This window comes from Patiria miniata, unplaced genomic scaffold (assembly GCF_015706575.1).
Source record: "Patiria miniata isolate m_02_andy unplaced genomic scaffold, ASM1570657v1 HiC_scaffold_29, whole genome shotgun sequence".
NCBI classification, from domain to species: Eukaryota; Metazoa; Echinodermata; class Asteroidea; order Valvatida; family Asterinidae; genus Patiria; species Patiria miniata.
The window spans coordinates 27,554,109-27,698,287 of record NW_024037068.1 but is presented as its reverse complement, the minus strand read 5'-3'; the positions used below and the strand labels follow the sequence as shown (position 1 = coordinate 27,698,287).

Here is a 144,179-nt window from a genome sequence, read left to right as displayed (position 1 = left end):
ACCTGTAAACTAGACTAAAAAATTAAGCGCGATAGGCTTAACTTTTGTATTGTGTTATTTTGCCGTGAAGCAAAGGGGTATAGGTTTCAATAAAACTGGAACGAAAACATACACACTGACCAGTGTTGTAGTCGAGGCCACAACCTCCGAGGCCGAGGCCAAGGCCGAGGCCACAACCTTCGAGGCCAAGGCCGAGGCCGAGGCCACAACCGCGAGGCCAAGGCCGAGGCCACCTCCGAGGCCAAGGCCGAGGCCGAGGCCAGCTATCAAAACACGTAATAAAATATAATCAATAAAACCAGTCTAAGATTATGTTGGAGTTTTAACATCTTTTTAGTTGAATTCACTGAGTTTTGGAGTGCCTGGCCGTACAGCTTGCAATGGGTTTCCTCTTGTAGGGAGTCCGGCGAATTTTATCTTTTAAAGAAAGAAATCTCAAGTTTTGTATCACTGAAAGCAAATTACACAACAAAATCAATGGCGTTTGAATCAGGCTCATAGGTGTTTGCCCTTTGGAGATACAACAATTTAAATGGCAAAATTTTGAGTTTCTATTCTGTAAGATTTACATTATTTACTGTTAGCATGTTTTATAAATCTTATTTTCAAAACCTATCAAAATGCTTAATATCATAGGAATCCCCATTAAATAAACAACAACTTGATTTTTCAATCAGGTTTTTACCACACATAACCAAAAAGTTACGACCCCCCCCCCCCCGACCTTCGCACTGTCCAGGCGCGCGCCGAGCAAACACCGCGATGCGACCAGACAATGCCAGACGGCCCGCCGTTACGCACGGGCAAAGCATAGTTCCAATCCCGCTCCACACAACGGTATAAGTGTCCACGCATTATCACTGTTAAAGGGAATATACAACATTTGCAAACATCGAAAAATAAAACTACCAAGTTTTTGCGAAATACCTTAACAGGATGTTGGTAAATGACAGTCTAAAGCATCCTGTAAAATTATGGCACCTGGTATACTGTCATTTTCAAGAAAAGTGGTATTTTTGTATCAATTTCCAACGCTGATCGGCCGATCAGCGTTGGAAACAACTGGCTTTTTTTCAAATACTGGCCCCAATTAACCATTGCACTTGTTTGCAATCGATTACAAACCTATGAGCGGGTACGAGCCAGCTAGACTGGTTCCCTGACCTTACAATTCCCCAATGTATGTAAACTGCTCTGTTTCTTCTTATAAGGAGTCAGGGAACCAGACTACAGGAAAATGATCGTTTTTCTTGGTTTTTATAGCATTTTCGAACCCAAAACCTCCAAAAAGTCAGTGTAACTATATTTGCTTTATATTTCCAACCCCCTAATTCCATCCATTTCTGAAAGTTACAGCAAAAGCAAATGATGTATATTCCCTTTAATACCGCGGTACCAGACAAAGTCTGGCAATGGCCAATCCCGCTCCAAACAACACGGCAACACGGAACATGCGTGCATGATATCACTCAGTTCATCAAAATGACCATGAATTCTCGGATCATCCGATTTGAATCCAATGGCTTCGAAGAATTTTAAGATCATGGCAAGAGGTAGGGAGTCCAGAGGTTTTGGCCGTATATCTGTAACCACGCAAAATTAGTCAATTTCAAACCGTGCTTATACATGTAATAAGTATCAACATGGCTCTAAAAATATTTTTTTTTAAGTATCCTGGTACCACGAGGAATACTGACTCCTATTATTAAAACATTCATGCAGAACTTTGCATTCATTTGGATGGAAAAACGAATTCTGAAATCGCGCTTTCCATATCGACCATTTGCGCCAAACATTACCGTGTGAGCCGGAACTTTCATTTAAATCACCGTGTAAAAGTAACATCTACTTGATAAATCGTAACTGTTTTTATCATATCTTTATGAAAAAAAATGGTACGGACTGGTACACTCGATCGTAACCAGAAAGTTCACACTTTTACTGAAACAGTGGCCTATAAAAAGAAATGATTAAGCTTGCTGCACCTTGCCGCAAATCATTTTTAAAGGTCGGGGTACAGAGGCAAAACGAGACAATTTTGTACAAAACCGCAACCAGACTAGTCTACTACCACATGTTATTGTACGCAGATGGGATTGGTGCCAGACTTATGTAGTCTGGCACGCGGTAATTATAACGCTTGCGCGCACGAAAGCTGAAGCGCAGGCTAGGCGAAGATGCTACGTACGCGAGTACGTGCAATGCAACAATTTCCAGTTCATTCGTGCGTACATTGTATATGCGTTTGTTTCACGGAACCCACTGCAGCAGAATCTCGAGGGTTTGATACGGTAAAAAATTAAAATTAATTAGAATAGAAAACACATCAAAATGGGCGGCATCGAGCCGGCCTCGACCGATTCGCCGAGGCCGGAAGGCTCCGAGGCCAAGGCCAAGGCCGAGGCCTTGCACCTCCGAGGCCAAGGCCATGAAAATCGGCCTCGAGGCCGAGGCCGGCCTCGAGACCTCCAACACTGGTGTTTACCACGTGGACAGGACAATATAAAACATAAAAATGTGTAGAGTCAATATTCCCTCCTGAATCCAGGTAAGGTTAAATGTATACATTGTAATCATTTATTGTCTAGCGTATGACCCTGGCGACCTCGGCGGGTCTGCCCAGATACGGATATTTTTTATAGGTCTTGTCTGGCGCCCTCTCTTGATTGCAATAATAACAAAATGCATGGCCTGACAAAAGATTATTTCGCTACAGTATGACACAGTGTCCCACCTGTGCGGTAGAACATCATGACTATGCTGACGTACTCCTGCTGTGGTTGTCAAGCACTGGCACTGTTGGTGATCGGAATATTTTGTAAAGGTAGGCTACATATAGCATGTATAGGCCTAGTCCCACCCACTAACTGGGCCGCTAGAACTCATTTTTTTTTTTGACATTTGGGATGTTGGTCTGTCGTACTAGCATGACGGACCAACACAATGCCAAAAAGGAGTTCTAGTGCCCCAGTTAGTGGGACTAGGCTACTCCTAGAACTATGCTCATAGGTTCAGAACCCCGCAAAATTGTTGTCAGCACAAAACACTAATTAAATACAAAAACGTCCATCCCAACCAAGCTTTTTCCCACAGAACCCGGCGCTGCACAGTTTGCCCCTAAACTCCGTACAATACCTCATGACATACTCACGTTATGTGCACCCAACAAACATCGGTGGATTCTGTCTGTTTTTCGGCCAAAATGATGAAAAATATGCCCTTTCCGCACTGAGCCAACCTGACACTTGAAACGTGCACGCGCGCCCTATGATCGCAGTCATTAATTTTCGGTTCGATCACTCGGAGCGCGCCGCGGGGGGTCACACGTATAAGCGCTTCTAGCGGCTTTCCGAGTTTGGGCCAGTAAACTTGGAAAGAAAACAGTACTTCTAGCGGTACACTGTTATGTTGCTAATCTCTTTGTCAATAAACCAGCCCCTGTTATCAGATAATGCTGCTTATCCCCTGCCCTCTTATCAGCTGAGTGACAGCACAGTCATCGCACACAGAGTACACTGTTTATTACAGCCCCACGGCCGGTTCGAACATGTATGTACTTCGTGGCATTGAATTGATTTTGTGGCGACTAAAAACGATGGAGCATTTTTTGTAAATAATACGGCTTTGATTTCACAAGTGTTTGCAGGTAAATTTGTTTGGTATATACATTTCCATGCTGGATTGCTACTGTTTGTATTTTGTTGTTGAACATAACATTCCTTTTTTTGTTCAGTATACTTTAATACTGACATTTTTAGTGTAGGCATAAGGCCAAAAAAAAAAATATTCGGTCTCTGGTCAGACCAAAGTTCCGGAATTGACGCGGCCACGCGGCTTTTTTTTTTTTTTCTTCAGCTTGGATTGTACAGACAAGGTGGGTACTATTTTGCTTTTTTGGTGTCCTCATGTACATTGGTGGCCTCCATAATTTGCCTTGGTGCTTTCGATCATTTGCCTTGGTGCAGTTTCCCATTCCTTGGTGCTCTTTGGTAAAAAAAATTGAGGAGGTGCGGAAATAGAGGGCGCTGTTGGAGCTACTGCGGAACATTTTAGAAAAAAAAAAGATCGACGCGCATGCTTAAAATCGACGCGCGCGCCGACCAGAGACCGACTTATTTTTTTTTTTGGCCTAATACTGATTTTTTTTTAGTAGGCCGCCCGGCGTTACTTCGCGCCGGACGGCTCTGATTTGTTTCCCGAGCAACTACTGCATGCGGCGAGCGGGACATTGTGAAGCCCGCCGACTGCGCTGCTCTTGCTATTTTTTTGATCATGTTGCACTCACAGTACTGTCCTTAATGTACCATCCGTTCTCTTTTCGAGTATCACCCTGATTTACCCAATTACTATTTTGCCCAATTACTATTTTAGCAGTACAAATGTTACTCACTTTCAATTGAGACATCGAACGAACAATGCCATGTGCAGTAATCGAGTAATTAAAACAGATGAAGGCGATTTTTTTCTCGACTTGCTGATAATTTCCGCGCAGTATTACTAGAGCCTAGAGGCGGCCCCAATTTTTGTTTCGAGCAAAGTCGTGCACGTGGCGGGCGAAGGCGGCACTGCCAGCTCATTCAGCTTGTGGGGTGTCGAATTACAGGAGACTAACATCGCGTTAAAACCTAACACGTATAATAACCGGACCTGTTACAACTGATAATGTAGCCTTGACCAATGCTGTCAAGCCAAGCTTTTTCCCTGAACTGTCCGGCAGCCGTTTTACCCTACTTGTCACGGCAACGTACGCCGCTAGCAGCCCCCTGGCTAGCTCCGCTTGCCTGTACTGTACTTGTCACGGCACACGTACGCCGCGCGCTTTGCCGGTACGTATACAGTACCTACGTACGTACGTACTACGTGCACCCCATGCAGTAACCAATACGCAGTCGCAGTCGAGGCGAAAGACAGCCTTGACGCAACCGTCGCCAATTTCTTATGTGTTTCTTTACGTTTTCGGCCAATATCGGCCGAAAATTTCTGATGCACATATTTTACACGATAGCCAATCACAGCCCGTGCACTTTGACCCAAACACGCGTGTTGAACGAACGATGTGTGTGTGATGCGTTGTATTATGTACTTGTACATGTACATATACATGTGTACGTGTGTACACATTGTCGTGCTGCAGTAACCGAACAAAATGGAGGTTTCAGAAGTAAGCCTAAATGGATGTCTCAATTCTGCGGCCGATAAGCTACAAATTGACGATTTTCGTCCTGAACAACGGACTGCACTTCAATACTTTCTTCAAGGACACGATGTCGTCGTCAATTTGCCGACCGGGTTCGGTAAATCAGCGATTTTTCAAGCAGCGCCGTACTGCTGTGAATTTCTTCGGCAGCTCGGCCTGCAACAAGCACGACAAGGAGGAGCGAACGTGGACGAGAGTAGTTTTTGCATAGCCCTCGTAATTTCACCCCTCACCGCCTTAATGAAAGATCAGTTGGACTAATATTGTAATCCAAATTAATTGAAACGCCATCGAACATAAATATACTGCAGATGTGACACGACCTGCAACTAAATGTACAAGTTTGACAGCTACTGAGCTAGCTTTTACTGCGCAAACAACACAAACCACACGCACGTGTACAAAGTGTATTGACCCTTCGACTTCACGCAGTAGTGATGAATATTTATTTTATCGTCAGCCATTATCCAATGAGAGAAGACTATTTACCATAGCGCATACTTATTATCATAATGAGCAGAAACGGTTGCATCAAGGCTGTCTTCCGTGTGACTCCCACGGCAGTGTTACTGTATACTGTACATGTACATGTACAGGTTCTGTACATGTACGTGTACGTACGTCCGTGTGCGGATTTGTGTTAGGAGCACATCGCGCGCGCAGTACAGGCAATTCGCAAGCGGAGCTAGCTCGCCAGGGGCCGGGGGCTGCGAGCGGCGTACGTTGCCGTGACAAGTAGGGTAAAACGGCTGCCGGACAGTTCAGGGAACTGAAAGCTTGGCTTGACAGCAACGGCTGCCGGACAGTTCAGGGAAAAAGCTTGGCTTGACAGCATTGGTCAAGGCTACTGATAATGTAGTAACCAACGGAAAACGTATCACCAACCGATAATGTATCACAAATTAACTGATATTGTATCACTAACCGATAATGTAGCAAAAATTGACTGATAGTGTAGTAAAATTTGTATCCGATAATGTATCACGTGTCGACGGATAATGTAACTACAAAATAACTGTATCCGATAATGTATCACCACGGAACGGATACTGTATCAACCGATAATGTATCAAAAATCAACCAATAATGTATCAGTATATTTGGAAAAGGTAGAAATATTGCAAATTAATTAAAGTCTAATAAGTGTCTTTGCTATGATAAGTCCCCACTCGGGAAAGTTTATCATTCAGAATATTTTTTAACTGTATTCGCACATCCGCGCCGAAATGTGGACAAGTTCTTTTCTCCGGACACTTGGCCTCCGTATGGGCTCCGTGCTCTAACCCAAGAGGGCGCGTTTTACCACTTTTTAGAGCACCATGTATGGAGATCAATGGACGGGACACAGCATGTGCGAACTGTACTGTACTGGTTCGCGCGCAAAGTTCCACTTCCTGAATGAGCCAAGGCTATTAGCCGCAGCGTCTTCGCATGATTGTCAGGCAACGTCGGCGCGCGCATACGTTCAATCTAGGCCAAGTTCGGGCAAGGACCATTAGTCGACTAGTAGTTGATTTGTGACGTACCTTACGCCTGCGCATTAATAGTAAAGTGCGAACGTCTCTAGTCGAACGCTGGTCAAAATGTCATTGCAAAACGTCTGGATCCTGGCTCCCTGCTGTACGTTATGAACGCGCGCGGCTATGGTTACCAGCGAAGCAACCAACCCCAGTAGGTTTGTTCCAAATAGTCGACTAGCGCAGTTAACCAACGTCAACTAGACAGAGTTCGGGCAAGCGTTAGTCGACCAATGGTTAACTATAGTCCTTGCGCGAACTTGCCCTTAACTTGCGATGGTCTCACAGACTTTTCCCTCCCCACTTTGCATCATTCAAAATACGCAGTGGATGGACCGGGACCAGTCTAGGTCCTCCCCCAACTCTCCGTTTCGGGCCGTTGTAGGGGCACTTGTGCACGGAGCCCATAGCTTCATGGTAAAATCAAAAAATGAGGGGGGGGGGGGCTGGAGACCACGTGACACTGGGGGCGCTGTTCATGATACAGATGTATCAGCGCATTTCAAGCTTTTTGTGCTTTTTCTCTCTTTCTCAGTACTATTTGATACATTTCGGCGGTTGAAAAGTTTGAAAAACACCTCAAAATCTGCCCTTTTTTCTCTAAATACAAAATAATGGGGGTGGGGTGATCCAATAGCCCAGACCCCTTTCCCCGGTCACAAAGTGGGGCGGGATACATAGGACATAAAACAAACAAATTTTGTGTACACCTTTTCCCTGTACTGATACATTATCGGTTGATTTTTGATACATTATCGGTTGATTTTTGGTACTTTATCGGTCGATACACTATCCGTTCAGTGGTGATACATTATCGGATACAGTTATTTTGTAGTTACATTATCCGTCGACACGTGATACATTATCGGATACAAATTCTACTACACTATCAGTCAATTTTTGCTACATTATCGGTTAGTGATACAGTATCAGTCAATTTGTGATACATTATCGGTTGGTGATACATTATCCGTTGGTTACTACATTATCAGTTGTAACACCATGCACACGGGCTCAAATATCCTTATGAACTTTGAAAATTCAAAACAAAAAAAATGTGCTCAACTGATCGTTTTCAAATTTGGAGACATTCATTCTGAGAATTTGCTGTGTACTTCCACCGAAAATTATTGTCAAATTCGTTGTAGATCTGGTTTTAACAGAAGTAATGCGTTGCGCGTTCTTCCGCCTTCTAGTGCCGATCTGGAAGATCATGGCACCGCTTTTCGCGGCACTTCGTGTGCACTCGGTTTCTGGGTGAGATTTCCCGGAGGGAAACCGGGCGTTCTGATTGGCTGAAGAGCTTTATCGTGGGCTTTTCTGAACAGATCCGATCGAAGCAAGACGTGCCAATTTTCACATGGTGTGTGTTCGAGCGGTTCACAAAGAGTGGAGATACGAAGTTATGAACATTTGCAGCATCGTTTTTCGAGATGAAAATTCAAGTTATTTGCCAGTGAATAAGGTGTGTGTAAAACATTGATATTCAAGCTTTACCTTGATATGCATGGCAACGATTTACGATTTGAGAAAATCAACGGAAAGGCAAACGAAAACGATAGCACCTGAAGTTGCGTTTACGCACGAACTTTGTGTGCACGGTGTGCGTGTACTGCCTGGCCACTCCTATCTGGATACGCTGCGCTGGCCGGTCGGCACTGGGCCATGTGCGTGGTATGCAGTGTTTCCTGCCCCTGTGCTGCGTGGGACAATGTTGCTCAGTGGATCGTTTCGTCCGTTTCTGCTTCCAATTGCGGAGCTTTATTTCTGTGAAATGTTCACTGGGGATAGTGAAAAGGGCACTTGCTTATATTTTAGTGAAATTGACAATAAAAGATGTAAAGTGAATTGTATTTATTCACCGTTTGCGACCGATAATTCCAGTCATTGACTTCGCCCCAGAAATGGAAAATCAACCACTTTGCCCCATATTCATCGCCGGTGTAACAGCCACATTGCCCCAAGTCAGTTCGCCCATCGCCCCAAATACTTTTCCACGTATTTATTTTCCAAAAATTATAAACAAAACGCTATATTCCACTATTAATTAAAATCATCATGATCATGTACATGTAATTCTTTTATCCTACTAAGGGAAATATTTTTGAAATTAGCCAACAGACAGGGGTAGTTTATTTTCAGACACTAATTATCCTAGAAATGGATAAGTTTAGGTTGGGTCCACATTTTTAACACAAGGGAAGCAAAGAGTTAGTTGACTCAACACTTCAAAGTGTAAATTTTCTTTTAAGATCGGAAATGGGTGAACATGTACATGTAACACAAATTGGGTTCAAAATACATAATACAAACTACATGTACCTCAGACATTGTCCATTTTTGCCAAGACATTGAAACAGATTTGGTCAGTTTTAGCTCAATTAAAACGTTTGTAACCTATTTTTTAAACAACCCTAAAATAGCTAACATTCAAAATGAATCTATAGGCTTACATCTGTTCAATTTCAGACCCAAAGTAAAACCGAAATGTGTTTTAAAGGTCAGATTTTCTTTCTTTTTTGGGGGCTTATGCTGACCCCCACTTTATATATAAAAAAAAAGCTGATCAGCATTAACAATTGAAAGATACTTTTGTCCTCTATTGTTCAACTTCCTCTACTGAATGCAGAAACAAACTCAACTACATCATGTAGAGCAAGTTCTTGTCTGCACATAGTACCTGTACATTATCTGTATGTAGGCCCTATACACAGCGTTTTCATACCTGAGCGCTTACAATAAGCAAGTGACAACCCCCATGGTGAGGTGTGTTTGTATAAGTGTTTAGGATTATAAAGCCTCTGTTTGGGCAAAGGATTAAAATAGATAAGAGGGCTGGCCAGTTACAGTTAGATCTACTGTTTTCCTCAGGAAGTTTCTAGTGGAGGAAATACGCAACGTATAGTGTATGTAGGAGCGGAACAATAGTATGCGCATGCGTTCAAGTACGTACTCCCCGCGGCGCGCTCCGAGCGATCGAACCCGAAAATGACTGCGATCATTCTGCGCGCGTGCACGTTTCAAGTGTCAGGTTGGCTCAGTGCGGAAAGGGCATTTTTTCATCATTTTGGCCAAACAACCGACAGAATCCACTGATGTTTGTTAGGTGCACATAACGTGAGTATGTCATGAGGTATTGTACGGAGTTTAGGGGCAAACTGCAGTGTGCAGCGGTTTTGTGGGGAAAAGCTTGGTTGGGATGGACGTTTTTGTACTTAATTAGTGTTTTGTGCTGACAACAATTTTGCGGGGTTCTGACCCACTACGTGGAGCCTCATAGTTCTAGGAGTAGGACTAGGCTAGCTAGTACTACTACTAGCTTGAGTAACTCAGAGTAATTGCAGAATAACCCGCCACGCGAAAATTACCCCCTAAAATTAAATGGCCAAAGAAAGTACATGTAGATGTCGGGAAGTGGATACGCAGATACAACATGTACAATATACGTGGATTTGAGCGCTGGAGGGTCTAAAGAGGGCACTATTTCCCTGTATTAAGAAATGCGGCCAGCAGGGACAACGTGAATTGAATGGGGAGCAGGGGTTAAATAAATAAAGTCCAAGGTAGTCCGAGTAACTTGGACCCAACTTATCGCTTTTTTAACATTTGGAAATGGTCTGGCGATAGTAAGGTCCAAGCTAATACCGCGAGCTGGACAACACCGTCTTAAAAACCAACATTTTCCAACAAAAAACATCAGACATGTCAGATTTCACCTTCAAAACGGCCTCCAAATTACTAGATATGCCACCTGAGGTACAAGTAGACATCGATGATTTAGATGGTTGTACTGAAGTACTGAAGTATAATCGATGCGTCGCGCGCGCTCGGTAACGGAATCGCACTTGAGATACGGGGACCATCGAATGTACGTTTTGAAGGTGAAATCTGATGTTTTTTTTGTTGGAAAATGTTGGTTTTTGGGACGGTGTTGTCCAGCTCGCGGTATTAGCATGGACCCTACTATCGCCAGACCATTTCCAAATGTTAAAAAAGGCGATAAGTTGGGTCCAAGTTACTCGGACTAAGTCCAAAGTAGGTGTCAGGAAGTGGATACGCGGATACGGGAATACTGGGTGGACTTCATTTTTAGCGGAGGAAAATATTTTTGAGAACGAAGCATCTGTTGTAGTATCGGGTTTAATTATTCATGGGAACACCCCTTGTTTTATCCTTTGGTGTGACCCAACCCTTGGAGCATGCGCTGAGCGGTCCTCTTATGCCCTTTGACCCCCCCCCCCAAGAACATCATGGAGAACTGACAACAACCGAGGCATAAACACCCGACAACTTGTGCCGTTTTCGGAAACTATTCTGGAACCTAGTGGTGGTTAACTGAGGCCCGTACGATCCCTTTACGACCGTCGGAGGTAGTCTAGTCGAAGATAGGGTGAGTCGACCCCGGAAAACACTACATTGGCGTCGTAGACAGGATCGCTTTCTACGAACACTGACCAAAGTTTGTGGCGTGGTGGGACCACGAGGCCGCCGGGTATCCAGCTCGTTCAAGACAGCCGGGTTGGGGAGGGTTTTTGCCCATAGGGGCTTGAGGACTGCGCTGCGTTGCTCTAGTAATTGTTTACCCAATTGTTAATGATATCTGGAAACGTGTCTAGTAAAGGATTGCACGTTTCAGTGACCTAAATTTTGTGAGTTAATTTTTTGTAAAATCAGTTCGTTTTCGCTCACGTTTAATAGCAGTCGTAACGTTAAAGGAATTTCGATTACGTGATTTCGATTTCGGTTAGTCGATTTGTGCAGTCACGCACGTGGAGATTTCGTACCGTCAGGAGAATTTCGAGTACGTAGTCGATTTCGATTTATCGATTCTTGTAATTACACGTGGTTTTTGTGACAGTCGAGTATTCTTGCGAGGTTTTTTAAAAAGCCCAGTGTCACATCGTTTTTCGAATTTTTTTTTTTTCGTTTTGCAACCCGAGGCAGAGCTCGTTTTCGTTTTTTCCAAGAAGGAAAAGGATTCTCGTTTTCGTTTTTCGCCAAGAAGATTCAGAAGAAGAAGAGGCGTTTTTTCAATTTTCGTTTTCGTTTTTGTTTAGGCCTAGAATTACGTAGCTATTACCGAGGCCTAGTGAGAAGCATTGATTGAAGCATTTAAGTTTAAAATCCCAGAAGTCTTGGGAAGTGAAAAAATATTTGTTTCTCCCCTGTTTTTGCTTTAATCAGTTTGTTTTTCGCGTTTTTCGCCAGTTTTGGAAAGACAGATTTCGACGGGGGTTCGTCGGTTTATCAACATACAGTGTGTTTTTTCTTGAAGAGTTTTGCCGTTTTTCAAATTGTGTGGTAGACCTACATGTGATTTATAGTTGCTAGGCCTACTTGAAGAAGATACAGTTGCATTGTGTTAAATAAAAAAACAGTATTGCAAGGTTTGCATTGTTTGTTCGGTGTTATTGAAAAAAAAATTTGAGTTGTTCATTGTTGTGAAAATTAAAAGACTAATCAGAGAGCAGTGAGGGTTAGAATAAAGAAATATAACAGAAGAACCCTAGCATACTGCTTTTCAGTTCAAGATGGAGAAGATACCCATCAATCATTGTTCTTACCGGGACTTAGTTACTGTTCCTGGTGTTGGAGACGCTCTAGCAACTACGATTGTAGATTTGCGGAGTGCCCATGGTGACATGACACCAGAAATGCTCATGTCAGTTTCAGGTGTGCGGAGCATGCCAGACATTATGAGGATGCTTGACTTCAAGCCCTACATTCCTTTCTCGGAGGGAAGTCACCCAGTCAACATGGCGTCCCCAAAGTCCAGGTTCAGACAGGGACCTCAGGCAACGGCTTCTGCTCCCAGTCAGATGTCAGTTCAAGATGCATGGAGCAGCCTTCAGAGTGGGACTCAGAATTTGATCCGTTGATGTCGAGGTTTCTGGAGTCGCCATATCCCTTCGACAGTTATCCTCCGCACCCACCTTTGGTCAGGATGCCGCCGCGACTTGGTCGAGCAAACCTGCGTTTGCTAAGTGGACAGATGGTGCCTCAACGCCCAAACATCCGACTCTACCGAAGACGATCACATACGACGGAAGGAGCAGCTGGCAGGCTTTCATCGCTAGGTTTTCATCCTATGCCGATGAATGCAACTGGTCGGCGAAACAGCGGAAGAATAACCTCTGTTGGTGTTTGGAGGCCATGGCAAGCGAGTTCTACGCCATGCTCAGTGAGCGAGAGCCAAACCTGGAGTACTTTGATCTCATCAAGAAGATGGAGAAGAGGTTTGGTTTGCGGGATCTACCAGAGGCGACCCAGATGCAGTTCAATTACGCCAAACAGTCATCTGAGGAGACCATCCTGGACTGGGCCGACCGAGTGCTCTACATGGTGACTCGCGCCTTTCCAAATCTTCCGGAGATGCATGTCCAGAAGCAGGTTGTACTGAAGTTTTGCCAGGGCTGTTCCGATCGGGAGGCTGGCCTGTACGCCATCAACTCTAGGCCGGCGACCATAGAAACTGCCGTAGATTGTGTTAAGTGGTTTCAGCATACGCAGAGGGCGATTTATGGAAGGTCCAGGAAGGATGTACATGTAAAGGAGATGTCGTTCAGTCAATGATGTGGATGGTATGGGAGCGGACTTGTGTAAGGTGGGCATCACTGCTCAGACACCGCCGAGACGCCCAAATCCAGGGGACTTCTCATCTCTCGATAAACGAATGACAACCTTAGAAGACCAGTTCAAGTCCATCCAGGGGTCTTTGGATAAGTTGACTGCTCTTGCAACTCACCGCCCTCGTGAGCGATCAAGGTCACCAGCCCTTGACATGTCCCGAAGTTCTTGTTTCCAGTGTGGAAAGTTGGGTCATTTCCAACGGGATTGCCCCGGTGTCAAGACGGAGAAGACAGCCTCCTTCATAGATGACCAGTCAAACTACAGCGGGTCAGAGAGCGAGGCCGATCTCCGCCCCGAGCAACTAACGGCCGACTACCAATAATAGACACACCAACCAATACAGTCACTCTTGCTGATTCGGGTCCCTCTGTGCAATCATCACCTTCATCCAGTGCTGTGGTTGAAGCAGTTACTTCCAGTCAGTCCACGTTGGAAGAGAGTACGGTTCAGCTCGCTGAGATGGTCACTCAGGTGCAGCATTTTCAGGAGTACATTAACGGCATGGCTGAGGACTGTCCTGAGCAGTGCAGCGTTGGAGCTGATGAGTCTACGGAGGAATCTTCAAATTTGATTGAAGGAGGGGAGGAAGTAGTTGTTTGTCGACTGCATTCACGCTCGATGTTCAGCGTACGTGTTGGTCTAAACAGCATGGCACTTAAGGCGATCATCGACATAGCAGCAGAGGTCACAATCATCTCCGATCACATCTACAACTCCCTAGATCCCAAACCACCCGAAATCAGGAATGTGACGTTGAACACTGCAGGAAGGAACATGAAGATGAAAGGTATAATTGCTGGTCCAGTAGAAGTAAAACTTGGAAGCAAGACCTTCACTGAGAGAGTATACGTGGCACCGATTGAAGACGATATGCTCTTGGGAATCGATTTCCTGCGACGACACAAGATAAACATACACATCCAAGATTCGATGCTGGTACTGGAGGATGAGAACATACCCATGGTATTCGGGGAGGGGAACCAACCTCCGAGAGTTGCTCCAGTAATGGTTCGTAAGCTGACAATTATCCCCCCAAATTATGTCAAGAAGGTTCCATGTAAGGTGACTAAACCACTGGAACAGTTCATGGTTGAACCTTCCCAGGGTTTGAGTTTTCTGTTGCCCCGGACTGTCCACAGTCCCGGACAGGAAGTGGAATTGTTTGTGATCAACCCCACAGCTCAGAATGTGCGACTAAAGGGAAATCGCCAGGTTGGGAAATCGCCAAAGAGGTGGCTGCGGTCATGGACATTCCAGTTGAAGACATAGACAAAAGTCTGTCTATCAACGAGGTGATTGTTGCTACTGATGCTGAGGTGCCTGGACACTTGCAAGATCTTCTGAAGAGGTCTGCAGAACACTTGAACCAAGATGAACAAAGTCAACTTCGAAATCTGTTGATCGAGTTCCAAGATGTGTTTGCCAGAGATGAATATGATCTTGGGAACTTTACCTCCATTGAACACCAGATCATCACCGAAGGGGCCAAACCGGTGAAGCATAAAATGAGACGCACTCCCATGAGTTTTGCGGACGAGGAGAAAGCACATCTAGACAAGATGGAAGCTGCTGAGGTAATCCAACCCTCAACGTTTGAATGGGCATCGGCTCCTGTCCTCGTGAGGAAGCGAGATGGCAGCGTCCGTTGGTGTGTAGACTATAGGGGCTTGAACACGGTAACTCGGAAGGACGTCTATCCCTTGCCCAACATTTCCAAGTTGGATGCTAATACTGCCTACTAGCAGGTGAAGATCGATGAAGGTGATAGGAAGAAAACGGCTTTCATCACGAAGTACGGCTTGTACGAGTTCGTCAGAATGGGATTTGGTTTATGTAATGCTCCGGCAACGTTCTGCCGAGTGATGAGCCTGGTCCTTAGAGGTCTTAATTGGGACATTGCTCTTGCCTTCTTGGACGATGTTGTCGTTCTTGGGAAATCTGTCGCTGATCACATTGTGAATCTTATGCAAGTGCTGCAACGGTTTAAGGATTTCCAACTTAAGTTGAAGCCAAAGAAGTGTGCCTTGTTTCAACGTAAAGTGGAATTCCTGGGCAGAGGCATCGACCGAAACGGTATGCAACTGAAGGAGGAACATGTAAAAGCAGTGGAAGACTGGCCGCGGCCAAGAAACACCAAGCAGGTGGAACAGTTTTTGGGACTGGTGAATTATCATAGGGTGTTCCTCAAGGGCTACGCCTCAGTGGCAGGGCCCCTCTACAACATCACCGGTAAAAACAAGTTCACTTGGGGTACCGAACAGCAACATGCATTCGAGGAGATCAAAGAGCTCTTGACATCTGCCCCTGCTCTTACACTACCGAATGCAGATGATCCTTTCATTGTGGACACAGATGAGTCCAACACTGCCATGGGCGCTTAGCTCATTCAAGTTCAAGGTGGCCAGGAGAAGGTGGTGGCATATGGCAGTATTTCATTGTCCCCTGAACAGCGCCGGTATTGCGTCACCAGACGTGAGCTACTGGCAGTCGTCAAATTCACACAGCAGTACCGTCATTACCTACTAAGCAAGCCATTTGTAGTCCGAACTGACCACAGTAGTCTCACTTGGCTGTTAAACTTCAAAGCGCCCCAAGGTCAGATAGCGCGGTGGCTAGAGGAGCTAAGTCAGTACAACATGACAGTGGAGCACCGGGCAGGAAAGAAACACCTGAATGCGGACGCCCTTTCCCGCATTCCAGAAGCTGAAAGCCCCTGCCAAGGTTTTAAACTTGGGATGCAGCCAGAGGATCTCCCATGTCAAGGCTGTAACTACTGTAGGAAGGCTCACCAGAACTGTGCTCACTTTGTGGCCAAGGTTGACGATGTTGTACTCCTTGCCGTTAGACCCAAACAGGTCAGGGTAGCCAAGTTAGACCAGATTGCATCAGATGCCTACACCATCACTAGTATGGAGGTGGTAGCTACCGACGATGGTTTCCTGATGTCAGTAGATGGAACTGACTATTCCATTACATCAGTTGCTGAAGGTTCTGACGAACCATGTTCAGGCAAACTCCTGCAAGAGGAGCAGGAGAAAGACGACCAGTTGGTTCATTTGCGTCAATGGCTACTAATTAAAGAGGAGCCTGGTGAAGGCACAGTCATGTTGTGGGGTCCAGCAGAGAAATACCTCTGGATCAACCGGAACTTGTTCCATATCGAAGAAGGGATTCTGTGGAAAAAGGTCGAGGACAAGGGTTTTCTTGTGGTGCCAAGGGCACTGCAGAATCATGTCGCCATGACATACCCTCGGCAGGTCATGCCGGAGTAGACAGAACTCTTGCCAAAATAAAAGCGAAGTACTTCTGGTATGGGATGACCCGGGACATCAAAATTACGTCATTTCCTGTTCCGTCTGCAATCGGAGCAAGAAAGCTGCTAAACAGGGCAGGTGCCTCATGACAAATTACCATGCTGGGTTACCAATGGAGAAGGTACATCTAGATTTCATTGAAAGTCGTCTTTTGGCCAGATGGATGAACATTTTTAGATAAAATAACGTTTTTTTTTCAAAAGGTATGAGTGCCTCTTCGACTAGGAACCTTAACTTTGGAAATTTCTGTCCTGGATGAGAAGAAAATCTCAATCATAATCGGTAGCAAAATCGCTACATCAGAGTTCAGCGTTTAGGGGAGTATTGGCGGTCTGGCCGTACTACAGAGCTTGCGATAGTACTGTACGGCCAGATGCAGTCGGGCTTAGCCGGGCTTACATACCTCATAGTCATACATTCAGCAGTCATTCTCGAAGCCTAATGATCGACTTGAAACAGGCCACAAAAAACCAAATGCGAAAAATCTTGATGATTTCGGTGGCTTGTCTGTAAAAAAAACCGCCAGTTCCAACGGCTGTCGTCCATTTTGTTTTGTTAATTATGTAAATGTATGCATCACGTGATGACATCGCAAAAAATCTGCGCACGCGATGTATGTGGGTACCACACCTCTATCAGGCGCCGCAAGTGAGTTCAATTTTCGTCTGGTGCGTTGTCGTGGAAAGCATTCTCATTGTCATGCTTTTCGCGACAACCACCAGACCAAAATTGAACTCACTTGCGGCGCCTGAAAGTGGTGTGGTACCCACATAAATCGCATGCGCAGATTTTTTTTTCGATGTCATCACGTGATGCATACATTTACATAATTAGGCCTAACAAAACAAAATGGACGACATGTCCATTTCGACAGCCGTAGGAACTAGCGTTTTTTTACGGACAAGTCACCGTGATCGTCAAGATTTTTCACATTTGTTTTTTTTTGTTTTTGTGGTCTGTTTCAAAGTCGATCATTAGCCTTCGTGAATGACTGCTGAATGTATGAGGTATGTAAATGAAATCTGGGGTGGGATATTAGAGGTGAAAATTAACAATTTTTGAGAGGCCATTTCTTTTTAGAGTCTCTTGCTACCACACTCTAGCGAACATGTTACATTTGTACATATGTATGTCTCTAGCCCAGGTGGACTCCCTTTTCTCCCTACGTTACAGAGGGAGTCCAGGTTATGAAGTGCTCCAAACCGGGCGAAAAAATTTATAACCATTTTCAATATTTTTACCTTGTTGGAGAAGCTAATTTTTACGTCTTAGTATTCTATGTATCCTTATCTATTGGGCCGTTGGGTGCGATGCTGACCGACGTTAATCAGGAAAATAAACTTTAAAGCAACATTAAACTTGTACCTTTTTGTAGACTCTGTTCATCAGTTTCTCAAACGTACCGAGTCCGGTCGTAAATGGCATACGTACTGCCGTGCGCGTGTGCGTTCGCGTGTAACGTGCATGCAGTGCGCACGTGCGACTTCCTTAGTAACCGCCCTCATACGCATGCGCACTAACTTGTAGCCGCGGCATCAGTATAAATGTCTTCTGGAATTCGGACATATCCTTCATCAACATTCACCTTTCTCAAGGCCTCGAACATGGCAGAATGTTCGACAGAGTCGAATGCCTTCTGGTAGTCGACAAATCCTAGGCACAGTTGGAGTTGGTATTCACAAGCCTTTTCAATCAGTTGATTGATTGCATGTAAGTGGTCTGTTGTTGAGAAGCCAGCTCTGAAACCAGCTTGTTCTCTTGGTTGGTTATCGTCGAGCGCATCTTTGATTCTGTTCTGGATTATTTTTGTGAAGAGCTTATATAGATGAGACAGAAGGCTGATTGGACGATAGTTTTTTGACATCTGCTTTATCTCCTTTCTTGAACAGAAGAATCATCTTTGCTTCTTTCAATGATGTTGGTATTTTCTGGGTTTCAAATATCTGGTTGAATAGTTGGGTTAACTGTTGTAAAATCTCATCTGGCATATGGCAAACAAATCAGAAAATATAGGCCGAACAAAATACGTGTCCGAAATCGGAGCCGCGCTGCAGTTAAACACATGTACATGCATGCACAATACACTTCATGCCCCATTTCCGGACACCGACTCCTGCTTTATTTTCGTCGATTCAAACAAGTGTTTGGTCAGTGTTTTCATTGCACAAAATGCCTGAATTACGGTTAGAGTAAAGAAGTCATCAATAAAGAAGTTCACTTCTTACTTGAGAAAGTTGAGGGAAAAGTCCGAAAGACAAGGGCACCATTCATGATGCTTTAATCATGTCCATGATTCAACCACACAACTCCACTACTCACTTGCATTCATACGTGGGTAAAAATCAGGCATTATCATCTTTCTCGTCCAACAAATGCCAGTGAAATGTTTCGCTAATGCTCTCTTCGCTATCCTCGAGATAATCATCACGATTTTTTAAGCATTGCATTTTGTACAGCTAAATCTTAAACCTCCGAAAATCACACAACATAATGATTTTATCCACTGGATCGTTCACAAGGCTGCCCGTTCCCGACCGGCCATGTGCTAGCGGACGGTACGGTGCGGTACGTACGCTGGTACATGTACCATGGCATATTCGCACACACGTGCCCCACAGTGATTTGTCCATGTCACCTGTCAATGTTCAACCTTTTGTCCAGCCGGAGAAGGTACTGATCAGTGTTACCGGTATGCCCTGTGTTTCTACCATTGAAACACTTCAATAACGACTGGTGAAAGAGATTAAAACTACGTTCGCGATGATTTTAACATGCCATTTCCATCGACTTTTCTTCAAAATTGTGATTGACATAAAATGACATTTTGTAAGAAAATGGGAGGGCTAACTTAAGCCACTTTTTCATCAAGTGCTTTGCGAAGTGCCGGCGTAACTTCTGTACATGTATGAACGTAAGCTGTATTTGGATTAAGGACTTCTTATCTACAAAACCCCAAGGGCAAAATTTTTTGTACCATCTTGCGCCTCCGTTTGAACGTACCCTATTTGGTTGACATCAAATGTGATGTCACAATTAACATGATTAAAGGGGACAACAAGATCTTTCATTTGAGTGGTGTGCCAATGAAATTGAATGTAACTTTACGGTAAGTGTGAGTTTGGGTACAAAAAGTGGGGTGTTTTTGCTAGAATCCTGGATTTTTGGTAGTCATTTGCACCTTGTTTTAACATTCAAAATGTGTCTGTTATGTTTATTGAGAGTCTGTGTGTAAAACATACATGTATGTTTAAGGCAGAGAGAAAAGTAATACTGTACATGTGGGCGATTCCAGCGTCACTCGCATTTCACTTTTTGCATCTTTTTTCAATCTTAGTGGTGTACTGGTACATGTACTTTTGACAAAAAAAGAGAATGAGGCCTACTCTTTAATTTTTGGTTGGAAATATACTCAATATATGGCTTTAACCCTATGGAATTATGAAAAATTAATGATGTACTAAATATGAGCATGGCAAATTTGGGAAAAAAACGTCATTTCGTGAAAAGGACATGCCAAAAATTGTCTTGGTTTTGATTGAAAAGTCTCCTCAAACCAAATGTACCATAACCAAATGGTTATATGTACTAGATGCCTACCATACTGAAATATAAATGAGGGTTTACAACAAAATATCTTCAACAACTACATGTAAATGTATTTACGGCAAGTTAGAGGGAAACAGTGCCATCACTCGCATTTCCGTCACTCGCATTTCAGTTTGTCCGTTCATTAAGTTACGGTATGATCAAAATGAAGATTTTCCTCCCTAATTGTTATTACCGGTAAGTCTTAGCTACATGTACATGTAAGTGTTTTCAAACAACCTTTATTTTCAGTGTGCTCAAAATGCTAATTGCAATGAAAAAAAGTATTTTAAGTTACAGGGGGAAAATGCGGTCACTCGCATTTCTGTCACTCGCATTTCAGTTTGTCAATTAAGTCATGTAAAATGTGATCAAAATAAAGCTTTTCCTCCACAATTCTTATCAAAACTGGGCTTTGTCTTTTCAAACAACCTACAAAATTGTTTAAAAAGACTCAAAATATTAATTACACAAAAAAAAAGTATTTTCTGAAATATTTACAAATGTACTAGGCCCTATAATTTAATAATCCGCAAAGGCACTACGCTGTCTAGTTTCTGCAGTCCCACACTTAAGTTGTTAAAAAATGAGTTGTGTTCATCCATTCATCATTCATGTATGAGGCTATTTGAATGATCTCACAACCCTAGCAGAAGGAGCATGAACTATTTCACCAAAATTGACTTTCAACAGATCACTTACAAGTTTTATTCGTGTGGGGTCAGACTGTTCAGGGAGAAATAAAACTTGGAAATGTCTACATTGTGTAAGAGCTTCTCTGTCTGCATTCTTATAATAGAGAGTGATATCGTCAGTCGCATTTCATTTGGCTTTCGCATTTCATTTGTCACTCACATTTCAAATTTCAAGGGCTCTCTATTATAATGTGCTAGGTTTTTGCTTTTAATAAGGGAATAACAGTGTGAGGAGCCGGTCTTCACTGCGTGATAATGACCGGGTGTGGGGGTGACCGCTGTTAATGGACCTCGACTTCGTCTCGGTCCATTAACGAGACGAAGTCGAGGTCCATTAACAGCGGTCACCCCCACACCCGGTCATTATCACGCAGTGAAGACCGGCTCCTCACACTGTTATTTCCATTAATAAATACCTTTTTAACGAAATAAACAGTTAAAATGCTCCAATTTTGTGACTTTCTTTCGGCGATATTTCCAGACTTTTTTATGTTCATGTTCATGTTCATGGGCCATATCACAGCTATAACGACGTAAACTCAACAGAAACTGCTGCCGTAGCGAAACAAATTACAACAATGTTTTCATATATTTACCTGATGGAGGAAGCTGAAATCTCGTTTACACATTCCTTGTGTCCGGAATTACAAAGATGCTTGGTTTAGGAAAGGTAAATATGTCGGTGGGTGAAGTGTTCAAAGAAAATAATCGTAGATCTACGCTTTCGTCGTAAACATCCTCAGTATATACTGCACTGCTGTACGATGTCGTTTCAAAACTTCCTTACGCGCGCGCACGCGCGCATCCCTAGCAACTGTGTTGCGTACGCGCGCGTCAGTGCAGTCTCACGCGATGGGGGTTGAGCGCATGTGCAGTGCTTTATTGTTACAAGCTACCGCAGGACTGTTAGGCCGTGTCCGAAACGGGCTTCCAGAGCTACGGCTACGTCTATTGTCAGCGCGTCTCCGCGTATTTCTAATGGAGCGAAGACCTAGACCTAGCTCTAGACAACAGATTCGGAGGCAGCCTTACTATATTTTGACCTGAAGGTGCATCAAGCTTCGAAGCCCGTCGCATCAGGGAGGCTGAGCTGAAACGACAGCAACGAAAATCTCGTCAGCTAGATGCTTCCCTACGTGTCCACCCCCACCCCCAACCTTGTGTGTCCAGTGTTGGACCGTAGCTTCCTGGCTAGAATTGGACTTATTAGCCATCTGCGAACACACAACACCAACTTGTGTGGAGATGTTGGCTGTCATCTTCGAATTTCGAAGGACGAACTATATATATATACTATAATTTGAACAAACATTGGCTTGCATGGGGCTGAACGGGGCAGGATCAATGCTGGCTCCCAGGGGGCATTTATTCGCTTGATCTTTGAAGCCAGTCCATTATCACCGTTAATGCCCGGCCACGTGATCGAGTCTCGACCAATCAGAAACCATCAACTCTCCAAGGTATTTATTAATGTACTGAAAGACGTCGTTACATACATTACATAAAATGTACAGAAAACACTGCAAATTTTGCTGTTGGTTAATTTTAGTCACTATAAATTGTATATTATTACAATCACTTTGTCTTTTGAACAGTGGCATAGCCAGGAATTTTTCAGTGGGGGGTCGCTGGGGGGGGGGCTGGAACATTTCATGGGGGGCGTCATGTAGATCAATGATAATTTTTTTAAAAACTCAAAATTTCAGGGGGGGGGGGGGGGGGGCGACTGGGGGGGGGGGCGACAAGGTGGCATGAAAAAAATGTGTTGGAATTCCCACTTTGCTTTGATTCCCACTTTGCCCACGACACAGGCACACGAAACTGCTCAGTCGTACGCCCGGCAAAGTAGCAATGCATCCAAACTATATTGACAATTGTCATGATTATACACAGTTTTCAATGTACTTTGATGAAAGTCATGCGAACATTTACACAGAAGAATACCGGTACTGTGCCCGTTAAATTTTGATTTTACTTGCTAAAATTCAATTCAATTCAATTCAATTTATTATTAACCATCATGATTAAAAACATGAAAATCAACACCCCGTGTGTTCAAAACAGTTTAAAAGACAAGACAAATCCACAACAATTTATCAAAACAGCTTACAATCACACTCAAACACAATATGAATACAAACGAGTACACCATTTTCAGTCTTATTTAAAATGATAAAATCATCTTTTAAAAGTGATAATTAATTAATTAATTAATTAAAATTTTGTATGACTTGGGCAAGTAGATCTCTTTAAAAGCGATTTGTATGTGGAAGCATGATTTATTTAAAAAGATAAAATCATCTTTTAAAAGTGGAATTAAAAAGGTGGCATGAGTTGGGCAAAAATGATCTTCTAAAACGTTGTGTATTTGTGCGTGGAGGCCTGACTCTCCCAGATTTTTGCACAGTTACCAGGTGATGAATTGGGTGGGTGGGGTCCTGCATGATTGACTTAAGTTTTTTTCAATGTTACCTCCTGAAAGATGACTTGAAGGTCTCCAACATCCATACCAATCACCTTAGAAGCAGTTTTGGTTACACGTTCGATGCATTCCTAACCGTTAGAGGGCCATGCCACACACATACACAAAATGTCATTACAAATTGAATCACACTCTGGTAAAACAGATGAAGTAGTTCTCTGCACACCTTAAAGGATTTGAGCTTTCTGATAAAAGACATCCGCTGATTAGCTTTAGAGACTATTTTGTGAGTGTTTCCATTCCAGTTTAATTGGTTGTCTATAATCGTTCCAAGGTATTTGTATTCTGTCACTCTCTCAATTTCTTGGCCATGGATAAAAAATGGTTCGATGTTACTCTCAGTCTTCCGAAAATCAAATACAACTTCTTTGGTCTTTTCTACATTTACAACTAGAAAATTCTGACTACACCAATTCAAAAAATTATCAATTTCACAACGATAAAAAGTTTCATCATTTGAAGAGATTTTACCGGTAGGCCTAAGTGCAGTGTCATCAGCCTACTTAATCACAGGGCAAGACATGTTACCGCTCCTATAATCACTTGTGTAGAGAGAAAACAAGACAGGGGAAAGCACACAGCCTTGGGGAGCTCCAGTACTTATGCTAATTGTATCTGAAAAGGAATTCGAAAACTTAACTCTCTGTACACATCTAACAAAAATCTGCTAATCCACAAAGAAATCTGGGGATTGCCGTTCATACCCTGTAGTTTCTTAACCAAAACATGTGGTTGAATCGTATTAAATGCAGGTGAAAAATCCACAAAAAGAGTCCTAACATAATTTTTGGGTCTATCTAGATGTTCATAAATAGCATGCATAAATGTTAGAACAGCATCATCTACACCACGTTTAGGACAAAAAGCAAATTGAAATGGGTCAACAAATTCTTTTGTCTGGACAAGCAAAACCTCCTTGATAATTTTCTCCAGGCATTTCATAGCTACTGATGTTAGAGCTACTGGTCTGAAATCATTTAGTACTATACTGGTTTGGGTATTTTGGAAATGGGGATAATTGTTGCTGTTTTCCACAGCTAAGGAATAACACTACAGTCCAAAGACCACTGAAAGAGCCTATGAAAAACAGATAAGGGGTGTTAAAATTACCCAAATTGTTGTTAATATTCCTACATGTACATTGCGCTGCTACTGATCCTGGGCAAAGTGGGAGTTTCTGTCAATGTTCATGTAACTGCTACATATATTCACAATACTAGTGAGATTTTAGGGTGGGATAATAGAAATAGAAAGGTTCTAACCCCTTATGTTGCATGTCACATTTTGGTGTCCATTTTGTGCCCTATTTTCACACTAAATAACTGATAAAAATTAATTCCCGTGTCCAGTGGTCATAAAGTTATCCCCTAGTTTAAATCTCTTACTTATTGAATAAGCCCCCCCCCCCATCAAAATGTGATGTAAAATGTCGCCTATTTTACAAATTTCACATTTTGCTGTAACGTATGTACATGTACATGTAACACGTATCAATTGTGTGGACACCAAAGTTCTACCGTGCAACTACCGGGTATTTTTAATTTATATTTGAATGTTATGAATTGAGGATAGTACAAGATGTATGCATGGGTAGCTTCACTTCAAATATAGTTTAAAGCGAATTGTTTCAATTTGCTTCACTCTGTGTAGGAGGAAAAATGGAATGTTACGTTTGTAACAGTTGGACACCAAAGTGATCTGTGTTCTTAACATGATTTTTTTGTACATGGAAAGCACATGGAGACGATAAAAACTGTTTAACAATACACTGTATGTCATGACTGCTGATGGTTCACAATCACTCCACTTTCAATCAAGACATGTCTGTTTTCAGTTGTTGTTATATGTTATGCCCATGTTATGTTCGTAACATGTTGGACACCAGATGTTACAACCGTTACAGTTTTCATATTTCCTCATTTTTCCCCAGAAATTTCAAGTATTTTCCACGGAACTTCTGGTATTTACATGTATAACAAGAAGCTTTTATGGAAAACAATTGTCAAAAAGAAGTAAAATAAATAACATTTTATCCGGAAATAGAAAGGTTCTAACCCCTTATGTTGCATGTCACATTTTGGTGTCCATTTTGTGCCCTATTTTCACACTAAATAACTGATAAAAATTAATTCCCGTGTCCAGTGGTCATAAAGTTATCTCCTTTAAATCTCTTACTATGTACGCACCTTGGAATACAATAAAAAGGCCAAATGTAACAAGAAGCTTATTCAATCTGGATACAATTATCCCACCCCAAAATCTCACTAGTATTGTAAATATGTAGGCCTACATGTAGCAGTTACATGAACATTGACAGAAACTCCCACTTTGCCCAGGATCAGTAGCAGCGCAATGTACATGTAGGAATATTAACAACAATTTGGGTAATTTTAACACCCCTTATCTGTAGCAAGTAAAATCAAAATTTAAGGTTTGGATGCAGCCAATGTGACAAACAGGTCTCGCATGACTTTCATCAAATGACTTTCATCAAATTGAAAACTTTGTACAATCATGACAATTGTCAATATAGTTTGGATGCATTGCTACTTTGCCGGGCGTACGACTGAGCAGTTTCGTGTGCCTGTGTCGTGGGCAAAGTGGGAATCAAAGCAAAGTGGGAATTCCAACACATTTTTTCATGCCTTCTACCTCCAAGAGTGATTATGTAATTATATTTTCATTTTTTTTTGTGACGGATGGGACATTGCAACATGATATTATTTCAAAATGGTCAAGACTCATGTTTTATCTTTGGGTTTAAAATTCTACTTTGCGTATACATGTACATGTAGGAATGTTATCACACTTCAAAGTCAACCAATAACATGTTTAAAGCATACATGTAAGAACTGTAACAGAGGGGAACTCAAATTTCCATCACAAAATAGGGGGAAAAAGCTACTTCTGTTTCTCGAAACTTCAAGCGTGATAAAAATAAACATCCAAATGAAGAAGAAGAAAAAGAGGAAGAAGAAGAAGAAAAAAACTGTTTCTGAAAGCTTTGTTTGTCTACATGTACTTTCCAAGAAAAAAAATGATTTACTTAGAAAATGTACTTTGAAAATTCCTGAGTTCGCAACTCTTATCCGGAATTAACCTCCAGTCAATTTCTTTGTTCAACCTGAAATAAATACAAAACTTATTTACGAGTGCATAAAAATCCTACATTTATATAACTGATGACTGAATCTTAAATGTATGCAGCTGTCATGGCTTTATTTTAAGTAAAATGTGTACATGTTGTAAATGCCTTTTTGAGGGTTGCAGATGTCCACACAAGAAGCTTGCAATGTATATTGTTCTCCGCTTTTAAAAATAGACTATAAGAAATAGGCCTATAAGGAAAAAAGGAAATTATTTCAAAAAATTCTTACATGTGTGAAACTTGTTTTGTTTTCAGTTGCATGTGTTGTGACACTGCCCACTGTCACCATAGAACCATGGGTGGATATCAACCAAGCAACAACATTGACCTGTCTACCGTCTCAGGGGACACTACGTGAATTGCGTTGGAGAAAATATTCTCTGAGTGAACAATCTTGCGATTATAGCCTATCGTGTCTTAATATTGTGAGATTGGAATTAGGCACGGTTATTTGGGGTTCAGATCAAAACCGTTATACTTTTGATGAAACTCAAAGTGATTATCCTCTAACCATCAAATCAGTCACATTAGCAGATGAAAGGTACTATGGTTGCTATACCAATGTTGCCGGAGAAGGACCATATTCTTCTAACTCAACAGCGATGCGAGTAAGAGGTAAGTAAATACAACCATTTCATTTGAATGACCAGTGTTATATGCCATCAGTATTTGTTTGCGTGCTATGAACAAAATCCGTTCTCATTTCAATAAAATAGGTACTGACATTTGCATGCTACAGGTGTATATAGCAAATAAATTTGGAGTCGTGTGGCAATTGGTATACCCAGCCCTAAAGAAATGAGGTTTTTATTTTATTTCATTTCTTTAAAACCATCTTTAATGTGAGTAAACCATTCAGCAATTTCTGATCCTTTGGGGCCTCACATTATATAAGAAAATCAAGATAATGGTACAAACAAAGACAGGACCATGACAATACGAGCACAGATAGGTTAATAAAAACAAGTTTTGTTAAGAGCAATTCATTAAGAAATAAAACTAGAATGACTAAATTGCACTGAAACTGACAACCCCCGTTGCAGCCGGCCATATTATTCAAAAAGGATTAAAAAAAAAAAAAAAAAAAAATTACCATAGAAATGGAGTAACTTAAAGCGATAAAATTGCACATAAAACAAAGTAGAAATACGAACGCCTTCCAACCTCCCCAAATACAACTAAATTAAAATTAAGGTTGTATGTACAGTATACCAAAGACTCGGGCGGAACACAAGGTTATGCTGTATTCACTTGGCATGTACACGTTACATTGGTCCACAGTGCCACCGAGTTCTCTTGCAATCACTTACTACGGTGCATCATACAGCGATGGGGTGTCCTTTCCTGTTGTTGCCGGAAACAACCATTCATTCAGCTGTACCACACCTGGAGTCAAGCCAGCGACCAAGTTCACTTGGATTCTATCTGCTGGCATCACTTCAGACCAGCCACTAGGATCTCAGACAGAAACTCCTAATAGCGACGACAGCAGGTTGACAGACAGCACCAACACGATCACTGTAAACATCGCAAAGACACCAGCGAATGCTCAGCTGACTTGTGGTGCTACCAATAGACAAGATGGATCAAACATTGCAGATATGAGCATCACTGTTACTCTTCAAGTCAGAGGTAGAGCATTTCAATGTCTCCAACATTTCTGCAACATTCAATGAACGTGAACAAACGTTCACTCATCAGTGACTGATTGGTGAACACATTACCAGTATTTCCTTCTCCTGGTCGCTGAAACTTATCAATATTGTATACATGTACATGCAGTCATGGTTTTAAACATAATAACAAGATTCTCACTGTGATTATAGCAAGACAAGTCATAAATGCAGCATGATTGTACATGTACATATTGTAGCGGAACAGTTAATATTGGCGCGCTAGGTTCACCGTAGTTTAGTTGGTTGGTACGCGGACTTCTGTCCGTTGTACAGCGCGCGAGTAGCGTGGCTGGTTGGTACCCAGCGCGGGTATATAAGCGCGTGTCGCGCGCGCACTCACTCTCTTCCATTTCACTCGTCCATGATTGCACTCTCCCATTGCACTGCTCACGTTGTGTGCTTTAGCTGTTAATTGTGGCGCGAAGCGTAGCACAGTTCCCGCTCAGAGACTTGGAGTTGCTGGAGCGTGTGTAGTACAGCGGTGGTCAGTCTCTCACTCAGGAAGAGCACTGGTTTAGTTCCGGTGAGTGTAGGGATTAGGAAATCTGGTTGGTACGGGAAGCATTCCAGTTCTCGACGATTATTGGAAAGGGGCCAATTCTTACCATTGAGCAGGACACACCTAAGTAGGACACATCTACGTAGGACACACCTTATTAGGACGCACCTAAGTAGGACGCATCTTATTGGGTCTCCAAGTGGTTATGATAAAGCAGTGAAGCCCTAAATACCCGAGTGTCTGATCTATTCATTGGACGTTAACCCTTCCCCGAGTGTGTTCGTGAGGTTTGCGTGAGAGCGCGAGTGAGTGTGTTCCCTGAGCGCCTGGCGGTAGACTGCCCCAAAACGGACCTGTTCCCCTGGCCTTCCCCACAGCCGCTCGTCGGGTCGGCAGAGAGCAATATCCAAGGCATCGTCGACACAGACCGCCACAAATGGTGTCAGAAGTGGGATAGGCGCCAGGATTACACAACACAGAACCCATCACGAACTACGAGCAAACAATCACCTACCTAGGACAGAGTCACCCAGATAGGCGTACGTCATGGACAAGAAACAAGTAAACCAACCTAGACCGGTACTAATAGAGGAACTGACCGAGGACGCGGCTGAAACTTCCCAGTACGCGGAGGAGCAACAACGCCTAGAAGTTGAGACTGAGAGGCTCTGGGCAAAATTGGGTCAACTCCATGAACAGCTAGACAAACTGGAGACGAGAAGGGTGCAACTTGAAAGTCGGCAGGTGGATGCAGAGGCAGGTGCCCAAGTGGAGTTACCAACAACGAGTTTCAGATACCTTGACACTGTAAGAGATGCATCAAGTAGCCTGATATCATCGTCAACACCTATGCCAAGGTGCAGACCTACGCCAAAACCCAGAACCAGGTATCCTACACTATCGTCTTCATTACTGGTACCTACAAATACACCAGTCACATCTTCAACATCGGTAGAAGCGTCCCATCAAGAAATCAAGAGTAATGCTGATACAGAAAAAGGGTGGTCAATGGAGAGAAATTTCTCAGCAGGTGCAGCCGGAAGAGCATCAGAGCCAGAAAAGCAAGTTTCAGGCGAGGACAGGTCTAGCCTAGATAGGCGAGAGCCGGTGGTTGAAGTGAAGAGAGACGGCCGTTCGCCTGCAGAGTTGAAGCGACCTAATATCGTACCAGATCGGTACAACGGCAAGACTGTATGGAGGGATTTTTGGCAGCATTTTGAAGCGTGCAAACTCGCTAACGGGTGGACGGACGAACAAGCTAAAGTCTTCTTGGCTGCGAGCTTGCAGGGGATAGCGGTGAAGGTGCTATCAAACAGTCCGGATGGTAGTCAAACGATGACGTATAAAGAATTAAAAGACAGGCTGGAGAGGAGATTCGGACCGGGCCAATTGTCGGAAAACCACTTGATGGAGCTGCGTTGCAGACGACAGGGACCAAAGGAAACACTGAGGGAGCTAGGTCAGTCAATCAGGGAGTTGGCCACGCTGGCATATCCTGAGATAGCAGACGAAGGGAAGGATCGCCTAGCGAGAGGTCACTTTTCGGACGCGATAGAGGACCAGGCCATCCGTGAAGGAATCTTCAGGACACAGCCAAAGACACTCGATGAGGCTATAAGGGCAGCAATGGCGACAGAGAGTTTCCTCAAGGTGGAACAACAGAGGCCCAGTCGCAACCCAAAGCAAGCACGAGTACTAGAGGGACAAAATGACTCTTCGGTGGAAAAGCTGGAAGATTTCGTAAGAAATAGCCAGAAACGGATGGCAGAGGCCATACAAAGAGCTCAAGAAGAGACAAAAGCGTGGGTGGCTAACCTGGTGCAAGGGAGACCTACAGGTGCAGGGAACGACAAGCCAAACATGACAGAAGGCGTTCCGAGTACCTCCTACAGGAGACGACCTAGAGAGGACATTGTGTGCTTCAGGTGCGAGAGGAAAGGACATTTCGCTCGTGACTGTAAATGGCCGCCAGCAAAGAGACACGGGTCGGGAAACGGATCGCAGCTGACCCCAGGGCCCGAGGGAAAGCTGGGAGGAGAAGAGGGCCACAAGACCGTCGTCCACGAGACAAACCAATAGACAAGGGTCATGTAATTACCAATTCAATTGCAACAGCAGAAAGAGTGAAAAGGGGCATGTTTGTACCAGCAGTGGTGAGGGGACAGCAGGCGAAGCTTCTGGTGGACACCGGGGCAACAGACACGTTTCTGTCATCTACTCTCTACCACAAGATCTCACCTGAGAATAGGCCTCATCTTTCTAATGAGGGTTCGTGCATTAAAAATGCTGATGGTTCGCGAATAGTGACGTTAGGTAGCGCCTGGGTGGAGTTACAGGTTGGAAGAACGACACATCCAGTGTACGCGACCTTCGGAAATTTACACTCTATGGATGGAATCCTGGGTATGGATTTTTTGTACCCAACATGTGGGTCACTCAACTTTAGGACACTTGAGCTCACAGTAAATGGAGAAAGGGTGAAATGCAGCGATGATTATGGAGCAGCATTCTGTGCGAGGATAGTCGTTGGACGGACGACCAGAGTGCCACCTGGACATGAGGCAATCTTGCAGGGACATGTTAGTGGAAAAGCGAAGCATAACGGTCTTGGAATTCTAGAGCCAGTCGACCGCAGCGAGATTGCGAACAAGGGGATGATCGTTGCCCGAGCAGTAGTTGATGCTGATCAAGAGGTGTTACCGGTTAGAGTTTTCAATCCAGGCAAGAGAGAGTGTGTAGTTCATAGGGGAACTATGGCGGGTTACCTCACACCTGTAGGTGAGAAGGAGATTGAAAGCACACGAGATGTGGAGTCACAAAAAGCGGCCCGACTAGATGTGCCCGAGCACCTTGTTGATCTGTTTAATCGGTGTAAGACGGAGGTTGATCAGGAGCACCATAGTGATATCGCGAAGTTATTGAGGGACTACCGAGACGTCTTCTCTAAGGGAGATCGGGACATAGGCCGTACAGACTGGGTCAAGCACCACATCAATACCGGTGATGCAGTGCCTGTAAAGCAAAGGCCCAGAAGATATCCGACCGTGGAGCAAGAAGAAATAACCCGACAGGTGAAAAGTCTTCTTGAAGATGGAAGAATCGAGCCATGTGACAGTCCTTGGGCCGCAAATGTTGTACTTGTAAAGAAAAAGGACGGGACGAGGAGGTTTTGTATAGATTACCGCCGCCTAAATTCCCTGACGATAAAGGATGCGTATCCGATACCGCGCATCGACGACTCATTGGATACCTTGGAAGGCGCGAAGTGGTTCTCCACTTTGGACCTAGCTGCAGGATATTGGCAGGTGGAGTTAGACGACGAGGCGCGGCAGAAGTCGGCATTTGTCGTACGGGGAGGTCTCTACTGTTGGCGAGTTATGCCATTCGGCCTCTGCAATGCGCCCTCGACCTTTGAGAGGCTGATGGAGCGAGTGCTTGCAGGCCTACAGTGGGACATTCTTCTGGTGTACCTCGACGACATTATCATATTTGCCAAGACAGTGGAGGATGAACTGAGACGCTTGAAGGTGGTGTTCCAACGCCTACGCGATGCTGGTTTGAAGTTAAAGCCGAAGAAGTGTGAACTGTTTCGGAGGCAGGTCTTGTACCTTGGACACATTGTGTCTAGTCAAGGCATAGCGACAGATCCAGAGAAGATCAGGGCAGTGCGTGAGTGGCCTACACCTACAACAGTTACTGAGGTGCAGAGCTTTTTAGGTCTAGCATCATACTACAGGCGTTTTGTGAAAGGGTTCGCCGACATAGCTCGGCCACTGCACCGCCTGACAGAAAAGGGGAGACAGTTCGAATGGGACGACCAGACCGAGAATGCGTTTCAAATGCTGAAGAAACTTCTACAGGAAGCACCTATCTTAGCGTATCCCAGTCCAGAGGAACATTACGTACTCGACACAGATGCGAGCAACGTCGGTATAGGCGCTGTCCTTTCACAGGTCGTCGATGGTCAGGAAAGGGTTATTGCATACGGTAGCAGAGTCCTTAGCAAGCCAGAAAGAAATTATTGTGTAACACGTAGGGAGCTTCTCGCCGTAGTTGTATTCCTGAAACAATTTCGTTCCTACGTGTACGGGAGAAAAATCACCATCCGGACGGACCATGGAGCACTCCGATGGCTGTTAAACTTTCGTGACCCACAGGGACAGATCGCCCGTTGGTTGCAGGTGGTGAGCGAATATGAGTTCACCATAGTTCATCGTGCTGGAAGGTCCCACGGGAACGCAGATGGGCTTTCGAGGCGACCATGTACTCAATGTGGCCGAGAGGGCAAAGAGTTGGCAGCAGGTGCCGAGGGGCATGAGGAGAAAGAGACAATGAAGACTTCAAAAGAAGGAAATTCACCTACGGTGCGAATCGTGACTATGGAACCTACAGTGACACAGGAGTTATTGGGAAAGGCCCAGCAGGAGGATCAGACACTAGGTTGGATTCTGAAGGCGAAACTTGGTTCTGGTGAGAGGCCAGCATGGGCAGAAATGACGCCAGCATCGCCTGCAGTGAAGACGTACTGGTTGCTTTGGGACCAACTTGAAGTTAGAGACGGACTCCTATGTAGGAGATGGGAATCCGATGAAGGCCACGTAATCAAGTATCAAGTCATCATACCCAAGCCACACCGTGAAGAGATTGTACAGGAACTCCATGGTGGTGAGACTGGAGGTCACTTGGGACAGAGGAAAACATTGGCGAAGGTGCGCCATAGGTTTTATTGGGTCGGGTTGAGCGCTGATGTAAGGTCTTCCGTGAGACAATGCAACCTGTGCGCAACAAAGAAGTCACCTGCAAGAACAAGAAGAGCACCGTTGCAGCAGTATGCTGTAGGCGCCCCGATGCAGCGAGTGGCACTCGACATACTTGGACCGCTCCCTGAGACAGAGCGAGGTAATCGATACGTGCTGGTAGTAGGAGACTACCTCAGTAAATGGGTCGAAGCATACCCGATCCCGGATCAGAAAGCAGAGACTGTGGCCCAGAAGTTTGTATCGGAATTTGTGAGCAGATTTGGCGTTCCGATAGAGTTACACTCGGACCAGGGACGGAATTTCGAATCGAATGTCTTCACCGAGATGTGTAGCATCCTAGGTATTAGGAAGACGAGAACAACCCCATATAACCCGAAATCCGACGGGATGATTGAACGTTTTAACAGGACTTTGTTGAGTATGGTCTCCCTTATGATTGATCCTCACAAACGGCAACGTGATTGGGACCAGAAGGTGATGCTAGCTACATTCGCCTACCGTTCAACGCCTCATGAGTCAACCGGTGAGACACCTAACATGCTCATGTTAGGCAGAGAATTGTACCTGCCGCTCGATTTGACTACTCGAGTTACTGCAAAGGATGGTGAAGTTAGCGAAGAAACAGACTATGCTCTTCAATTGAGAGAAGATATGCAGTTAGCCCACGAGCGGGCAAGGGAAGTACTCAAATGTAGTGCAAGGAGACAGAAGAAGTGCTACGATCAGAAAACGATAGGAGCCAAACTGAAGACAGGAGAATTCGTGTGGCTACACAACCCAAGCAAGACAAAGGGCCTATCGCCAAAGTTACAACGACGATGGGAAGGGCCCTACCTGATACTGCAAAAGCTATCAGATGTCACGTACAGAATTCAGCAAAAGCCAAGAGGTAGGAAAAAGGTTGTCCACTTTGACCGACTTAAACCTTACCAAGGTCGGCCGCTAAAACCATGGACGGCAGAGTCGCCCTGTCAACCGCCGAGACAAGATGAAGAGACCGTTGCAGAAGCTCGAGATCAAGAAGACATCCGATTTGATGTACCTGCGGAGTTAGTCGGAGAATCACAAGACATGGATGGAGAGACGCAAGATACACCTAGGGAAACTAATGATGTTACAGTAACGACACATAGAGACCAGGACAGGACACCTACGCCTGCGGGGAGAAGAAACCCACCTAGACACAGGCGAAGGCCACAACGCTATTTGTAAGGTTGTGCGGGAACAGCCGGGGGCATGAACCTATACAGGCCAGGCCGTGAGGGGAACCCATGCGTTTAACTGAATGCGTGTGTGAGCGTGCTACAGAATGCCCGAGCCATTTCTTTAACTAGTCATGAGACACTCACGAGATTCATTTCTTTTCATCATTTGTCAGGAGATAAACATGGGTCGAGACTCGCCAGCAAAGAGGACTCCACTGGACCTAGACGAGGCGAAGACAATAGACTGTCCGAAATGCCACAGTGTGTTTCTACATCGGAGGAGTCTGGACCGACATCTGACAGTGGAGCATGGGCCACGAGTGTTTTATTGGTGCCGGCAGTGTTCACACAAGAACAATCGGCGGGATAATCTGCTGAATCATTATAAAGATTGTCATCCGTCCTGCCTGGCTGAGGTGAATGGGATCAAGGCTGAGTCCTATGAGGACAGGGAGCGTGAGGCGCGTACCAGGAGCGAGGCAGAAAGGCATCGCCTAGGAGGCAAAAAGTCACCTAAAGGTAAACGGGGTGAACCAGGTTCCCAACCAGAGGTCAAGTCGCGTTCTGCTGGACGGAGCGAGAGTGGACCTACTGCCGCTACAAAGAAGCGTAGCCGGGACAAGAAAGATGAGGAAGAAGTGACTAGGAAGCGTCCCAAAGAGAAGAAGGCGCCATCGACAGTTTCACGTGCACCTGAGGAGGAGGAGGTACGAAGCAGTACCAGTGTTCGCGATGAGCCTGATGAGCCAAGGCCGAGCTCTACTCTTCAGACGCCGTCGGCTTTAAACGTAGCACCAGAGATGGGGGCGAAAGGAGAAGCGAAGGGGCCGGAAGTAGTTGAAGTACCAGATGTTGCTGTGGAGCTGGAAATAGCAGCAATCTTAGGTGACAGCGGGAGTGGAGAGCTCCCAGAGATCACACTGTCGCCTACCCCTCCGCTGATGATGGATTTAGAGGAGCCCCACAGCCATGAGGAGCCAGGCATGCCGCCGAGAGGGAAGCCGCGAGCGATGATAGAGTTGATGAGGAATGAGGCCAAACGACGCGATGGTCAGGAAACCACCGCTAAGGGGGGAGAGAGCATCCCAGTCATGTCAACACCACTGCACCTAGACAGGCTGCTACCGGGACAGGCAGTCCGGATCAAGGAGGTTAAGGAAACCTACCTGTACAGAGATGGAGACAAGACACTCCAAGGCTCGACGACACGTGAGTATGATGTCGTTTACTTGAGACACCTCAAGGCAAAGAGGTCGACAGAGCAACAAACCTCACCAAGTCCAACATCACAGGGAGAAGGTCGCCTATGCAGGTTGATGAAGACCGATGGTGATTCAGTCGGCACACCTTATTCGGATGAGGATCTCATCAGTGCCATGATGGGTAGAGTCAACCGCGTGATGGAGACTACTACACGACAGGTGTACCATGAAGGCAACAAAGTGACCAAGGACAAACTACAGCGCACCTACGACGTGGACTTCCTGGCTGGAGTTGCACAGGATCCTTAGAAGCTATAAGGATAACGTCTACCTAAAGAGGCTTTGTTGAACTGTTTGTTGAACTGTTGAGGATCTTTTTTGGTAACATTTTTTAAACACTTGTTCAAGTGTGTAATAGAAGAGGCATTTTGAACTGTTTTATATAAAGTTTCGTTTTGATAAAGTTTTGTTTTCTTGTAAACTAAAGGAGAGTTTTGTATAAGGACCTAGGTAGGTCAAACCATTATTTTGTATAAGGCCGAGGTAGGTCAAACCGTTATTTTGTATAAGGACCTAAGTAGGTCAGCAAATTATTTTGTACAAGGATTCCAGATGAGACATTTTTTGACTGTTATTAAGTTTAGCTTTATTTAAGTTAGCCAAAGGTGGCAGAGCACCTTGTTAGGAGTTATAGTTTTTATAACTGTTCCTTATTGTTATCAGTTTTTAAGGTCAAGGGACTGACCAAACCTGGGGCGCGGCTGTGTAGCGGAACAGTTAATATTGGCGCGCTAGGTTCACCGTAGTTTAGTTGGTTGGTACGCGGACTTCTGTCCGTTGTACAGCGCGCGAGTAGCGTGGCTGGTTGGTACCCAGCGCGGGTATATAAGCGCGTGTCGCGCGCGCACTCACTCTCTTCCATTTCACTCGTCCATGATTGCACTCTCCCATTGCACTGCTCACGTTGTGTGCTTTAGCTGTTAATTGTGGCGCGAAGCGTAGCACAGTTCCCGCTCAGAGACTTGGAGTTGCTGGAGCGTGTGTAGTACAGCGGTGGTCAGTCTCTCACTCAGGAAGAGCACTGGTTTAGTTCCGGTGAGTGTAGGGATTAGGAAATCTGGTTGGTACGGGAAGCATTCCAGTTCTCGACGATTATTGGAAAGGGGCCAATTCTTACCATTGAGCAGGACACACCTAAGTAGGACACATCTACGTAGGACACACCTTATTAGGACGCACCTAAGTAGGACGCATCTTATTGGGTCTCCAAGTGGTTATAATAAAGCAGTGAAGCCCTAAATACCCGAGTGTCTGATCTATTCATTGGACGTTAACCCTTCCCCGAGTGTGTTCGTGAGGTTTGCGTGAGAGCGCGAGTGAGTGTGTTCCCTGAGCGCCTGGCGGTAGACTGCCCCAAAACGGACCTGTTCCCCTGGCCTTCCCCACAGCCGCTCGTCGGGTCGGCAGAGAGCAATATCCAAGGCATTGTCGACACAGACCGCCACAATATGTACGATTGGTAAAAGACGAGCGTTTACTTTGGTCACTTCAACCCATGTATTGTACATGTATATACCTGTACATGTTTTTTTCTGTAGTGCCACCAACAAAAGTGAAATTATCCGATTCAAACGGTGACAAGGCACCTGGCGAGGTAGTGAATGTTACTGAGGGAACACCGTACCCAATGACGTGCTTGGTACAGGGTACCAGACCAGCTGCCACAATTCAGTGGTTTATGGATAATGTCGCACCATCAACTGGGGTCGAAACCCTGACTGAATCTTCTTCAAATGGATTGATAGATACGGCAGGCACCTGGACGTTCACTCCAGTCAGAGCCAATCACAGACAGGTGGTGAAGTGTGTAGCCAACACTTTAGAGTCGCAGCAACCATACCCATCTGCAGAGATTACACTGAATGTATATGGTATGTACATTATGATAGGAATTTAATAGTCCGTATCTGCAATTGAACATTCTCCTGAATGTAAAGAAAAGAATCTTTCAAATCTATATATTTAAAAATTGAAAATACTGCAAGATGTCAAATGATTGAGTCACGAGTACAAGGTCAGGGACAATAATGTTCCAAGTACATAGGCCTGAACAAGTATTACCTGAATTGTTTTACGCATGTTATGAAAAATTCACCTTGATGCCGCACAGTGATTTCACTTGCAAAGTACATGTATGTAAAGCAAACTCATACACGTACATAAATTTGTCTAGCAAAAACAGCTAATATTGCCTTTCATTGTACATGTACATGTAGAAACATATGTACAATTTGTTTGAAGTATAAAAGGGCCCAAGTAACTGGTACCAATTATGAAGAGACATACTTTAGTTCAACATGTCAGTGCGTGCTGTTTCACGTGTATGTATGTTCAGGGGTGTTATGTTGTTGTTTTATCTGTAACCCTCTAACAAGTTCACATGTTTATTTACTATGCAGCATTCATAAATACCTAAGACAGTTTACGCATTCCTATTTGAGAGCCCGTCACGTGGCCAGTCTTAAATGGATGATAAAGACATGGCTGGCTGGTCTTAAACACTTTTCCAGTGTCGCATAAGATTTGGACTCCCATGAAATCCGGTGCCTTCTAACGTTTCATTGGTTGAACGTTCACATTCCTTGCGTATGCATGCGCAATACTACCAGTGAATCAGTATTTCATGGTCCGAAATTTACACTACACCAGCCCAGCTGCGTTGTGCGCGACATTGCGCAGTATGCGCGACACGCACTCCACTGTCCTTATAAGGTAACGAGTTGTGGAGGGCATTCCATATTATAGTCACAGGGATGTTTTGTAAAACATGAAAGATGGTTGGCAACATCTAGATTATGACTTGTTTTGATTTTTAGACCAAAAAGATTTGTTTTTTGACCGAAAAGGTATTTATGAATGGGAATAAATATGTATTAAACACTCTGTTTAAGACCGCTAGGAGTCTGGATGGGTGATAATTACCCTCAGCTTCGCCTCGGGTAATTATCACCCATCCAGACTCCCACCGGTCTTAAACGGAGTGTTATAATACCTCCCGATTACACATTTATTCCCTTATTAATGAACATGATGAATAATCGTATATTTGACATTTTCAATAGGTCCCCCAGACAATCCAATGATCACGAGTAGTACACCAATGATGGAGGGTGCAGAAACAAGACTTATATGCACAGCAGACAAGGGTTACCCAAATAACTGGCAACTGGAATGGTCCAATGGAACTATGGGGTTTGACAGTACAAATACGACTTACCAGGATTCATTAACATTTAGCGATCGTTACCTGTTTACAAGCAACTTGGATATAACTCCATCAAGAGAGGACAATGGCAGGACTGTCATCAACTGTTCTGCAGAGGGAGGGTCATGGATCCCAGGCAGGGAGGGCTCGTATGGACCTATTGATGTTCAGTGTAAGTGTTTATTCACACTATGCAATAAGAAAAAAATGATTGTTACAGTAATTGTGTGCTATTGGTTTGAATGGATCCTTATATTATGATGTTAATTTTTCATTGTACTTGTGGAATTCATCACAGTTATACTATCAAGTACAAAGGGTGTGTGCCAACCTTGCCATCTTTGTGTGGGCCTGAAAACAAAACAGGTCCACACAATGCAGGTTGTGTGAACCTTCTGTGGATTAAACCAGGTCCACACAAGGTTTGCCACTCTCTGAAAGCTAGTTAAGAGACATTTTGGGGTTTGTGTTATCTGTCACAAAATGAAGAATAGGAACACTCAAGGGAATCATGATAAAAAAAAATTAGGTTGAAAGAGTATTGAAATTGCAAGTAAAATAAGTTTTTTCTCCATTAAAAAAAAAAAAAATACGTGAAGACAATGGAATGACCACCGCACGCACGGGAAGGGGGCGACATGCGGCTGTGCTGCCTCCCCTGCGTAGCGGTTGAGGCGAAGCCTAGTTAAGAATAATGGGATTTGTAAAGGCCATCAAAATTCCATTTCACCTTTTTTGAGGATAATCGAAGGTCTCAATTCTGGCTTGTTTTTAGTTTGTGCAAGAATTGTGAGTGCTCAGTGTCCAGTAGTTACAGCAGGCAACACAGCAACCTTGAGTTGTACATCAGAGAGTAGTAATCCAGAAACCAATCTAACTTGGTACGATAAGAACAACGTGGAGTTGACCAGTGAAACTCCTCAAGTCGATCCCAACGGTGCTTATGGAGGAGAAGTCACTACAAGACGATACACAACTGCTGAACTAAGCAAGACCGACAATGGCGAAGAGTTCAAGTGTTGTGCTACCAACATTGCTATTACATGTGCTTCCAATCTACATGTATGTGACATGTGCACACTTGATGTTCGATGTAAGTTTGTTTTTTCCTGTTACTTTGTGTATGTATCTGTATGTATACATGTCACAGGGAGACGAGTATAAAACCAGGCGGACTGCTTCATTGTCTCACATTATTTTGTCAAGTATTTAAATATGTTTTTGGTTTTTATTCACTCCGCCTCCTATCTAACCTTTCTCATAAGTCATTCATTTAATGTTTTCTGCATAATCTGTTAAATTTTTATTTTCATTTTGAGAAGATATGAGAAGTGTCCGCTGCTTGGTTCAAATTGGTTTGAAGAATAAGTAAGGGTACATTTTTGTAATGAATGCTTTATTTTTCCTTTGAATGCATGGATTATTTGTAACCAACAGATCCTCCAGTATTGTCCCAACCTACAAAGACTCCAACTGAACCAGTTGTTGAGGGCAGTAATGTAACCCTTGCATGTACTGTAGATGCCAATCCTAGGCCTAGTGACATCACTTGGAAGAAGCAAGACTCAAGTGAAGCATTCAGCTCGGTGTACAATGAATTCAATAGTACACTGACTCTGAGTAACATCAGGAGGGAGCAGGCTGGGTACTACATGTGCCAAGCTAACAACGGGGTGCCTACAGCTGACCCAAATGATGACGTGGTGTCAGATTCAGTTACTCTTATTGTGCACTGTAAGTTTCCTCGAATTTTGCGCATAGAGCCCAATCTTAAGGAATCATCTTAAATAGGCATATGCTATTACTTTCTGCATTTACTTGCGTGTCAGAATTTCGCTGAGAACTAGTGGCAAGCATTGACATTTTAACTGGTTCACCTACAATGTACTTTCTTCTGCCATGGAAAACAATTCTGTGCTGTTAAAAAGTTAGTGAAATTAGACCATTTTCATGATGTACAGCGATGCACCAAATGAGAGTCATTCCAGGAGGAACCACAGATGTTAACGTGTCATTTTATATATTTTCTCTGACATATGCCTAGTACAGGTGCTAATGGGTTAATGGAATTTCTTTTCTCCCCACAGATGAGGTGAACATCACCAATAAAGCAAATGATAAAGAAGAAGTGAACAATGGTGATAATGCTGTCTTAACCTGCGTTGCGGTGGGCAATCCTCAGCCAGTCATGGAGTGGTATGGTCCAAACACCATGGGGATAATCAGTGACATGGACGAAGGCAAGTTCCTCATCACCAATGAGACATCTGGTGGAGATGGAGTTTTGGGGTTTGAGGTCACAAGCACATTGACCATCAAGGCAGTAGATTCCCTGGTTGATTATGGGGTGTACACCTGCATCAGTTCAAATGGCATCGGGAGAGAGGACTCACTTAACATCACCCTCAATGGAACAAGTAAGCCAGTACATGTAGTTTAGTGCATTCACGTTATCCCAATTTATTTATCCTTGTCAGGACAATATGTATAAAATACATCCCTTGCATGTGACTCTTATCTGAAGGCAAGTCTTTGTACTTTCATTATCACAAAATTCAAATAATAAATACCGGTACTGTCCTCAGTTAAGTCCCTCCAGCTAAATATGACCAGTGAATTAAGGTCCTTGGGACCCCTGTTATATTTCCATATTTTTGTAAACTCCAGATAATCAATAGAAATATTGATAAAAGGGTTTTGAGAAAGTAAAGGTTTATTATATTTTAAAATGAACGGACCGAGGCACGTGTTTAATATTCACTAGACAGCTATGCCGGAGGGGGGGGGGGGGGGAGCCATCACCCTCGGTCTCTGGCTATCGCTTGCTGACAGATATTTTCCGGCCTCTGTCATTGTGGGTTTGTCAGTGATCTTATCTGATTTTTGGAAAACTTTTGCATGTATACATGGCCTGTGGTGCAAACTGCTTAGTTAATTGATAAAAAGGGACACAAATCAGTTTAACTTTTAGTCCCTCAGGGTCGAAAGTTGATAACTTTCTTTACAATGCTGATTTATATACTTGTATCTCAGGACGACCAGACGAGCCTACTGGAGTTGTGATCACTGAGCGGACGGCAGAGTCTCTGACTGTGGGTTGGACACCTGGCTTTGATGGTGGTGAGGAGCAGTCATTCCGTGTCAGCTACTTCAAGTCATCAGACCCGTCCAAAGTGGTCTTCACTGACGAGATACCGATAGGTGGAAAGACAACATCCACAGCAACGGGTCTGGATGACTACACAGAGTATGAGATCAGGGTGTATGCCAAGAATGCCATCGGTGAAAGCATTGGATATGGCAACACAACGGGATATACACTGCGTAAGTATTGTCTAATAATTATTGTTGTGTTTTTTTGGCCATTGTTTGTTGATTTTTAATGTTGAATTGTTTAAAGGTAGAGTATATCATTTAATTGTCATTTCATCATTTTGTTTCCGTTTAAAGCAACAAAAGTGCCCAATATCTAATAAAGAAGGGTCATTAAGAACTAACCTGGTGAAGTTTTAGCTAGAGCTGTGAATGCTGTATATTCAGAGAAAACAATATTCTAGGATCTCGATTACAATTCAAAAGTTGCAAAGTCAATAGCTGCAAATGATCTACTCTACATTTAAGCTTAAGTGTCATCTTTTGTGTTAATTGGATGTGCTTGGTTTTTGTTTTGTTGTGTTTTTTTTTTGCTTCATTTGTTGCGAAAGGACAGTGTTTTTGAAAAGAAAAATTTGCAATAGAAGCAAGACTTTTAACTTTGTATCCCCCAAGACTTGTGTCATCTCTCGCGTACATACATTTTGTATTTAGTACACATTACAAGTGCACATTTTTAATTTCTGTTACTCTGTGCAAAGTGCAAACGGGTGTTTTTACCCTTGGTGCAACTGTGTTTTGGAGAAGTTTTTTTCCAGTACAATCATGACATAAAGACAATTTCGACCAAGTTGTGGAGACTTAGTGTCCCCTGAAAATTGTATGGTAAAACTGGTGTGTGGTCCCAGCATTGATCTCAAGCATAATATTTTTAGGCTGAGTGAATACAATTTGCACAAATTAATGCAGACTGATAATTTACTACAGTACCGGTACATGTGTTTAAACATGACTAATGTTTAACATACTCTTATTACATTTATTGATACCATGGCATTATAAATTCTTCAAATAAATATAGCAATTTAGAAATCGATTATTTTTTTGTATTCTTGTACAGTTGTACGTGATGTACTATGTACAATGTTCATGCGGTTTATAATCACAACACAAATGACGAGTACATGTTAATTCATTCAGGAGAAATTCATATGTACATGAATAACACCAATTGTGAAGTCTCAATGTGTACATGAACATGTGCATGTACCAGGGTAGAAGGAATTTAAAAGTGCTGCAAAGATGATTTTAATGTGCAGGGCTAGCAATAAGGAAAGATGATGAATGTATTTGGTTATATTTCTCTCAAGTTAACAAGCCAGTTCTCACATGTACTGGTAGCACAGTAGTGAACTGAAGAGGCAGTACCTGGTATGTTGTGGTTTCTTGTTCATTACTGGTCCTGATCTCATGTCTTTCCGTTCTAGTGTCACTAAGGTACTGGTGGCATGGGGTCTTTTCGGGTGTTTTTGTTTTGTAGTTTCTTTCATTTTCAAGTTCGTTTGTTTTTATATGGTAATTCACTTTTAATTTGACCCATTGATGCCTGAATCCTTGAAACCGCTGAGCACTAAATGGTGAAAATATGTTAAATTTGTGTCATTGTGAGATACCATACTGTAACATGTACCCTAGTGGAACCACTGGGTGAACAATGTACATACATGTATACATACCGGTACAATACATGAACGTGTACATGTACATGTACTATGTGTAAAAACATACATGTCCTACTTTTGATCCTAAAAATAACTCTGTTGTTTAACAATGGAATTGTACCAACATTTCAGATGTAATCAAGGGATGACAAATTTTGTGGAGGGCATTTCATCAGCCAAATTTGTACAAGAGGGTGAGATTTAAACACCATACCAAAAAATGTTCACTTTTAGAATCTGCCACTTTCAACTTGGCGTCCTCCAATGTCAATACAGCGCTGGAAACGATGGCGGAAGGCGCATGCTGTGGCTGAAAGTTTCTGAAGGAATGCAGGATCACCCCTGATGTTATTGCACACCTCCTCCGACGTTCAGTGCAGCACACGATCGAGGAGGTGTGCAATGACATCAGGGGTGATCCTGCATTCCTTCAGAAGCTTTCAGCCACAGCACGTGCCTTCCGCCACCGTCTCCAGCACTGTATCGACATTCTGAAAGTGAGGTTTTTTTTCATATGGCGTGTAAATCTGACCCACTTGCACAAAGCTGATGAAACTCGCTGCATAAATTTGTCATGCCTTGTTCAGTGAATCTGAAATTTTGTTTTACCATTGTTAAATTTAACAGCGTTATTTTGGATCAAAGGTAAAGCATGCTTTTTTGTGTTGACCCATTGCATGTACATGTATATACCGGTATGTATACAGTGAAACCATTACTAAAGTACTAAAGTGATACTTGTAGAGAAGGTGATATATTACACAGGTTAAATATTATCTGTACCCACTTGAGCAGAGTAACATGAAGTGAAATAGTTGAGGGGTAATAAGTTACATGTAGCAAAATACATAAAATAAATTGTCTAGGTTTACAGGAATATTTACACATTTTGATTTTTTTGGATCCTGACATCTATCGGTACATGTACTTGCGGGGTAGAATACTTCTCAACCCTCAAGACTCTAGGGCTCTGTGCACATGTACAGTAACCCCTCACTGCATGGCATTAAAGGGAGAGTGGGAAACCATCGGGAGAGACAATTGATCTGACACATAGTCAACGCTTTGAGCACATTTAGAATAAAAAACAATTTTGCATACTTTGCGCTATATGCGCGCGAACGAGTATGCACACATGTGGTGTGTCTTGTTATCGAAGCTTTCAAAAGTGGTAAAAAAGTGCCCTCTCCTGTTGCACACGGAGCCCATTAGGATGGATGATGAAGGGACCGTGATGTGGGCAGTGCAAATGTGCGTGTGCGCAACTTACAATGTAGGCAACCAAAAATGAAGGGCTTTTGTTTCAGAGGGTTACAGATATAAAGGAAAGGGGAAAAACTTCTTTTTTTTTAATACCTTGTAAAAAATGTTGTTGAAATGAGAAATGTGTCAAGAGAAAAATATATATTTGTTGAAGAGCACAAACAAATAGCCTACGAACATCATTAAGCAAAGTTAGTGGAACACTTAATTCTTTTTTTTATCTTCAAATCCTAACTATTTTGGGCAGATTTCCTCACCATCTGGAAAATTCACTACTTCTGAACATGCAAGATACATGATCCAACAAGGAAATACTTGACAAAATAAACACTGGCAAAACCCTTACTTGTTTTCAAAAGTTTTGAAACCTGCTGTGTAATGCAGTTTTCTGTAAATTATGGTCTAGCAATAACGAGGAAATAACTTTGTAAAAGTAGTAAACACCCAGGAAATTCCCAGTCTTTTGGAATCTTAGAAGCAGAGTGAACAAATATTTCCAACCTGTCAAACATTGTTCACACTTAGTGTGATTAATGAACGAGGAAATAAAATTCATTCAATTATCCGGTGGTTAAGGTTTGTGTTGCTGACTGATGATGATGGTGGGGGAAAACCTGAAATTTTGCGTGCGTTACAATTTTTTAAAAGCACTTTGGGTCAGGGTCCATAATACTGTATGCATGGTAGAGGGCGCTGTTTATTGTGTACAGGCAGTTCCATGGCTTGGCAATGTACATGTATAGCCTACATGAACATCTTGGTCAATTCAGCAGTAGGCCTAAGAGAATATTAAATCATATAGTGGGTTAATTTCTATTCTGTAAAAAAATATAATTTGAAAAAGAAATGATTTGTCACAGGTTTTTTTTTGGGGGGGGGGGTGTTTGGTTTTGTGAAAATCAGCACTATGGAGTAACTTGATATACTGGGTACTCATTTGTTGTGTTTACTTTATTTCAGTTCAAACTAACACAACTTCATCACTTTACTGATGTGCTCATGTACATGCATACATACTGGCACAGTATATCCCCCTACATTAATTTACCTGCTTCTTTTTGTTGTCGTGCTGAAAATAAGACATAACGGTAGTTGTGACCATTCGTGAATAGAATAATAAATAATTGGGGGGGGGGGTGACTGCTTTATGTTCCGACACACCTAAATGTATGTTCCGACACACCTATGTTCTGACACCCTTATGTTCCGACTACTCAAACTATATTTTGACACCCCTATGTTCCGACACCCCTATGTTCCGACACCCCTATGTTCCGACACCCCTATGTTCCGACACCCCTATGTTCCGACACCCCTATGTTCCGACACCCCTATGTTCCGACACCCCTATGTTCCGACACCCCTATGTTCCGACACCCCTATGTTCCGACACCCCTATGTTCCGACACCCCTATGTTCCGACACCCCTATGTTCCGACACCCCTATGTTCCGACAATCTGTACATAAGATTGTATTACTCCCGGTAAGGGTTAGGGTTAGGGATAAGAATATGTGCAGTCGGAACATAGGGGTGTTTGAACATACATGTAGAGGTGTCGGAACATATTGATTGAGCTGTCGGAACATACATGTAGGGGTGTCGGAACATATTGATTGAGTTGTCGGAACATAGGGATGTCAGAACAAAAGACATACCAGTATGTAGGTTGAGTTATCGGAACGTAGGGATGTCGGAACATAGGACATACCGGTATGTAGGTTGAGTTATCGGAACGTAGGGATGTCGGAACATAAGACATACCAGTATGTAGGTTGAGTTATCGGAACGTAGGGATGTCGGAACATAAGACATACCAGTATGTAGGTTGAGTTATTGGAACATAGAGATGTCTGAACATAAGACATACCGGTATGTAGGTTGAGTTATCGGAACGTAGGGATGTCGGAACATAAGACATACCGGTATGTAGGTTGAGTTATCGGAATGTAGGGATGTCCGAACATAAGACATACCAGTATGTAGGTTGAGTTATCGGAACGTAGGGATGTCGGAACATAAGACATACCGGTATGTAGGTTGCGTTATCGGAACGTAGGGATGTCCGAACATAAGACATACCAGTATGTAGGTTGCGTTATCGGAACGTAGGGATGTCCGAACATAAGACATACCAGTATGTAGGTTGAGTTATTGGAACATAGGGATGTCTGAACATAAGACGTACCAGTATGAGGTCGAGTTATCGGAACATAGGGATGTCTGAACATAAGACATACGGGTATGTAGGTTGAGTTATCGGAACGTAGGGATGTCGGAACATAAGACATACCAGTATGTAGGTTGAGTTATTGGAACGTAGGGATGTCTGAACATAAGACATACCAGTATGTAGGTTGAGTTATCGGAACGTAGGGATGTCGGAACATAAGACATACCAGTATGTAGGTTGAGTTATTGGAACGTAGGGATATCCGAACATAAGACATACCAGTATGTAGGTTGTGTTATTGGAACGTAGGGATGTCTGAACATAAGACATACCAGTATGTAGGTTGAGTTATCGGAACGTAGGGATGTCGGAACATAAGACATACCAGTATGTAGGTTGAGTTATTGGAACGTAGGGATATCCGAACATAAGACATACCAGTATGTAGGTTGAGTTATTGGAACGTAGGGATGTCTGAACATAAGACATACCAGTATGTAGGTTGAGTTATCGGAACGTAGGGATGTCGGAACATAAGACATACCAGTATGTAGGTTGTGTTATCGGAACGTAGGGATATCCGAACATAAGACATACCAGTATGTAGGTTGCGTTATCGGAATGTAGGGATGTTAAGACATACCAGTATGTAGGTTGAGTTATCGGAACGTAGGGATGTCGGAACATATAAGACATACCAGTATGTAGGTTGCGTTATCGGAACGTAGGGATGTCGGAACATAAGACATACCAGTATGTAGGTTGAGTTATCGGAATGTAGGGATGTCCGAACATAAGACATACCAGTATGTAGGTTGAGTTATCGGAACGTAGGGATGTCGGAACATAAGACATACCGGTATGTAGGTTGAGTTATCGGAACGTAGGGATGTCGGAACATAAGACATACCGGTATGTAGGTTGAGTTATCGGAACGTAGGATTGTGTCGGAACATAAGACATACCGGTATGTAGGTTGCGTTATCGGAACATAGGGATGTCCGAACATAAGACATACCGGTATGTACGTTGAGTTATCGGAACGTAGGGATGTCCGAACATAAGACATACCAGTATGTAGGTTGCGTTATCGGAATGTAGGGATGTTAAGACATACCAGTATGTAGGTTGAGTTATCGGAACGTAGGGATGTCGGAACATATAAGACATACCAGTATGTAGGTTGCGTTATCGGAACGTAGGGATGTTAGAACATAAGACATACCGGTATGTAGGTTGAGTTATCGGAACGTAGGGATGTCGGAACATATAAGACATACCAGTATGTAGGTTGAGTTATCGGAACGTAGGGATGTCGGAACATAGAAGTGTTGGAACATAGAGGTGTTGGAACAGAGATGCTAACCAATTTGGGGGGGGGGGGGGGTATCCTCCCCTGAGTTAAAAGTAAGGGCTGATGGAAATCATGGAAAACATGTATGATACCGCATCTACTGTCTACGTGTTAGCCTGTACATGGTGAAAGGTAATGTCCCGATCAGAATTTAAAAGTTTATTGAATAGAATATTTCCTCTTAACTTGTAAGCCTGAAGAAGCAAGGGGAACAGAAAACCAAACAGAAAGAATGACATCAAGTTCGTATAGAAAAGCACACATTTACATGTAAGCCCGGCCCCTACCATAGCGTTACGATATTTTGTACCGGTACTGGGTAGGTCTCAAAAACTGGAAAAGTGTCGACAGAATGGCAGCATCATGTTCCACATTACCTTGGTATTCAGGCATGTAAACTACATACATGTACGCAAATTCTTTCAGATTTTCATGTCATTTATTAACATTTCTAATTTTAATTTCTTTGTTTTTGTTGCAGCTAATCCACCAGGCCCTGGCTCAGGTATGTGTACATTAATAATCTATATGTACTGGTACTTGGTTTGTTCAATTATCTTTTTATCCTTTCACCAAAACAAACATCTCAAAGGTTATGGCATTTATGTAGGTACATGTAGGTCATGGTGATAAAAAGTAGTTTTTTGCCTTTCTTAATATTTTCACTTGTGGGGTACGTGTACATATACATTGTACATGTAGATACAGGTACCGGTAGACAACTTCGAAAGATCACTCATGAATGTTAATGTGGCAAACATTGACTGAAGTTCGCATCTACTACATTTACAATTAAATAAAGGGGAGTTTCAGCCTTAAACAAAATAAAAGTAAAACATCTGCCCCACCCCTCTGCTTAAAGCTAGAGTTCTCGGAATAAAATTTCATCAATGAGGTTGGAAACATAAACGTCCTGTTGCTTACTTCATGGGTACCGCTTTCTCGTTCCCCCTAAAATCATGGTAGATTCTGTTGCTGTAAAAATTGAAGGATTGAAATAATTGTAATTAAAATACGTGTACATGTATACATGACCATTTTTGAATATCCAATTAAATCAGGGATCACTGTAGGGTTTAACAAGAAAGATGGGACTGTGGCAGTTGGAGGGCTGAAGGAAGGGAATGGATGCATCCAGCTGGAAGTCCAATACCAAGGCAATGGCACCTGGAAAGAGTGTGGAGCCTGTATCAGCTCAGATCAGAAAGTGAAGCTCTCTGAATGGTGTGCGTCATCTCAGAAGCGAAGAAGACGAGCTGCAGGAGACATTGAAGCCGTCCGCTCCAAAAAGTGCTTCGATGATTTGTGCAGTGAACCAGCAGCTGCTGAAATTGGTAACTGTTGCACTCTGTCTTCTGGCAACTTTGATCCAGTTTTGTCGTATTTTCTTAACACAGAATATACATTTAAGAAGCGAACATTTGTAACATTCGCATCGGGGTGATGTATATCAAATTAGGTTTTGCCCTTAGGTATACTCAGTGTGTTACCTCCTGAGTGAAAGTTGGAAAAAATCACTTGGGTGGGACTCGAACCCACGACCTCCTGCTTTCTAGTGCAGATGTCCTACCACTCGACCACTGAGCTAACGGGATCGGATGGCTGGTTCAAATCTATGTACATAGCAGTTGGTACTGCATTTACTATTCATAAGATGAATTTTTTGCATCGGGGGGATGTACCTGTTTATCAAATTAGGTTTTGCACTTCACCGACGTATTAACACTGTATACTCAGTGTGTTACCTCCCGAGTGAAAGTTGGAAAAAAACATGTGGTTGGGACCCTTAACCCATGACCTCCTGCTTTCTAATGCAGATGTCTTACCACTTGACCACCGTCACAAAAAAAAAATCATCTTATGAATAGCAAATGTGGTACCTGCTGCTATGTACAATAGATTTGAACTGGCCAACTGATCCCGTTAGCTCGGTGGTCAAGTGGTAAGACGTCTGCACTAGAAAGCAGGATGTTGTGGGTTCGAGTCCCACCCGAGTGAATTTTTTTTTTCCATCGTTCACTTGGGAGGTAACACACTGAGTATACAGTGTTAATACTTCGGTGAAAGGCAAAACCAATTTGACGTGAACATTTGCTTAGTAAAGCCTTCTTAATAGGCAGAATAACTTATGATGTACACCTGACTGGTTGTCAGCAAATTGTTGCGTAACACATCTCCTAAGCGTTTGATTTTATATTAGTCTTTTTTAAACTCTAAACCGACTAAGTCAAGTGCTTAGCAAATGTGTATCGTTTTGGTTTGCGGTAACACCAAGTGGTAATAATTACAGCTCAGTAGATATTTGTAGTTCTAAAAAGAACTTGTCCTGCTTGTTATCAACTTTCACTAAGTAGTTTTAGTTCTGATAAGAAAGGACTGCTTTAAGTTCTAAAAGATTGTCTTTGGTCTCTACCATGCAAAGGCTTAAATCTTATAGCAAATATGTGCAAATATTGGCACTTCTAAAAACCTTCCTGATGACCAGTTTGTAAGAAGCTGTGGTTGTGTGAATTGTATTTAACATGCATGTGTACGGGGAAATCTTTACGTGCAAATTGCAGTCAACAATGTTGCCTTGACCTTTTGACACCACATATGAAGAATTGAGATGTGGTTTTTGATTAAGCTGAGATTATCATTGGAATGTTTGCAGTGGCCTGATGAAAAAGGTAATATAAATGAATCTTATACTTTTTACTGTTCCTTACTGATAGTCAAGCCAACTGATGCAACTCCCCTTGGACTTGATATTGGCCTCATCGTTGGAGCGACAGTAGGAGGCATCATACTCATCGCTATCATCGTTGTTCTGGTTGTCTACTTGGTCAGGACCTCACCCCAGAGGAAGAATGGCAAGGAAGGTTGGTAAAGCTACGTCGATCAAATTGTAAAAGAAAGAGGTGAAATGTTTTTGGCTTCATCTCTATTCTTTATAGTTCAAGACTGGATTGGTCTTTATTCCCTTGATTCACTATTTAAATGTACAACTTCAGTATGATGTACATATACTGATCACATAAAGGTACATGTATAACATGAATAATGCTGCATCCAAATCAGCTGTGTACAGCTATATCTAGGTCTGCGTCCATTGAAAATAGGCCGTCCATGACAAGCCAAATATCTCTATCAATAAGTTGGAAGCACCATGCAACCTCTCTTTTGTGAGTTTTTCTGAGGTTCTGAAAATAACCGAGGAAAACTCAATGGTCTCTATCAACACGATCAATGAAATCCAGTCTTAGCAATATTGGCAATGCTACCCAGGAAATTCAATGCATACACCTCACGCACGCAGTATTCAAGCTAGTACATGTGCATGTATGCTCAGCATTTCCCAGGTAGTGTTGCCAATATTACCAAGAATGAGGATGATTATTCTTGTTGATAGAGACCTCCACGTGACCGCCACAGCAACTTAACTGCGTATTTTACGGGACTGGCTGCAAACTAGGGAAATACAAATTCAGATACAGGCTTGGAGGAAGACTACTTCTTCGCAAACATGTAGTACATGTATATAGTACATGTATATTTTGCAAAAAAATTTTAACGTGGACTATTGTATGCGCTATCGAAAAACTCATTTTGACGGACTCTTGTTTAAAGGGGTACTTTAAAGGGGTACTTTAAAGGGGTTCTCTTGTGCTATTTCTTGTAGATTCCTTCAGCCCTGCCTACTATATTCAAGAAGTTGAACTACAAGAACCAAGGTCAGTTGATTATAAGTTTAACTACATGGAGAAAACTTTAAAGAACCTCATGAAATAAAGTAGTTATCGTGTTGATTATTTACATTGGTCTTGCCTTTCAAACATACATTTACATGTACATGTGTGTCATGAGCACTGTATAGTTCCGTGCTAGCTGAGAGCTTGTGAGAGGTTTAATGTTTGCAGATTTTTGTTTTCATGTACAACCCACAGACCTTTCACCAATGTGGCCCAGGTTCAATTCCTGGCTAGAAGTAGGACCATATGAATACAGTTTTTCTCCTAAGAAATTGTCTACTGGAGAGATGTCAAACACCGCCACCTTCTTGAGCCAATTATTCTTGCCTTCAATAAATACATGTAGATATTCTCTTGAAAGACAAGCATCATACCATTGTAACTTATACAATGCATTTCTGGTCTTTGAAAGTTCAGCTTTTTTTGTTTTACTCGGAATTCAGGAAGTTTAACTAACATTAAAGTGGGTCTGTGACTTGGAAAAACCCCAAAAGATGACGTACATGTACCGGTACTTGTACAAGTAACACTGAACTTGCTTTTCCTTGTTTGTAAGCATAATTTCCTTGGCCAAATCCTTCCCAATCTACATGTACCAATAATTCCTGCCCAAAGGCTTATTTGTGGTTTTCTAAGTGAAACTGAAAGTTATTTGATGTGTTTTATGTCATCTGTTGATTGTTGCTTTGTTTTTACAATTGGCATTGAAATGATCCAGGAAAGTTTTTGTTTTATGTTATGTCCTGTTTATACACATCTTTAACCAAATTGTACTTTGTTTAAAATAATGAAATTGAGATATTCTTAAAAACATGCAGAAAAAAAGAGAGTGACTTGGTTATATTTTCCATTTTGAATTTATTGAAACAGTCAATGAAAAATCAATTATTAGTGTAAGGATTTCATAATTTAATGATCAATTAACTGCAATTCAATGCCATTTTTGTTTCCCTTGAAAATGTACGTCTGTGTTTCCAGTGATATGCCTCTGTCTCGAAGAAAATTTGTTTTACCTCAGAACTTGGAATGACAAGGAATGACATACATTTGTTCATAGACAATTTTAACATCTCATTAACTGAAATCATAATTACTTGCCAGTTTATGTATGTTTATAATGTGTTTTTTCGTAATTGTAGTAGAAAAGATTCTTTTTTGGTCCTGTTCATAATTAAATCCAAACAAAAATTAGAAGTTGAAGACACTTATTAATACGGAGTATAATTGCAGTACAACTGTCGGTGATAAGTAAAAACAAAATATGTTTACATGGGTTAGTTTAACAAGTTAACATTCTAATCCAACCTTAATTTGAAAACTTCATAATTCATAAGTCAAAACATGCAAAAGAAATTAGCTGGAAAAAGTGTAATGAGGAAATGCAAAGGGGCGCCCAGGCGTGTTACATGAGACCCACTAGTTTGATAACATGATGTTGTGCAGTTAATTCACAGATTTTTACTTGATCTAGACTAATTTGGCAAACAAAATTAGAAGTCATTTGTTGAGGTCCAACCGCATTTGCTCTCATGGCACAAACATTCTTAAAGACCAGGTGTATATGTTGAAGGAGCCTGTGTGTGTGTGTGTGTGTGTGTGTACAAGCCTGGTGCCACTTCAGAAAATGGCTGTCGCTGAATGAGTCTTTATACACGTAGTCCCTCTTAAAGCTTTTATTCATCAGTCTACTTAACATATATTCTTTTTTTCCCCCATCTTTTCAGCCATGATGTGCAGCCAGAGGAGAACAATGGCATAACAAACCAAGCCCTGCAGAACAAGGGTAAACCTTTCATAAAAAAAACCCTGAAAACCACTTCTATCTAAACTTCAATACTCAAAACTTCTGGATTAATGCAAATAAGTGTTGTCAGAGATGAAACTTTTCCGATTTTATTCGGAAAACCGACTTCTTGACTTTTCCAATGAAATTTCCGATTTTTTTACAGTGTGTCCCACAAAATGTGATTTTGTAAGGATTTTCTCACAAAATGTCACTTTATTTCAATCATAATTTCGAAGAAAAGTCGATGAAAAGTCGATGGAAATGGCACGTGAAAATCATCGCCAACGTAGTTTTAATCTCTTTCACCAGTCGTTATTGGAGTGTTTCAACGGTAGAAACACAGGGCATAACACTGATCGGAGCCTTCTCCGGCTAGACCAAAGGTAAAAACATTGGCAGGCGACATGAACAAATCACTGTGTGTCGCACCGTGGAGCTATATAAATGCTCCATGGTCGCACGTGTGTGCAATATATGCAATGGTACCAGCGTACGTACCGCACTGTACCGTCTGCAAGCACATGGCCGGTCAGGAACGGGTAGCCTTGTCAACGATCCAGTGGATAAAATCATTATGTTGTGCAATTTTCAGAGGTTTCAAATTTAGTTATGCAAAATGCAATGCTTTAAAATCGTGATGATTATCTGAAGTACAGCGGAGAGAGCATTAGCGAAACTTTTCACTGGCATTTGTTAGAAGAGAAAGATGATAATACCTGATTTTTCCCCACGTATGAATGCAAGTGGAGTTGTCTGTGGTTGAATGGACATGTCTTTCGGACTTTTCCCTAGACTTTCTCAAGTAAGAAATGAACTTCTTTATTGATGACTCCATTACTCTAACCGTAATTCGGGCATTTTATGCAATGAAAACACTAACCATTTTTTCATCGTAAAATGAATCAAAAATAAAGCAGGAGTAGGTGTTCGGAAATTGGGCATGAAGTGTATTGTACATGCAGGTACATGTGTGTAATTCAGCGCGGCCCAGATTTCGGACACATATTTTTCTTCGGCATATTTTCCGATTTTTTGGGCCATATGCCAGTTTTATCTCTGTGTTGTGTGTCTTTCTGTACTGAGATGTCTTTCCTTGTTGAGCTTTCCACATTTTGTTGGCTTGAGTTTTATGTTGGTCTTTCTTCTTCAATCATTACTTCAATTTTGTTTTAGATTGGACACGTTGATTAATGACACTGGGAAGAACTGTATCATGACAGGATCATGTTGGTTCGCCCAACCTCTTCAGTGTTTCATAGTCTGCTGATAGTTGCAGTCAGACTCATTCATTTTGCTCAAGATTGTTAGTTTTGTATACCCATATGTTTTCCCCATAAATATTTATGTTTCAGCAACTTATGCCCAAGTAAACAAAGACAAGAAAGCCACAGAACCTTTGGTCTTCAGACCCAAGGAAGAATGCTGATGTAACAGGTCTGGTCCTCAGCTACATTGCATCCTCTGTTCTTTAATGTAGAGTCTTGTAGTCAAGTGTGGGTCTGTGTCTCGGGCAGAAACAGCAAGAAGTAGAAGCTGGAAAAACTGATGGGAAAGTGTTGTGGTCTAAGGCTGGCCTTGGGTCGACCTGTGATTTGCTTTCCCCTTGAGGCAACTAGCCTTGGTCAAGCCGTTCGACAATAGTGTCCATGATCAGGTGATGGTATCTCACTGCTAATAAGGGCGACTTCAACAGCCACCATGCAAACTGGGGATACGAGACAGCAGACATGAACGGAGACTGGCTCGTGGACTGGTCCTCTCATCACAACCTCTACCTCGTCATCGACCTCAAACAAAGGCGATCTTTCCGCTCCGCCAGGTGGAATCGTGAATACTCACCTGACCTATGCTGGGTAACCTCTCAACAGGGGCGCCTACTGCCATCATCTGTGAGAGTCCTAGAAGATTTTCCTAAAAGCCAGCACAGACCAATAACCACCAACACTGGCATTTGCATACCAGTAACCAAATCCGTTCCCATCCCACGCTGGAACTTTCGCAAAGCAAACTGGGAGAACTTCACAGAAATGCTAGAGAAAAGTGTACCATGCATTCATTACTGGACCAAGCCCATTCTAATGTGGCTTTCTTAGCTGTAGGTAGCTTTCCGGCACTTAACTGGCTCATCACTCGTCACTCAAATTCTGATGGGAGGCAGGCTGGCTCTAGACAACAGACGCACATACATTGGGGATAGCCTGACTGCTTATCAAGGACAAACCACTGCACTCCCACCTGTTTTATTAGTATGTGCGAACATATTTATGGTCGTCAACTGATTAAATAGCCTTTATCTTAGTAGGGGGCTCATGAATACGAACCCAGGATTCCCGGGTTCGCGAAAGCCACATTAGACTGGGCTTGGTCCAGTAATGTTCCAACTAACGGTATTACAATTGACAGCGCCTACACCAGATTCCTCGGTGCAGTGCAGAAGGCAGCCAAGTCTAACATCCCCAGAGGCTTCAGGCCCACCTACATTCCGTGCCTGGACTCTGATTGCCAACAACTCCTGGATGAATACCAACGATCCGGAGACCCTGACATCGCGGACCATCTCATTGAAGCGCTGGACAATGGGTGACGCACTCGCTGGGAACAGCTTACAAGTGAGATGAACTTCACACACTCTAGCCGCAAGTGTTGGAACCTTATACGCCAAACCGGAATGAATCAGCAACCACACAATCCAAGCAGACCAGCAGTCAAACCTGATGCCGTCGCAGCACGTCTCGTCCAGGTGGGGAAAGCTCCTATCGAGAAGCATGTGAAGAGTGAAGTCAACAAGGAATGGCGTAAATACCAAAGGTCATGGGCCATGACCCCACAGGAAGAAACTCCCGAGATCACAGTAGCAGAAACTGACCAGGCTATCAAGAGCATGAAAAATGGCAAAGCCCCAGGCTATGACAATCTTCACCCAGAGTTCCTAAGCACATTGGTCCGACTGTAAGGAAATGGCTGGCATCATTTCTCACCTGCATCATTGCAGAAAACAACATGCCAAAGATATGGAGAACGGCAAAAACGATCGCCATAGACCTGAAGCAAGTATCGAGCTATCGTCCCATCTCTCTGCTATCTATGTGCTACAAGCTCCTGGAACGGATCATTCTGCAGCGTGTCAAGCCCACCGTTGACGACACTCTAGACCAGGCGAGATTCCGACCCGGAAGGAGTACACAAGACCACAAGTACTTGCACTGACCACCTTCATCGAGAACGGATACCAACTACGAAAGAAGACTGGAGTCGTGCTGCTCTACCTTACTGCCGCCTACGACACTGTCTGGCACAAGGGCTTGCTGACGAAGATAGCGAGAGTACTGCCTCACTGGGCGGTGAAGGCCATCGAGCTGTTGCTACAACACCGTCGATTTTGTGTCCATATGGCAGATGCTAACAGCACTTCGAGACACCAGAGAAATGGCCTTCCTCAAGGATCTGTGCTAGCGCCCACACTATTCAACTTGTACCTTAATGACCTGCCCCAGACCACCAGTCGCAAGTTCATCTATGCGGATGACATCTGCATCGCAACACAATCAGAGCAGTTCCCAGCCTTGAATGCTGTCCTGAACGCTGATATGATCACCATCAGAGAGTCCTGCAAGAGGTGGCGTCTTCAGCCTAGCACAGCCAAGACGGTATCCAGTGTGTTCCACCTACACAATGCTCAGAGCGCACAAGAACTGGACATCTTCCTCAATGGAGCTCGCCTCATACATGATGCCCAGCCAACATACCTCGGAGTTACGCTTGACAGGTCCCTGACATTCAAGCCACACCTCCTTAAGACAGCTGGGAAAGTCATGACGAGGAATAACCTCCTCAACATGCGAGCTGGAACAACGTGGGGAGCCTCAGCCAAGACCCTAGCACCACGGCTCTCGCCCTCAGCTACTCTGCTGCTGAGTACTGTGCTCCAGTCTGGCAAAAGTCTGTTCACACCAAACTATGTCGATGTCCAGCTGAACAACGCCATGAGGACTGTATCTGGTGCGGTCCAATGCACCAAACTAGACTGGCTCCTGGTCTTAAGTAACATCCCCCCGGATGTCAGGAGAGAAATGGCCACAAAAAACCTATTGACCAGAATAACGTCAATGCCAGATCTCCCCATCAACACCGATATAAACGACCACCCCAGACTCAGACTGAGATCAAGAAATCCCATATGGACCTCCACTCCAGATAACAACACTAATATGGAGCAGCTTTGGAGAGCCAAGTGGGAGGAGGCTGATACACCCCCCTCCCCCCCCCCCCCTCCCCGAACCTGTTAGCAAAAGAAAAGAAAATACAAATAACTAACAAAGAATATTTTGTTACTTAAATGTAGAGTGACATACATGTAGTCTTATAGTGTGTTTAAAAATCCAGGAGCTGTGGGGGAGGAGGGGGATTTCTGAACACATGGAGGAGGAGCTTGCTCTTCCGATTTTACTTTCAATGTAAAGCTTAACAACAACAATAACTAACCGAAAGCTTGTATCACCAGACGTTTGACATTGTGTAATTGAAAATCAATCCAGAAAAGTCGGGGATTGGGAACAGTTTCTTCTTTTATTTTCAGTTCAAAGCTAAAACATATTTAACAAAAAAAAAATAGCTGACATTGATATTGCGTCACATGTGATAGGATTCTTTTTTTTCAAACACATTTAAAGAATAAGTTTCACTTTTATCTCCCGTTTGTATTGCTCTTGATCACAGTGTCAATTAAGTTTTCATTTCTGTCCAGGCCATATGAATAATGTACAAACAGTACTTTTTATAAGCTATTGGTACAAACAACTACATGTAATACATATGTGTGAGTTATTGGTGTACATGTATGTAATACATTATGTAACATGTTTTAATGCAATAAAGTTAGAATTCTACTATAGCATTAATTTACTGGTTTGTCTCCCTTTTAAAATGAATTTGAAGTAAGGTACTGTAATGGTGATAGGTTTTTGGCAGAATTTGTATTATTTGACTTAAAAAGATAAATTGTAGCATTTGAAAATAATTTGTCATTTTGGCGGGTTATTTTTTTTGTTTTGTAAATAACAGTCACTTTGTTTTTATTGAAGGAGATTCCAGGCCACCTGTCACTCGACTGAAGCCCAAAGCCGTCAAGAAATAGGCTTACCAACCACGAAGCAAGACTGAAGGTCTGATCTACATCATTACAACTGCATTGAGTCATCATAGGCTGTTACTAAACACTGTCACAGACTATCACAGACCATCACTGATCATCATGGAATATCACACCCTATCAAAGATTATCACAGACTATCACAGACCATCACTGATCATCATGGAATATCACACCCTATCAAAGATTATCACAGACTATCACAGATCATCACTGACCATCATGGAATATCACACCCTATCAAAGATTATTACAGGCTATCACAGACTGTCACTGATCGTCATGGAATATCACAGCCTGTCAAAGACTATCACAGACTATCACAGACTGTCACATATATCACAAACTATCACAGACCACCATAGAATATCATAGATCGTTTGTAGATCATGTTATATTGCAAAAAATCATCGCAGGCCATCATAAGAATATCACTGGCCATAATATAATATCACCTACCAAGGGCGCATCCAGAAAACAATTTTTTGGGGGGCCAAAACATTTTTGGGTCCCCCCAAAAAGTGGGTCAAAAAAATTGGATTCTAGATGCTCTGTGGTGCGATCTGAGGCAATTTCTGACCACTTTAACCAATGGGTTTTTTTTAGGAAAAGATGGTGGTGTACTCAATTGCCTGCCTTTATTGCGATGTCACATAAACAAAATTTGACCCCCCTGGATCCGCCCTTGTCACTTACTGTACATGTACCATTGCAGACTAGCAACGACCATCACATAGTGTATTTGATTACACACTGATCCTTGGAACTATATCCAGTGTCACATTTGCTGTCATAGAGGATCAGTCTATACAGTCTGCATGATTTGAAGACAAATGTCAAATAACAGCCAATCAGAGACCCATAGCACTAATGACTGAGCCAATGAATGACAATGAGGACCTTTTTTATCCTCACCCCAAAAAGCAAGTTCTGAAGCCTTTGGCTTAAATTCTAATTTGAAAATGTTTCTACATTGTGTATTTACCTTTATACATGTGCAACTGTATGTAAGTCGGCAACTTTTATAGCAGCAGTTTATTTTAAGATTTATGTTTTATGAAAAGCAGCATTCGTCTGAATCAGCAGCCTACATCTACACATCTCACTGTCTTGTGTACAGGGCTCCTGTCATGATATCTGTGAAGAAAAATCTTAAGAATTGTGATTTTTTTCTATGACCTGGACGGTGTCAATAATTTGTGTCAATAATTTGTTGTACATATGTATTTTAGAGAATTTTGGAAGACATTTTCAAATGCTTGCTTTGAACAATATTTAAAAAAAAATCTTACTGGTGTATTTTGAAGAAGGAAAAGAATGTTAAAATGTGAAAAATCAAACAAAAAATTACACAAAATTGATTTGTCAGAAGTCCTTCCAAAAGTTTCTTTTGGTTTTTCTTTTTCATGAGAAAGGCATGAGCCCTGAGATCACCAATTTCTAATTTTCACTTTTTCTTCCTGAACTGAACATGATTGTCTTCACAGATGCATCATGTGGTGAAAGCAGCTGCTATAGTTTCAGCATCTGTATGTTATTGTCAAAGGCTTTAAAAAATAGTAGGAAAGGACCCAGGAAGGATAACAGAATAACTGTCTTTTGCCCCCCCCCCCCAGCACTTTCCACAGTTGCTTCTGTATGAAATTATATAAAAATGTATCAGTGTAAATTATAGAAATATAAACAAAGCAGCTACATTGTACATATACAGGAAGTGCAGCCAGCTTCATGTATATCTACATCGTAATATCCCCCTCTTGATAAGTTTAAGTGGATGATAAATCCACTCAGGCTCTTGTTGACTGTAGGGGATCTCCTCATCATTTAGCAAATATCAAAACATGAACTACATGTGTCATCAGCTTTATCACTGCTTTGCAGCAAAATGGCAGTATAATGGCGCCCTCATCGGCAGGAAAGGGAGAGTTGGGGGAGACAATGTACTGGGAGAGACATTTTGACGCTTTGCTGAGACGCCCTATGATCACACATACATGTAGACACTGTTGCTTTTTGCACATTCAGAAAAAAATTAGTTGAACCAGTACGATAAACCATCGTGTGTCGTCCACTTGGCTCTCCAAAGTGGTAAAAAAAGCCCATGGAGCTCATATAAAGAACAAATGGCAGTTTATAAATTTTTGTTTTACTTTTTTTTCTTAAATAATGTTTGTATTACTATTGTTTGACTAGTATCCCACCCAAGTTTCCTCGTACACCCCCCTCTCCCCCCCTCCCCCCCCCATAACCTGTTAGCAAAAGAAAAGGAAATAAAAATAATTAAAAAAAAATGGAAATCCAACATGACAAAAATTAAATTCATATTTCAGTCCTGAAGAAAAATATGGAAAATTGATGTGGGGGGAATTAACTTGAGTTAATCGAGTGTTAACCCTCGATTACTTCACCTCATTGAGCTACAAAACTAACAAAGAATATTGTTTTACTTACATGTAGAGTGACATACATGTAGTCTTTAGTGTGTTAGAAATCCAGGAGCTGTGGGGGAGGAGGGGGAATTTCTGAACACATGGAGGAGGAGCTTGCTAAATAATGTGTTTATTAATTACAAATCTGCAGCTTTCTACCATAATTATTGTTTGGCAGATTGATTGCCCCCAAGCACTGAGAGGGACTGATTTGTTTTGTTTAATTAACCTTAGATGGATTGGAAGCAGACACTACCAAAGGACCCATTCCTGTCAAGAGATACACCGTGGACAGTGGAGGTCGGCTAATCATAACCCATCTTAACCTGTCATACTTTCCTTCTGTTTTCAGTATCTTCCTTGGTTCTTCCATCTCCCATCTTTTTCTGTCTTCCAACATGTCCAATGTTTTTTCCATCAGTCACTTGAAAACCTCACTTAATTAAAAACCTGAGACTTTTCATGCTTGTCCTAGCCTTTGTTGGTGTGTCGATATGTTAGTCTAGTGGTCACATTATTCCTCCCTGCTTTCTGGATTTTACAGTCTGTTCAAGCTTCAGTCCTGTTTTTTTAACATGGTGTAAATTTACAACGGGCTATAATATGGACAATAACCAGTTACAATACATACACGTACATGTAGTGTTCTCTTACATGTACATGTCTTATGCCAGCATCCAGTGGATGGCCCTGATGTCATCACTCCATGCGTTTAGAGTGTACATGTACCGATTACTGAAACAACAAGCATGACCCAAGTAGATAGTGTCTGGTAGAAAAGGGTATGATGGGAAAGGGCGTGGCCTGGCTTTTAGGTAGTCAAACCCCACCCTTCCCCTTCAAACAGAAAATAAGCAATGTTAATAGAAATGCTAACATGGCTAAGCATGGAATATTACAGGTCAAATATTAAAAAAAAAAACTAATCAATCACAATATGAACAAATTATACCGTGTTATACTTTGGCTTATAACCCTTTTTGGGGCTATATTTCAGTACTAAGTGAATTCATGATTCACATTAAAAAAAATGTCATGTGCATGGGTTTTGTTCTGTCCTTATTTTAACTGCAGATCACAGAAACAAAATAATGTACTTGAAAAATTAACTTAAATAATGAATCAAGGTGTGATACTAATAGGGTTGGCAGAGAATCAAGATTTACACTAACCTCTGAAGGTCATGTTATACTCCCAGCTTTGGTCTCAATGAAATATGTTAAGTCTCTGAAGTACTTGTAATCAGTCATTTCTAAACCATACATGAACAATTCATTGCACTAGCATAGTTAACAGGTTGGGTGAGTATTTAGATTTTGTAATACATTGTACATGTAGCAAAATGCTTGTTGATGTAATGGTTGAAAGGGCCTGATAATTTGATTCTAGCAGAGTCTTGTGCAATTCACCATCGAAGTGTTACGTAAGATCAGTAAAAACTGGTCGTTGGCGCAGCAACGGCATCATGCCGATTCAAGGCCACCATTCACTACGGACTGGTGTTTATTCCGAGCATGTTGTGCTGTCTCATTAACCAGTTTACGCCGGGATTATTTTGACATGAACGGAACGATCGAGGCACAGGATTTATTTTCACCTGACCTCAAGCCAGGCGGGTTGAAGCCATCACCCTTGGGCAGCACACTCATATTCTTGGCCTCGCTCACTGCGAGCGGGTCGCTGACAGATATTTCCGACCTCGCTCAGGTTCCTGCATGTTTACCTGTTATCTGTTCCAAATACTGCATACATTTTGGGTGTATATATACACAGCCTCCGGCACAAACTGGTTAAGAAAGTGGAAATCTTCAGGCGTGACTTTTATTTCGTTGATTACAGTCTGCAGCGTAACAGTTGACCATTGCGAGGCAGCATTTATCGACCAATTTTCCGAACGATTTTACTTTTCTTAGAATACACGAATATGCACATGTGTGTGGCTTAATCCATTGCGATTACAACACTTCGATAGCGAATAGTTAAACAAGTAGATTGCATGCTGCATGTAAATGTTCTACATTTGTATGGTACATTTATGTGTAGTGTGATGTGATGTAGAACTTGTTTAATGTTCTGGTTGAATTTTTAAAAGCATTATGTGCATGTACCGGGGGTACTTGATACAAAGCTTTATTTCAAGTTTATTTATTTACGGTTGGAAACCACTAATTGTCATAGGTCAGATTTAAACCTTATTGCATTGATACATGTAGTGGAGCAAATTTAAGCTGGTTCCCAGACCCTATTCTCGAAAGTTAGAGAAGGATGGGTTGGAACCAGTGAAGAAGTTAGAGCGCTGACATATCTCAAATCTTGGCAGTTGACCTGGTACTTTAACATGTGACCACCATTTAGATATGACACTGTGTTATAGAAAAAGTAAGGTGACCATTGGTTGTTATGGGATCCTTGTTTTGCTACTAATAGTGATGGACCATGTATTTGATAAAACCTATACAATTTATTATTTACTTTTCTCCCCATTCCTTCAGACACCTATGCACAGGTCAACAAGACTAAATTGCCTCCTAAGCCTCAATCGGCCAGATCAGCTCCCACAAGTAAGTTCATTTTAACTAGACTATACAATGTAGTTTGGGGGCAGGTCCAAGGATCCGCACACGTCATGTCCAATACGTAATGAAAGTGTAACCCTTTAAAGATATTCATGGATTCAATGTAGTTTCCTTTATTCTGCTCTTGGGCATCTGCAAAGAGAATACCCACAAGACATTTTTGTTATTGGTCTTTTCAATGATTATGTAAGAAAACATGGTGTTGCATATGAGACCAAATAGGGACCTTCTTGGACTTGCCCTTTATAAAACATGTACTTCATCAAATGCACGATAGTCCATGCTGGTTGAGCTAGTCAAGCTTTCTATTTTGCACTAACCTACAATGGACGCCGTGCGCGAATGGTAGATTGTGTATTTCGACCACTTTTCAGAGAAGTTAATGAAAGGGAGGAGGGGCGAAGGTATTTCTCAAGTAAAATTGCCTCCTTGGGGGAAACTGGCCATTGCCCCCTCCCAGGCCCTTTGCCAGCTCAAGGCATTGGGGGGGGGGGGGGGCACACGCTTATGTTTTTTTGTTGATGGGGGGGGGGGTTCAGTTGCTCGTCAGGGGGGCCTCGGCCCCCATGGCCCCCACTTGGCGACGGGCCTGTCCCCTCCTCAACCCCCCAATGAACCACCAATTAGCTTCAGGTGCTAAAAGTAACACCTTAGAAGTTGTAAACCAGTGGTCTCCCCAAACTCTCCCATTCTTACCGTTCAGGGGAGTACTTGTGCGTGGAGTCCATACTAGCAGTGAAGGATCAGAAAAACTCCACTGTGTCTGTTATGGTATTCTGGGGGTCGCAGGTTCACATCCCATTGCAGTCAATTTCATCATCCAGTCGGACTAATCTGTTATTATTTCATTTTCGATCTGCCTGATGTGACCTATGCTGAAGTCTACAAGGACAAGAAACCCAAACCACCTCATGGTAGGTACACCTCCCACTCCCCCCCCCCCACGCACACTATTTATAGTTGGCGTATGTCATATCCTTTGGGCCCCCCCCCTCCTCCCCCCACTGTTTTCATCCCAGAATAAAAGTTATAGCCTATTGGATTCTATAGCTCAAAATAGCTGATTCAGCGTCTCCCAACACGAAAATGATGTTTAAAATTATGATCTTTTGCTAAAAAAGATTGTTAAAGTGGTCAGAGATTGCCTCAGATCGCACCACACAGCATCTAGAATCCAAAGTTTTCTGGGGCCCTTAAGCCGAACCCCACACCAAAACGGCTTTGCGTTTCACACTTGGCTCTGGCATTAATTCTTATCAAGGTATATATGTCCCCCCAATTTCTGAGAAGCTTTCAACACCCTTGCATAGGCGCATGTGTAGTTGCAAACCATGGCCTATTAAAGAGGACGAGAATTCAATATTTGGTTTTGCCCTCCACCAACATTTGATATACACTGTATACTCAGTGTTGTCCCCAGTAATTGTGAGTTATCACCCACGTCAATCACCCAAGTGATCGGAACAATACTGAGTGTACAGTGTTTACTAAAATAATTACTTTGGTAAAGAGCAGAATTCGATATTGATGCTAATTCCATCTTATGACGTAGCCTGAGGCCACCAACCAAGCCCACCTACGATTATAATCTTATTGATATTCCATTTGTTTGTTTTACCATCAGATGACTACGCAGCAATGAAGAAACCCAAGAAATATGTTCCTCCATCATCCAGAGGTACAGATGACAATTTATGAATTTTAAGACCGGCTTTAAACATGTTTTCCAAGAATTGGTTTTTGCTAGCCCAGAGGACCAGTCTAGAGGACCAGTCCAGTCTTTTTAACTAATTCCAACTGAAGCTAAGCATAGTGTGTGTTATTTAGACCAGCAGCTGATTTCAGGAAAAAGTGCGTAGTTTGTGCCATGCGTAAGACTTGCAGAGCACAGTTGTTGTGCAGCTGTGCATTCAACTTACCAAATTTGGCATATAGCGGCCCATTATTTTAAATAATCTAAACATAAAATATCAAATTCTTGTATAGTGCCAAATCCGTCAAAATTGACGCTCAAGGCACTTCACATCAATAAAAATGAACCAGTTAAAATTTAAGAACAAACTAAAACTTATACAAGAAAAACCTTTAAAATAACTAGGTGAACAATTGAAATAAGTTGTCTAAAACAGGCAGGTTAAGACGGACAGACACAGTAAAGCAACAGCGAGACGGCCACGTTAAAGAGACTTAGAAAAGACTTACACATACAGTGGGAAACGCACACAAAACACACAGATAACAGAATAACTATAGACAAGACACACAGTGGTTGAATCACCCCAGCCCGCCATTCTGAAAATTATTTTTTGGACTTTCTTTGGAATGGTGCAGCAACTCTAAAAATGTTGTCACTAGTAAAATAGAAATTCAGTAACCTCAAACAAGAAGCTGTCAGTGTCTTGTATCAATCTTGATAAGTTGTGCAATAACAGGCTCCACGACGCTTACGATTTGCTGGTTAAATAGGTCATGTTCAGTCGTACGCCACAACTTACGCCACCTACATGTAAGTTGATTGCGCAAGTTACGCCATAATATATTGCGCAAGTAGCAGACTTATGCACTGTGAGACTTTCTTGAAATGTGTCATAAGTACAATGTTGCGCAACGTGAAATGTTGCGCAGCTAACGCAATAGATTGTGGTGCAAGCAGAGTTGCGCAATTGCTACTGGAGTTAACCTTAACAATAAGGCCAATAATGAACTAACTAGACTTATGTTTGTGGACAAACACAGGGCTGTTTCGGTATTTTTTTTGTGACATGTGACATGTAAAGTTTCAAGTTTAAGTTCCATCATGATGACCTCATGATGACGTCACATCAATTTTCATCTATAACTATATTTTTGTTTGTAAATAACAACTTAGCCATAGCATATATCGTTGAAAGCAAGTTCACATCTTTCCTCAATTTCAAATTACAAAAACACTTCCGGTTTCAACCAGAAGGAAGGGTCACATGATTTGCACATAATATAAAAAATGAAGACCCTGGATTATTCTATCGATTCCCGCAAACGTTAAGTTCAGGTCTCTCACAGTTGATTTGATTTTATATTGATTTTCAAAGATCTATTAATCTTTAACATGACGTCACGTGACCCATGATGACGTCATCGTGACGTCACTTCAATTTTCAACTATAACATATCTCAGTCTAGGCACATGCCAACTTTCAACCCCATCGGACCTGTAGATCAGGAGATATGGGCCTTCAAAATATGTTTATATTATATGATGTCATATGTCCGATGATGACGTCATCATGACGTCACGTGATTTTTCATCTATAAGACATCCCAGTCTAGGTACATACCAACTTTCAACCCAATCAGACCTGTAATTCTGGAGATATAGCCCAATCTGTCAGATCTAGCCGAATTCTGCTAGAAAATGGTCACAACAGAAAAATCGCATATAATGTCACGTCATGTGACTCATGATGACGTCACGATGACGTCAATGTTCAGCACACAACTTCAGGCGCTGGTTCAAGTGTGTGCCAAGTATCAAGGCAATCAGATTGATTTTAGTGTCCAAAGTGCTGGGGACAAAAAACGTGCACAAATGCTATGGGCAAAATGACTTGGAAAAAGAAAAAAAATAAAGTAAAAAACCAAAATCTTAACGAAAACAAAGGCTGTTTCGGCAAAAGTGCCGAAACAGCCAATGAGTATTGAAGTACACTTTTCATCTAGTTTTAGTGGTTCAGCCTCGTGTCCTCATTGTATCTGACTGACTCACTGACTGTCAATGAGTCATGATTGAACCTCACTGTGACCCAAAAGGTCTCTTTGGATCCTAAGGACTCCCACAACATAGACCCCTACAAAACCTAGACCCCTAATTAGAGGGCTTGTACAAGCCTGTTAAAGCTGGTCCGTGTAGTCTTCTTTTAATATAGTTGATGATGCTCAGGCATTTACAGAAAGTGATGACTTAACAAAGAAAGTTGAAATTGTAGGAGCATTTACATTCCTCTGCGTGACTTATTTTATTTCAGCTGCTGAGGAGTCAGCATATGAAGAGATACAGATCAGTGACAAAGACAAGGCAAAGAGCCCCCCAGCTGCAGGTAAATTCATATCGGGTTGCCTCTCACAGTTGATTTTAAATTGATTTTCAAAGATCTATTAATCTTTAACGTGACTTCACGTGACCCATGATGACGTCATCGTGACGTCACTTCAATTTTCAACTATAACATATCTCAGTCTAGGCACATGCCAAAATTCAACCCCATCGGACCTGTAGTTCAGGAGATATAGGCCTTCAAAATATGTTTATATGATATGATGTCATATGTCACGTGATGACGTCATCATGACGTCAAGTGCTTTTTCATCTGTAAGACATCCTGGTCTAGGTACATACCAACTTTCAACCCAGTCGGACCTGTAATTCTGGAGATATAGCCCAATCTGTCAGATCTAGCCGAATTCTGCTAGAAAATGGTCACAACAGAAAAATTGCATATAATGTCACGTCACGTGACTCATGATGACGTCACGATGACGTCAATGTTCGGCACACAACTTCAGGTGCTGGTTCAAGTGTGTGCCAAGTATAAAATATCGGATTGATTTTAGTGTCCAAAGTGCCGGGGACAAAAAAACGTGCACAAATGCTATGGGCAAAATGCCTTAAAAAAGAAAATAAATAAAGTAAAAAACAAAAATCTTAACGAAAACAAAGGCTGTTTCGGCAAAAGTGCCGAAACAGCCAATGAGTATTGAAGTACACTTTTCATCTAGTTTTGGTGGTTCAGCCTCGTGTCCTCATTGTATCTGACTGACTCACTGACTGTCAATGAGTCGTGATTGAACCTCACTGTGACCCAAAAGGTCTCTTTGGATCCTAAGGACTCCCACAACATAGACCCCTACAAAACCTAGGCCCCTAATTAGAGGGCTTGTACAAGCCTGTTAAAGCTGGTCCGTGTAGTCTTCTTTTATAATAGTTGATGATGCTCAGGCATTTACAGAAAGTGATGATTTAACAGAGAAAGTTGAAATTGTAGGAGCATTTACATTCCTCTGCGTGACTTATTTTATTTCAGCTGCTGAGGAGTCAGCATATGAAGAGGTGCAGATCAGTGACAAAGACAAGACAAAGAGCCCCCCAGCTGCAGGTAAATTCATATCGGGTTGTCTTTTTTTGTGATTATATCTAAAATAAAGTAAAATATTCAGGGTGAGCCTTAAGGATTTTTTTTTTGTATAGCAAAACTTCTCTGCAAATTTTGATTTGCATAGCAGTTTACCAAGTTTGCATAGCAGTTTTGTATTACTCAAATTTAGCCTCGGCTTTACAATTACTATTTACCTGTCAGTGTCAGACTGTACAAATTACAAAGCAATAAAGAAGTAACTTACGTTAAGCTGTGAACTTAATGACTCATCAGTTGTCTGTTTATTTCAGGAGCTGCATGCTTGCTGGAATTACATTTTGAGTGAAAAAGCAAGTTATTAACCGGGGCCATTCCTGGCCCGGGTCTAGATCCGCCTGCCAATTATTGGCAGTATTTGCCTTGATACCGGTAGTTTTTGTAGTAGCCATGTTTTCATCAATATGCTACACAGCGCACAAACGACAACACAGCTGGGATTTTGACGTTTCAGTTCCCACGAATCCCACGTGCGTATCAAGTGATTTACTTGAAGGGGTAAACCCGTTTTTTCATGTCGGCAAAATGTTCAAGATAAACCGACAAATATCTAAAGAATTGTGATGAGAAAAGGGCTCGATTTATCGGGTGCACGCATGCACCAGTGCATGTAGATTTTTGCTTGTGCACGTAGCTTTTTTACTGAGCATGCACGACGTGCATGTAACTTTTTTAGCCACCAAAATACTCATTTCATGCATATATTTACCAGTGAGTGAGAATAAGAATAAAGTTTGTTGAATACTTGACCAGATAGTGTACAAACGTGTTATTTCTTTTATAAATCCATATATTATTCCTCGCACACTCGCAGCAGATTCAAAGTACGAGGTAAAATCTCGACGTACGTCCTGCAACCTCCTCCGATCATGCACGTGATTTACCACGTGATACATGCTGCGGATAATTTGGTATCGCACTGACGCTCCGGGCATTCCTGATGTCCGGATCATAAGTGCGATTCCAAATTATTAGCTGCGTTTATCACGTGGTCTCGTTATTGGCTAATCAGACGCCGCCTGTTTACAAACTAAACACGTACAGATTTTATACAGCTGAACAAAATTGACGTTCTTTTTCAGTATTCAAGCTTAACTAAATCAAAACATGATGGATGTTTACCATGTCTGATAGTTGTGGAATTCAGTGGACCGAAATTTGATGGCAAGTATCACGTGACCCATGATGACGTCATCATGACGTCACTTCAATTTTTAACTATAACATATCTCAGTCTAGGCACATGCCAACTTTCAACCTCATCGGACCTGTTGTTCAGGAGATATAGGCCTTCAAAATTTGTTAATATTATATGATGTCATATGTCACATGATGACGTCATCATGACGTCAAGTGATTTTTCATCTATAAGACATCCTGGTCTAGGTACATACCAACTTTCAACCCAATCGGACCTGTTATTCTGGAGATATAGCCCAATCTGTCAGATCTAGCCAAATTCTGCTAGAAAATGGTCACAACAGAAAAATCGCATATAATGTCACGTCATGTGACTCATGATGACGTCACGATGACGTCAATGTTCGGCACACAACTTCAGGTGCTGGTTCAAGTGTGTGCCAAGTATAAAGGCAATCGGATTGATTTTAGTGTCCAAAGTGCCGGGGACAAAAAAACGTCCACATATGTTTGTGGACAAACATAGGGCTGTTTCGGTAGCATTTTGTGACATGTGACATGTTCCATCAACGAAGGATGTGTAGTTCTGTTTATAATAAATGGTGGCATATAATATTTGATTCCATTCGCATATTGCTGTGATTTAGGACGTCACATGTCACATGATGACGTCATGATGACGTCACATAAAGTTTCATCTATTACTATAATATTATGGTAAAGAACATCTTAGCCAGAGCAAACATCGTTGAAAGCAAGTGCGCGTCTTTCACCAATTTTAAATTACAAAGCACTTCCGGTTTCAACCAGAAGAAAGGGTCATGTGATTAATTGCACATGTTTAAAAACTGAAGACCCTCGATAATTCTATCAATTCCCGCAAAAATCATGTTCAGGTCTCGACCACCTAATTTTTTTTTTACCTATAACACATCCCGGTCTAGCCACATACCAAGTTTCAACCCAATCAGACTTACAGTTCTGTAGATATAGAACTTAATTCATAATATGCACATAAATTTTCAAAAATCAATAAAAAAAATTAGGTGATAATGTCATCATGACGTCATAGTCTTCGCATAATTTTTGTATGAGGGTCTTCCTTGGCTCTATTCCTTCCTCCATGCTGTAACATTGATGACGATTCCAGATCGCCAAGTTATAGAAATGGTGGCTTGAAAACGTGTACAAAGTCAATGGGCTAACACGTGTACAAAGTGTGGTATATTCCCCGAAAATTGTATGAAAAAGTACTCACAAAACGACACAACTTTGTAGTAACGTACAACTTGTATTTTCCTGTTCCACGCAACTCCCTTTTACATTCCTAACACTGGAGGGCGCTATATCACAAATGCATGTAGACACAACATCTCCCCTCCTCTTTAAGAAAGAACTTGAGTAACAACTATTAAGTAAAATTAGCAACAACTTGAACAAACTGTGAATTTTGTGTTTCAACTTGCAAGCCTTATTCTTCTGAAAGCCCCAAGTAACTTAGCAAAAGTTCAGAGTCCCCTAGTAAGTAAATATGGTGAATCTAGTGTCCGATAAGAGTCCATTATTATCCTGGATTTAGTCATTTAACTGCTTGACTGATGGTACATATGTATGAAAGGGTCTGGACTACATGTCATAATCTTTTGACCACACTGGGGGATTTCGAGGTCTGGTTGAATGTCGAACTTGACCATCCCCGGCCACAGGCTTGTTTTCTGCTGTGGAATTTTGAATACCATTTGAGCTTGAACCCTGTGCCATAAATTCTACAGGGCATAGACTTAGCTTTGAAGCGTTCCAGACTCTTCCATCCTCTAACACATAAGTAAATGGTCCCTTAGTGTTGACAATCCTCTGTGGAGTAGAGAATTTGGTTGTCCCTTTGTTTGGTTGTTTCACGCGTACAAAGACTCCTGGCTTGAACTTTGGATTAACCGCACCACGCTTTGAGTCAGTGTAGTTGCGAGATTTTTCCTGTCTCTGAGCAACACGACTGCGAAGTTCAGCATCATCCTGCTGCTGTGGTTTATCGTGGCGAATGTTCATACGTGTGATCAGCTTCCGATTGTGCAGTAGTTCGGATGGCGACTTCCCTGTTGTCTGGTGTGGCGTTGAACGATAGGCAGTGAGTAGTTCTACAACTGCCTCTTTCCACCCTCTCCTCTCCTGTGAAGCAAGCTGTAGGGTCTGTTTGAGAACCCTATTCCAACGCTGTACTTCCCCATTTGCCCTTGGGTAGTAAAGCGATGACTTGTGTGATTTGATTCCGCAATTGTGCAGAAAGTTCTCAAACTCAGATGAAGTAAACTGTACTCCGTTGTCAGTGACAATTTCATTGGGCAGTCCTTCGCGTGCGAAAACCGTATTTAGCATCGAAATGATTGTGCTAGAAGTGACAGTTCGAGCAAATGCAACTTCTGGCCATTTGCTGTAGTAATCGATGAGAACTATAGCAAATCTACAGTCCTGAGGACCCTTTTCGAAAGGTCCGGTGATGTCAATCGCGAGTTTTTGCCAAGGTCCCTCTGGCAACGGCACAGGTTGGAGTGGAGCAGTCCGAGTTCGGGCAGTTTTGTCATTGGATTGGCAGGTGAAGCAGTTGCGTATGGCCTCTTCGACCATGTGATCCATGCAAGGCCACCAGTAGCAGTCACGGAGGCGTTGTTTACAGCGTACGATTCCCTGGTGCTCCTCGTGAGCAAGTGAAATCAGGTTGTTCTGCAGACTCTCTGGTATCACGAAACGGTCTCCGCGCATGAGACAGTCCTCTACAACTGAAAGTTCATCGCGAATCATCGAGTATGGCTGAAGTAATCCATCAATAGCTTTCTTGTTAGGCCAGCCATTGATGACATAAGAAGTTACCCGCTGGAGGGTAGGATCTGCTAAAACCGCTTGTTGCAGGTCGGTTTTGTTCACCGTAGTGTTCAGCAACAGAACATTGATTGACTGTATGATTACTTCCTCGTCATCATCTTGAACTGGGACGGTAATATGTAGGGGAAGGCGCGAAAGTGCGTCGGCTACTTTGTTGTGAACACCTGGCTGGTACTCTACATTGTAATTGAATCATAGCAAGCGAGCAGCCCAACGAGCGATTCTCATGGACTGACGTCCTGTTCCGCGTGTAGACAGGAGAGTGGTAAGTGACTGATGATCAGTACGCAGAGTGAAGTGGCGGCCCCATAGGTACTGGAACCACTTCTCACAGGCCCAAACACAGGCCAAGGCCTCTTTTTCACCAACAGAGTAGTTTCGTTCAGTTGCGGTGAGTGTTCGTGATGCGAACGCGATAGGTGATTCAGAGTTTCCTTTCACCTGAAGTAGTACGACTCCCAGGCCGTAAGCAGAGGCTTCAGTAGACACGATCACTGGCAAATCAGGATCAAATAAGCGTAGTGTGACACAGTAAGCGATGAGTTCTTTCACCGTGTGAAAGCTGTGTTGCACATCCGGCGTCCAGGAGAATTGCACGTCTTTTCGAGTGAGTGCGTGTAACGGCTCGATGACTGTGGAGTAGTTTGGTACGAACCGAGCATAGTACGATGCTAACCCCAAGAATGAGCGTAATGTAATGACGTCAGTGGGGCATGGCGCGTGTAGAATTGCCTCAACGTGGGAAGGGTCAGGCTGTAATCCGTTACCTGACACGACATGTCCGAGAAATCGTAGTGAAGCAACGTTGAACTGGCACTTGTTTGTATTCAGTGTCAGTCCAATGTCCTGTAGACGTTGGAGCACTGCAGTGAGGTTCTTGTCGTGTTCTGCCTGGTCACGACCGTAGCATACGACATCATCCAGGTAACACTGAACCCCTGGTAGTCCAGCCAAAACTGTGCTCATGAGTTTCTGAAAGGCAGCCGGTGCTGATGCAAGTCCAAAGCAAACTCGCTTGAACCGGAAAAGTCCCTCCGGAGTAATAAATGCAGTCAAGTCACGCGATTCCTCTGCAAGCAGTAGCTGATGGTAGGCAGAGTTAAGGTCGAGGGTAGTGAATACTGTAGCACCCCGAAGTTCAGAGAAAAGTTCCTGTATGTCGGGCAGTGGGAATTTGTCGATGACGACTGCCTGGTTGACTTGCCGCAAGTCCACACACAAGCGAATTGCGCCTGATTTCTTGTAGGACACAATAATGGGCGATACCCATTCGCTCGCATCAATTCGCTCGATTATGTCCTCGCTTTCCAACCGCTGTAGTTCTGCTTTGACTTGATCGCGAACTGCAAAGGGTAGTCGCCTCAACCTCTGTTGAGTCGGTGTAACATCAGGTCGCGTCTTGACGCGATGGACAAACCCGCGAGCCAAACCCACTTTTCCCTTCAGTAAGTCAGGGAACGAAGTGCGAATGGATTGAGCATACTGTTCTGTATGTGCAGAGGGTTTGCTGGTAGGTGCAGGTGTAGTTGCAGGTGTAGCTGTAGGTGTAGGCATAGGTGTAGGTGTAGCTGTAGGCGTAGTTGCAGGTGCAGACGACACCTTGTGAACTGGAACGTGCACTACCTTGTCTTGCTTGAGTGTAAGCGAAAGGCTGCGGATAATGTCCAGCCCAAGGATCGGATCTCCAGATTCTGCGACGTAAAATTCTGCTGGGACATGATGACTGTCACCAAGGCAGACTGAAGTGTGGAAGCATCCCTTGATGGCTATTGGCTCATGGGAGTAGGTTGTGAGCTTTGCCCGAGGGGGTAGTAGAGCCTCGCGTAGGAAGTATTTGTCGAATGTGACAAGTGGCAGGATGGAAACTGGTGAACCGGTATCGAAAATCATTGGCACCTTGATGTCGCGACCCAATGTGAGTGTATATGTGATGGAGGCTGACTGAGATGTACCTACACTGTTTACAGTAAGTACATGTAGTTCAGTGTCACTATTATCGTCCTCAAAACCTAGCTGTCTAACTTGTCCCGAAGACTTACAAAAAGTGCCCCATTTTGTTGCATTTGGAACACTCCACATTCTTAGCTTTACAGTTAGGAAAGTTTGCTTTGTGGCTTGGACTTCCACAACGATAGCATTGTACTGTAGGTGTGCGTTGTGCAGAAGTAGTAGGGGTATTGGGCTTACCATGTCCCTGTGCATGTGAAGTACGTGGCTGACGACGGGGCTTTGAAGCACTTGACTTTTGCTTGAGACGCGTAGCATGCACATTACTGTCCGAAGCTTGGGAAGAATCGAAGCTTGCAGCACTGTTGGAGATGGACTTGGACTTGCGAAAAGCTGACTCCATTTGTTGACTCAGTGTCAATGCAGATGACAAAGTCAATTTGGGCTCAAGCAGCAATCTCTCGCGGATCCTTGAGGAGCATGTTTTCTCCACCAGCTGGTCACGAATCATCTCATCAGCGAGTGATCCGAAGTCGCATGTCACCGCCAGTTGACGTAATGCAATGACATACTGTTCCACAGGCTCATCAGTCCGTTGAGCCCGCTGCCGAAATCGGTAACGCTCAGCGACCACATTCACCGTCGGCTGGAAATGAGCCTGTAATCGGGCGAATGTGTCAGCGTACGTAGGCTGGGTTGGAGCAGTTCCATCCGCACTGGATGACGGCGAATCCGTAGCCGAAGTAGTAGTAGGCAAAGTCCCAAAAATCCGCTGACCTTCAGGTCCCAAACAGTGCATGAGCAAAGCCCGTTTGCGTTCATCGGAGTATTTCTCAGCCCCGCTAGCGATGATGTATGTTTCGAACAAACCACGCCATTGTTTCCACGGCAAAGGCGGCGTTCCTGGGGAATTAAGGAACGGTGGAGGTGGATGCAAGTGGGCCATATTCTCGTCGCCAAAATATGTGGTATATTCCCCGAAAATTTTATGAAAAAGTACTCACAAAACGACACAACTTTGTAGTAACGTACAACTTGTATTTTCCTGTTCCACGCAACTCCCTTTTACATTCCTAACACTGGAGGGCGCTATATCACAAATGCATGTAGACACAACACAAAGTTAACGGGCAAAAAAAAAAACACTGCAGAAACATTGCACCTTTAAATTTGTAATTTACCTTTGAACTGAAACATTTTTATGAAATATTACTTGATATTCTGACCCTTAGGAATATGTTCAATCGAATGACAGCGCGAAAAAAAAATACGATTTCTCTTTCCTTCTCATAGTAATTCTCGGCTGAAGTTCAGAACTACTCAGTAAGATATCAGTGTTGTATATGAAAAGACTTGTGGAAAATCCCACTTCAGAAAAACTGCACCTTTAAATACGTAACATAGGGCTTTTCGGCATTATGATTTTTTATTATACGTCCCTGACTATGCGCATGCATGAACATAAAATCTGTCAAAGTTAGCCGAAAATCGGCTAAAACGGTCACTGTGATTTGGACAGGATTTGACCTCGGCAACACGTGCTCTGCAGGCTGACAGACATACAATGTACATGCATGTGCGTAACATATGTGTATGTACATATAGACGTTCTGTTCATGTTTTAGAGCAGAGGTACTGTCAACCTGAAGTTTTAAGCGTGCGCAGGGCATGTCCAAGTTCGCTTATTGCCTCGAAGCTTTGAAATGTTTTAGAGCTTCCCTTAAATCGACAATTAAAGTAAAAACTAACATAAAAACTGCCATGGTTGATTTTTCAGGAATTTTCAAATGAAAAAGGGTCTTTTTATTATAACTTCCGGTCTGATGACGTCATTCGCCTAAAACTTCGCACACGTCTTAAGTGGGTCAAGGTCATCATATACACCAACATTTAGGCGATTCCGACAAACTTTGCCACAGACATCTATTCAAAATACATTTTTGCAAATTTTCAACCTGTCGCTAGAGGGCGCTCGAAGATTGCATGACGTCATTGGTAGATGATTTGAAGAATACTTTTAGCCAAGAGACTAGCACCGTTGAAAGCAATTTCATATCTATTACCATTTTCAAATAATAAGCCACTTCCAATTTCGGCCTTTTTCGATCGGAAGCAAGGGTCACGTGATTTCACACACACTGAATGAAATAAAGACCTCAACCTACTCTACCACTTGCCAGTAACAGAATGCTGCAGACGCGTACGGTTGATTTCTTATGCATTTTTAAATATTAAAAGTGTCACAATTTAATTGCCTATGAATACACACCGGATGACGTCATCATGACGTCATCATTACACAATGTTGTTTGAATTAGAGTCTTTGCTTGGACAAAAATTGGTGCAAATGAATTACTGGCAAAAAGTTAAAAATGCCCTTTGAAAATCTGTGTACAAAGTCTGTGGGAAAAATTAAATATTCAAAATTCTATAATAAATTAGTCGATGACGTCACCATGACGTCAATGTTCGGCACACAACTTCAGATGCTGGTCTAAGTTTGTGCTGAGTGTAAAGGCAATTGGATCGATTTTAGTGCCCAAAGTGCCGGGGACAAAAAAACGTGTACAAATGCAATGGGCAAATGACTGAAAAAAAAAAAAAAAATAAATAAATAAAATAAATAAAATCTTAACAAAAACAAAGGCTGTTTCGGCAAAAGTGCCGAAACAGCCAAAAAAAACCACTTAACGAAAACAAAGGCTGTTTTGGCAAAAGTGCCGAAACAGCCAATGAGTATTGAAGTACACTTTTAATCTAGTTTTGGTGGTTCAGCCTCGTGTCCTCATTGTATCTGACTGACTCACTGACTGTCAATGAGTCGTGATTGAACCTCACTGTGACCCAAAAGGTCTCTTTGGATCCTAAGGACTCCCACAACATAGACCCCTACAAAACCTAGACCCCTAATTAGAGGGCTTGTACAAGCCTGTTAAAGCTGGTCCGTGTAGTCTTCTTTTATAACAGTTGATGATGCTCAGGCATTTACAGAAAGTGATGACTTAACAAAGAAAGTTGAAATTGTAGGAGCATTTACATTCCTCTGCGTGACTTATTTTATTTCAGCTGCTGAGGAGTCAGCATATGAAGAGATACAGATCAGTGACAAAGACAAGGCAAAGAGCCCCCCTGCTGCAGGTAAATTCATATCGGGTTGTCTTTCACAGTTGATTTGATATTGATTTTCAAAGATCTATTAATCTTTAACGTGACGTCACCTGACCCATGATGACGTCATTGTGATGTCACTTCAATTTTCAACTATAACATATCTCAGTCTAGCAACATGCCAACTTTCAACCCCATCGGACCTGTAGTTCAGGAGATATAGGCCTTCAAAATATGTTTATATTATATGATGTCATATGTCACGTGATGACGTCATCATGACATCAAGTGATTTTTCAGCTATAAAGCCGTGTCCCCTCTGGACTTTTTTTTGAAGGTTTACCGAAACGATGGTAAAATGAGAAATGGTCAAATGTGACCACTGTCTGCACTTGGACTTTCGACACGGGGAAAATTTACCCAGACCGCGTGGGAGAAGTAACCGAGCTGTCACAGTGTCAGTATAATGACTCACCGTACACAGAAAACAAATTGCCGATCACATTTTCAGCCGCCGATACGCACAGTAATATTACACACGCCATTTGCACGCACAACATAATCGTTTACACGATATTATTTCATCTTGACACGCTAAATCTTGATGAAAAGGCCTATAATTCTGCCGCATTTGTGATGCACGTTGTCGAAGCCATGCCGCTGTACGATGTTCCGTACGGCAGCAGTGCTATCAGTATTCGTTGGTTCCCATCGCATGCTTACAGGATCAAAGCTATGATGTTGGCCTGGAACCAGTGACTACGGCCTACGTACGGTACCGGACCATGATGTTCCATGCATGACTACAGTAGCGTATCAGGACGAATTTGGATCGTAGAAAATAACATACATCGGTGGAGAAAGAGAATTTCTGCAAATTAATTCTCAGAACGTGATCTCTCTTCTCTGTGTATGTATTTGTCCGTTGAAATATAAATTTTAACGAGATTTTACCGCTCGGACTTGATGATACACCGCAGCGTGTTTCTACAAAATGTTCGGCCACTGCACGCGGCGGGTTCGTGCGGTCTCTGTATGCATAACAGGGCGCTCGGGCCAGATGTACGCTTTTCTGTGCCGCTTTTACCGACTCGCACTGTCCGCACTGGACTTATCGTCTTGGGAAAAGTGACCTGGTCGGTTTTCCCGGGCGTGTGGGAAGTTTTCCTGGGCAGCAGTTGGCCAGTTAAAGTAACCGCTGGACTCAGGAAAAGTAACTGAGAGGAAAACGTCCTAGGCTGTCCGCACTGGACTTAAAATGGGAAAAGTACCCATAGTCTCGGTTAGTTTGACCAAAAAAAGTCCAGTGCAGACAGGTCTTAAGATATCCCGGTCTAGGTACATACCAATTTTTAACCCAATCGGACCTGTAATTTTGGAGATATAGCCCAATTTGTCAGATCTAGCCAAATTCTGCTAAAAAATGGTCACAACAGAAAAATCGCATATAATGTCACGTCATGTGACTCATGATGACGTCACGATGACGTCAATGTTCAGCACACAACTTCAGGTGCTGGTTCAAGTGTGTGCCAAGTATCAAGGCAATCGGATTGATTTTAGTGTCCAAAGTGCCGGGGACAAAAAACGTGCACAAATGCTATGGGCAAAATGACTTGAAAAAGAAAAAAAATCAAGTAAAACACAAAAATCTGAACGAAAACAAAGGCTGTTTCGGCAAAAGTGCCGAAACAGCCAATGAGTATTGAAGTACACTTTTAATCTAGTTTTGGTGGTTCAGCCTCGTGTCCTCATTGTATCTGACTGACTCACTGACTGTCAATGAGTCGTGATTGAACCTCACTGTGACCCAAAAGGTCTCTTTGGATCCTAAGGACTCCCACAACATAGACCCCTACAAAACCTAGACCCCTAATTAGAGGGCTTGTACAAGCCTGTTAAAGCTGGTCCGTGTAGTCTTCTTTTATAATAGTTGATGATGCTCAGGCATTTACAGAAAGTGATGACTTAACAAAGAAAGTTGAAATTGTAGGAGCATTTACATTCCTCTGCATGACTTATTTTATTTCAGCTGCTGAGGAGTCAGCATATGAAGAGGTGCTGATCAGTGACAAAGACAAGACAAAGAGCCCCCCAGCTGCAGGTAAATTCATATCGGGTTGTCTTTTTTTGTGATTATATCTCAAATGAAGTAAAATATTCAGGGTAAGCCTTAAGGATTTTTTTTTTGTATAGCAAAACTTCTATGCCAATTTTGATTTGCATAGCAGTTTACCAAGTTTGCATAGCAGTTTTGTTATACTCAAATTTAGCCTCGGCTTTGCAATTACTATTTACCTGTCAGTGTCAGACTGTACAAATTACGAAGCAATAAAGAAGTAACTTACGTTAAGCTGTGAACTTAATGACTCATCAGTTGTCTGTTTATTTCAGGAGCTGCATGCTTGCTGGAATAACTTTTGAGTGAAAAAGCAAGTTATTAACCGGGGCCATTCCTGGCCAGGGTCTAGATCCGCCTGCCAATTATTGGCAGTATTTGCCTTGATACCGGTAGTTTTTGTAGTAGCAATGTTTTCATCAATATGCTACACAGCGCACAAACGACAACACAACTGGGATTTTGACGTTTCAGTTCCCTCGAATCCCACGTGCGTATCAAGTGATTTACTTGAAGGGGTAAACCCGTTTTTCCGTGTCGGCAAAATGTTCAAGATAAACCGACAAATATCTAAAGAATAGTGATGAAAAAAGGGCTCGATTTACCCGGGTGCACGCATGCACCAGTGCATGTAGATTTTTGCTTGTGCACGTAGCTTTTTTACTGAGCATGCACGACGTGCATGTAACTTTTTTAGCCACCAAAATACTCATTTCATGCATATATTTACCAGTGAGTGAGAATAAGAATAAAGTTTGTTTGTTAGTTTGTTGAATACTTGACCAGATAGTGTACAAACGTGTTATTTCTTTTATAAATCCATATATTATTCCTCGCACAGTCGCAGCAGATTCAAAGTACGAGGTAAAATCTCGACGTACGTCCTACAACTTCCTCCGATCATGCATGTGATTTACCACGTGATACATGCTGCGGATAATTTGGTATCGCACTGACGCTCCGGGCATTCCTGATGTCCGGATCATAAGTGCGATTCCAAATTATTAGCTGCGTTTATCACGTGGTCTCGTTATTGGCCAATCAGACGCCGCCTATTTACAAACTAAACACGTATAGATTTTATACAGCTGAACAAAATTGACGTTCTTTTTCAGTATTTAAGCTTAACTAAATCAAAACATGATGGATGTTTACCATGTCAGATAGTTGTGGAATTCAGTGGACCGAAATTTGGTGGCAAGTACACTTTGTATCAACTTTTCACGATCAAAATGTTGTATAGCAGTTTCGCAATGCACTTTAAAAATTGCGTCGCAGTCGGCCTCGAAGGTGTCGCAAATTGCGATGCGATACCGCTTATTGCGGACACTGAAAATATTAATGACATGAAGGTTCTTTTGCTGAGGATCAGTCATAATATAGTTGATTCTTGTACACCTGCACTTACGGGAAAATTCTATCACAGCTTTTGGCAACCGTCCGACTGCCTTTCTCAATGTACTTCAGTGTTGTGGTCGAGTCACCAACATCGAGTCCGAGTCTTAAGTCACAAGCCCTCTCCCTTTCTTACAGTTCAGGGGAGTACTTGTGCGTGGAGTCCATACTAGCAGTGTAGGATCAGAAAAACTCCACTGTGTCTGTTATGGTATTCTGGGGGTCGCAGGTTCACACCCTATTGCAGTCAATTTCATCATCCAGTCAGACTAATCTGTTATTATTTCATTTCTATCAACGCCCTTGCATAGGCGCATGTGTAGTTCCAAACATGGTCTAGTAAAGAGGACGAGAATTCAATATTTGGTTTTGCCGTCCACCGACACTTGATATACACTGTATACTCAGTGTTGTCCCCAGTAATTGTGAGTTATCACCCACGTTAATCACCCAAGTGATCGGAACAATACTGAGTGTACAGTTTTTACTAAAATAATTACTTTGGTAAAGGGCAGAATTCGATATTGATGCAAATTCCATCTTATGACGTAGCCTGAGGCCACCAACCAAGCCCACCTACGATTCTAATATTATTGATATTCCATTTGTTTGTTTTACCACCAGATGACTACACAGCAATGAAGAAACCCAAGAAATATGTTCCTCCATCATCCAGAGGTACAGATGACAATTTATGAGTTTTAAGACCGGCTTTAAACATGTTTTCCAAGAATTGGTTTTTGCTAGCCCAGAGGACCAGTCTGGAGGACCAGTCTAGTCTTTGTAACTAATTCCAACTGAAGCTAAGCATTGTGTGTGTAATTTAGACCAGCAGCTGATTTCAGGAAAAAGTGCGTAGTTTGTGCCATGCGTAAGACTTGCAGAGCAAAGTTGTTGTGCAGCTGTGCATTCAACTTACCAAACTTGGCATATAGCGGCCCATTGTTTTAAATAATCTAAACATAAAATATCAAATTCTTGTATAGTGCCAAATCCGTCAAAATTGACGCTCAAGGCGCTTCACATCAATAAAAATGAACCAGTTAAAATTTAAGAACAAACTCAAACTTATACAAGAAAAACCTTTAAAATAACTAGGTGAACAATTGAAATAAGTTGTCTAAAACAGGCAGGTAAAGACGGACAGACACAGTAAAGCAACAGTGAGACGGCCACGATAAAGAGACTTAGAAAAGACTTACACAAACAGTGAGAAACACACACAAAACGGACAGATAACAGAATAACCATAGACAAGACACACAGTGGTTGAATCACCCCAGCCCGCCATTCTGAAAAATATTTTTTTTGGACTTTCTTTGGAATGGTGCAGCAACTCTAAAAATGTTGTCACTAGTAAAATAGAAATTCAGTAACCTCAAACAAGAAGCTGTCAGTGTCTTGTATCAATCTTGATAAGTTGTGCAATAACAGGCTCCACGACGCTTACGATTTGCTGGTTAAATAGGTCATGTTCAGTCGTACGCCACAACTTACGCCACCTACATGTAAGTTGATTGCGCAAGTTACGCCATAATATATTGCGCAAGTAGCAGACTTATGCACTGTGAGACTTTCTTGAAATGTGTCATAAGTACAATGTTGCGCAACGTGAAATGTTGCGCAGCTAACGCAATAGATTGTGGTGCAAGCAGAGTTGCGCGGCTACTGGAGTTAACCTGAACAATAAGGCCAATAATGAACTAACTAGACTTATGTTTGTGGACAAACACAGGGCTGTTTTGGTATTTTTTTGTGACATGTGACATGTAAAGTTTCAAGTATAAGTTCCATCCAGGAGGGATGTGTAGTACTGTTGATAATAACTGGTGGGTATAATATAAGATTACATTCTCATAGGGCTTTGAATTTTGATGTTACATGTGATGTGATGACCTCATGACGACGTCACATCAATTTTCATCTATAACTATATTTTTGTTTGTAAATAACAACTTAGCCATAGCATATATCGTTGAAAGCAAGTTCACATCTTTCCTCAATTTCAAATTACAAGGCACTTCCGGTTTCAACCAGAAGGAAGGGTCACATGATTTGCACATAATATAAAAAATTAAGACCCTGGATTATTCTATCGATTCCCGCAAACGTTAAGTTCAGGTCTCTCACAGTTGATTTTATATTGATTTTCAAAGATCTATTAATCTTTAATGTGACGTCACGCGACCCATGATGACGTCATCGTGACGTCACTTCAATTTTCAACTATAACATCTCTCAGTCTAGGCACATGCCAACTTTCAACCCCATCGGACCTGTAGTTCAGGAGATATAGGCCTTCAAAATATGTTTATATTAGATGATGTCATATGTCACGTGATGACGTCATCATGACGTCAAGTGATTTTTCATCTATAAGACATCCTGGTCTAGGTACATACCAACTTTCAACCCAATCGAACCTGTAATTCTGGAGATATAGCCCAATCTGTCAGATCTAGCCAAATTCTGCTAGAAAATGGTCACAACAGAAAAATCGCATATAATGTCACGTCATGTGACTCATGATGACGTCACGATGACGTCAATGTTCAGCACACAACTTCAGGTGCTGGTTCAAGTGTGTGCCAAGTATCAAGGCAATCGGATTGATTTTAGTGTCCAAAGTGCCGGGGACAAAAAATCGTGCAAAAATGCTATGGGCAAAATGACTTGAAAAAGAAAAAAAATCAAGTAAAACACAAAAATCTGAACGAAAACAAAGGCTGTTTCGGCAAAAGTGCCGAAACAGCCAATGAGTATTGAAGTACACTTTTAATCTAGTTTTGGTGGTTCAGCCTCGTGTCCTCATTGTATCTGACTGACTCACTGACTGTCAATGAGTCGTGATTGAACCTCACTGTGACCCAAAAGGTCTCTTTGGATCCTAAGGACTCCCACAACATAGACCCCTACAAAACCTAGACCCCTAATTAGAGGGCTTGTACAAGCCTGTTAAAGCTGGTCCGTGTAGTCTTCTTTTATAATAGTTGATGATGCTCAAGCATTTACAGAAAGTGATGACTTAACAGAGAAAGTTGAAATTGTAGGAGCATTTACATTCCTCTGCGTGACTTATTTTATTTCAGCTGCTGAGGAGTCAGCATATGAAGAGGTGCCGATCAGTGACAAAGACAAGGCAAAGAGCCCCCCAGCTGCAGGTAAATTCATATCGGGTTGTCTTTTTTTGTGATTATATCTCAAATGAAGTAAAATATTCAGGGTAAGCCTTAAGGATTTTTTTTTTTGTATAGCAAAACTTCTATGCCAATTTTGATTTGCATAGCAGTTTACCAAGTTTGCATAGCAGTTTTGTATTACTCAAATTTAGCCTCGGCTTTGCAATTACTATTTGCCTGTCAGTGTCAGACTGTACAAATTACGAAGCAATAAAGAAGTAACTTACGTTAAGCTGTGAACTCAATGACTCATCAGTTGTCTGTTTATTTCAGGAGCTGCATGCTTGCTGGAATAACTTTTGAGTGAAAAAGCAAGTTATTAACCGGGGCCATTCCTGGCCCGGGTCTAGATCCTCCTGCCAATTATTGGCAGTATTTGCCTTGATACCGGTAGTTTTTGTAGTAGCGATGTTTTCATCAATATGCTACACAGCGCACAAACGACAACACAACTGGGATTTTGACGTTTCAGTTCCCTCAAATCCCACGTGCGTATCAAGTGATTTACTTGAAGGGGTAAATCCGTTTTTCCGTGTCGGCAAAATGTTTAAGATAAACCGACAAATATCTAAAGAATAGTGATGAAAAAAGGGCTCGATTTACCCGGGTGCACGCATGCACCAGTGCATGTAGATTTTTGCTTGTGCATGTAGCTTTTTTACTGAGCATGCACAACGTGCATGTAACTTTTTTAGCCACCAAAATACTCATTTCATGCATATATTTACCAGTGAGAGAGAATAAGAATAAAGTTTGTTTGTTAGTTTGTTGAATACTTGACCAGATAGTGTACAAACGTGTTATTTCTTTTATAAATCCATATATTATTCCTCGCACAGTCGCAGCAGATTCAAAGTACGAGGTAAAATCTCGACGTACGTCCTGCAACTTCCTCCGATCATGCACGTGATTTACCACGTGATACATGCTGCGGATAATTTGGTATCGCACTGACGCTCCGGGCATTCCTGATGTCCGGATCATAAGTGCGATTCCAAATTATTAGCTGCGTTTATCACGTGGTCTCGTTATTGGCCAATCAGACGCCGCCTACTTACAAACTAAACACGTACAGATTTTATACAGCTGAACAAAATTGACGTTCTTTTTCAGTATTTAAGCTTAACTAAATCAAAACATGATGGATGTTTACCATGTCCGATAGTTGTGGAATTCAGTGGACCGAAATTTGGTGGCAAGTACACTTTGTATCAACTTTTCATGATCAAATTGTTGTATAGCAGTTTTGCAATGCACTTTAAAAATTGTGTCGCAGTCGGCCTCGAATGTGTCGCAAATTGCGATGCGATACCGCTTATTGCGGACACTGAAAATATTAATGACATGAAGGTTCTTTTGCTGAGGATCAGTCATAATATAGTTGATTCTTGTACACCTGCACTTACGGGAAAATTCTATCACAGCTTTCGGCAACCGTCCGACTGCCTTTCTCAATGTACTTCAGTGTTGTAGTCGATTCACCAACGTCGAGTCCGAGTCCTAAGTCACAAGCCCAGAGTTCGAGTCATGAGTCTGAGTCATGAGTCACTTGTTCTTAGTTTTTCACCAAACTAATCATTTTTTAAAAATTTGTTGTTCAATCATCCATTCTGTCTTTTAAGTAAATCCCTAGCTCAAAAATCCCCAGCCTAGTATTAGCATTGCCGTAAGCAGATACTTTTTGGTACCGGACACTTTTTGGTATGATACTCTGCCCTGGTGCTCGTCGTGCAGGCACTGTGTGCGTGCACGGCCACTAGATATGATTTTCCGATTTGCCGTGTTTTGCCTATGGAGTAAAAAAGAATAGTTCATCGTGCAAATACGTAACATTATATATATGGATGAAAATACGTGACTCTAAGCTCGAGTCCGAGTCATCATGGTCGAGTCCAAGTCACGAGTCATTTTCCAATGTGACTTGAGTCGGGCCGAGTCACGAGTAAGGCCGAGTTGCTCGGGGCCCCCCTGGTCCCCACTTGGCAACGGGCCTGTCCCCTCCCCAACCCCCCAATGAACCACCAATTAGCTTCAGGTGCTAACACCTTAGAAGTTGTAAACCAGTGGTCTCCCCAAACTCTCCCTTTCTTACCGTTCAGGGGGGTACTTGTGCGTGGAGTCAATACTAGCAGTGTAGGATCAGAAAAACTCCACTTGCAGAGCAAAGTTGTTGTGCAGCTGTGCATTCAACTTATCAAACTTGGCATATAGCGGCCCATTGTTTTAAATAATCTAAACATAAAATATCAAATTCTTGTATAGTGCCAAATCCGTCAAAATTGACGCTCAAGGCACTTCACATAAATAAAAATGAACCAGTTAAAATTTAAGAACAAACTCAAACTTATACAAGAAAAACCTTTAAAATAACTAGGTGAACAATTGAAATAAGTTGTCTAAAACAGGCAGGTTAAGACGGACAGACACAGTAAAGCAACAGCGAGACGGCCACGATAAAGAGACTTAGAAAAGACTTACACAAACAGTGGGAAACACACACAAAACGGACAGATAACAGAATAACCATAGACAAGACACACAGTGGTTGAATCACCTCAGCCCGCCATTCTGAAAATTATTTTTTCGGACTTTCTTTGGAATGGTGCAGCAACTCTAAAAATGTTGTCACTGTACTGGCCTATCCCGTCGAATACGACAATGTAGCTCGGTGTCTAGCTGCACGACAATTCTCGCAATCAGCAATATAGGCGGCAGAGGAAGCAGAGCAGCCAAGATGGACAGCGGATCGCCAACGAGTGCGGTCCTGCACCACGGTCTGCCAGGAGGTGACTGGAATTTGGAAGGTTCGCAGATCACGCTTTAGAACATCCTTGTAACGGAGTTTTGGACGACCACAGGGGCGAGGAGCATGAGCCAGCTCCCCAAAGAAGATGTCCTTCGGCAGTCGACCGTCCTCTTGTCTGCAGACATGACCAGACCAACGAAGGCGGCGAGCTGACAGCAATGTGAGCATGTCGTTGACTCCTGTGAGCTCAAGAATGGCAGGGTTTGAGACTCGGTCTTGCCAGGAGATTCCAAGAATTGAACGTAGGCAGCGGAAATGGAACGCGCTCAGTCGACGTTCCTGACGGCGGTAGGTCGGCCATGATTCACTGCAGTAGAGTAGCACACTAAGCACACAGGATACGTAGATGCGAATCTTCAGCTTGATGGAAAGGGCCCGGTTGTCCCAAACACGAGCACGGAGTCGGCCAAAGGTGGTTGCAGCCCTACCTATTCGGGAGTCAAGTTCGGTATCCAGGGAGTTGGTGCTGGTAACTGTAGAACCCAGATATTGAAATTTGTTGACCACGCTCAGAGGTGTGCCATTGATGGTGATCATGGGAGGGGGACCTGGGCCTTGCGATAACACCATTGTCTTGCCAAGGCTGATGATCATGCCAAACTCCGAGCAAGCACTGGCAAATGAGTTGCAGAGATGTTGAAGCTCATCTGCTGAGTGGGCAACAATGGCAGCATCGTCAGCATACAGGAGTTCCCGGATGAGAACATGCCGAATCTTCGTCCTGGCACGGAGACGGGACAGGTCGAAGAAATTCCCGGAGCTGCGTGTGTGAAGTAGGATACCAGATGGTTCGGGAAATGCACGGTGTAGCAGGGCTGAGAAAAAGATCCCAAACAGGGTAGGAGCAAGTACACACCCCTGCTTGACGCCCCGACGAACTTCAAACTTAGCAGATCTTGAGTCATTGAACTGGACTGTGGCGTGCATGTCGTCATGAAAACCCATCAGAATAGACAAAAGCCTATCTGGGCAGCCCAAGCGCTTTAGGATGGAAAACAGGCCTGAACGACTCACGTTATCAAAGGCCTTAGTCAAGATGAAGACCATGTACAGAGGTCGCCGCTGTTCAACACACTTCTCCTGGAGTTGTCTCAAGGAAAACACCATGTCAACAGTGGAGCGGGATGGGCGAAAGCCACACTGGCTTTCGGGAAGGATTCTGTTGGCAATGACCTGTAGCCGAGGTAACAGCACTCGAGCAAAAACCTTCCCAGCTAAGCACAGCAGTGAGATGCCTCTGTAGTTATTGCAGTCTTGTCGGTTACCTTTGTTTTTGTAGAGGGTTATGATGTTTGCATCCTTTAGATCCTGTGATATTTACTGGGATTGCCAGCAGGTCAGGAGAACAGCGTGGAGCTCTGCAGCCAAGATATTACCACCCTTCTTAAGTACCTCTGGAGGGATGCTATCAGTGCCAGGAGCCTTGTTGTTCTTTAAGCCGTTGATGGCATGTTTCACTTCATCCAAGGTGATGGAATTGTCCAGCTCTTTCAGGATGGGAAGCTGAGGTAAGGCAGATATTGCAGAAGTACTGACTGCAGCATCGCTGTTGTAAAGTGAGCTATAGTGCTCTACCCACCGGTCAAGCTGTGCTGTTTGGTCTGTGAGGATGGCACCAGTGGACGACAGTAAAGGAGCAGATTTCTTTGGGGTAGGACCAATTGCCTCCTTAATGCCTTGGTACAAGCTGCGTAGATCACCAGAGTCGGCACAACGTTGGATGCGATCACTCAGGTGAGACCAGTAGGGTTGCAAAGCTGCTCGAGTAAGACGCTGGACAGTGCTCTTGGCAGCCCGAAGGGCAGCTTTTGAGGAGCGTGTGTTGATCAAGCGGCATTTGTTTCTGGCTGACCGTTTGTTCTCTAGTGCAGGGAGCAGTATGTCCGCGCTGTCCCGGAACCAGTCAGGTTGCTTTCGTGAGCAACCTGACTGTGCACCAAGCACCTTCAGGGTTGGCAGAGATTGGTGCTGAGCTGAAGTTACCAGAAAGGAGCTCTTGAAACTGAGTAGTATGACTGATGTCGTGAGTTGAGACAGTGTCAATAGCAGGCAATGGTCTATGTGTTGCACGATGGAACTTCTTGGGTAGTAAACGAAGCTTACAGCGAACAAGGGCATGGTCTGTATTGCAATCAGCAGAATGCAAGCTGCGGCAGTGGGTGGTATCGCGCAGTTGTCTCTGTCTGACAATGATGTGGTCCAGTTGGTGCCAGTGCTGTGAGCGAGGGTGTTTCCAGGTGACCTTGGAGCGAACAGAGCCTGCGAAGAAGGTGTTGGCAATGCATAGGTTGTACGAAGCGCAGAGCTCGAGGAGACGTTGACCATTGTCGTTCATTCTCCCAACACCATGCGGGCCAATTACATTCTTCCACGCACTGCAGTCAGAACCAATGCGGGCATTGAAGTCCCCAAGGAGAATGATGCCATCACCAGCCGGGATATTGTGCAACAACTCACTAAGCTGAAGATAGAAGTCGTCTTTAGACTCTGGGGTAGACGTCAGGGTAGGTGCATAAGCAGAGATTAGAGTGACGTAACCAGTGCTCAGACACATGCGCAAGGACATGAGGCGAGGAGAGATGGCGGGTGGTTGCTGAGTGCAAGGGAGTAGGGAATTCCGAATTGCGAAGCCTGTACCATGCATAGGCCTCGCATCATCTGCGTAACTGAAGAAGGTGAAATTTTCCTCACGAATAGAACCACAGCCAGTTAGCCAGGTTTCGCTGAGAGCTGCAACACTTATACCGAGACGAGTAAGCTCGAGGTCAACCACTGCTGATTTTCTTGGCGAGGAGGAGTGGCTGTCTGTATGAACACCAAGAGAACGAACATTCCAACAAGCGAAGGCTATATAGGCAGTAGCAGGATGACGACCAGGTCGCGCCTGCCTGGAACGCGAACCTTGCCGAGCAACGAAAGCCCCCGAAGAGGGTGACTCCCGCATTGCCGGTAGCTGAATATTATTGGAAACCATCATGATGAGTAGACGCCGAGCGCCGAGGCAGAGGGGAAAAGAGAGCGAATGCTTGCCCAGGACAGACGCTCTCCTCTGGGCCTGACATTCATCGAATCCAGCAGAACACAACAAAGCGTGACAGCAGGGATGAATGGAGGCTGCCCCGCAGTAGCAAACTAACTATGCCTGTTGACCAACAGCCGTTGACCCAAGATGAGCTCATCCGCTTGCCAGTCGGCTACAACATGCCAGTAGCAAACAATTGAATATGCCATGATTGTAGCTGCCAGCCCCTGCTGCCGAGCTGACAGATGTGGACTACCTTTCGTCTGACCTCTACCCTTTGACCTGTCTGGCTTGGGTGGCCCTGCTAGGAGTAAAAGAACTCCTGCCAGCATAGCTCTCAGGGTCACTGAGGTGCACAAACTCCTCCACCGCGATAAGGTAGTAGTCCAGAGAGAAGATGTAAATAATCTAAACATAAAATATCAAATTCTTGTATAGTGCCAAATCCGTCAAAATTGACGCTCAAGGCGCTTCACATCAATAAAAATGAACCAGTTAAAATTTAAGAACAAACTAAAACTTATACAAGAAAAACCTTTAAAATAACTAGGTGAACAATTGAAATAAGTTGTCTAAAACAGGCAGGTTAAGACGGACAGACACAGTAAAGCAACAGCGAGACGGCCACGATAAAAAGACTTAGAAAAGACTTACACAAACAGTGGGAAACACACACAAAACGGACAGATAACAGAATAACCATAGACAAGACACACAGTGGTTGAATCACCTCAGCCCGCCATTCTGAAAATTATTTTTTCGGACTTTCTTTGGAATGGTGCAGCAACTCTAAAAATGTTGTCACTGTACTGGCCTATCCCGTCGAATACGACAATGTAGCTCGGTGTCTAGCTGCACGACAATTCTCGCAATCAGCAATATAGGCGGCAGAGGAAGCAGAGCAGCCAAGATGGACAGCGGATCGCCAACGAGTGCGGTCCTGCACCACGGTCTGCCAGGAGGTGACTGGAATTTGGAAGGTTCGCAGATCACGCTTTAGAACATCCTTGTAACGGAGTTTTGGACGACCACAGGGGCGAGGAGCATGAGCCAGCTCCCCAAAGAAGATGTCCTTCGGCAGTCGACCGTCCTCTTGTCTGCAGACATGACCAGACCAACGAAGGCGGCGAGCTGACAGCAATGTGAGCATGTCGTTGACTCCTGTGAGCTCAAGAATGGCAGGGTTTGAGACTCGGTCTTGCCAGGAGATTCCAAGAATTGAACGTAGGCAGCGGAAATGGAACGCGCTCAGTCGACGTTCCTGACGGCGGTAGGTCGGCCATGATTCACTGCAGTAGAGTAGCACACTAAGCACACAGGATACGTAGATGCGAATCTTCAGCTTGATGGAAAGGGCCCGGTTGTCCCAAACACGAGCACGGAGTCGGCCAAAGGTGGTTGCAGCCCTACCTATTCGGGAGTCAAGTTCGGTATCCAGGGAGTTGGTGCTGGTAACTGTAGAACCCAGATATTGAAATTTGTTGACCACGCTCAGAGGTGTGCCATTGATGGTGATCATGGGAGGGGGACCTGGGCCTTGCGATAACACCATTGTCTTGCCAAGGCTGATGATCATGCCAAACTCCGAGCAAGCACTGGCAAATGAGTTGCAGAGATGTTGAAGCTCATCTGCTGAGTGGGCAACAATGGCAGCATCGTCAGCATACAGGAGTTCCCGGATGAGAACATGCCGAATCTTCGTCCTGGCACGGAGACGGGACAGGTCGAAGAAATTCCCGGAGCTGCGTGTGTGAAGTAGGATACCAGATGGTTCGGGAAATGCACGGTGTAGCAGGGCTGAGAAAAAGATCCCAAACAGGGTAGGAGCAAGTACACACCCCTGCTTGACGCCCCGACGAACTTCAAACTTAGCAGATCTTGAGTCATTGAACTGGACTGTGGCGTGCATGTCGTCATGAAAACCCATCAGAATAGACAAAAGCCTATCTGGGCAGCCCAAGCGCTTTAGGATGGAAAACAGGCCTGAACGACTCACGTTATCAAAGGCCTTAGTCAAGATGAAGACCATGTACAGAGGTCGCCGCTGTTCAACACACTTCTCCTGGAGTTGTCTCAAGGAAAACACCATGTCAACAGTGGAGCGGGATGGGCGAAAGCCACACTGGCTTTCGGGAAGGATTCTGTTGGCAATGACCTGTAGCCGAGGTAACAGCACTCGAGCAAAAACCTTCCCAGCTAAGCACAGCAGTGAGATGCCTCTGTAGTTATTGCAGTCTTGTCGGTTACCTTTGTTTTTGTAGAGGGTTATGATGTTTGCATCCTTTAGATCCTGTGATATTTACTGGGATTGCCAGCAGGTCAGGAGAACAGCGTGGAGCTCTGCAGCCAAGATATTACCACCCTTCTTAAGTACCTCTGGAGGGATGCTATCAGTGCCAGGAGCCTTGTTGTTCTTTAAGCCGTTGATGGCATGTTTCACTTCATCCAAGGTGATGGAATTGTCCAGCTCTTTCAGGATGGGAAGCTGAGGTAAGGCAGATATTGCAGAAGTACTGACTGCAGCATCGCTGTTGTAAAGTGAGCTATAGTGCTCTACCCACCGGTCAAGCTGTGCTGTTTGGTCTGTGAGGATGGCACCAGTGGACGACAGTAAAGGAGCAGATTTCTTTGGGGTAGGACCAATTGCCTCCTTAATGCCTTGGTACAAGCTGCGTAGATCACCAGAGTCGGCACAACGTTGGATGCGATCACTCAGGTGAGACCAGTAGGGTTGCAAAGCTGCTCGAGTAAGACGCTGGACAGTGCTCTTGGCAGCCCGAAGGGCAGCTTTTGAGGAGCGTGTGTTGATCAAGCGGCATTTGTTTCTGGCTGACCGTTTGTTCTCTAGTGCAGGGAGCAGTATGTCCGCGCTGTCCCGGAACCAGTCAGGTTGCTTTCGTGAGCAACCTGACTGTGCACCAAGCACCTTCAGGGTTGGCAGAGATTGGTGCTGAGCTGAAGTTACCAGAAAGGAGCTCTTGAAACTGAGTAGTATGACTGATGTCGTGAGTTGAGACAGTGTCAATAGCAGGCAATGGTCTATGTGTTGCACGATGGAACTTCTTGGGTAGTAAACGAAGCTTACAGCGAACAAGGGCATGGTCTGTATTGCAATCAGCAGAATGCAAGCTGCGGCAGTGGGTGGTATCGCGCAGTTGTCTCTGTCTGACAATGATGTGGTCCAGTTGGTGCCAGTGCTGTGAGCGAGGGTGTTTCCAGGTGACCTTGGAGCGAACAGAGCCTGCGAAGAAGGTGTTGGCAATGCATAGGTTGTACGAAGCGCAGAGCTCGAGGAGACGTTGACCATTGTCGTTCATTCTCCCAACACCATGCGGGCCAATTACATTCTTCCACGCACTGCAGTCAGAACCAATGCGGGCATTGAAGTCCCCAAGGAGAATGATGCCATCACCAGCCGGGATATTGTGCAACAACTCACTAAGCTGAAGATAGAAGTCGTCTTTAGACTCTGGGGTAGACGTCAGGGTAGGTGCATAAGCAGAGATTAGAGTGACGTAACCAGTGCTCAGACACATGCGCAAGGACATGAGGCGAGGAGAGATGGCGGGTGGTTGCTGAGTGCAAGGGAGTAGGGAATTCCGAATTGCGAAGCCTGTACCATGCATAGGCCTCGCATCATCTGCGTAACTGAAGAAGGTGAAATTTTCCTCACGAATAGAACCACAGCCAGTTAGCCAGGTTTCGCTGAGAGCTGCAACACTTATACCGAGACGAGTAAGCTCGAGGTCAACCACTGCTGATTTTCTTGGCGAGGAGGAGTGGCTGTCTGTATGAACACCAAGAGAACGAACATTCCAACAAGCGAAGGCTATATAGGCAGTAGCAGGATGACGACCAGGTCGCGCCTGCCTGGAACGCGAACCTTGCCGAGCAACGAAAGCCCCCGAAGAGGGTGACTCCCGCATTGCCGGTAGCTGAATATTATTGGAAACCATCATGATGAGTAGACGCCGAGCGCCGAGGCAGAGGGGAAAAGAGAGCGAATGCTTGCCCAGGACAGACGCTCTCCTCTGGGCCTGACATTCATCGAATCCAGCAGAACACAACAAAGCGTGACAGCAGGGATGAATGGAGGCTGCCCCGCAGTAGCAAACTAACTATGCCTGTTGACCAACAGCCGTTGACCCAAGATGAGCTCATCCGCTTGCCAGTCGGCTACAACATGCCAGTAGCAAACAATTGAATATGCCATGATTGTAGCTGCCAGCCCCTGCTGCCGAGCTGACAGATGTGGACTACCTTTCGTCTGACCTCTACCCTTTGACCTGTCTGGCTTGGGTGGCCCTGCTAGGAGTAAAAGAACTCCTGCCAGCATAGCTCTCAGGGTCACTGAGGTGCACAAACTCCTCCACCGCGATAAGGTAGTAGTCCAGAGAGAAGATGTAAATAATCTAAACATAAAATATCAAATTCTTGTATAGTGCCAAATCCGTCAAAATTGACGCTCAAGGCGCTTCACATCAATAAAAATGAACCAGTTAAAATTTAAGAACAAACTAAAACTTATACAAGAAAAACCTTTAAAATAACTAGGTGAACAATTGAAATAAGTTGTCTAAAACAGGCAGGTTAAGACGGACAGACACAGTAAAGCAACAGCGAGACGGCCACGATAAAAAGACTTAGAAAAGACTTACACAAACAGTGGGAAACACACACAAAACGGACAGATAACAGAATAACCATAGACAAGACACACAGTGGTTGAATCACCCCAGCCCGCCATTCTGAAAATTATTTTTTCGGACTTTCTTTGGAATGGTGCAGCAACTCTAAAAATTTGGTCACTAGTAAAATAGAAATTCAGTAACCTCAAACAAGAAGCTGTCAGTGTCTTGTATCAATCTTGATAAGTTGTGCAATAACAGGCTCCACGACGCTTACGATTTGCTGGTAAAATAGGTCATTTTCAGTCGTACGCCACAACTTACGCCACCTACATGAAACTTGATTGCGCAAGTTACGCCATAATATATTGCGCAAGTAGCAGACTTATGCACTGTGAGACTTTCTTGAAATGTGTCATAAGTACAATGTTGCGCAACGTGAAATGTTGCGCAGCTAACGCAATAGATTGTGGTGCAAGCGGAGTTGAGCCATTGCTACTGGAGTTAACCTGAACAATAAGGCCAGGACAATAATGAACTAACTAGACTTATATTTGTGGACAAACACAGGGCTGTTTCGGTATTTTTGTGTGACATGTGACATGTAAAGTTTCAAGTATAAGTTCCATCCAGGAAGGATGTGTAGTTCTGTTGATAATAACTGGTGGGTATAATATAAGATTACATTCTCATAGGGCTTTGAATTTTGATGTTACATGTGATGTGATGACCTCATGATGACGTCACATCAATTTTCATCTATAACTATACTTTTGTTTGTAAATAACAACTTAACCATAGCATATATCGTTGAAAGCAAGTTCACATCTTTCCTCAATTTCAAACTGCAAGGCACTTCCAGTTTCAACCAGAAGGAAGGGTCACATGATTTGCACATAATATAAAAAATTAAGACCCTGGATTATTCTATCGATTCCTGCAAACGTTAAGTTCAGGTCTCTCACAGTTGATTTTATATTGATTTTCAAAGATCTATTAATCTTTAACGTGACGTCACGTGACCCATGATGACGTCATCGTGACGTCACTTCAATTTTCAACTATAACATATCTCAGTCTAAGCACATGCCAACTTTCAACCCCATCGGACCTGTTGTTCAGGAGATATAGGCCTTCAAAATATGTTTATATTATATGATGTCATATGTCACGTGATGACGTCATCATAACGTCAAGTGATTTTTCATCTATAAGACATCCCGGTCTAGGTACATACCAACTTTCAACCCAATCGGACCTGTAATTCTGGAGATATAGCCCAATCTGTCAGATCTAGCCGAATTCTGCTAGAAAATGGTCACAACAGAAAAATCGCATATAATGTCATGTCACGTGACTCATGATGACGTCACGATGACGTCAATGTTCGGCACACAACTTCAGGTGCTAGTTCAAGTGTGTGCCAAGTATAAAGGCAATCGGACTGATTTTAGTGTCCAAAGTGCCGGGGACAAAAAAACGTCCACATATGTTTGTGGACAAAACATAGGGCTGTTTCGGTAGCTTTTTGTGACATGTGACGTGTTCCATCAACGAAGGATGTGTAGTTCTGTTTATAATAAATGGTGGCATATAATATGTGATTCCATTCGCATATGGCTTTGAATTATGACGTCACATGTCACGTGATGATGTCATGATGACATCACATAAAGTTTCATCTATTACTATAATATTATGGTAAAGAACAACTTAGCCAGAGCAAACATCGTTGAAAGCAAGTGCGCGTCTTTCACCAATTTTAAATTACAAAGCACTTCCGGTTTCAACCAGAAGAAAGGGTCATGTGATTTATTTGCACATATTTAAAAAATGAATACCCTCGATAATTCTATCAATTCCCGCAAAAATCATGTTCAGGTCTCGACCACCTAATTTTTTTTTTTACCTATAACACATCCCGGTCTAGCCACATACCAAGTTTCAACCCAATCAGACTTACAGTTCTGTAGATATAGAACTTAATTCATAATATGCACGTAAATTTTCAAAAATTAATAAAAAAAATAGGTGATGACGTTGTAGTGACATGTACATGTGTATATAATTAAGTGTTTGTTCTTTTAGCTCCAACAGGCGTTCCATACAAATAAGTATGTTAATAAGTTTTGGTTGCCATAGGCACCGGAGTTCACTCTCGCTGTGCTGCGTTTGCGCAGTGTGACATGTTGGTGACCTTTCACTTATCGTTTTCATTCTGCTTTGTACAAGTCTTATTCCAACGTTGAAAGTTTCCTCAACCAAGTTTTATTCAGTCAATTGATGTGTGCTTAAACCTACTGACTTTCCAGAAGTTTGTTAATCATTGGATAGCAGGTGCATGACGAACTTGTGAGTTTTGAGAGCATTAAAACTTGTAAACAACCAACATTTTGTGTGCCGTTTTTCACGACTTGTAAGAACAGACACGAGGCTTGATAAACAGAAGTAGAACTCATTTCGGGAGAAAACACGAATTACTACACTGGTGACCCTGTTTTGAGCAATTGTGACCTTCTGCACAAGCCATGTCTGTGGAAGTTAAACCTGATGGGACAGAGGGTACACCGCCTCCAACTTCACCTCCCTCTAACCCATTTCAACCGCCTGTCATGCCGATGCAAGCTTATATCACTACCCAGGAGACTCGTTTTGCCTACGTTATCGGATCTTTGCAACCGGAGGTCGCACAAGAGGTGCGGGATATCCTGATTACACCCCCATCCACAGACTGCTACGATAAGCTGAAATCTGAACTCATTCGTCGCACTTCAGTTTCTGAGCAGAAACGATTACACCAGCTGCTTACTTCAGAGGAATTGGGAGATCGCAAGCCCTCGCAGTTGTTGCGGCGCATGCACCAGCTTTTGGGGGACAACAAGCTGGAGGAGAGGATTTTGAAGCAGTTGTTTGTACAGCGACTTCCCCACACCGTCCAGTCCATTTTGGCCTCCACAGCGGACACTGTGGGAATTGGAGCACTGGCAGATTTGGCTGACAAAATTGTCGAGGTGTCTGCCCACTCTACGCCGGCATCGCAAATTTCCACGGTTTCTTCACCACCCCTCCACCCCCCGCAACGACACGCCTCCCCTGAGGTACTCACTCTGCACGCAAAGGTTGATGACCTGACTCGGCAAGTGCAGGCCTTGACTTTTCAGCTACAGGGCATGCAGCGACAAGGCCGTCCCCGCTCTTCCTCCCGCAGTCGACCCAGACAACGTAGTCCAACCCCTTCTGCGGATAACCAGCCATCCGGTGACCGCCAATGCTGGTATCATTGGAAGTACGGAACTAATGCACGAAAATGCACCAGTCCTTGTTCGCGACGCACAGAACCACAGCGGAACCAGGAAAACGGCCAAGCCAACGACTAGCGGCGACAGGTCGGTCTGGCAGCGATACAACAAGTCGCCTCTTCCATGTAACTGACAAGGCCACAGGCACTCGTTTCCTAGTTGACACCGGCGCTGAGGTGAGTGTTTTGCCAGGCAGTCACAAATCACGAGCTCAACCCACTTCTATACAGCTACAAGCGGTCAATCACTCACCTATTGTAACTTAAGGCGAGAAGTCACTAACTTTAGATTTGGGACTTCGCCGAGTATTCCGTTGGGTTTTTATTGTTGCCGACTTGCCAACCCCTATTATTGGAGCTGATTTTCTTCGGCAGTTCAACCTACTAGTCGATGTAAAGAACCAGCGGCTTGTCGATTCCATAACTAGTCTTGCCATACAAGGAATAATGTCTGGTACCCCGTCCGCGAGCCCCATGTTTGTGAATGCAGCTTCATCACAATACGACGAGCTCCTTAGCCGGTATCCCGATGTAGTGCGTCCTGTGTATAAGCAAACGGAGGTACAGCACAACATCACGCACCACATCGAAACTCATGGTCCCCCCGGTTGCGGCTAGACCCCGTCGACTTGCCCCGGACAGACTACCACTTGCCAAGGCTGAGTTTGACCATATGCTTAGCCTTGGAATTGTTCGCCCTTCCAGTAGCGAATGGTCCTCTCCGTTGCACATGGTGCCTAAGTCAACTCCCGGGGATTGGCGTCCGTGTGGTGATTACCGCGCCCTCAACAAGAACACCATTCCGGACTGCTACCCAATTCCACACCTGCAGGATTTTTCCTCCAACCTTCACGGGTGCACGTTGTTCTCCAAGATTGATTTGGTACGCGCCTACCATCAAATACCAGTGGAACCAACAGACATCCGTAAGACTGCCATCACTACACCGTTTGGATTATTCGAGTTTGTGCGCATGCCCTTTGAGCTCCGCAATGCGGCACAGACTTTCCAAAGGTTCGTCGACGAGGTAACCCGTGGTTTACCATTTGTCTTCGCCTACATTGACGATCTGCTGGTAGCGAGCTCATCAGAGGCTGAACACAAAGAACACCTTCGACTCCTGTTCGACCGCCTCTCGCAATATGGCATAGTCATAAACCCCCACAAATGCCAGTTCGGCGTGCCATCCCTCTCCTTCCTCGGTCATCTCGTCAACCAGCATGGAGTCTGTCCTTTGCCTGACAAGGTGCAAGTCATCAGAGATTTCCCGGAACCGGCATCGCTGAGTAAGTTGCGGGAATTTCTTGGCCTCATCAATTTCTACAGGCGTTTTGTTCCCCACTGTGCAGACATTCTCCAGCCCCTGACCGACCTGCTCAAGAACAGGAGGAAGAAAAACGAGCCGATTCAGTTAGGGCCGAACGAGCAGCTAGCTTTCGAGCGTGTGAAAGCTGCATTGGCCGACGCCACACTCCTAGTCCACCCACAGACTGACGCACCGTTATGCCTCTTAGTCGACGCATCGGACAAGGCCGTGGGCGGTGTTCTCCAGCAACACGTTAAGGGTGTTTGGCAACCACTGTCGTTTTTCTCCAAGCGCCTCCAACCAGCGGAAACCCGCTACAGTACTTTTGGTAGAGAGCTTTTAGCTCTATACCTCGGCATCAAGTATTTCCGACACATGCTGGAGGGACGGACATTCCGCGCTTACACTGATCACAAGCCCCTTACGTACGCCCTACACTCCAAACTAGACCGCCATTCTCCTCGGGAGATTCGACAACTTGACCTCATATCCCAGTATACCTCGGACATTAGACACATCAGCGGCCATGATAATGCAGCGGCGGATGCACTCTCTCGTCTGGAGGTTAATGCCTTACCAACGAACGCGACTATCAATTTCGACGCCATCGCTCAAGCACAGATCGATGACGACGAGTTGAAACATCTCCCCGACACCTCTCTCCAGCTAACTGCCGTCCCCCTCCAGACATCGCAGGGTACCATTCTATGCGATACCTCCACAGGGACGCCTCGACCCTTCATCCCAGCCCCGTTTCGTCGAACAGTTTTTGACGCTTTGCATGGACTGTCGCACCCTAGTATCAGGACCACACAGCAGTTACTTACTGCACGGTTCGTGTGGCCTGGTATTAACAAAGACGTTCGCGCTTGGGCTAAGACTTGTCGCAAGTGCCAACAATGCAAAATTCATCGCCACATCAAGTCGCCACTTGGTACGTTCTCCACACCCGACGCACGATTCTCACACGTACACATCGATTTAGTCGGTCCCCTTCCACCGTCAGCCGGACAGTCCTACCTGCTTACGTGTGTGGATAGATTTACACGTTGGCCGGAGGCGATCCCCATTCCTGACATGACTGCTGAGACTGTGGCCCATGCATTCGTTACCCACTGGGTTTCTCGGTTCGGTGCACCAGCTACCATCACCACCGACAGAGGACGCCAGTTCGAGTCACGACTTTTTCGAATGCTCACTGACATGCTCGGTTGTCAACGAATTCACACTACATCATATCATCCTGCTGCAAATGGGATGGTAGAGCGACTACACAGACAACTCAAGGCATCGCTAAAGACTCATGCTAACCCACGTTGGACAGAATCTCTTCCCCTCGTCCTGTTAGGCATCAGAGCCGCTATCAAGTCAGATATCGGTTTCTCTCCAGCAGAAATGGTGTACGGTACCACAGTCAGGCTGCCTGGTGAGTTTATTGTGCCTAACAATGATCATGCTGAGTTCGACCCCAGTGTGTATGTTCACAGGCTGCGTTGTCACATGCAGGACATTCGTCCCACTCCGCCCAGGCCACAACAGCGACAATCACACATTCCAGCTGACCTAGACAAGTGCACACACGTTTTTGTTCGGCATGATGCAGTGAAAACACCCCTACAACCTCCGTATGATGGACCATTTCGCATCATCAAGCGCGCCAGCAAATACTTTGTTTTGGACCTCAACGGCAGACGGGATGCGGTTGCCAAGGATCGTCTGAAAGTGGCGTATCTTGATGACGACTGGACATACGCGCATTCCCAACAGATTCGCGAGAACGCCCCCGCGAGAACTGTTTTCCTGGTTTCACAACCCCCATTGCCAGAGACGCCATCTCCTCCACAACGAGCCACCAGAGCTGGTCGACGAGTTCACTGGCCAGCCAAATATGAACAATTCGACTGTCACTGACTGTTATTATCAACTGCTTGTATCGATTGTTTCATTTATCTCTTACAATCTAGAGGGGAGCTACTGTAGTGACATGTACATGTGTATATAATTAAGTGTTTGTTCTTTTAGCTCCAACAGGCGTTCCATACAAATAAGTATGTTAATAAGTTTTGGTTGCCATAGGCACCGGAGTTCACTCTCGCTGTGCTGCGTTTGCGCAGTGTGACATGTTGGTGACCTTTCACTTATCGTTTTCATTCTGCTTTGTACAAGTCTTATTCCAACGTTGAAAGTTTCCTCAACCAAGTTTTATTCAGTCAATTGATGTGTGCTTAAACCTACTGACTTTCCAGAAGTTTGTTAATCATTGGATAGCAGGTGCATGACGAACTTGTGAGTTTTGAGAGCATTAAAACTTGTAAACAACCAACATTTTGTGTGCCGTTTTTCACGACTTGTAAGAACAGACACGAGGCTTGATAAACAGAAGTAGAACTCATTTCGGGAGAAAACACGAATTACTACAACGTCATCATGACGTCATAGTCTTCGCATCAGTTTTGTATGAGGGTCTTCCTTGGCTCTATTCCTTCCTCCATGCTGTAACATTGATGACGATTCCAGATCGCCAAGTTATAGAAATGGTGGCTTGAAAACGTGTACAAAGTCAATGGGCTAACACGTGTACAAAGTTAATGGGCTAAAAAAAAAACACTGCAGAAACATTGCACCTTTAAATTTGTAATTTGCCTTTGAACTGAAACATTTTTATGAAATATTACTTGATATTCTGACCCTTAGGAATATGTTCAATCGAATGACAGCGCGAAAAAAAATACGATTTCTCTTTCCTTCTCATAGTAATTCTCGGCTGAAGTTCAGAACTACTCAGTAAGATATCAGTGTTGTATATGAAAAGACTTGTGGAAAATCCCACTTCAGAAAAACTGCACCTTTAAATACGTAACATAGGGCTTTTCGGCATTATGATTTTTTATTATACGTCCATGACTATGCGCATGCATGAACATAAAATCTGTCAAAGTTAGCCGAAAATCGGCTAAAACGGTCACTGTGATGTGGACAGGATTTGACCTCGGCAACACGTGCTCTGCAGGCTGACTGACATACGATGTACATGCATGTGCGTAACGTACGTGTATGTACATATAGACGTTCTGTGCATGTTTTAGAGCAGAGGTATTGTCAACCTGAAGTTTTAAGCGTGCGCAGGGCATGTCCAAGTTCGCTTATTGCCTCGAAGCTTTGAAATGTTTTAGACCTACCCTTAAATCGACAATTAAAGTTAAAACTAACATAAAAACTGCCCTGGTTGATTTTTCAGGAATTTTCAAATGAAAAAAGGGTCTTTTTATTATAACTTCCGGTCTGATGACGTCATTCGCCTAAAACTTCGGACACATCTTAAGTGGGTCAAGGTCATCATATACCCAATATTTAGGCGATTCCGACAAACTTTGCCAAAGACATCTATTCAAAATACATTTTTGCAAAATTTCAACCTGTCGCTAGAGGGCGCTCGAAGATTGCATAACGTCATTGGTAGATGATTTGAAAAATACTTTTAGCCAAGAGACTAACACCGTTGAAAGCAATTTCATATCTATTACCATTTTCAAAAAATAATCCACTTCCGGTTTCGGCCTTTTTCGACAGGAAGCAAGGGTCACGTGATTTCACGCACACTGAATGAAATAAAGACCTCAACCTACTCTACCACTTGCTGGTAACAGAATGCTGCGGACGCATACGGTTGATTTCTTATGCATTTGTAAATATTAAAAGTGTCACAATTTAATTGCCTATGAATACACACCGGATGACGTCATCATGACGTCATCATTACACAATGTTGTTTGAATTAGAGTCTTTGCTTGGACAAAAATTGGTGCAAATGAATTACTGGCAAAGAGTCAAAAATGGCCTTTGAAAATCCCCATTTTTTTTAAATTTCTGTGTACAAAGTCTGTGGGAAAAATTAAATATTCAAAATTCTATAATAAATTAGTCGATGACGTCACCATGACGTCAATGTTCGGCACACAACTTCAGATGCTGGTCTAAGTTTGTGCCAAGTATAAAGGCAATCGGATTGATTTTAGTGCCCAAAGTGCCGGGACAAAAAAACGTGTACAAATGCAATGGGCAAATGACTGAAAAATAAAATTAAAAAAAAATAAAAAAATTAAAAAAATCTTAAAAACAAAGGCTGTTTTGGCAAAAGTGCCGAAACAGCCCCAAAAAACCACTTAACGAAAACAAAGGCTGTTTTGGCTAAAGTGCCTAAACATCCAATGAGTATTGAAGTACACTTTTCATCTAGTTTTGGTGGTTCAGCCTCGTGTCCTCATTGTATATGACTGACTCACTGACTGTCAATGAGTTGTGATTGAACCTCACTGTGACCCAAAAGGTCTCTTTGGATCCTAAGGACTCCCACAACATAGACCCCTACAAAACCTAGACCCCTAATTAGAGGGCTTGTACAAGCCTGTTAAAGCTGGTCCGTGTAGTCTTCTGTTATAATAGTTGATGATGCGCAGGCATTTACAGAAAGTGATGACTTAACGAAGAAAGTTGAAATTGAAGGAGCATTTACATTCCTCTGCGTGACTTATTTTATTTCAGCTGCTGAAGAGTCAGCATATGAAGAGATGCAGAATAGTGACAAAGACAAGGCAAAGGGCCCCCCAGCTGCAGGTAAATTCATATCGGGTTGTCTCTCACAGTTGATTTGATATTGATTTTCAAAGATCTATTAATCTTTAACGTGACGTCACGTGACCCATGATGACGTCATCGTGACGTCACTTCAATTTTCAACTATAACATCTCTCAGTCTTGGCACATGCCAACTTTCAACCCCATCGGACCTGTAGTTCAGGAGATATAGGCCTTCAAAATATGTTTATATTATATGATGTCATATGTCACGTGATGATGTCATCATGACGTCAAGTGATTTTTCATCTATAAGACATCCCGGTCTAGGTACATACCAACTTTCAACCCAATCGGACCTGTAATTCTGGAGATATAGCCCAATCTGTCAGATCTAGCCGAATTCTGCTAGGAAATACTTTATTCTAATAATCGAACAACTAGACTACCGTATTTACAAGAGAGGATTTGGACGGAGACATGTGTCTCGTTTGATGGTTGAAAGAAGAGTGAGCGAAGAAAGTAATAAAGGAGAGTGAGTGAAGAATCTAATAAGCAAGGTGGGGCTGACTATCCAATTTAAAAGCAATAAAAACTAGAGACTGAAGGAATGTACTAATGGACTTTGTGGTTAGGTGATAAAATGTGGTAAGAGGGACAAAGTAATAAAAGTGGGGCTTGGCTCAGTAATAGTAATCAATCAATTTAATAGGGCGATTGATACCATAGGGTCATAACTTTTACCCACCACTGGACTGTTGCTGGGGGCAATGTACGAGGGGTTAAAAGTTCACAAATTAAGCTATAATTATATGGAAGAAAACGCTACAGGAGCCCCCTTCCAGTGAGTGAGAAGTAACAAAAATTGATAAAACACTTAAGAACGAACGAATGTGACATAGCGTTTGGGCCAATGAACTGTGCGGCCTGAGCGGGTTGTACGAGGAGGTGGAATATCTGAGGTTGGGATATTCTGCTCGGTATTTACAGGATTGGTTTGGACTATTGGGATAGAGTGGTTGGGTTTGGGAAGAGCAGAATTCGTAGCATGATCTATATCCAAATGGGCAGATTTAAGGCGATCTATGCTAACTGTGTCCTGACGATTGTTCAGTTCAATGACGAAATGTTTAGCTGAACGACTGAGTACTTTGAAAGGTCCATCGTAAGGCGGTTGTAGAGGTTTGCGCACTGCGTCACGACGAACGAAAACATGAGTGCATGTCTGAAGTTCCTCGGGAACATGCACTGTGGGACGCTGCTGTGCGCGGGTTGTTGGTGGTTGAAGATCCTGCATGGCGCGTTTCAAGCGATGAACATAGTTCGTAGGCTCTAAGGCAGTGGCATCAGTGGTGTTGTCAAAGAATTCGCCAGGCAGGCGAAGTGTGGTGCCATAGACGCGTTCGGCAACACAGTGACCGAAATCGGACTTGACCGCAGTTCGGATTCCCAAGAGAATCAGCGGCAAAGTCTCTGTCCATAGGCTTGCATCTGGTTGTGCCCGTAGTGATGACTTCAGTTGGCGATGAAAACGTTCCACTAGCCCATTCGCGATTGGGTGATAGGCTGTGGTACGTATGCGGGTGGTACCAAGCAGATTTGTGAGTGCGCGAAAAAGTGCGGATTCAAACTGGGCACCGCGATCAGTGGTGATAACCGATGGAACACCAAATGAGGCCACCCATCGAGTTACAAAGGCACGAGCGACTGTTTCAGCTGTGATGTCGGGTAGAGGGATGGCTTCTGGCCAACGTGTGAAACGGTCAATACAGGTCAACATGTATACACATCCATTGGATGTGGGTAATGGTCCAACAAGATCAATGTGAACATGCGAAAATCGGGCATCTGGAGTAGAAAACTTAGACAGGGGTGCAAAGGTATGGCGATGGACCTTTGAGCGCTGACACTGTATGCACGATTTTGCCCATTGTCGCACATCACGGTTAACACATGGCCAAACGTAGCGGTCCGTGATGAGGCGTTGCGTGGCGCGAATTCCAGGGTGAGATAGGGAGTGTAGAGCGTCAAACACTGCACGACGCATCTCCACTGGAACAAATGGATGTGCGTTTCCAGTAGAAATGTCACAAGTTAATGTAATGTCACATGATGGTAGGGGAACTTGTTTGAACGTGAGCGAGGATGACGATGTGCGCAAGCGTTGAAATTCCTCGCTGGTGTTCTGCAATTCCGCCATTTTATGGAAATCGATGCGTGCAGTATGGTCCGTGCGAAGAGCATTTAATACGACACGAGATAGGGCATCTGCGGCAGGGTTATCTCCACCTTTAACATGTCTGATATCAATGGTAAACTGGGAAACAAAATCGAGGTGGCGAATTTCGCGAGGGGAGTGTCTGTCCGTTGTGGTGCCGTGAGCATATGTGAGCGGTTTGTGGTCCGTTAGCACATGAAATTGACGACCCTCGAGTGAGTGACAAAAATGGCAGATGGCAAGGTATATGGCCAAAAGTTCGCGACCAAATGTGCTGTAACGTGTCTCTGCTGGTTGAAGTCGCTTTGAGAAGAAAGCGAGTGGTTGCCATGCATTGTCAATTCGTTGCTGAAGAACAGCTCCCACTGCGACATCCGAAGCGTCCGTCATGACGCACAGAGGCGCGTCTGGCTTTGGATGTGCAAGGAGAGTGGCGTTAGCGAGGGCAACTTTGATAGCGTGAAATGAAGCGGTGGCAGAGTCATTCCAAGGGAGTGGTGCCGACTTCTTTCCGGCATTAGAAAGTAGATCGGTGAGTGGTTGGAGGACCTGGGAACACTGGGGAATAAAACGGCGGTAGAAGTTGACGAGACCGAGAAATTCCCTGAGTTTGGTGAGAGTTGTTGGTTGGGGAAAATCACGGATAGCACGGACCTTTCCAGCAAGTGGTTGCACTCCGTGACGGTCAACGTGATGTCCAAGGAATTCCAGTGACTCTGCGCCAAACAGACATTTCGCGGGGTTGATGATCACGCCGTATTGTTGGAGGCGGTCAAACAAAAGGCGAAGATGCGTTTCATGTTGATCGGCATCAGTACTGGCAACTAAGAGGTCATCGATGTAGGCATAACAAAAGTCAAAACCTCTTGTTACTTCATCAATGAAGCGTTGGAACGTTTGGGCGGCGTTGCGCAAACCAAATGGCATACGGGTAAATTCGAAGAGCCCAAACGGAGTCGTGATAGCGGTTTTAGCAATATCGTCAGGTGCCATGGGAATCTGATGGTATGCGCGGATGAGGTCGATCTTGGAAAATATCACAGTGCCATGTAGTGATGATGTAAAGTCTTGGATATGTGGCACTGGATAACGATCAGGCACTGTGGATTTGTTGAGAGCCCGATAGTCACCGCATGGACGCCAATCCCCAGGTTGCTTTTTGGGGACCATATGAAGAGGTGAGGACCAGTTACTGGCCGAAGGGCGCACGATACCTAAGTCCATCATGTGTTGGAACTCGTCTTTGGCGACTTTCAAACGGTCAGGTGCAAGACGGCGAGGGCGTGCGGCTGTAGGGGGGCCAGTCGTGATGATATGGTGCTCAACGTTGTGTTTGATTGGAGTGTCACTATAGGTGGGACGCGTTATGCTGGGGAAATCCTTCAAAATGTCCGCGAATCGAGATGGGGTGGGTGGTTTGAAGATGGGGCTGAGCGATGGCGATGTTGATGCTTTTCCATCGATGCTTAAGCTGGTCGTAGCATCAACTAGCCTGCAGTTGCGAATGTCAACAAGAAAGTTGAAATAACGAAGGAAATCTGCGCCTATGATTGCATGTTGAACGTCGGCGACGATGAACACCCATCGGCATGGCCGCCGAATCCCAATGTCAAGTGTCAATGACCTTTCACCATAAGTAGCGATCTGCGATGCGTTAGCTGCTTGAAGGTCATGTCCATGACAGCAGTGGGCGCGGTCGTGAGATGAAGGAGGGATGACACTCACCTCTGCTCCTGTGTCCACAAGGAATTGTTGCTTCGTTACTCGATCTGTGACATAAAATAGGCGATGAGATGGGGAACGGCCAGCAGAGCATGTCGCCCCTACTTGCCGGCTTGGTCGTTTTCCTGGTGAGCGGTCTTATAAGAACATGGCTGTGTACATTTGTGGGCCATAGCTCCAAATTTCTGGTGGTACCAACACTCTGCATCGTGCGTGGCCGTGGCTGCTGATCTACGGTCCTCAGTGCGTTGGCGACGCGGTTGACTGCGGCTGCGACTGCGTTCACGTGGACGGCTGGTGAGGTTGGATATCATTGATGCCAAATTCGCTACTTCGGCCCGCAGTTGTTGAATTTCGGTTGGTGGCGGAGATTCAATGGTAGTGATGTGTGCAGAGATGGGTGCCTGGGTAGGGGAGACTTCCATGATTTTATCTGCTAACTTTGCCAATTGGTCGATGTCGACCTCTTCTGAGGTGGAAGCAAGAATTAGCCGAGCATTGGTTGGAAGCCGCTGGAGAAAAAGTTGTTTCATTATTGATGGCTCCAATGTTCGCTCCCCCAAGAGCTGTTGCATCTTGCGGAGCAGTTGGGAGGGCTTTCGATCCCCCAACTCCTCTGTTGTCAAGAGTTGGTGCAAGCGTTTTTGTTCAGATTGAGATGTGCGCTTGATAAGCTCCTTTTTCAGCGTTGTGTATGGAGCCTCTGAGGGTGGAGTTATTAAAATATCCCTCACCTCCTGCGCTATAGTTGGCTGTAGGGACGCCACTACGTAAGCATATCTTGTGTGTTCGGAGGTTATGCCTCGAGTGGTGAATTGTGCCTCCACTTGGGTGAACCATATTGTTGGGTCAGATGGCCAGTATGGTGGGAGTTTGAGGCTGATGGTAGCGGTTACGGGTGGCTGTGCTGTTGCATCAGTACTAGTTGTAGCAGGAGTAGTAGGCATCGCTGCAGTTGATTCCAAAATTCCACTGTTTTGTTGTATAGATCACGTCAGGGTCACGTGTTCGAATCACGTCTGGGTCACCAGTTTAGGGTTTTGGTTGATGGAATAATGGAATACACACGATGTTGGTCGTACAGCAACTTTATTCTAATAATCAAACAACTAGACTACCGTATTTACAAGAGAGGATTTGGACGGAGACATGTGTCTCGTTTGATGGTTGAAAGAAGAGTGAGCGAAGAAAGTAATAAAGGAGAGTGAGTGAAGAATCTAATAAGCAAGGTGGGGCTGACTATCCAATTTAAAAGCAATAAAAACTAGAGACTGAAGGAATGTACTAATGGACTTTGTGGTTAGGTGATAAAATGTGGTAAGAGGGACAAAGTAATAAAAGTGGGGCTTGGCTCAGTAATAGTAATCAATCAATTAGGGCGATTGATACCATAGGGTCATAACTTTTACCCACCACTGGACTGTAAGTTCACAAATTAAGCTATAATTCTATGGAAGAAAACGCTACAGTTCAGCCTCGTGTCCTCATTGTATCTGACTGACTCACTGACTGTCAATGAGTCGTGATTGAACCTCACTGTGACCCAAAAGGTCTCTTTGGATCTCCCACAACATAGACCCCTACAAAACCTAGACCCCTAATTAGAGGGCTTGTACAAGCCTGTTAAAGCTGGTCCATGTAGTCTTCTGTTATAATAGTTGATGATGCGCAGGCATTTACAGAAAGTGATGACTTAACGAAGAAAGTTGAAATTGCAGGAGCATTTACATTCCTCTGCGTGACTTATTTTATTTCAGCTGCTGAAGAGTCAGGATATGAAGAGATGCAGAATAGTGACAAAGACAAGGCAAAGGGCCCCCCAGCTGCAGGTAAATTCATATCGGGTTGTCTCTCACAGTTGATTTGATATTGATTTTCAAAGATCTATTAATCTTTAACGTGACGTCACGTGACCCATGATGACGTCATCGTGACGTCACTTCAATTTTCAGCTATAACATCTCTCAGTCTTGGCACATGCCAACTTTCAACCCCATCGGACCTGTAGTTCAGGAGATATAGGCCTTCAAAATATGTTTATATTATATGATGTCATATGTCACGTGATGATGTCATCATGACGTCAAGTGATTTTTCATCTATAAGATATCCCGGTCTAGGTACATACCAACTTTCAACCCAATCGGACCTGTAATTCTGGAGATATAGCCCAATCTGTCAGATCTAGCCGAATTCTGCTAGAAAATATGGTCTCAACAGAAAAATCGCATATAATGTCACGTCACGTGACTCATGATGACGTCACGATGACGTCAATGTTCGGCACACAACTTCAGATGCTGGTTCAAGTGTGTGCCAAGTATAAAGGCAATCGGATTGATTTTAGTGTCCAAATGCCGGGGACAAAAAAACATGCACAAATGCTATGGGCAAAATGCCTTCAAAAAGAAAAAAAATAAAGTAAAAAACTAAAATCTTAACGAAAACAAAGGCTGTTTCGGCAAAAGTGCCGAAACAGCCAATGAGTATTGAAGTACACTTTTCATCTAGTTTTGGTGGTTCAGCCTCGTGTCCTCATTGTATCTGACTGACTCACTGACTGTCAATGAGTCGTGATTGAACCTCACTGTGACCCAAAAGGTCTCTTTGGATCCTAAGGACTCCCACAACATAGACCCCTACAAAACCTAGACCCCTAATTAGAGGGCTTGTACAAGCCTGTTAAAGCTGGTCCGTGTAGTCTTCTGTTATAATAGTTGATGATGCGCAGGCATTTACAGAAAGTGATGACTTAACGAAGAAAGTTGAAATTGCAGGAGCATTTACATTCCTCTGCGTGACTTATTTTATTTCAGCTGCTGAAGAGTCAGGATATGAAGAGATGCAGAATAGTGACAAAGACAAGGCAAAGGGCCCCCCAGCTGCAGGTAAGTTCATATCGGGTTGTCTCTCACAGTTGATTTGATATTGATTTTCAAAGATCTATTAATCTTTAACGTGACGTCACGTGACCCATGATGACGTCATCGTGACGTCACTTCAATTTTCAGCTATAACATCTCTCAGTCTTGGCACATGCCAACTTTCAACCCCATCGGACCTGTAGTTCAGGAGATATAGGCCTTCAAAATATGTTTATATTATATGATGTCATATGTCACGTGATGATGTCATCATGACGTCAAGTGATTTTTCATCTATAAGACATCCCGGTCTAGGTACATACCAACTTTCAACCAAATCGGACCTGTAATTCTGGAGATATAGCCCAATCTGTCAGATCTAGCCGAATTCTGCTAGAAACTATGGTCTCAACAGAAAAATCGCATATGTCACGTCACGTGACTCATGATGATGTCACGATGACGTCAATGTTCGGCACACAACTTCAGATGCTGGTTCAAGTGTGTGCCAAGTATAAAGGCAATCGGATTGATTTTAGTGTCCAAATGCCGGGGACAAAAAAACATGCACAAATGCTATGGGCAAAATGCCTTCAAAAAGAAAAAAAATAAAGTAAAAAACTAAAATCTTAACGAAAACAAAGGCTGTTTCGGCAAAAGTGCCGAAACAGCCAATGAGTATTGAAGTACACTTTTCATCTAGTTTTGGTGGTTCAGCCTCGTGTCCTCATTGTATCTGACTGACTCACTGACTGTCAGTGAGTCGTGATTGAACCTCACTGTGACCCAAAAGGTCTCTTTGGATCCTAAGGACTCCCACAACATAGACCCCTACAAAACCTAGACCCCTAATTAGAGGGCTTGTACAAGCCTGTTAAAGCTGGTCCGTGTAGTCTTCTGTTATAATAGTTGATGATGCGCAGGCATTTACAGAAAGTGATGACTTAACGAAGAAAGTTGAAATTGCAGGAGCATTTACATTCCTCTGCGTGACTTATTTTATTTCAGCTGCTGAAGAGTCAGGATATGAAGAGATGCAGAATAGTGACAAAGACAAGGCAAAGGGCCCCCCAGCTGCAGGTAAATTCATATCGGGTTGTCTCTCACAGTTGATTTGATATATATTTTCAAAGATCTATTAATCTTTAACGTGACATCACGTGACCCATGATGACGTCATCGTGACGTCACTTCAATTTTCAGCTATAACATCTCTCAGTCTTGGCACATGCCAACTTTCAACCCCATCGGACCTGTAGTTCAGGAGATATAGGCCTTCAAAATATGTTTATATTATATGATGTCATATGTCACGTGATGATGTCATCATGACGTCAAGTGATTTTTCATCTATAAGACATCCCGGTCTAGGTACATATCAACTTTCAACCCAATCGGACCTGTAATTCTGGAGATATAGCCCAATCTGTCAGATCTAGCCGAATTCTGCTAGAAAATATGGTCTCAACAGAAAAATCGCATATAATGTCACGTCACGTGACTCATGATGACGTCACGATGACGTCAATGTTCGGCACACAACTTCAGATGCTGGTTCAAGTGTGTGCCAAGTATAAAGGCAATCGGATTGATTTTAGTGTCAGAATGCCGGGGACAAAAAAACATGCACAAATGCTATGGGCAAAATGCCTTCAAAAAGAAAAAAAATAAAGTAAAAAACTAAAATCTTAACGAAAACAAAGGCTGTTTCGGCAAAAGTGCCGAAACAGCCAATGAGTATTGAAGTACACTTTTCATCTAGTTTTGGTGGTTCAGCCTCGTGTCCTCATTGTATCTGACTGACTCACTGACTGTCAATGAGTCGTGATTGAACCTCACTGTGACCCAAAAGGTCTCTTTGGATCCTAAGGACTCCCACAACATAGACCCCTACAAAACCTAGACCCCTAATTAGAGGGCTTGTACAAGCCTGTTAAAGCTGGTCCGTGTAGTCTTCTGTTATAATAGTTGATGATGCGCAGGCATTTACAGAAAGTGATGACTTAACGAAGAAAGTTGAAATTGCAGGAGCATTTACATTCCTCTGCGTGACTTATTTTATTTCAGCTGCTGAAGAGTCAGGATATGAAGAGATGCAGAATAGTGACAAAGACAAGGCAAAGGGCCCCCCAGCTGCAGGTAAATTCATATCGGGTTGTCTCTCACAGTTGATTTGATATTGATTTTCAAAGATCTATTAATCTTTAACGTGACGTCACGTGACCCATGATGACGTCATCGTGACGTCACTTCAATTTTCAACTATAACATCTCTCAGTCTTGGCACATGCCAACTTTCAACCCCATCGGACCTGTAGTTCAGGAGATATAGGCCTTCAAAATATTTTTATATTATATGATGTCATATGTCACGTGATGATGTCATCATGACGTCAAGTGATTTTTCATCTATAAGACATCCCGGTCTAGGTACATACCAACTTTCAACCCAATCGGACCTGTAATTCTGGAGATATAGCCCAATCTGTCAGATCTAGCCGAATTCTGCTAGAAAATATGGTCTCAACAGAAAAATCGCATATAATGTCACGTCACGTGACTCATGATGACGTCACGATGACGTCAATGTTCGGCACACAACTTCAGATGCTGGTTCAAGTGTGTGCCAAGTATAAAGGCAATCGGATTGATTTTAGTGTCCAAATGCCGGGGACAAAAAAACATGCACAAATGCTATGGGCAAAATGCCTTCAAAAAGAAAAAAAATAAAGTAAAAAACTAAAATCTTAACGAAAACAAAGGCTGTTTCGGCAAAAGTGCCGAAACAGCCAATGAGTATTGAAGTACACTTTTCATCTAGTTTTGGTGGTTCAGCCTCGTGTCCTCATTGTATATGACTGACTCACTGACTGTCAATGAGTCGTGATTGAACCTCACTGTGACCCAAAAGGTCTCTTTGGATCCTAAGGACTCCCACAACATAGACCCCTACAAAACCTAGACCCCTAATTAGAGGGCTTGTACAAGCCTGTTAAAGCTGGTCCGTGTAGTCTTCTGTTATAATAGTTGATGATGCGCAGGCATTTACAGAAAGTGATGACTTAACGAAGAAAGTTGAAATTGCAGGAGCATTTACATTCCTCTGCGTGACTTATTTTATTTCAGCTGCTGAAGAGTCAGGATATGAAGAGATGCAGAATAGTGACAAAGACAAGGCAAAGGGCCCCCCAGCTGCAGGTAAATTCATATCGGGTTGTCTCTCACAGTTGATTTGATATTGATTTTCAAAGATCTATTAATCTTTAACGTGACGTCACGTGACCCATGATGACGTCATCATGACGTCACTTCAATTTTCAACTATAACATCTCTCAGTCTTGGCACATGCCAACTTTCAACCCCATCGGACCTGTAGTTCAGGAGATATAGGCCTTCAAAATATGTTTATATTATATGATGTCATATGTCACGTGATGATGTCATCATGACGTCAAGTGATTTTTCATCTATAAGACATCCCGGTCTAGGTACATACCAACTTTCAACCCAATCGGACCTGTAATTCTGGAGATATAGCCCAATCTGTCAGATCTAGCCGAATTCTGCTAGAAACTATGGTCTCAACAGAAAAATCGCATATGTCACGTCACGTGACTCATGATGACGTCACGATGACGTCAATGTTCGGCACACAACTTCAGATGCTGGTTCAAGTGTGTGCCAAGTATAAAGGCAATCGGATTGATTTTAGTGTCCAAATGCCGGGGACAAAAAAACATGCACAAATGCTATGGGCAAAATGCCTTCAAAAAGAAAAAAAATAAAGTAAAAAACTAAAATCTTAACGAAAACAAAGGCTGTTTCGGCAAAAGTGCCGAAACAGCCAATGAGTATTGAAGTACACTTTTCATCTAGTTTTGGTGGTTCAGCCTCGTGTCCTCATTGTATCTGACTGACTCACTGACTGTCAATGAGTCGTGATTGAACCTCACTGTGACCCAAAAGGTCTCTTTGGATCCTAAGGACTCCCACAACATAGACCCCTACAAAACCTAGACCCCTAATTAGAGGGCTTGTACAAGCCTGTTAAAGCTGGTCCGTGTAGTCTTCTGTTATAATAGTTGATGATGCGCAGGCATTTACAGAAAGTGATGACTTAACGAAGAAAGTTGAAATTGCAGGAGCATTTACATTCCTCTGCGTGACTTATTTTATTTCAGCTGCTGAAGAGTCAGGATATGAAGAGATGCAGAATAGTGACAAAGACAAGGCAAAGGGCCCCCCAGCTGCAGGTAAATTCATATCGGGTTGTCTCTCACAGTTGATTTGATATTGATTTTCAAAGATCTATTAATCTTTAACGTGACGTCACGTGACCCATGATGACGTCATCATGACGTCACTTCAATTTTCAACTATAACATCTCTCAGTCTTGGCACATGCCAACTTTCAACCCCATCGGACCTGTAGTTCAGGAGATATAGGCCTTCAAAATATGTTTATATTATATGATGTCATATGTCACGTGATGATGTCATCATGACGTCAAGTGATTTTTCATCTATAAGACATCCCGGTCTAGGTACATACCAACTTTCAACCCAATCGGACCTGTAATTCTGGAGATATAGCCCAATCTGTCAGATCTAGCCGAATTCTGCTAGAAACTATGGTCTCAACAGAAAAATCGCATATGTCACGTCACGTGACTCATGATGACGTCACGATGACGTCAATGTTCGGCACACAACTTCAGATGCTGGTTCAAGTGTATGCCAAGTATAAAGGCAATCGGATTGATTTTAGTGTCCAAATGCCGGGGACAAAAAAACATGCACAAATGCTATGGGCAAAATGCCTTCAAAAAGAAAAAAAATAAAGTAAAAAACTAAAATCTTAACGAAAACAAAGGCTGTTTCGGCAAAAGTGCCGAAACAGCCAATGAGTATTGAAGTACACTTTTCATCTAGTTTTGGTGGTTCAGCCTCGTGTCCTCATTGTATCTGACTGACTCACTGACTGTCAATGAGTCGTGATTGAACCTCACTGTGACCCAAAAGGTCTCTTTGGATCCTAAGGACTCCCACAACATAGACCCCTACAAAACCTAGACCCCTAATTAGAGGGCTTGTACAAGCCTGTTAAAGCTGGTCCGTGTAGTCTTCTGTTATAATAGTTGATGATGCGCAGGCATTTACAGAAAGTGATGACTTAACGAAGAAAGTTGAAATTGCAGGAGCATTTACATTCCTCTGCGTGACTTATTTTATTTCAGCTGCTGAAGAGTCAGGATATGAAGAGATGCAGAATAGTGACAAAGACAAGGCAAAGGGCCCCCCAGCTGCAGGTAAATTCATATCGGGTTGTCTCTCACAGTTGATTTGATATTGATTTTCAAAGATCTATTAATCTTTAACGTGACGTCACGTGACCCATGATGACGTCATCATGACGTCACTTCAATTTTCAACTATAACATCTCTCAGTCTTGGCACATGCCAACTTTCAACCCCATCGGACCTGTAGTTCAGGAGATATAGGCCTTCAAAATATGTTTATATTATATGATGTCATATGTCACGTGATGATGTCATCATGACGTCAAGTGATTTTTCATCTATAAGACATCCCGGTCTAGGTACATACCAACTTTCAACCCAATCGGACCTGTAATTCTGGAGATATAGCCCAATCTGTCAGATCTAGCCGAATTCTGCTAGAAACTATGGTCTCAACAGAAAAATCGCATATGTCACGTCACGTGACTCATGATGACGTCACGATGACGTCAATGTTCGGCACACAACTTCAGATGCTGGTTCAAGTGTGTGCCAAGTATAAAGGCAATCGGATTGATTTTAGTGTCCAAATGCCGGGGACAAAAAAACATGCACAAATGCTATGGGCAAAATGCCTTCAAAAAGAAAAAAAATAAAGTAAAAAACTAAAATCTTAACGAAAACAAAGGCTGTTTCGGCAAAAGTGCCGAAACAGCCAATGAGTATTGAAGTACACTTTTCATCTAGTTTTGGTGGTTCAGCCTCGTGTCCTCATTGTATCTGACTGACTCACTGACTGTCAATGAGTCGTGATTGAACCTCACTGTGACCCAAAAGGTCTCTTTGGATCCTAAGGACTCCCACAACATAGACCCCTACAAAACCTAGACCCCTAATTAGAGGGCTTGTACAAGCCTGTTAAAGCTGGTCCGTGTAGTCTTCTGTTATAATAGTTGATGATGCGCAGGCATTTACAGAAAGTGATGACTTAACGAAGAAAGTTGAAATTGCAGGAGCATTTACATTCCTCTGCGTGACTTATTTTATTTCAGCTGCTGAAGAGTCAGGATATGAAGAGATGCAGAATAGTGACAAAGACAAGGCAAAGGGCCCCCCAGCTGCAGGTAAATTCATATCGGGTTGTCTCTCACAGTTGATTTGATATTGATTTTCAAAGATCTATTAATCTTTAACGTGACGTCACGTGACCCATGATGACGTCAGCATGACGTCACTTCAATTTTCAACTATAACATCTCTCAGTCTAGGCACATGCCAACTTTCAACCCCATCGGACCTGTAGTTCAGGAGATATAGGCCTTCAAAATATGTTTATATTATATGATGTCATATGTCACGTGATGATGTCATCATGACGTCAAGTGATTTTTCATCTATAAGACATCCCGGTCTAGGTACATACCAACTTTCAACCCAATCGGACCTGTAATTCTGGAGATATAGCCCAATCTGTCAGATCTAGCCGAATTCTGCTAGAAACTATGGTCTCAACAGAAAAATCGCATATGTCACGTCACGTGACTCATGATGACGTCACGATGACGTCAATGTTCGGCACACAACTTCAGATGCTGGTTCAAGTGTGTGCCAAGTATAAAGGCAATCGGATTGATTTTAGTGTCCAAATGCCGGGGACAAAAAAACATGCACAAATGCTATGGGCAAAATGCCTTCAAAAAGAAAAAAAATAAAGTAAAAAACTAAAATCTTAACGAAAACAAAGGCTGTTTCGGCAAAAGTGCCGAAACAGCCAATGAGTATTGAAGTACACTTTTCATCTAGTTTTGGTGGTTCAGTCTCGTGTCCTCATTGTATCTGACTGACTCACTGACTGTCAATGAGTCGTGATTGAACCTCACTCTGACCCAAAAGGTCTCTTTGGATCCTAAGGACTCCCACAACATAGACCCCTACAAAACCTAGACCCCTAATTAGAGGGCTTGTACAAGCCTGTTAAAGCTGGTCCGTGTAGTCTTCTTTTATAATAGTTGATGATGCTCAGGCATTTACAGAAAGTGATGACTTAACAAAGAAAGTTGAAATTGTAGGAGCATTTACATTCCTGTGTGTGACTTATTTTATTTCAGCTGCTGAGGAGTCAGCATATGAAGAGGTGCAGAATAGTGACAAAGACAAGGCAAAGAGCCCCCCAGCTGCAGGTAAATTCATATCAGGTTGTCTCTCACAGTTGATTTGATATATATTTTCAAAGATCTATTAATCTTTAACGTGACGTCACGTGACCCATGATGACGTCATCGTGACGTCACTTCAATTTTCAACTATAACATATCTCAGTCTAGGCACATGCCAACTTTCAACCCCATCGGACCTGTAGTTCAGGAGATATAGGCCTTCAAAATATGTTCATATTATATGATGTCATATGTCACGTGATGATGTCATCATGACGTCAAGTGATTTTTCATCTATAAGACATCCCGGTCTAGGTACATACCATCGCACATTTTGAAGAGTACCTTCTAGTACCCACCGTAAAATGTCATAAATTGGTAATATTTTGAATGACTAAACATTCCTTGTCAATATTAAATCGCGGAAAATTATCGGAAATGTTCCTTTTGGCCGTACAAGACGAATTTCGGAACGGTGTTTTCGACAGAAATTCGAAAGAAATATCGCCTCGTGCGCGAAATAGCGCCCTCTGTTGATATGCATGGTCAGCAAAATCGAGCAATACTTCCCAGTTAGTTTGTACGTCCGCATCGCGTCATGTTTGCATACAGAGAGGAGACTTTTGCGACGAAAGCGAAGTATTTCGTGCATTTACAATAAAGTACGCATATTTACTATCGATTGCATGGATTGTAGGGTAGGTTATTTAAGAAAATTTCGCAAAAACAATGACAGAGAAACGTGGTTTTCGAATTTTTTTTCTTGGACAATCGACACGGGTTGCAATTTATTTTTCGGGCAAAGGAAAACACAGGGGAAAAGTAAAGACCATCTCAGCCAACCAGACGTGTTTTCCCGACCCAGGGAAACCCGATATTCAAGGACTCTGCAACCGACTCCAGACCGGAGCTGTCATTGTGATTTAAACCAGACTTCTTCAGGATTAATTGAAAACAGATATCTTAATATTTCTTAGAATATTTTTGTTGACATCGACGGCCGTCCATTCCTTTTTGTCCTGATGGAATGTGTACCGGAAAGAGGTCAAGACAGAGCAAAACTTTCACAGATCGTGTCGAATATGTCGATAATTCTCCGTCTGGTGTCATCTACAGAATTTGTCAACTCCGAAAATTAGAAACGCTTTGCAAAGACACAAGCAGGATGCTCCTAGAGAAGTTTGCAAGCTTCAGATTTATGTGCTCAGTGCACCAGCTTCTCGCACATAGTGCCGAGTTGGTCACAGCGAACAAAAGCCATGGCCTGGGAACACTTTCCGAAGAGGCGCTTGAAAATAACAAAAAAAAAAACATTCGGAAGTACAGGGAACAGCTATCCAGGAAAACCACACAAGAGGACGATCTAAGTGACGTATTTCATCGTCTTTGGTTAAAAGCAGATCCAGTACTCTGCAAGTTTCCTGTCTATTAGTTTATTATGAAAGGTTTTCAAAGGACGGTAGAAATATCTTGGGGAAAATTGATTACTATTTAAGTAGTATTTTGGGTCACAAACCAACACATAATGTAAAATAATATCACAAAATCACTACCTTAGAACCGTAAATTTGCAACCTGGTATAATCTTTATTTCGTCCAGTAAAACAAAAATTAACGAGAAAAAATATGCGTCAATACCGCGCCGGTAATAAGCCGTATGGACGTGTGAAAAATATTAATGCAGAAATTGTCGCAAGAGGGCGCTATGCATAAGTAGCGCCCTCTTTAGAATTTTTCTCCGGATTTTTGACAAAATTGGCGAGTTACGTTTTATATAATTTCCAACCTAGTTTTCCAAACCCAGAGATGGCTTTTGAACATGCTTCGTGTGTTTTATATGAATTTTGACCGTTTATTATCCTTAAATGTACTGATGTCTGGGTCACATATGGTTTTAAACCACTGTGCTTTGGATCCTAAGGACTCCCACAACATAGACCCCTTCAAAACCTAGACCTAATTAGAGGGTTTGTACAAGCCTGTTAAAGCTGGTCCTTGTAGTCTTCTTTTATAATATTGGATGATGCTCAGGCATTTACAGAAAGTGATGACTTAACAAAGAAAGTTGAAATTGTAGGAGCATTTACAATCCTCTGCGTGACTTATTTTATTTCAGCTGCTGAGGAGTCAGCATATGAAGAGATGCAGATCAGTGACAAAGACAAGACAAAGAGCCCCCCAGCTGCAGGTAAATTCATATCGGGTTGTCTTTTTTTGTGATTATATCTAAAATAAAGTAAAATATTCAGGGTAAGCCGTAAGGATTTTTTTTTGCCGGTATAGCAAAACTTGCATAGCAGTTTACCAAGTTTGCATAGCAGTTTTGTTATACTCAAATTTAGCCTCGGCTTTACAATTACTATTAACCTGTCAGTGTCAGACTGTACAAATTACGAAGCAATAAAGAAGTAACTTACGTTAAGCTGTGAACTAAATGACTCCTCAGTTGTCTGTTTATTTCAGGAGCTGCATGCTTGCTGGAATAACTTTCAAGTGAAAAAGCAAGTTATTAACCCGGGCAATTCCTGGCCCGGGTCTAGATCCGCCTGCCAATTATTGGCAGTATTTGCCTTGATACTGGTAGTTTTCGTAGTAGCCATGTTTTCATCAATATGCTACACAGCGCACAAATAACAACACAGCTGGGATTTTGATGTTTTAGTTCCCACGAATCCCACGTGCGTATCAAGTGATTTACTTGAAGGGGTAAACCCGTTTTTCCGTGTCGGCAAAATGTTTAAGATAAACCGACAAATACCTAAAGAATAGTGATGAGAAAAGGGCTCGATTTACGAGGCGTGCACGGCCCCTAGATACAATTTTCTGAGGTGCCGTATTTTGCATATGGAGTAAAAAAGAATGCTAAGTTCATCGTGCAAATACGTAACGTTATATATATATGGATGAAAATACGTGACTCTAAGCTCGAGTCCGAGTCATCATGGTCGAGTCCAAGTCCGAGTCATTTTCCAATGTGACTCGAGTCGGGCCGAGTCACGAGTCGGGCCGAGTTGTTCGTCAGGGGGGGCCCATATGGAAACGTTGTCTCATCCGCTCAATCTGGCCTGCGTACATAGGTCAAATGAGCATTTTTTTTCATGAAAAAGTGATTTTATATAAAAAGTGCGCTTATTTCCAGCATTTTGCCGCTCGGGAGTCACTTGAATAACTATTCATCAAATCCAAAACCTACAAATAATACCAGTAAGTTCCTCAGTTTCGTCGGAAAAAACCTAGTAAACCTGCATAATGTCGTCGTTTTTGCGTGGGAGAGCTAGCAAAACAGCGAGTTTCCTTGCACATTACTCACTTTCGTGAGCCCTCACTCGTTTCATTGTGATCAGGCTGCTTTGGGCCTAGCGGCTTATGAATATGCAGTATATTAGCTTTCTGGTGATATAAAACATGTGTCTACTTCACTCTACTTACCTGTAGAGCAACACTACTTATGCACATTCCCCCTACCGGCAGGTATTTTCGCTAAGAGTTATATACAATAGCGCCCTCCGGCGCCCTACCCATAACACCCCGCGGCATGCGTGCCTCATGAGCGTCCTCTTTTCTCTTAGCGGCAGGTCGGGTAGGACGTGCGTGAAATAGCTCGCTGTTTGCCTCGTCATTTACTACCCTTTTTTGCGTTTAAGAGAAGTATTTAATAAAAGATTTAGTAATCATTAGTTTGTAGAGTTTTCATCATCTTCTTGGTTTCATTTATTTCATAATTATGAGGCGTTTGGGGAGGGCCGATCTGTCACTAACCGGGGGGAATTCCTCTCCCACGGGACGGACCGAGTCCTCGGGGTACTCTGCCGTTAACGCTACGTCGTTACCGCGGCAGCAGTCTCTCGTCCGACACCCTCAGCCACAGTCGGCTGGGGGGTTGGCAGTTCCGCCGATCAGTTAAGGGGGCCTCGGTCACCTTCTCCGGTCAACTCAGGCGAATCACCCAAACTAAAGGCACACTCCAGCAAGGTTCCTCCAAAACATATCTCCTGTGCCGGAGCAAAGCCTAAGAAGGGCCGTCAGGGCAAGCGTGGCTCGGCAACGAGCGCCGCTGTGGCACCTGGCCCTCCCCCGATCATGGGGCAGCCCGAGGGGGCTAGCCGTCACACTTCGGTGGGCGCTAGTCACCCGTGTCCTCCCGACACAGTGCCGAACACCACTGGTTGTCGGGATGGGCTATTGCGCGGGCTACCGGCCTGTTCAGTGCTCGCTCAGCCCACGGGGCCTGAGGCGCTGTCGGCCGGGTGCATTATGAGCGATATGGAGCCGATCGCCCGGGGGGACCCCGGGCCGACGGCCCCCGTGCCATCTCGCTCAGAGGGACTACCCTCATCATCGGAATTTTTCCATTGTTCGGGGGTCCCGGTGTCCCAGGTGTCCTCCGATTTTTCCTCGGACACACCTCGGGGCCGTTCTTCTAAGAAGAAGAAGGAGTAAGAAGAAGGCTACACGTCGATCACGCCGTTCTTCTTCGGAGTCGGACGACTCCTCTGACCGGTCCCGCCGGGGCAAACGCTCCCGGGGGGAGGACGCGGTTTCCAGAGCAGATTTCCTGCAGGCTTTCCAGTCGATTTCTGATACGCTATCGGCTATGTCTGCAGGCCGCCGGGCGGGCCCCATTGGGGGGCCCCCTGCAGCGATGGACTACGGCCCACAGCCATCGGTTGTTGGGCCCACATCGCAGTCTTCAGTCACCGGTCACGCTTGGGTGGCCCGGGAACAAAGGGACATACCGCACACAATTAGTCGTGCTCCCGCGTCCCCGCCTGCGGTGAGAGCTTCACAGCCGTCGTTCGTTGGCCACGGTTGGGTGGCCCAGGCACAACGGGATATACCACACGTGGTTGACCGTACACCGGAGGCCCGGCCTGCAGCGAGTGTCTCGCATGCATCGGCCGTGAGCCACAGTTGGGTGGATCAGAGGCCACGGGATCTACCGTGTACGCTGGGATCCCCGCCTGTATTGAGCATTCATCCATCCATGCAGTATGACTCTGAGGAAGTTGTCCAGCCGCTAGCGCGTGGCTCGGTACAACTCGCCCCTCCAGACGACGTTCGTTCACCGGAGTCAACTCGGCCCTCACAATCGGCTGAGTCATCCGATGACGACGAGGAAGCAGACCGATTACAACGGCTGTCTATCTCTGAAAGGGAGCTCCGTTTAGTACAGATGGATATGATAAGAGTACTTCATCTACCCTCCGCTGATGAGCCCCCTCCGCCCGATCATAAATCTTTCAAGCGAAGGACGGGCTCCACATCTAGCAGCGATAAAATATTCCCCATACTTCCTTTAGATCAAGTATGCGTGGAACATATCAACAACATCATGTCAACGGATAAATGGCGTTCGTTTCTCAGACGGGAACGAGATTATTTTCGTTTCCCAGCTGAAGATTTTGCGAAGTTTTTCACTCCGCCTACTCTCCCTGACGCAGCAAAAGATTAACTTGCGGTAGATGAGAGTGGTTCGTCTTCCAAGCAACCCTTTGCAGACAAATCCCGTTGTAAACTTGAAGACGTTTTGAAGAAGATAGACACAGCTTCACGTTTTGGCTCGCGGTCAACGTCTTTCTTACTTCTTCTTACGGAATATTTAGCCGTGGGCTATGAAGAGGACTCGCCGATTCCAGCGGATATGCTGACTGCGGCCCTTCATTGCCTTGACCATGGTCTACGCTCAGTGCTTGATCAATTCGCACGAGTGTCGGCCCTATCAACGTCCACCCGCCGGGGTAACGTGCTCGATGCACTGTTCGTCCCGTCGCAGGGTGCTCGAAAAAGACTTGAAGATCTCCCCCTGACGGGCACGGATCTATTTGACGGGAAATTCGAAGATCAGATGCGAGATGAGGCCAAACGTCTGAAGGCTACGGAGAAAATCAACTTCAAGAAGCCTCCAGCACCGGCGTCCAAACAACAGCGTGGTAAGGGCAAAACATTTGTCATTCCCCGCCGCAAACCTCTGAAATCTGGTCGCGGTGGTTTTCGTGGCCGCACGGACAATTCTTCCGGTGCGCGCGCCACGCAGGCCCGCACGTTCTCTGGACAACAACGGCTCCAATCCGGTCGTGGTTTCCGGGCACCGGCCCCCCGCTATCCCGGGGGCTGGCGCAAGTGACTTAGTAGACTCGTGGCGGCCTTCCGCCGTCGGACCCGTGGGAGGCCGTCTCCGAGACTTTGCGGGGTCCTGGGGTTTAATTACGTCCGACCGGTGGGTGCTCGATACGATCGGGTGCGGCTATGCACTCGAGTTCTCGAGCACCCCCCCCCCCGTCGGACATGGTCGTTCGACCGACGGTAGTTCCATCCGATCCTACCAAACGTCTCTCCCTCGAAGGGGAGATCAGTTCCCTCCTCGGGAAACGGGCAATTCGCCCGCTCCCTCCGGGGGAGACGCGGTCGGGCTTCATGTCGACCTTCTTTCTGGTACCCAAGAAGGAGGCCGGCATGTGGCGCCCGATTTTAAATCTAAAACCCCTCAACAAATTTATTCGGCCAAGACGTTTTCGCATGGATACGCTCAACATCATACTCCAATCGATTCGTACACCTGCATGGGGAGCCAGTCTAGATCTGAAAGATGCGTATCTACACATTCCTGTCAGACCAGACCACTGGAAGTTTCTTCGTTTTCAGTACGAGAACGTCCAGTACGAGTTCATGGTTCTTCCGTTTGGTCTAGCCACCTCACCCCGAGTCTTCACGCGTGTGGTGAAGACAATCAGGGCCGCATTAAGAAAACAAGGTGTGATGATCTTCATGTATCTGGACGATTGGATCATTCTTGCTCAATCTCAGACGGCCGCGTCGGCGGCACTCAATCTGACTTGGCGTCTAGCGGCGGATCTCGGGTTTATTATCAACGCCGAAAAATCCCATCCACATCCATCCCAATTCCCAATCTTTCTGGGAGCGTCTCTCGATCTCCAGAAGGGATTGGTTCGGCCTACGGAGGAATGAGTTGTAAATCTCCAACAGTGTGTGTCTCTGTTTCTCCCGGCGATCATGGCCCCAGCACAAGCCTGGCTAAGGTTGCTCGGTCTCATGGCCAGTATGGTAGATGTGGTGAACTTTTGCAGACTAAGGATGCGTCCCATCCAGTTACATCTGCTGTCCTTCTATCGGCCCAGTCGTCACCACATACGTCATCTGGTGCCGACCACACCTTGGCTGATACCGCACCTCCGTTGGTGGCTCGACAATACCAATCTCATGGAGGGGCGCGCATTCCACAATCCCAAGCCGTCAGTGACCATCACGACAGATGCGTCACTTTTTAGTTGGGGGGCCACCCTCCACCCGCGCCAAGTAGCGGGTCGGTGGGGGCCCAAAGATTGCTCAAGACACATAAACGTGCTGGAGATGTTGGCAGTCATCAATGCTCTCCAACGTTTTCAAGCATCAGTGACGAACCAGGTAGTCAACATTCGTTGCGACAATGCCACAGTAGTGGCCTACATCAATAGACAGGGAGGCACGCGATCCGCCCAACTATGCACGCTCACGTGGAATCTCTTCCACTGGTGTATGGACCACGGAGTAACACTCGTGGCAACTCATCTCCCAGGCGAGGAGAACGTCACAGCCGACGCTCTCTCCAGGGGGTGGGTCGTTCCGACGGAATGGACACTGCGTCCGCAGGTTGTCCAATCACTTTTTCTGTTGATCGATCGGCCTCATGTCGACCTGTTTGCCTCTCGAAACAACCACCAGTTACCGGTATACTGCGCAAGACACAACGACCCTTGCGCATGGCAGACAGACGCACTGGCAATACGGTGGGACAGACTACTTGCGTACGCCTTTCCCCCGTTCTCCCTCATACCGCGAGTACTGACCAAAGTGGAACAGGAGGAGTGCAAGATCCTCCTCATAGCTCCCTTTTGGCCACGCCAGCCTTGGTTCCCGAGACTCATCAAGCTCTTGGTTCACCGCCCGGTGATTCTTCCGAAGAGGGCAGACATACTGTTCCAGCCCAGCTCGGGTTTTCTTCACCCGGCCCCGGAGGATCTCCACCTGACGTGCTGGGTATTATCAAGCAATCCTTCCGCACGGCGGGCCTTTCTGAACGAGCTGCGGCCATTGCAGCCTGCAGCCGGCGGGAGTCTACCAGGAAAATTTATAGCAGTAGATTACACCATTTTTACAAATGGTGTAGAGCCAGGTCTCTGCGTCCCTCCGATACTTCTATAGGAGAGATTGCAGACTTCCTAGTAGGCCTCTTTAACAGTGATCTTGCTACAGCCACAGTTAAGAATTATCGTTCGGCTATAGCGGCTATTCATGGAGGTTTCTCTGACGGTTCCTCGGTGTCAGATAATCAGAATCTTAGCCAACTTATCAAGGGGATGTTTGTGTCACGCCCCCCCGACACGTAGGCTATTACCATCGTGGGATCTCTTTGCCGTCTTATCAACCTTATCGAGACCCCCGTTTGAACCAATGGGCAGCTCAACCTTGTTGCAGCTGTCGGTTAAAGTGTCATTTCTATTAGCAGTGGCTACGTCTAGACGACGTAGCGAGCTGCATTCGCTTACGGTGGAGACAGGTCATATCCGGTGGGAACCAGGGGGTGTTCGCCTGGTTCCTAAAACAGGTTTTCTGACCAAAAATCAGTCAGAATCATTTTCACCTCCTGACATTTTTGTGCCGGACATCAAATCCTTTTCGTCTGTCTCTGGTGACAGACTTTGGTGTCCGGTCAGGGCCCTGAAGTGGTACGTTAATAGAACTAAAACGCTCCGAAGCGACCATCACAGCTGTTTATAACAACGACTCCACCATACCGACCGGCCTCGCGTGATACAATTTCCCGCTGGTTGGTTACGGCCATCAAATCAGCGATAGACTCACCAACAACAGATTCCGTTGGGTCAGTCCATGCACATGAGGTCAGGGCAACTTCTACTTCCTGGGCCTTTTTTAAGGGTGTTTCTATTAAAGATATCACACAGGCAGCGTGTTGGAAAACCCCCAAAACCTTTACAGAGTGCTATTTGAAGGATGTCCTCCAGACGGAAGGCAGAGCCGGGAGAGTGGTGCTGAAGGCGGCGAGCCGAGCATCATCAGGTCGACAGGATCCTCTCCTACCCGGGACTTCCCTAGAATAGGTGAGTCTCCTCATCCTGGCTATTTACATTATACATTACAATGTATTGAATATAAATGTATAGCTAAACACTCTTGTAATAAGGTCATTGGTCTTGGACAAGTTACCTTCTTTGTTTACAGTTTACCTTGTGCATGGGCTTGGTTTGAAGTGTTTTAGAACTTGCTTTAAGAAGTGTCGTGTACTAACAGTACTCTTCTTTGCAGGATTCAACTGTATTATATATTATATTTATTATTATATAATACTTTACATTATGAGACGTTCCCCCTAACGAGGGCTGACGTCTCGATTAACATGTGAGGGTAATTAATATCCTTTACATGTACAGTTCTTGGTTTTTTCCCCTGTCCGCCTTTGGATGGAACAGTGGGAGCCATCTGGGGTTACATTCCATGTTTCATGCTCCTGTGAGTAAGCAATAGCATCTCGCATGGCCTACCTCCTTGACGGGGCTAGTCTATGCATAAGTAGTGTTGCTCTACAGGTAAGTAGAGTGAAGTAGACTCCCCCCCCCCCCCCCACAGAAGTGTGGTTGGGATCTACGAACGAATACTTACCTCCCTCCTACCCCACTCTTCTCGATGCCTTGGGTACTTTGTTGTATTCCGACTTAGCGCTCGAGAAAAGAGGACGCTCACGAGGCACGCATGCCGCGGGGTGTTATGGGTAGGGCGCCGGAGGGCGCTATTGTATATAACACCTGCCGGTAGGGGGAATATGCATAAGTAGTGTTGCTCTACAGGTAAGTATTCGTTCGTTTACCCCAACCACACTTCTGTGGGGGGGGATTTGATTGGTTGAATAATTTTGTCGGAACGAAGCTTTGGAGAGGATTGACTATTCACATCTAGTGTCTGAAATGACCTTTCATCTACAGGTCCCGGATGACACAAGCACGCAAAACCGCATTTGTGACGTCATCAATTATTACTCATCGTCTTTCATCATCAAATGTTACAATTCTACGACGTTTGGTATAGATTTTATTTATTAGTAATATGTAGGACTATTTTTGCAATCTATCAGTCAAGTTTTACGTTTAATTTAAAGTATTGTTTTGAAATTAAAACCTTTTTTCTGTCGTCTTGACTAGATCGTACCATTAAAGTTGTAGGGGTTAAGTATTATTCCGACAGGCCGCGCCAAATTTAATTTAGCCTTCGCCGGACGTCAGTGATCTCGCGTTGATTTCAAGAATATCCTGTCTTCTGTTTCAGTAAATGTCATTACAAACATTATCAGAAATGAGGTAAGTGTCTATTTTTTCTATGTATTGTTTAGTAGAAAACCTGCTTAAAACTGAGAGATTTAACCGAGATTTGTCGTGAATATCGTTGGGCGTAAGTGACGAAGATGTGATACAATCATGCCAATGGCATCGAGAGTCCATCCATTCCCAACACACGGATTTTCTCGTCGTGCAAAGTAGAATTATTTCCCTACAAGTTGTTGTATTTACATTGACTATGCCAGTCCCCTCATATTGTGCCACTGTTTATTTACCCATTCCCACAATGGAAGTACCCTGCAGTGGAGGTCAGCGGCGCGTGACCCTGTGCACACATAGCTCCCGTGGAGGTCACACAGCGGTCATGTGGGCAACTTCTATTATGAGACAAATCCGGGAAAACGTTTCCATATGCCGGCCCCCATGGCCCCCACTTGGCGACGGGCCTGTCCCGCCCCCAACCCCTTAATGAACCACCAATAAGCTTCAGGTGCTAAAAGTAACACCTAAGAAGTTGTAAACCAGTGGTCTCCCCAAACTCTCCCTTTCTTACCGTTCAGGGGGGTACTTGTGCGTGGAGTCCATACTAGCAGTGTAGGATCAGAAAAACTCCACTGTGTCTGTTATGGTATTCTGGGGGTCGCAGGTTCACATCCCATTGCAGTCAATTTCATCATCCAGTCAGACTAATCTGTTATTATTTCATTTCTATCAACGCCCTTGCATAGGCGCATGTGTAGTTCCAAACATGGCCTAGTAAAGAGGACGAGAATTCAATATTGGGTTTTGCCGTCCACCGACATTTGATATACACCGTTTACTCAGTGTTGTCCCCAGTAATTGTGAGTTATCACCCACGTTAATCACTTAAGTGATCGGAACAATACTGAGTGTACGGTTTTTACTGAAATACTTACTTTTTTAAAGGGCAGAATTCGATAGTGATGCAAATTCCATCTTATGACGTAGCCTGAGGCCACCAACCAAGCCCACCTACGATTCTAATATTATTGATATTCCATTTGTTTGTTTTAACATCAGATGACTACACAGCAATGAAGAAACCCAAGAAATATGTTCCTCCATCATCCAGAGGTACAGATGACAATTTATGAATTTTAAGACCGGCTTTAAACATGTTTTCCAAGAATTGGTTTTTGCTAGCCCAGAGGACCAGTCTAGAGGACCAGTTCAGTCTTTTTAACTAATTCCAACTGAAGCTAAGCATTGTGTGTGTAATTTAGACCAGCAGCCGATTTCAGGAAAAAGTGCGTAGTTTGTGCCATGCGTAAGACTTGCAGAGCAAAGATGTTGTGCAGCTGTGCATTCAACTTACCAAATTTGGCATATAGCGGCCCATTGTTTTAAATAATCTAAACATAAAATATCAAATTCTTGTATAGTGCCAAATCCGTCAAAATTGACGCTCAAGGCGCTTCACATCAATAAAAATGAACCAGTTAAAATTTAAGAACAAACTAAAACTTATACAAGAAAAACCTTTAAAATAACTAGGTGAACAATTGAAATAAGTTGTCTAAAACAGGCAGGTAAAGACGGACAGACACAGTAAAGCAACAGTGAGACGGCCACGATAAACACACTTAGAAAAGACTTACACAAACAGTGGGAAACACACACAAAACGGACAGATAACAGAATAACCATAGACAAGACACACAGTGGTTGAATCACCCCAGCCCGCCATTCTGAAAATTATTTTTTCGGACTTTCTTTGGAATGGTGCAGCAACTCAAAAATTTTGTCACTAGTAAAATAGAAATTCAGTAACCTCAAACAAGAAGCTGTGAGTGTCTTGTATCAATCTTGATAAGTTGTGCAATAACAGGCTCCACGACGCTTACGATTTGCTGGTAAAATAGGTCATGTTCAGTTGTACGCCACAACTTACGCCACCTACATGTAAGTTGATTGCACAAGTTACGCCATAATATATTGCGCAAGTAGCAGACTTATGCACTGTGAGACTTTCTTGAAATGTGTCATAAGTACAATGTTGCACAACGTGAAATGTTGCGCAGCTAACGCAATAGATTGTGGTGCAAGCAGAGTTGCGCAATTGCTACTGGAGTTAACCTGAACAATAAGGCCACGACAATAATGAACTAACTAGACTTATGTTTGTGGACAAACACAGGGCTGTTTCGGTATTTTTTTGTGACATGTGACATGTAAAGTTTCAAGTATAAGTTCCATCCAGGAAGGATGTGTAGTTCTGTTGATAATAACTGGTAAGTGTAATATATGATTACATTCTCATAGGGCTTTGAATTTTGATGTTACATGTGATGTGATGACCTCATGATGACGTCACATCAATTTTCATCTATAACTATGTTTTTGTTTGTAAAGAACAACTTAGCCATAGCATATATCGTTGAAAGCAAGTTCACATCTTTCCTCAATTTCAAATTACAAGACACTTCCGGTTTCAACCAGAAGGAAAGGTCACATGATTTGCACATAATATATACAATGAAGACCCTGGATTATTCTATCGATTCCCGCAAACGTTAAGTTCAGGTCTCTCACAGTTGATTTTATATTGATTTTCAAAGATCTATTAATCTTTAACGTGACGTCATGTGACCCATGATGACGTCATCGTGACGTCACTTCAATTTTCAACTATAACATATCTCAGTCTAGGCACATGCCAACTTTCAACCCCATCGGACCTGTAGTTCAGGAGATATAGGCCTTCAAAATATGTTTATATTATATGATGTCATATGTCACGTGATGACGTCATCATGACGTCAAGTGTTTTTTCATCTATAAGACATCCCGGTCAAGGTACATACCAACTTTCAACCCAATCGGACCTGTAATTCTGGAGATATAGCCCAATCTGTCAGATCTAGCCGAATTCTGCTAGAAAATGGTCACAACAGAAAAATTGCATATAATGTCATGTCACGTGACTCATGGTGACGTCACGATGACGTCAATGTTCGGCACACAACTTCAGGTGCTGGTTCAAGTGTGTGCCAAGTATAAAGGCAATCGGATTGATTTTAGTGTCCAAAGTGCCGGGGACAAAAAAACGTGCACAAATGCTATGGGCAAAATGCCTTCAAAAAGAAAAAAAACTAGATATATGTTTGTGGACAAACATAGGGCTGTTTCGGTAGCTTTTTGTGACATGTGACATGTGTTCCATCAACGAAGGATGTGTAGTTCTGTTTATAATAAATGGTGACATATAATATGTGATTCCATTCTCATAGGGCTTTGAATTATGACGTCACATGTTACGTGATGATGTCATGATGACGTCACATAAAGTTTCATCTATAATATTATGGTAAAGAACAACTAAGCCAGAGCAAACATCGTTGAAAGCAAGTGAAAAAGAAAAAAAAAAGAAAAAAATAATAAAAAAAATCTTAACGAAAACAAAGGCTGTTTCGGCAAAAGTGCCGAAACAGCCAATAAAGTAAAAAACAAAAACCACTTAACGAAAACAAAGGCTGTTTCAGCAAAAGTGCCAAAACAGCCAATGAGTATTGAAGTACACTTTTAATCTAGTTTTGGTGGTTCAGCCTCGTGTCCTCATTGTATCTGACTGACTCACTGACTGTCAATGAGTCGTGATTGAACCTCACTGTGACCCAAAAGGTCTCTTTGGATCCTAAGGACTCCCACAACATAGACCCCTACAAAACCTATGCCCCCTTATTAGAGGGCTTGTACAAGCCTGTTAAAGCTGGTCCGTGTAGTCTTCTTTTATAATAGTTGATGATGCTCAGGCATTTACAGAAAGTGATGACTTAATAAAGAAAGTTGAAATTGTAGGAGCATTTACATTCCTCTGCATGACTTATTTTATTTCAGCTGCTGAGGAGTCAGCATATGAAGAGATGCAGATCAGTGACAAAGACAAGGCAAAGAGCCCCCCAGCTGCAGGTAAATTCATATCGGGTTGTCTTTTTTTGTGATTATATCTAAAATAAAGTAAAATATTCAGGGTAAGCCTTAAGGAATTTTTATTGTATATCAAAACTTCTATGCAAATTTTGATTTGCATAGCAGTTTACCAAGTTTGCATAGCAGTTTTGTTATACTCAAATTTAGCCTTGGCTTTGCAATTACTATTTACCTGTCAGTGTCAGACTGTACAAATTACAAAGCAATAAAGAAGTAACTTACGTTAAGCTGTGAACTTAATGACTCATTAGTTGTCTGTTTATTTCAGGAGCTGCATGCTTGCTGGAATAACTTTCAAGTGAAAAAGCAAGTTATTAACCAGGGCCATTCCTGGCCCGGGTCTAGATCCGCCTGCCAGTTATTGGCAGTATTTGCCTTGATACCGGTAGTTTTCGTAATAGCCATGTTTTCATTAATATGCCATGTTTTCATTAATATGCTACACAGCGCACAAACGACAACATAGCTGCGCACAAACGACAACATAGCTGGGATTTTGACGTTTTAGTTCCCACGAATCCCACGTGCGTATCAAGTGATTTACTTGAAGGGGTAAACCCGTTTTTCCGTGTCAGCAAAATGTTTAAGATAAACCGACAAATATCTAAAGAATAGTGATGAGAAAAGGGCTTGTTTGTTGTTTGTTGTTGTTTGAATTAGAGTCTTTGCTTGGACAAAAATTGGAACAAATGAATTACTGGCAAAGAGTCCAAAATGCCCTTTGAAAATCGAAAAAAAAAATTAATTTCTGTGTACAAAGTCTATGGGAAAAATTAAATATTCAAAATTCTATAATAAATTAGTCGATGACGTCACCATGACGTCAATGTTCGGCACACAACTCCAGATGCTGGTCTAAGTTTGTGCCGAGTATAAAGGCAATCGGATTGATTTTAGTGCCCAAAGTGCCGGGGCAAAAAATACGTGTACAAATGCAATGGGCAAATGACTGAAAAAGAAAAAGAAAAAAAAAGAAAAATAATAAAAAAATTCTTAACAAAAACAAAGGCTGTTTCGGCAAAAGTGCCGAAACAGCCAAAAAAAAATCTTAACGAAAACAAAGGCTGTTTCAGCCCAAGTGCCGAAACAGCCAATGAGTATTGAAGTACACTTTTAATCTAGTTTTGGTGGTTCAGCCTCGTGTCCTCATTGTATCTGACTGACTCACCGACTGTCAATGAGTCGTGATTGAACCTCACTGTGACCCAAAAGGTCTCTTTGGATCCTAAGGACTCCCACAACATAGACCCCTACAAAACCTAGACCCCTAATTAGAGGGCTTGTACAAGCCTGTTAAAGCTGGTCCGTGTAGTCTTCTTTTATAATAGTTGATGATGCTCAGGCATTTACAGAAAGTGATGACTTAACAGAGAAAGTTGAAATTGTAGGAGCATTTACATTCCTCTGCGTGACTTATTTTATTTCAGCTGCTGAGGAGTCAGCATATGAAGAGGTGCCGATCAGTGACAAAGACAAGACAAAGAGCCCCCCAGCTGCAGGTAAATTCATATCGGGTTGTCTTTTTTTGTGATTATATCTAGTAAAATATTAATGACATGAAGGTTCTTTTGCTGAGGATCAGTCATAATATAGTTGATTCTTGTACACCTGCACTGACGGAAAATTTCTATCACAGCTTTCGGCAACCGTCCGAATGCCTTTCTCAATGTTTTTCAGTGTTGTAGTCGAGTCACCAACGTCGAGTCTGAGTCGTAAGTCACAAGCCCCAAGTTCGAGTCACGAATCTGAGTCCGGAGTCACTTGTTCCACCCTAGTATTAGCATTGCCGTAAGCAGACACTTTTTGGTACCAGACACTTTTTGGTATGATACTCTGCCCTGGTGCTCGTCGTGCAGGCACTGTGTGCGTGCACGGCCCCTAGATACAATTTTCCGAGGTGCTGTGTTTTGCCTATGGAGTAAAAAAGAATGCTAAGTTCATCGTGCAAATACGTAACGTTATATATATATTGATGAAAATACGTGACTCTAAGCTCGAGTCCGAGTCATCATGGTCGAGTCCAAGTCCGAGTCATTTTCCAATGTGACTCGAGTCGGGCCGAGTCACGAAAAATGTGACTTGAGTCCGAGTCCTGAACTCAAGTCCTACAACACTGATGTACGTGACGCTACTGTCCTGTCTCTGTTTGATTACGAGACCGTAAGATTGCCTCGAAAACTGCCGCTATCCAAAAAGTAGCCGACCACATTATTGTGAAAATGCTTACTTGGTGTAAAGATAGTAAATGGTAATAAACTCCTTGTGAAATTATTCCTTCTGTCATGCTGTCATTTTGAAGAAATCAATGAAAGAAGGTCATTTCCCAATATGTGTCAAGTGACACATTTTTTCAAATTTCTGTGAATCTGCTTTTGTAGTTGGTTTGCAATTGGGCGAATCTGTGACAACCAACTGAATGGCAAGCATGTCCTGAATGCAGATTTGGGATTGTGTCATGAGATGGTGTATATGTTTGTTCCGTTTTCTCGAAATACACAGCATTTCACAGAGCCAAAACTTCATCAGGTTAGCTATTAAGCATCCATCTTTAGATTTTGGGCACATTTGTTCTAAAATGCAAAAATTACTAATGGCTTACTCTACCTTTCATGAACATTTTTCATTTTGATCATTTAGACTCTGCTGACACATATGCAAGTGTTGGGGGGCAACAGGACACAAGTGGACGAGTGGTAAGTCTTCTTTGCTTTTTACTACAAATAGAAAACAAATAATTGTTGCAGGACAAAGTATTGGGGAAAATGGGGACCAGCAACATACTGGTAGGATTGGCTGGATAGCTCAGTTGGCACAGTTTTGGAATCAACTGCGTATTAAGTGGAGGGGGCACGCTCCCTCATAAAAAATATTGCCCCCCCCCCTGAAAATTTGTTAGTCACCTACTGCCCGATACTATATTTGAAGAGCGCCCACATAAAAAGATGATGACTTCCTCCAGCCCCCCCCCCCACTTTTTAATTTTACAAAGGCTTGGTAATAGGTGAAACTCCCCCCCCCCCGACCATTGTAGCATCCAGTAGCCCCACCCAGCCCCTATGATAAGAATGCTGGCTACTGTATTCTGCAGGGCACAGGTTCAAGAGCCCTGATATATTTCTTTGTTCTGTGTTAAAAAATTTATTGATTGATCATGAATGACATTACAGAACATTAAAGTATCTAAGAGACATCTCGTCCCTTTTTAAAATTGTACTTTTTTCTTAGTATTGCAGCAACTGCCCCTTTCAACAATTGTTAGACAGAAAAAAATCAGACTTTTTCTTAAAAATCCCCGTTTTGGCTCCCTCCTTTTTTTTTACCCAAAACTTAAAAATACAAAGGCCATTTTCGCTGACAATGAGTTTGTCTCCATTTTGTCAGTTTGCTTAATACAGTCGTTAGTTTCAATGCTTGATATGTCATTATTTAACCTTGTCAATGGCACTGTTTAGCAAATATCTACAGAGAGCTTCGGTTTTAATAATGTCAGTAAACAGAGAAACAATTCTAGAAGCGGATTTCTGACTTTACTTAGTGATAAAGTGCAAAGTCTGTCTGATTACAGAAGATAAATGTTGTGTAGAATCCGTGTGAAATATACAGATGGATTGGATAGTGTCAAAATAAGGGAATAAATGTATGCTCTGGAGGTTTTTATCACTCTGTTTAAGACCACTTAGAGTCTGGGTGCTGATAATTACCCAAACCAATTTAATTTTAAAGTATGAAAAAAAAATGGTTTATATTATACCTTTAAAATCTTGGCAAGGAATAAGGGAATAAATGTGTGCTTCGGAGGTAATTATCAGCACCCAGACTCTAAGTGGTCTTAAACAGAGTGATAAATACCGACGGAGCACATATTTACTCCCGTTCATAAATACCTTTTCGGTAAGAAAAAATCATATAATTCGTTCAAAACATCCCGATTTTGTTCAACAAATTCACTTTATGCTTTTTGAAACATCCCTCTTGCAAAATAATGGATTGTTCAGCTGGCGAGTAAGATGTAAACAACCCTTTTATGGAGATTGACGCGCGCGTATCATGTTCTGCGCGATGTCGCGCAGAACGCACCTGGCGCGTTGCGTTTTGAATTTAGAACTATAAAATTCTGACTCCCTGGTAGTGTTGCGCATGCCTACGTGAGGATTGTGAACGTTCAACCAATGAAACGATAAGAGGCACTGGATTTTTAGGAGTCCACATTTTATTGTGACACTGGAAAAGTGTTTAAGACCAGCTAGCCATGTCTTTATCATCCGTTTAAGACCGGCCACGTGACGGGCTCTCGACCAATAGGAATGCGTAAACTGTCTTAGGTATTTATGAATGTTTATTTACAGCTTGTCCAGATGTTGAAAATTAGACACGTTTTATAGGCTAAATCATTTTTTTTTTCAAAGAAGGTTTTTGTGGTTAAACATTTTCTTCATCCTTCTAGAATGTGATCATTTGGTTCAAGGAAAGATTTGGTTTATCATGAGATAAACCGTAACGATAAACTATTAGTACAAAACATAGGTGACATGTTTCACAATCATGTGTTCACTCTCTACTCATATCTATGAGACTTTGTGACAACATTTTCTACGGTTAACTGGGTGGAACTCGAACCAACGACCCCCTGATTACTAGTACAGGTATCTTGTGATTCACTATTAAATGTACAACTTTAGTATGATGTACATATACTGATCACATAAAGGTATAACATGTATAAGGCTGCATCCGAATCAGCTGTCTACAGCTAGGTCTAGGTCTGCACCTATTGAAAATACGCCGGGACGCGCTGACAATAGACGCAGCCGTAGCTCTAGCTCTGGAAACCTGTTTCGGACACGGCCTAACATTGCATTAAGGCTTGCTCATAATTAATGTGAATGTCAGGAACATTGGACGTCACACAAATTTGCAGTAAAATTTGCAAGAATTGGAATGTTTTCAACAAGTGCGAATTTGCAGCATATACATGCAAGGATTATCATTATATTAGTTATCACCCAAGTGCAAGTGGAAAAATGTATTGCGTCCGTGTCCCATATTCCACGAGGCCAAAGGCTTAGGGACAAATGGAACACAGACACACCACATTTCCGTGAGTTTGTTACTGTATTCAATAGGGGACGTTGAACAATAGAGGACAATTTTCTTCAAGTAAATTTGATGCACAATAAAACCCTTCTCACGCCGCGTTTTCAGGGTTTTATTGTGTTAAAGGTCGTCATCTCACGCCGCGTTTTCAGGGTTTTATTGTTTTAAAGGTCGTCATCTCACGCTGCATTTTCAGGGTTTTATTGTTTTAAAGGTCGTCTTCTCACGCCGTGTTTTCAGGGTTTTATTGTGTTAAAGGTCGTCTTCTCACGCTGCATTTTCAGGGTTATATTGTTTTAAAGGTCGTCTTCTCACGCCATGTTTTCAGGGTTTTATTGTGTTAAAGGTCGTCTTCTCACGCCGCGTTTTCAGGGTTTAATTGTTTTTTGCTGAAGAACTCGCCAACAATAATACTGATGCATGGGTATCAGATCTTCATATCTTCAAACATTATACCAAATGGCAGTCTAAATACTACATGAAAACATGATTCATGCTTTAGTCATTAAGGTTGTCAACCCAAAGATTTAGTTTTGCAACTTACTTCCTCATGGCAAGGTGCATGAACCAGAAAAAAAATAAGGAAATTCTGTCATTTTGTTTGTAATTTATAAGCACGTAATGAATTTCAAGTGATTTTGGCTAAAGTCCACGCATAACAGTCCAAAACAAAACACTTGACATGCTTGACGGAACTATAACCCGGATGTGTCAACTTTACCCCACTTGCCTCTCTCCACCCAGGAGCATAAATGGTACGTGCATTAGCTGGGGAGTAACCTGCGATGGACTGGCATCCCATCCAGGGGGAACAGTTCTCTGTCGTTTCGTCCGGAGATAAACTCCTGCCTGATGGGCCATATATTTTGCTCCTGACAGACTTTACTTCACACTAGTATATATGTAGATAAAATTGACCAGCACTTGTATTGCATTGTGTTACATACAGTATAATATTCCCTGACAAATCGATGTCTGATAAGTGCTGGGCAGTTTTGGGCGGGACTGGGAGTAACAGGCAGGGCAGTTTTGATTTGTCGATCTATGGCAACAACAGTGTGATAAGCCTAAGACCACGGTCCTATACTTAATACCACGATCCATGTCACACTCCACATATCCTGCTATTGTAAGATGCGTATGCTATTCCTGCGGCATGCACGTGAACGATAACTGCTGACAAGTGTGTGCACAGCGTGCTTGTTCCATCGTAACTCTGCATCAAATTTACTTGAAGAAAATTGCTTTACCCATTTGCACCCACACAAGTGTGTATTTGCCTGCAATTGGGTCCCTCTATTGTCCCCCTTTTGGTTGTGTTTTTAACTTTTTAGGAAGACCTCCCATATGTTTTCTACACATTGCCAAATTGGGGACCTTCGGGAATTGGGGACCCTATTGTCCTCTATTGTTCAACGTCCCCTATTGAATGCAGTAACAAACTCACGGAAATGTGGTGTGTCTGTGTTCCATTTGTCCCTAAGCCTTTGGCCTAGTGGAATATGGGACACGGACGCAATACATTTTTCCACTCGCACTTGGGTGATAACTAATATAATGATAATCCTTTCTTGTAATCTATTTTCCCAGGTGACCGAGGACGGCTTGATCTATGCTGAGGTGGGTCATATGAAGCAACATCCTGACGATGACTAGAGCAGGCTAGTCGAAACATTGAGACCAAAGACAAGTTCTTTTAGAACTTACAGCAGGACTATTCTAAACAGAACAAAAACTACTTAGCAAGTTGATAATAAGCAGGAAAAGTTCTTCTCAGAACTAATATCTTCTACCCCACCATGCAAAGCCTCAAATCTTATAACATCCTGTAGATCAACCACCCATCCAGACAGAGGAATCAACGGAATACGCTTCGCTGGACTTCGCACGGATGAAACCGGAGGATAAGTAGACGCTGATAAGGAATGATTTCGCTCAGTCGTAAATGTGAAACGTGTTCCAAGACATTCCTTAAGGCTTGTTCATAGTCGGTGCAAAACTGAATGGGAATTTGTGATGTCATGGCAAGTGCACGTATGCTGCAAATTCGCACTTGTTGAAAACATTCCAATTCTTGCAAATTTTACTGCAAATTTGTGTGACGTCCAATGTTCCTGACATTCACATTAATTATGAGCAAGCCTTAATGCAATGTTAGGCCGTGTCCGAAACAGGTTTCCAGAGCTAGAGCTACGGCTGCGTCTATTGTCAGCGCGTCCCGGCGTATTTTCAATAGGTGCAGACCTAGACCTAGCTGTAGACAGCTGATTCGGATGCAGCCTTATACATGTTATACCTTTATGTGATCAGTATATGTACATCATACTGAAGTTGTACATTTAAATAGTGAATCACAAGATACCTGGACTAGTAATCGGGGGGTCGTTGGTTCGAGTCCCACCCAGTTAACTGTAGAAAATGTTGTCACAACGTCTCATAGATATGAGTAGAGAGTGAACACATGATTGTGAAATATGTCACCTGTGTTTTGTACTTAGTTTCTCGTTGCGGTTTATCTAGGAGGCAGAAGAAAATGTTTAACCACAAAAACCTTCTTTGAAAAAAAAAATGATTTAGCCTATAAAACGTGTCTAATTTTCAACATCTGGACAAGCTGTAAATAAACATTCCTTGCCAAGATTTTAAAGGTATAATATAAACCAATTTTTTCTTTCATACTTTAAAATTTAATTGGTTTGTGCTGTACAGCATCGTTAAGCGGTGAATTGAGATATACAGGGCTCTTATAGACTCTGTGCGCAAGTACCCCCTCAACGGTTACAAAAGGAGAGTTGGGGGACCTTGACCTTGGAGGGAATCTTGAGCACATTACAGGAGCACCTGACGCTCGTGCCAAGTTATCACCAATTCATGCAAATTCAAAACGAAATAGTGTGTACTTTGCCCCATGTGCGTACGAGTCAGTACGCGCATGCAGCACGTCCCTCCCATTGGAACTATTGAAAGGGGTCACTAGGCGCCATGCACTTCTTGTTCGCGTTGTCCACTGTTCATGCACATTTGTTGATTTGGTTTTTTTCCTCCACCCATGCTCAAATGAATTCCTCACTTGAATGATATATGTTAAAAATAATTTTGTATTAATCATCGTTGTCATAGTTGTATAATATATGGAAATATGCAAAATGCTAATAATTTATGCAGACATTTTTTGAGTTGCAATTTTTATATAATTTTTGTAAATACATTTACCTTTGTTCCTTCCATTATTTTTAATATACTAACAATCGTCTCATTACATTAAGTTTGTTTTTTTCAATAGGCATTTGTATGGGCACAGATTGCCATTGATAATTGAAAGGAGGCAAAAGGTACAAGAGGTGATCTTTCAATGTTGAGGAAGTGTGGGGTTGAAAAAGTTGTGGAACAGTTTAAACATTTAAAAGAATATCAGAGCCTTGAAATCTCTGTGTCTACTTCACTCTACTTACCTGTAGAGCAACACTACTTATGCATATTCCCCCTACCGGCAGGTATTTTCGCTAAGAGTTATATACAATAGCGCCCTCCGGCGCCCTACCCATAACACCCCGCGGCATGCGTGCCTCGTGAGCGTCCTCTTTTCTCTTAGCGGCAGGTCGGGTAGGACGTGCGTGAAATAGCTCGCTGTTTGCCTCGTCATTTACTACCCTTTTTTGCGTTTAAGAGAAGTATTTAATAAAAGATTTAGTATTCATTAGTTTGTAGAGTTTTCATCATCTTCTTGGTTTCGTTTATTTCATAATTATGAAGCGTTTGGGGAGGGCCGATCTGTCACTAACCGGGGGGAATTCCTCTCCCACGGGACGGACCGAGTCCTCGGGGGACTCTGCCGTTAACGCTACGTCGTTACCGCGGCAGCAGTCTCTCGTCCGACACCCTCAGCCACAGTCGGCTGGGGGAGTTGGCAGTTCCGCCGATCAGTTAAGGGGGCCTCGGTCACCTTCTCCGGTCAACTCAGGCGAAACACCCAAACTAAGGGCACACTCCGGCAAGGTTCCTCCAAAACATATCTCCTGTGCCGGAGCAAAGCCTAAGAAGGGCCGTCAGGGCAAGCGTGGCTCGGCAACGAGCGCCGCTGTGGCACCTGGCCCTCCCCCGATCACGGGGCAGCCCGAGGGGGCTAGCCGTCACACTTCGGTGGGCGCTAGTCACCCGTGTCCTCCCGACACAGTGCCGAACACCACTGGTTGTCGGGATGGGCTATTGCGCGGGCTACCGGCCCGTTCAATGCTCGCTCAGCCCACGGGGCCTGAGGCGCTGTCGGCCGGGTGCATTATGAGCGATACGGAGCCGATCGCCCGGGGGGATCCCGGGCCGACGGCCCCCGTGCCATCTCGCTCAGAGGGACTACCCTCATCATCGGAATTTTTCCGTTGTTCGGGGGTCCCGGTGTCCCAGGTGTCTTCCGATTTTTCTTCGGACACACCTCGGGGCCGTTCTTCTAAGAAGAAGAAGAGTAAGAAGAAGGCTTCACGTCGATCACGCCGTTCTTCTTCGGAGTCGGACGACTCCTCTGACCGGTCCCGCCGGGGCAAACGCTCCCGGGGGGAGGACGCGGTTTCCAGAGCAGATTTCCTGCAGGCTTTCCAGTCGATTTCTGATACGCTATCGGCTATGTCTGCAGGCCGCCGGGCGGGCCCCATTGGGGGCCCCCTGCAGCGGTGGACTACGGCCCACAGCCATCGGTTGTTGGGCCCGCATCGCAGTCTTCAGTCACCGGTCACGCTTGGGTGGCCCGGGAACAAAGGGACATACCGCACACAATTAGTCGTGCTCCCGCGTCCCCGCCTGCGGTGAGAACTTCACAATCGTCGTTCGTTGGCCACGGTTGGGTGGCCCAGGCACAACGGGATATACCACACGTGGTTGACCGTACACCGGAGGCCCGGCCTGCGGCGAGTGTCTCGCATGCATCGGCCGTGAGCCACGGTTGGGTGGATCAGAGGCCGCGGGATCTACCGCGTACGCTGGGATCCCCGCCTGAATTGAGCATTCATCCATCCATGCAGTATGGCTCTGAGGAAGTTGTCCAGCCGCTAGCGCGTGGCTCGGTACAACTCGCCCCTCCAGACGACGTTCGTTCACCGGAGTCAAATCGGCCCTCACAATCGGCTGAGTCATCCGATGACGACGAGGAACCAGACCGGTTACAACGGCTGTCTATTTCTGAAACGGAGCTCCGTTTAGTACAGAGGGATATGATACGAGTACTTCATCTACCCTCCGCTGATGAGCCCCCTCCGCCCGATCATAAATCTTTCAAGCGAAGGACGGGCTCTACATCTAGCAGTGATAAAATATTCCCCATACTTCCTTTAGATCAAGTATGCGTGGAACATATCAACAACATCATGTCAACGGATAGATGGCGTCCGTTTCTCAGACGGGAACGAGATTATTTTCGTTTCCCAGCTGAAGATTTTGCGAAGTTTTTCACTCCGCCTACTCTCCCCGACGCAGCAAAAGATAAACTTGCGGCCGATGAGAGTGGATCGTCTTCCAAGCGACCCTTTGCGGACAAATCACGTTGTAAACTTGAAGACGTTTTGAAGAAGATAGACACAGC

At 43.5% G+C, this 144,179-nt stretch overlaps 2 protein-coding genes across 14 annotated transcripts; both read left to right on the top strand.

The window, feature by feature from the left end:
- Window positions 1-12,245: 12,245 nt before the first annotated feature.
- LOC119735345 lies at window positions 12,246-14,553 on the top strand. The gene is made up of 3 exons (XM_038209041.1): window positions 12,246-12,509; window positions 12,631-13,205; window positions 13,267-14,553. Exons 1-3 carry the CDS (start codon window positions 12,246-12,248, stop codon window positions 13,664-13,666), a joined length of 1,239 nt encoding a protein of 412 aa, XP_038064969.1. The 3' UTR covers window positions 13,667-14,553.
- Window positions 14,554-26,827: 12,274 nt separating this feature from the next.
- Window positions 26,828-141,630, top strand: LOC119735735. Of its 13 annotated transcripts, XM_038209641.1 has the most exons (40): window positions 26,828-27,183; window positions 27,850-28,200; window positions 37,509-37,841; window positions 39,033-39,347; window positions 39,951-40,268; window positions 40,613-40,909; window positions 41,263-41,592; window positions 42,209-42,499; window positions 49,260-49,283; window positions 49,840-50,112; window positions 51,493-51,639; window positions 52,440-52,491; window positions 54,234-54,292; window positions 62,108-62,173; window positions 64,366-64,434; window positions 65,331-65,363; window positions 66,074-66,127; window positions 68,454-68,525; window positions 69,510-69,581; window positions 78,648-78,719; window positions 80,722-80,793; window positions 82,828-82,881; window positions 85,293-85,364; window positions 104,985-105,056; window positions 110,715-110,786; window positions 111,774-111,845; window positions 112,830-112,901; window positions 113,889-113,960; window positions 114,948-115,019; window positions 116,004-116,075; window positions 117,060-117,131; window positions 118,116-118,187; window positions 119,172-119,243; window positions 121,336-121,407; window positions 130,607-130,660; window positions 133,424-133,495; window positions 134,944-135,015; window positions 136,154-136,209; window positions 140,201-140,249; window positions 140,434-141,630. In XM_038209641.1, exons 1-40 carry the CDS (start codon window positions 27,171-27,173, stop codon window positions 140,520-140,522), a joined length of 4,623 nt encoding a protein of 1,540 aa, XP_038065569.1. In that variant the 5' UTR covers window positions 26,828-27,170; the 3' UTR covers window positions 140,523-141,630. The 13 variants fall into 13 exon arrangements, with proteins under 13 accessions (XP_038065569.1, XP_038065571.1, XP_038065575.1 ...); XM_038209643.1 differs by lacking the exon at window positions 62,108-62,173; XM_038209647.1 differs by lacking the exon at window positions 68,454-68,525.
- Window positions 141,631-144,179: the final 2,549 nt, after the last annotated feature.

Coding starts and splice junctions, on each gene's coding strand:
- LOC119735345 (XM_038209041.1), top strand. CDS start 12,246: ATGGAGAAGATACCCATCAATCATTGTTCTTACCGGGACTTAGTTACT. Junction 12,510..12,630: donor GGTTCAGACAGGGACCTCAG/GCAACGGCTTCT, acceptor TCCCTTCGACAG/TTATCCTCCGCACCCACCTT. Junction 13,206..13,266: donor ACTGCCGTAGATTGTGTTAA/GTGGTTTCAGCA, acceptor GTACATGTAAAG/GAGATGTCGTTCAGTCAATG.
- LOC119735735 (XM_038209641.1), top strand. Junction 41,593..42,208: donor CATCACCCTCAATGGAACAA/GTAAGCCAGTAC, acceptor CTTGTATCTCAG/GACGACCAGACGAGCCTACT. Junction 50,113..51,492: donor ACCAGCAGCTGCTGAAATTG/GTAACTGTTGCA, acceptor CCTTACTGATAG/TCAAGCCAACTGATGCAACT.